This window comes from Rhyacophila brunnea, unplaced genomic scaffold (assembly GCF_057557595.1).
Source record: "Rhyacophila brunnea isolate RB1 unplaced genomic scaffold, BYU_Rbru_1.0 scaffold_7, whole genome shotgun sequence".
Lineage (NCBI taxonomy): Eukaryota > Metazoa > Arthropoda > Insecta > Trichoptera > Rhyacophilidae > Rhyacophila > Rhyacophila brunnea.
This window is the reverse complement of record NW_028233339.1, coordinates 45,678,808-45,822,986: the sequence shown is the minus strand read 5'-3', so window position 1 is coordinate 45,822,986 and position 144,179 is coordinate 45,678,808. Positions and strand designations below refer to the sequence as shown.

At 35.0% G+C, this 144,179-nt stretch overlaps 6 protein-coding genes across 8 annotated transcripts; 3 read left to right on the top strand and 3 right to left on the bottom strand.

The window, feature by feature from the left end:
* Positions 1-62,436: 62,436 nt before the first annotated feature.
* On the bottom strand, positions 62,437-101,085 carry Bre1 (E3 ubiquitin-protein ligase Bre1). 2 transcript variants are annotated; one of them, XM_085958358.1, is made up of 16 exons: positions 100,715-101,085; positions 97,026-97,212; positions 95,804-95,992; positions 94,205-94,434; positions 90,109-90,378; positions 88,017-88,190; positions 86,146-86,403; positions 85,363-85,542; positions 81,808-82,001; positions 74,246-74,399; positions 72,171-72,341; positions 71,221-71,412; positions 70,395-70,587; positions 69,421-69,515; positions 63,653-63,973; positions 62,437-62,943 (listed from the first exon to the last, which is right to left on the bottom strand). In XM_085958358.1, the coding sequence occupies exons 1-15, from the start codon at positions 100,865-100,867 to the stop codon at positions 63,689-63,691; spliced, it is 2,925 nt and encodes a 974-aa protein (XP_085814484.1). In that variant the 5' UTR covers positions 100,868-101,085; the 3' UTR covers positions 62,437-62,943; positions 63,653-63,688. The 2 variants fall into 2 exon arrangements, with proteins under 2 accessions (XP_085814484.1, XP_085814483.1); XM_085958357.1 differs by having other exon boundaries at positions 62,437-63,973.
* Positions 101,086-101,525: 440 nt separating this feature from the next.
* LOC147064972 (mitochondrial ribosome and complex I assembly factor AltMIEF1) lies at positions 101,526-103,312 on the top strand. Its single transcript, XM_085958422.1, has 3 exons — positions 101,526-101,714; positions 101,879-102,046; positions 103,175-103,312. The coding sequence occupies exons 2-3, from the start codon at positions 101,885-101,887 to the stop codon at positions 103,211-103,213; spliced, it is 201 nt and encodes a 66-aa protein (XP_085814548.1). The 5' UTR covers positions 101,526-101,714; positions 101,879-101,884; the 3' UTR covers positions 103,214-103,312.
* On the top strand, positions 103,226-106,199 carry LOC147064971 (mitochondrial translation release factor in rescue). Of its 2 annotated transcripts, XR_015071963.1 has the most exons (3): positions 103,226-103,448; positions 104,489-105,685; positions 106,064-106,199. XR_015071963.1 is itself a non-coding variant. In XM_085958421.1 (2 exons), the coding sequence occupies exons 1-2, from the start codon at positions 103,226-103,228 to the stop codon at positions 104,707-104,709; spliced, it is 444 nt and encodes a 147-aa protein (XP_085814547.1). In that variant the 3' UTR covers positions 104,710-106,185. The 2 variants fall into 2 exon arrangements, 1 of the variants encoding a protein (XP_085814547.1); XM_085958421.1 differs by having other exon boundaries at positions 104,489-106,185.
* A 2,119-nt stretch (positions 106,200-108,318) lies between these two features.
* Positions 108,319-110,476, bottom strand: LOC147064970 (caspase-8-like). Its single transcript, XM_085958420.1, has one exon. It carries the CDS (start codon positions 110,410-110,412, stop codon positions 108,451-108,453), a length of 1,962 nt encoding a protein of 653 aa, XP_085814546.1. The 5' UTR covers positions 110,413-110,476; the 3' UTR covers positions 108,319-108,450.
* Positions 110,477-115,641: 5,165 nt separating this feature from the next.
* On the top strand, positions 115,642-121,442 carry LOC147064969 (uncharacterized). Its single transcript, XM_085958419.1, has one exon. It carries the CDS (start codon positions 115,922-115,924, stop codon positions 120,473-120,475), a length of 4,554 nt encoding a protein of 1,517 aa, XP_085814545.1. The 5' UTR covers positions 115,642-115,921; the 3' UTR covers positions 120,476-121,442.
* A 2,112-nt stretch (positions 121,443-123,554) lies between these two features.
* LOC147064968 (uncharacterized) lies at positions 123,555-129,664 on the bottom strand. The gene is made up of 2 exons (XM_085958418.1): positions 124,699-129,664; positions 123,555-124,297 (listed from the first exon to the last, which is right to left on the bottom strand). Exon 1 carries the CDS (start codon positions 129,435-129,437, stop codon positions 124,800-124,802), a length of 4,638 nt encoding a protein of 1,545 aa, XP_085814544.1. The 5' UTR covers positions 129,438-129,664; the 3' UTR covers positions 123,555-124,297; positions 124,699-124,799.
* Positions 129,665-144,179: the final 14,515 nt, after the last annotated feature.

The following is a 144,179-nucleotide window of genomic DNA, read 5'->3' as shown; positions in this document are numbered from 1 at the left end:
TAGGTGAACACCTTAGTTATACTTACAGGCCAGGTGTTTATCGCTAGAGTCTGGGTATGGGGAACTGTGGGCTCGAATCCAATGACAGATTACATTCACATATACCTTATCATCATTCATATTGACATATTGTACACCTGCGGTTTGAATGTTTGAATTTTCAGGATTCGAACCTGGGACCCACGGCGTGATAGTCCAAGAAATGTGTATTATTTTAGCAGATGTCCATTTTTCACAAAGGTTTTTAAGGGTATTTTAGTGATAATACTGATTTTAAACTGAATATATTATAGCTTTTAAAATTGAAAAGAAACGAATGGCATTCATAACTTAATTTCACAAAAGTTACTGGCTTCTTCCTTGGAAGGGCAATATAAAAACTCTGTCTTACTAGTTAGTAGTATCGGCAATGCTTTAAATGCTTCAGTTAAATAGTTATAAAGCAACCATTCAATTGCCTAATTAAAGTGTGTTAACTATTAAGTTATAATTATTCGTTTTATATTGTACCGTTTGCATACTTTTACCATTATTTGAATATATTAATAATAATTATCAGATCTATTTTTTTTTAAATGGCATGATTTCTGACTTCGTATGCGACGCTGCATGATTATATAGAGATTTTCCTATTCGTAATTACAAATTAGATACATCACAATGCTGGGCACTCAGCCAACAGGATGAGAGAAATATGGATATCTTTGAGAGGAGAGTTTTGAAAATAATCTTTTTGGCTATTCAGGAAGATGACATTTGGAGGTCAAAGTATGTATAATGAGAAGCTGAACGCACTTTATAGAGGCACAAGTTCACGTGGCATGTTAAAATGCTGATCGGGCACGTGCATAGAATGCTGGATGCGGTGATGTCCCGTGGGGGTAATCAGGTCATGCGTTGCACATGGGTGGCACATAATAAAGGGCGGCGAGTGACGGTTTTCCATGAAGCAGACGATGCGGTCACTTTATTAGAAAGTATCGACATCTTAGTTTAAAAAATAAGACAATATAACTATTAAGTGTTGTAGGTATTGTAATACTCGTTGTAATACATATTTTTTATGACGATTTTTTTATCGCATAGGATTTTTTTTACAAGAATACCTCCTAACATGTCAGATCCACGGACCTCCGCGTACCTAAAACCACCACTGTTTGCTTCGTGGATTTTTTCAGAAGATTGTGTGTATGTCCAATTTAAGATTTTTTGTGTTTTTGTTTGTAAAAGATAGGTAGTCGAAAAATAAATAATAAAACAAGTAGGTAAGTACTTAGAGCATGTCTTCTATAAGCTGGCGTTCGGTTTCCCCCCCGATTCAGCATCCATCTCGTTCCCTCCCATTGAAAACTTGCAACAGTTGAACGCGATGGCACAATGCTTTCCGGGGGATGTATACGCGAGTTTATAGAATATAGACTTTAAGTAGGTAGGTACCTAACAAATTTGCAGACAATTAGAAACGAAAAATAAAAGTGGACGGCATTCTTTGTTTGCTTAAGGGTTGCACTTTTCCTAGGGACGTCATTGGCCGGAGAAGTTAGCAGCAATGCGGGCTTTGTACGATGTACGCAACCCTCGAGAGCAAGAGATGTACGGCCGAAACTGAAATGGTTGGACTGAACCACAGGAGATTTAAGAATGTTCTGTCAAAGCAACTGGGAGTGTCGGCGCTGAATTGTCCAGAATGGAGGAAGTTTTTGAAGGTTACCATGACACGCTAAGGGTTGTAGTGTCATAAATGAGGATGGTAATTAATTATAATTTTTAATTATTTATTTTAAAAAGACACATTGAGCACGTAACAAATTATTAATTCAAGACGTTCACAACATGACATTTAGAATAAAAAAGTGCAGAATCAAATTAGTAGAGAGGAAAAAAACAAACCAAAAATAATTTGATAGCAAAAGAAATAAAATAAAAAATACAACAATAATTCAAGAAAAATACAAATTAAACATTGAAGTTAAATTCCCTCCACCAAAACCCGCCCCGTACCACCCTCGGTCTTAATCGAGAGTATCACGGGACCCATCAATTGGTGATGTGAAGCATCTAAAAATTGGCCTGGGAGTGTCCTGGGAGAAGATGCCCAAGACTTAGGTTGCTACGCTCAAAGTGAGCTCTGACTGAGTTTACTGAGTTTACTCTAATGCAAAGTGCCAGGGAGAGAAAAAGCACATGGAATTTACTTTAAAGAAAAAGAAGCTACTATTTTAATATAACAAAGAACGAAGCTAATCATACAGGCAGCAAAATTTATGTGAAGAGATCTTCACGCCCGTAGTAAGACGCCGCAAATTTTTTGAATGCAAGATAGTTGGCCTTAGTAGCAACCAGGTCGGACGGGCCGATGGGTCCAACAGCTGGTTGGACCGACCTGAGCATTTCCTCCCGTTCGGAGCACATACTCAGACACTCCCATAGGATGTGATTGGCATCCTGTACCTCCCATCCGCATGGACATGTCGGATGGCTTACAAGTCCAAGCTCAAAGAGCCTGCCAGCGAAACCACCATGACCAGTCACAAATTGACTGGTGTAATGGTCTGGAGTCAAATACTTGGTTATCTCCATTCTCCACTGAATGTCTGGAAAAAAGCTGTATGTGTGCCGGCCCTTGGTGGATTCGTCCCACTTTCGCTGCCAGGTCTTAATGGCCGCATCTAGCGACATGAGTCTAATTTTGCGCTTCAGTAGTGCTAATCCCTCGCCAGCTAGCCGAGGGGGAGGGACGAGGTGAAAATCACCAACGTCGGCCTCCTCGCCCTTGAGGAGCAATATTGAAGCGCCGCTGACCTGAATATGCAGGTCAAGTGGGAGAATGCCGGCCAGGACCGGGAGCGCGTCAGTTGAGGTAGTACGGTAGGCCTTGGTAATGGACAGAAGCGCGATGCGCTGTCCTCTTAAAAGAGAGATTCTAAGTTTGACACTTTTGGGAATGCGCGGGCACCAAGCACTGGCGGCATAAGCCGCGATTCCCATAAAAATGGCGCCGTAGGCGATCTTGAGCGCCCTTACTTTTAAGCCCCATCCTTCACCAGCCATGCGGCCGATCCTCTGGAAGGCCACCCCAGCCTTGTGGACTTGGGTTTCGGCATGGTGTAGGAAATTTAACATTGTGTCCATTTTTACGCCTAGATAGGTGACGATCTTCGACACTTTCACTCTCGTGTCACCGAATCGGACTGTGGGTAGTCTCGAACAGCTACTTTAAGGACAATGGCTTCTGTCTTGGAAGGTGCGAATGATAGTCTAGTTAATCTACCCCAAGCCTCAATTGATGCTAAAGCTTCGCTAACGGTGCTCTCAATCTTCGCCCTGCTGTCGGCCTCGACCAGCAGCAGCGCATCGTCTGCGTAGGCAATGACAGTATAGTCGGTTGGAAGCGGAATTCTAAGGAGATCGTCGAAGAGTACGTTCCAGAGAAGGGGCCCGAGGACTGAGCCCTGGGGACATCCCATGCTGGTGTTCCTCTTTATTGTGGTTGAACCAACTCGAAACTCGATCGATCTATTGGTGAAATAACTTTGAATTGACGCGAACAAATTTCCTGGTAGTCTCTTCAGCCGGAGCTTTCGAAGTATAAGAGGCCAAGACGCACTATCAAACGCACCTGCAATGTCCAGGAAAACTCCTAGGACGTATTTACGGCGAGAATTTTCAGCAATGGCAATCACGTTCCTTATGGCGTCGACTGTTGATTTGCCTCTTCTGAATCCAAATTGCTTATCGGAAAGCGGCGAGTGTGTCTCCAGGTGGGCTTCAATCCTGTGGCACAGTAGCTTCTCCAGCACTTTGCCCAGAGCGGGCAGAAGTGTTAGAGGGCGGTAGGCTTTGGGGCTAGACGGTTCTCGGCTGCCAGTTTTGGGGATTACCTTAAGTAAGCCCCTCTTCCAGCAGTCGGGGAACGTGCCGCTTCTGATGCAGTCACTGAGGAGAGCTGTAATCTCTGGCGCGGCGATGGCCCATGTGCGTTTGACAAGTAAATTGTCAATGCAGTCCGGGCCCGGGGCCTTGCCAGCAATCAACGTGCGTATGATGTGGTTGATCTCCTGTTCGGAAGGCAACGATGAGTGATCCGTGTCGATGGGAAGAGAAGCCTCAAAGCGGGCCATCCTCATGGCGTCATCATCCCTGGATTCGTCATCCAGGGGGATGAGGGCCTCGAGTAGGACCGCAGCCGTTTCAGACTCGGTACTGGTGAATCCGCCACCCGGTTTCTCGATGCCGCACAGGAGGCTCGTCGGTCTGAGTCCCAGCCTCAATGCGCGGTATGGAGGACCCCAGGGGTCCGAACCTCCCTCAATGGTGACGAAGTTACGCCAGTAGTCTTTCTTGGCTTGAGTAATCGCTTTCTTGTATTCCATTCGGGTGGATTTGGCCATGGTTGCAAGGGGATCGATGGAGGCAGGTGGTTGCTTGCGCAGGCGTGCACGTTGATGGGCCTTGCGCGCTTTTCTGAAAAGGTCACGCAGGCGCGAAACATGCTGCGTCCACCACGGCGACTGGCTTGGTGGCTTGGGCTTGCAGCGTCCAAGTGAAGCTTCGGCTGATCCGGTGATGTCTGCAGTCAGTCGTGAGGCGGCCGAGTGCAGGTCCGGAAATCGGGTTCTAGATGTCCTGTCAAGCTTTTTGGAGAGCACCTCTTCAAACTTTTCCCAATTCCCGTCGCGCGTTCTAAATCGCGTGGGCGGGGTTGGGGATACGTCAGAGACGCCATCGTGCGAGGAGACAGTGGCCAGCTCAAAAGTGATCAGCCGGTGATCACTCATGGAAGCGCTCTCATGGACTCTCCAGCCGCTGATTCGTCTCGCGACGGACTCAGTGGCCAGGGTGATGTCGATGTGGGTGCTTCCGGAGTTTGCGTGCGACACGAAAGTCGGCAAGCTGTTGGGGTCGTTGAGGACGACCAGGTTATGCTGGTGAACCAGCTCCTCGATGACGTCCGCGTCGCATAGGGGGATATCCACGGGCGCCCAGAGGGGGGATTGCGAGTTTGCATCCGCACAGATGATGACATCCCTGCCACCAACTGCGCGTAGGATGCCGTCGAGCACTGATGCCACGTGTTTATATATACCACAAATTAAACAATAAAATTTTAAAAACAAAATATATAACACATCACTAAAAATGTTTACATCTCTATGGAGTGCATTGACCAGCCGCACAGTCCTCGCTATTGGTGCCTGGTGAGCCGGACATGAGGAAACAGTTTTCACCCAATATATGTCATGGCTGCGCTGCGACCACGCACGTAACCGAGGTGTCCATAGAAATTCAAATTGGATATCAGGGTTGGAAACTATACCACGTGAGAGTAGGGAAAAATGCTTTTAGAGAAGAAGTGACCTACGAGTTTCAAGATAATGAGAAGGCGAGCATGCCTTGAAGAAAGCTAATCGGAAAATACTCATTTGAGAAACTATCAAAAGGAAAATATTTATATACATTAAAATAAAGATCGAAAAAAAAAATTCTGAACACGCTGTAAAACAAGCTTATAGGAAACCTCATAAAGACTCTAAATAATGGAAACATATTATTCAAGAATACTAGGTACGTAAAACATTTGGATTTTTGAATGGCTTTTGATACATATCTTCTTCTTCTTTTCTTTCACCCTGTCACGACCCAGCGTTAGGGCATAGGGCAAGCACAAGTTCCCACCATTCCAGACCTGCAGCGCGTATATCGCTTTTGTAGCACCGCTGCAGGGTGAGGAAGGTCCGGACACGACGACGGAGCCCTTGAGGTTGTGCCACAAGGGTACGAAGTATCGCACTCTTAGGCGGCATCCGGAACACATGTCCCAGCCACGTATAACGTCTCTTCGTGATTACGTCAATCACCGAAGGCTGCTGTGTCTGCTCACGAACTCGGGTGTTTGTAACACGGTCGTATCAATGTACCCCTAAGATTCGGCGGAGACATCGATTCTCAAAGCTCAAAAGCCGAAACCCTTGAAGCTTAGTAAAATGCCATGTCTCACAGTCATACAGGAGCACAAGTAGCACGCACGCGTTGAACAAACGGCATTTCGTCCTCACAGAATACAGCTTTGACTTCCATGCGACTCCAAGTTGGCTGAATGCAGCCTGCCATACCCATGCGGATTCCAAGCTCACTAGAAATACCACCATCATGGCACCCACATTCTGAAGCAGGCCCCCCTACCTACCGTTAAAGTTAAAGACAGTGTGACGATCAACAGTTGTGTATTCCAAATAGTATTTGAGGTCAAATTTAGGGTATTTTTTAGCGATTTTTTGTATTTTTAATATACCCACTTGAATTATGGAGTTATCAAATATTGACAAATAATAATCAAAAATTGCATCGCACATCCACATACTTTTAATTGTCATTATGATCTATAGCATAGCGCCGCAGGCAACATTTTTTAAAACTATTAGTGCAATTTTGTGATGTGTGGTTATCTCACTTGGCTGGTCGATCCACCAGGCCGGGCCCCCAGACTAGAGTCTTATCACCCCCCTTGTGGGGGTCATGACCACCATCGCCGGAAACCGTGGCACCCAAGTATTTGTAGTTTCCGGTTCAAATACCTATATATTATTATATACTTATTATAAATTTACATCGGTCAGCATAATGTGATTTAACTATGCAGTGCTCCTAAGGCTGGGAGATAGTTAATATAATTATTTAAAGTGTAAAGTGCTTAACTACTGTATCTTTATTATTGGTTTAAAGATAACCAGTAGTTCAAAAGTCATTAAGTCGTCAAATAAAATATCACCATTTACTATTGCCAGTCATTTAAATTGGGTGTTTCTGAAAAGTTTATAAAAACAACGAGATAAGATAATTTCTGCTGATAAGGGAAACAACCAAGATAAACAATTTACATACAAGTGGAGGGAAATATTATTTGACATAACATTTGGTATCTACCCAAACAAGTAACCTCAAGAAATGGAGATAAACAGTGGAAAATATTGTACCTCAAATCATTTTTAACAGAAGTTCTCAACATGTGGTACAGGATATCTTGACCTGACATTTTGATGCCACGATTGACGCATTCAGTTTACCGATTATGGATTACCTAACGTGACCATTTATATTTTTCCACAAAACAGGACATTACTAATTTTTGGGTATGTGTATTTAAGAAAAAGCATATTTCTTCATAGTTTTTATTTATTAATAAAAATAACAGGAATGAACATGTAAAAATAAACAATTTACTTGGTCTTATATTTTTTGGTACAAGTTTGTTATTCTGGATACAGCGGCAAATACATTTTGAAAATAACCGATATACTGGATTATTTGTTAGGTGCAAAGTAGATTACATATTTGGTTTTGATTTAAAATAAGAATGAAATTCTTGGCAGAGCTTATTAAAATTTACTTTGGTAATTAACATTGCTTTAAGAACTGCGACTTGCAACTGTGTTTTTTCTTAAATACCCTTTCTATCGATGTTATGGTTTTTCACGCGCCTTTTTTTTAAAATTGTTACTGTGGGTCTCTTTCTGAATATTTCTGGGATATTTCGGCGTCCCGAAGCTGTGCTTGGAGACAACGGGATAGGCTACCTAAAATTGGGACGGTCCCGTTTAAAATGGGACGTATGGTCACGATAATAAATTATACCTTAACATCGTTTATTTGTTTTTATTTGTTTAGTGACATTTCTTAAATTCTCAACACATTTAATGCGTTTATTGAATGTATTAATAGTGAATAATATGTATTGTACCTTTATACAAACATTTAGGTATATAAGAATCAACTGTATTCGTTGTCAGTTGTCAGTGTGCATTTACCACTGGTTAATGCGCATAGTGCCTGAAGATGCCGAAAGTCAAAACCCGGGTCGCAAAAAAGACTCAAATGGAATAGTACAATACTTAAATAAATTAGAATTTTAAATTGTGTTGTTTACCAAGACTGAAAGTTTTTTTTTTAAATTTTACCACGTTTTTATTAGCTCGTATTCTTGTTTGTCCAGTACATTTTTTTCTTGTTTGTCCAAGATTTGCATTGGACGATTGAAGATTTTTAACTAACTTCCCGACTAACTAGACATTTGAAACTTTTAGAATATATCAGAACACGACGACAATACATTCTTTTAATACTTAGCCATTTTTAAGCAGAATTGAATTCATTTTCAGTTAATTCTGTTTTGTATGGAAAGTTATTATTGTTGGTTGCTAAGGGGGTCCTGGCAACTAAATTATTAATATATACGTGCGTTACTATGAAAATCAATATGAAATGTCAAAATGACATTTCAGTATTCTATATTTATTCAGTATTTCTATCAAGTACAATAAAAAGTTTATATTAATACATAGAATTGTCAAGTTTATATGATTCAACAGAAAATTTAAAAACATGGTATATAAAAAGTTCTTTTTATCTTGTAATTATTTCGATTAATTTAAGTACCTTACCTTCGCGTATAGGTATATTAATAAATATTTCTGGCAAACATACTGATATTAATTTTATATTGAAGACTTTGTTATTCAAACGTAGGAACTGATCTAAATAATTATTCATTATCATATTTATTACTGTAAACAAATGCAGGAATAGTTTTGAAAGATTTTTTATACACATATCAAAATATATATTCCTTCAAATCCCATTTGACATTTGACACCATTGCAGATTAATAAAATAAGCCCCGACAATCCATATTTTCGTCCCATATCTAACGATAAAGAAACAGCCAGATAACAAAACTCAAAAGTGACTTTCATTCTCACGATTTAAAATCAAAAATGTTATCTGCCCTTTGAAACAGCAAAAAAATTATACATTATTCATTCAAGATTGTGGTGGGGTTCCACGTTTTTTAAAATGTATGCAAGGAAAACCATTATGCATCCATATGGGTAAGTATTTTTTATGCTGTCATGGTAACCAAAATTCATGATTTCTGATAAGCTTTTGTGGGTGTTTGAATATTAACAGTTATTTTGAATAATGATTTATTGACACAACTATGATTGTTAGATTAGGATCTCGTATTTATACAGTGAATGGAAGAGGAATTCTTTCAAATAAAAACACTATATTATAACCTACAACATAATACATAATTTTCAAAACACTTCTGAGAAAATATATTATAACCAATAGAAAAAATCTTTTTGAAAAAAGTAAAACACCCCGCAGAAATCGAACTTGCATCTATGCTACATGGAACCATTACCTATATGTGAGAATTTTTAACTAATGGCTTTTTTAATACTCACTGAAGTGTTTTCAAAATTGAGCTGCTATTGGCGATCGGCTTTTGTGAGTACCTATGTCATGGCCCCCACATCCTGAAGCGGGCCCCCTACCTATCACGAAGGTTAAAGGCAGTCTGACGCTCTACAGTGGCGTTTTCTAAATGGTGTTCGAGGTCAATAAAAATTCAGTGTATTTTTAGCGATTTTTAACACATTTAATTATGGAGTTGTCGAGTATCACCACACAATAACCAAAAATTGCATTGCACAACGATACTTATATTTTAAAATGGTAATAGTCTCGAAGTAAAATAGCGCCGCAGGTGACTTTTTTACTATTAGGGCATATTTAAGATGTGTGTTTATCTCAATTATGTGGTCGACCCGCCACGCCGGGCCCCCCTGAACCCGGGCCCCTAGGCTAGAGCCCTGTCAGCACCCCCCTCTTATGGAGGCCATGACCTATGTAAGTTAAATCAAAGAAGGTATTACTTTAATTACTAACCGACGTCACGGATCACTCCAAGATTTTTTGTTGTACCATACTTGAACTTGCTAATAATTTTTAATGTTGTGAATAATAATTATTCGTTGAATAAAAAAAAATATTTAATTAAAAATAACATAATGTATTACTTACATACATATTTAGCCAATATTTACACCGAATGTCGACTATCACAGAATATTAAAAATAATTCACATGAATCATAGACAATCGATAGCTTATTAAAGACTTGAGCACTCACACGAAAAGTGAACGATGTGAGTTCAATTCCCAATCAGTCTTATACTATTATAGTCAATTAATCAGTTATACTTCTTTTGGGGCGTTTGGTAGAGAGTGAAATTGAGAGCCGTTACGAAAGTAATTGACAGTATGAAGTTAGCTGCGAATTAGTCAGCTTTATACAAATGCAAGTTTGATAGAATTGTTCCGTTGCCTAGGCAATGAATTTATTATTGTTGGCCAAAATAAAATAAAAACAACGAGAAATAATTATATACTTAATTTATTTAGTGATATAAGTTTAAGTGTATAGAAATAAATCAGCGGCACTCCAATATTCTCCTCATTTATTCTAGTTTTTATTGATATGGGGCTATTAAAGCGTCAATTCTATCCTAATATCATACTTTATTATTTGACAGATCTGAAACATGGCGTCTCGCGCAATTATGTGATCATAGCCGACCATAGGGACCATAGACTAAGGAGTATGGATTATATTGCTTGGTAAAAAATATTGTTTCTCTTTGTGAATTATTGTACTGCTTTTTCTATGTGATTAGCTGTCAAATCTAAGATTAATTATATTTTTAAGTGTGATAGGTACGTTACTTTTGTTTGGTATTATTTAGTTTATATGAAAACTATTTTTTAAATGTTTGAATATTTTTGGTTGATGTGAATTTTGACTAACGCGGTGTGCGATTATTTTGTTTTGTTACGCCAAAGAAGTATAACTTCTAACGCGCGTACATAAGTAGGTACACGCACCGATTTTTTTTAAACAATTATTGCTATGTTTCTGAAGTTTTTCTAAATCATATAAATTTTATTTTTCATTTAATTTACTTTACCTGTCGGATCTAGATACTATACATATTTGTTGAATTTTTATTAACTCAAAAAGTACAAAATGAAGCGAACTATTATTATAATCGTCGTTACTCTTACCCTCCATCTTTACTGTCGCGTATTTAGTAAGTCGTTTCTGGTACATGTCTGGTTTGGCAGTCATCGACCTCCCGCTGCAATTACTCGCCGAAGAAGGTGGTATGTGACAGTAGGTGGTTCATATAGGAAGAAACTGGTGTGGCTATTTGCGGATGCAGTCTTCAGGTTTGAATCTACAGGCTTCATTCTTTCGCGAGCGCTTGATGACCAAAATTACGCTTGTTGGAGCGGGGCCGCTGCTAGGGCCCAAGCCGCCCGTGTGCCAAAACACAATACATAATATTATGACGCACACAAAACAGATAAAAAATATAATTCTGATAGGCAATATTCAATACACTACATTTTGATGCACGGTTTGGAATGTGCGAGTGTCCTACGAAAATGAAACACGCATTGTGCACGTGCAATAGTGTGTGTAATCATCATCATCATCATCAGCCTGAATCTATCCACTGCTGGATGAAGGCCTCTTCAAGCTTCTTCCACTTCTCTCGGTCCTGTGCGTTGCGCTGCCACGTACTTCCGCAGAACTTTATCATTTCATCGATCCAGCGGCCTCTAAGCCTACGTTGCGGACGTTTTGTACCTCTTGGATAACACTGGATGACTAAATTTGTCCAATGATTGTCTCTTCTTCGAGCTATGTGTCCAGCCCATTGCCGTTCAAGGTTTTTAATGAACTCTATTACATCGCAAACCCTTGTCGCAAGGTAAAGCTAGGCTGGAGTGCTTTTGGCCGCCTGAATAATGCCTTCAAAAGTTACTATAAGTATATAATTATAATATTATTTTTTAATGCGATGGATGTGCTTATTTAGTAGCGCAGTAGCGCAGAATTTATCAAATTGCAGATAATTCAGCCAATCCCGTTTCGCAAAAATATGAGAGAGACTATTATATTCATCACTTCGATTCAACTAAAACTGAACAAGGATCTCACTCTGAATTTTTTGTATCAATGAAGTATCGCATGATAATTCTATTTTTTTAAGGAAGGAGGAGGAAGAAGGCGCGTCCCAGTTTGGAAATCTCTTGTCTAATCCATTTTTACCGGCGACGTTTTGAAAAAATATTTAATCCAGCCGTAGAAATTTTATCTTACTCTAACGCATAGTGCGGAGATATAAGCGTGCCAAATGCTTACTCACTCGCACTTTTCGTTCGTTTTTGTTCAGGCCTTAATATCATGGCTTTTTTCCAAAATTGACCCCCCAAACCATTTTTCTGTATGCGCGCTTGATCCACTGTGTTTTAAGTTTTAATAGTGTGTGTTTTCCTCAAAGTTTTCGTGTTATGTTTTTCGTTTATTCTCACACATTATTATGTGGTATTCTATCGCATCGATTGTAAGTAAATTGAAGTGAAGTGCTGCCGAGAAGAGGTTGATTTAAATTTCAAATTTCCGCGGACTTGGTTTTTGTATTCATTGGGTGACCCGTGCGAAGCCGAACGTCCGAGCTGAAACTACACACTAAGTAAAATCAATTACCATTATCGCTTCTGACGAGAGAATATTGGGCTACGTTAATTAACTTTTTTAGGAATGTTTGTTAGCTATTCGTCCAAATCATTTTGTACATTCAGGGGCGGCTCTACCTTAAGGGTTCGTAGGGACCATCCCCACATGATTGTCATAACATACTTCCTTAATTACATGATTAAATGAACTATTTAATTTATTATATCCATCTAAACCTGTCGCAATTTTATAATATAATTTTAAAATTATAAAGACACAAATGTAATACTACAGTACTTAAAGTACATAATTAGAATTTAAAACTGTGTTGTTCGCCATGACTGAAAGTTGTATTTTTCGGTTAATTAATTTACCTTACCTTTCGCGTTATAGTTTGTATAAATTGTTACAATGTAAATTGTACGTAAAACATTTAACTGTGGCACAGTTCGCCGTGAGCTTTCTATCGAAAAGAGTTGACCGTATTCTATACGATCTCCAATTTTATTAGATTCAATATGAACATTAATTCAATTGTCATAGCTGATTTTGGCAAAATTCACGAATTCAAGAATGAAAACCTAACCTAACATAACAAATAATCAAGTATGTTGGCTATTTTCAAAAATTATTTGCTGCTCGCTTCCTGTAAAGTGTAAACCTACAAAAAACCGTGTTTTATTTAGACATGAATTTTATGTCAGTACAATAACGACCCAAAAAGGTTGGACTGTCTTTAATATCATCATCATCATCAGCTTGAATCTATCCACTGCTCAGTGAAGGCCTCTTTAAGCTGCTTCCACTTCTCTCAGTCCTGTGCGTTGCGTTGTCACGTACTTCCACAGAACTTTATCATTTTATCGATCCAGTGGCCTCTAGGTCTACCTTGCGGACGTTTTGTACCTCTTGAATACCACTGGATAACTAAATTCGTCCAACGATTGTCTCTTCTTCTAGAAATTTGTCCAGCCTATCTCCATTTGAGGCTTTTAATGAACTCTATCACATCGCATACCCTTGTCTGCTTCCTTATCCACTCATTCCTCTTTTTGTCCTTTCGCGATATGCCCAATATGCTCCTCCCCATGCCGCGTTGTGCTACTCTAAGTTTCTGGATCTCTTCTTTACTTAGGTTCCATGTTTCACACGCATATGTGTGATTACGGGAAGCACACACTGGTTGAACACTTTGCGCTTTAAGCACAGTGGATGGTCACTTTTGAATACATTATTCAGGCGGCCAAAAGCACTCCACCTTAGCTTTACTCTGCGAACAATTTTATCAAATATACATCCATCTATAGACACTTGTTGTCCCAGATAGATGTAGTTTTTCATCTGTTTGAGCTGAGTGCTACTGATGAGGATCTTTTAAGAGCGTACTTCAGTGAAACGGCAAATAATTTTCAACAGTAGGTGCGATGAAATTTCTCACTAGTCGCCAATCGGAGACCGAAAGTCGAGGTGTCTGCACGTCGATTTGTTTTGTAATGGCGTCGGATGAAAATATTCTTTAATCGTGTAAAGATGACTAAAAAACTTTACGTATGTACTTAAAAAAGAAAACATGTCAATGAATATACTATTATTATTAGTAATATAACAATAAACAATGAATTAAATGGACGCATGTTGGATTTTTATGACAAATTATATCACGATCTTTTTAGACCATGCCTCAACTGAAGTACCTATAGCCTTAATATACAGCCATATATAGATGAGGTCTTTAATATACGGCTATAATATATTTCCGACACAACATTTCACCCGTGAAGTGTGATACGGCGAACTGCATAGGTACAAGTTTCCGGACACGCATGCTGATACGTTACGCGACTCATGTGAAGAATTAATTTGTTGCATCAGACGCCATGTCCAGATCGAAACGACGATTCGCAGCTCATGTCGTATGCAGTTGTCGCGAGGAGCTTTAATTTCTGGCCGCATGCATATTCAGCGATTACCTACATTTCATTTGAATAGAAATCGCCGAATTACGATATATTACAATATTTCGTCTACCTAACCAACCAACTAGACACCTAATAATACCTACTTAACTATCCAGATAATATATATATACATTGTATATATATTAGTACAGTGACCGTTCGTTATAGTAGGTATGCAATATTATACTATACATTTATATAAAACATCTTGGGTGTTATGGTTACGATTATAGTTGGATTACGGGAATTTTCGAGATTTTCTATCCCGAAACTCGAGAATTGAAATTTTTAACATTTCGGGAAATCCCGGATCTCAAGAATCCTTTCTCGGGATTCCGGATATCTTTATTATCAAATATTAATTGAAATAATGATTTTCTATATGAAAAAAGTGGACAAAAACACAAAACGTTCAAAGACTGATCAGGTCATTTAACACAAGTATGCCAACGTCGACTCAAAATTAGCGCAATTTTTGCAACATTTGCAGAATTTTGTGTCCCAAAACTGTACGCGATTGTCAGATGCAGCGATTAACAGTCTATGTTTATTTAAATTATATATTAATGAGCAATGTTTTGAATTAATTTTGTTTTCCTACTTCTATGTTGTGTGTCTTCTTTCATTAATAAAAAAATCATACTTTTTTGGAATTTGCCTGTTTTTACACTGATTTTAAGATTTTTAGTTTTTTTTTTAAATTTCCCGATATCTCGAGAATTCTATTCTGGAAATACCGAATCTCGAGAATTCAAAATTTCATCATTTCGGGAAATCCCGAATCTTGAGATTGAGATTTTCTCGGGAAATACCCAACTCTAGTTACGATCACTTTATTCGAAAAAAATTGTACGAATATTCGTCGAAACCATCAGGCCGATTCACAAATGGAAGAATGCGTTTATGCCGAACGTATTTTCATCTATCAGCGCATTACCGAAGAGATGATTTATGATGCGACAAATATTTTACAACAATGATTATAATAATAAAAATTAATATTAATTCGTAATACATAATATTAAATAATAATTACATTATGTTATATTTGTCTTGATTTATCGATCTGTCTGTCTGTAACGCATGAAAGTATGGCATATGCAAATGTGTATGAGAGAGCGAGACAGGGAGAAGGCGTATTAAAGGCGGTAAGGTGAGAGAAATATACACGTATAAATGCAAATTCAATTTTTATAAATGAACTGATACGCAAATATAGGAATCGTTTATTTTAATCGGGTCGTGAAAGAAAACAAATGATAGGATACTCTCATGATAATTTGACAGATGATTAGTACTATCATATCGAGTCTACAAAAAGTATTAAATAAAATGTAATTTAATTTGTGTCAATCTGACAAAAAGGAATAAAAAAGTGTCGGATAGGAAACGCGATTTGAAAATGATATATCTTAATCAAAATATTTTCTGTTGCAGAACTAAGCCACACACAGAAGAATTTTGACAGGTGACACTGCCACCTGGTATTTTTGTTCTAGTAAATAATAGATATGGTGTTTTGAAACGCTTTATACCATACCAGACAGACAGTGATGACGGGTAAGAACGCGTTGGCTGTTTTCAAGAGAAAATCCCAGCAAGAGACTCGTATATTATGACTGCAAGAGGTCGGGTGTACCTACATTGTACAAGAATAACTGTATCATACGCCATAAACTTGATTTAATGACTTCGGTAGACAAGACATATAACCATGCAAATAGGTGTTGCGAAAGGCCTGTTGAACGAAGAAGAGGATTGCAGTATTCAGATGACCGTTGGGCTTGGAATCTAGGTAATAGGTAGGTACTTGAAAAGCCGAGACCCGCCTTACATTGTGGAGCCAGAAAATACTACTTTCAACTACTAGGAATATCAAAAATGCTTCGTCTGACGGGGGTCTATGATGATTCGACGCCGGGACAACTGGGCGCCACGCAATCGAATGAAATTCGAAAATAATTATTGGACGTTCTTGAAGTATATGTATTTTAAAAATATATATTTAATATTATTATATCTATTTAAATTATTGTATTATTATTTAATACTTGGTGAGAATTTAAATATGCTCACCTAAATAATGATTTAATGTTTCAGTTCCAAGGAAAGAGAGTTCTTTTATTACTGTTTAAAGCCTTAGGCATGATAATTCTCAATCCGCAATAAAAAAACATTATGTCAAAAGCAAAATGAATTAATACTACTAAGTACCTATTAGATAGAAACTAATTAAAATTCCTCGTCTACTTTCTGTATAAAACCGTAACGAACGTCTATTTATTTCATTCGACAGTGCGGCGCCCGATTATCCTGGCGTCCAGTTGTCTCATTCCCGTCTGACGTTGTTAAACTATGAACTATGAACTATGTGCCTAAGAAGGCTTTAGTTAGTTTGGGTGGCAGATACAACGTCGAGTACCTTTGGGAATTTTGTCGTTTTGGCCAGGAAAAAGCATTTACAAAATTGTAATATTTTAGTAGGGCTGGGGGACTGTTTGACAACCAATAACTTTCGAGCTATGCCCCAATTGCTGTCAATTCAAAATGCACATATTATGTGGTACGGAAAACCATACCAAACATATATAAGTATACAAATAGTGTTTCAACAAAGCGGATTTATATTGTAAAGTTAAAAAAATCGGTGTGTGAACTTATGTACGCGCGTTAGAAGTTATACTTCTTTGGCGTAACAAAACAAAAACAAAACTTGTGATAAACTAGATTCTTTGACTTTGATTCTTAATTATCTTGTTAAATTACATACTCAAGAAAAAGGACCGCTTATTGGAACGCCGTTGGTTTATTTCTATACACTTTAACTTATATTACTTACGCCCATAATATAGGTACCTTTACTCTTATGGTTTGGTTGGGCAGGGTTTAATTGGATTTTAAAAACTAATCCGCACTATCTGAAAATTGTATTCTTAGTTCAATGAAAACAAATACGTATAACTGACAATGTTTAGTGTCCACTATTTATGTCGAATCAGCCTACCTCCACCCTTCACCACTGGTGCATGCATATCCAAAGTGTTCGTTCACAATTAATAAATGTAATTAAGGAAGATATTATTATTCTTTATATCTTAAGTATTTTTATTAAGTCGCATTGCTTTAAACATTACAAAATTGATATATTGATATATACTTTTATTGGTAGCCTTATTCAAAAAATTGCAGTTAACTACCAACACTAGGAGCTGAAATTTTCAGCAAAAAATACTAAGTAATATGTGGTTATATTTTGGAATCACACATTAATCGATGGTTGCGTACGGCTGCTTTAAAGCTTAAAGCCTGCCCCCAAACTTGTGAGGTTTCCCCACTAACTACAAGATCCGGTGTAAGAACACGCACTTCAGGCCTGTCCCAGGACATAAAAGGCCCAACGATAAAAAAAAATTATTTCCTAAAAAGCAAGCATGAACTATAAAATGTAATATGTTTATGAGGTTTTTAAAATTATGTATATTCATTAATAATAATGTGACATCTATTAAACATTCTGTATATTCAGTATCGAATAAAAACAAAAATATTTTATATATACAAGTCATTATTCATGTGAAAATCATTTTATTACTATAATTAGGTGCTTTGATTAATTACAAAAAGCTGGTTGTCCTTCCATTGGCAGAATTTGAAACACCTCGGTTAACGTGGTTATTAGGGTTAATTCACAAGAGTCATATAGGGCTCGATAGCGTAAAACATAAAAGCAATCATACGGATAGTAGAAGATGTAAGTTTTAATCCAACTCGATATAAAGATTTTATTCGATTAAAGATATTTCTGAGGTTTTTCAAAACTCTGTGTTTTTATTATCTTATAACCAACAGCAGAAAGTCCCAAAAGTATTTGATCCATTGCCCCTTTTTCAGAAAAAAAAATACTAAACACTCTCATGACAATCTGTCTTCTTTAATCGAGCAAGCATAAATACGGAGTGACAAATTTTGGTTCTTTTATGTATCTACATTTCTACCAACAAAAAGAAAATAAAAATGTTGTTATAAATAGAAGGTATGTTGTACCTACCCGCAGTACTGTTAGCAGGTTATCAGAAAATTCGGAAATAATCTTAAAACAGATGTCATACAATATGTCGCCTATTTGTAGTTGGTACCTCTCATACAGGCTATAAATAACTTGCACATATTCCTGACGATACCTTCGCCTTCTAACACTTGCTTATTAAGACCTGTCTGCGGACATGAACGCATATCGTTACAACCTTATGAGGTTTCCTATAAGCTTATTTTAGAACGCGTTTAGAAGAAATTTCTTCGATGCTTTATTTGAAGACATATAACTACCTACTTTCCTTTCGATAATTCGTCAAATGATTATTTTCCGACTGCCTTTCTACAAGGTATGTTCCACTCTCTTGAATCTCGTAGGTCACTTCTGCTCTTGAAACATTTTTGCCTGTTATCGAGAAGGGTGGTTTCCAAGCCTGGTGTCCTAAAGAATTTGAATTTATATGCGCCTCTCAATTACCTACGTGGTCGTAGCCATGATTTATGCTGGATCGGAACCGTTTCCACGTGTCAAGCCTATCAGGCACCACTAGCGAGAGGCGCAAGACTAATCAATGCGCTCTCAAAAGACATACACATTTTCAGTGACGTGCTATGTATTTTGTAATTTGAAATTTTATTTTTCTGTATAAAATTGTGTTTTTTATTATTATATATTCTCTTCTTCTCTCTTGTGAGGGTAATATTTGTTATAATGTAAATCTCATGTTATGAGCGTCTTGAATTTAGATCTGTTATAGCCACAATATTTTCTTTTCTTAAATAAATGAATAAATAAATTTAAATTTTGTGTATTTATTTGGAAAATATTATATTAATCAATAATCACTACGAATTTAAATCATTGGAAAACACTGGACGGTGTGTATTATTATTATGTTCATTCATTATTCGACCATGTCCGATACTAATAAGATCATTTATGGGCCTCCACACAGTAGAGATTTGTATTAACAGATTTTGTTTTTACGAGAAATGGATGTCAGCCACTTGCTCAACCTATTATGTACATAATCTGACTCATACACAAATTGAAAAACAATATACGTACTTGCCAGACCCAGGATTTGAACCTGATACCTCCTGATCCATACATACTTAAAAACAGAAAATAAGATAATATAGCTGGGGTGTTCGTCAATGATTCATGCAGAAAGTGGAATGCTTCCAATGATATTCACCAATATCAAGTTACAACCAGCATAAGTCATCAGAAAATAATTACAAGATAAAAAGAACTTTATATACAACGTTTTTAAATTCTGTTTAACCATATAAACTTGACTTGACTAGCTTAAACGATCAAAAAAATTTGTACTTGACATGTCATATTGATTTCCATAGTAACGCACGTATATATTAATACTTTAGTTGCTAGGACCCCAGACCCCTAGCAACGAATAATGGTGTCGAAATAACTTTTCATACAAAACAGAATTAACTGAAAATGAATTCAATTCTACTTAAAGATGCCTAAAAGTATTAAAAAATGCTTGGCATCGTGTTCTGATATATTCTAAAAGTTTCAAATGTCTAGCTAGTCGGGAAGTTAGTTAAAAATCGATTGCAAGATTTGTACCGGACAAATAAGAATACGAGCTAAGAAAAACGTTGTAAAAATGTATTTTACTAGATAATTAACTCCACTAACGTGGTAAACTCGTCGAGACTTATTATTCATAATTAAGCTTTGATTTTAATTTAACAATCCCCGATTCGACCCTGGTGTTAGTCGGTATATTACTTGAGCAGGATTACGCTGTCGAGTAGAAAAGTATTCAACGAAATTCGGAATTAATATTTTTACGATACCATGTGCTTTAGTAAAATGAATTTGATTACAAAGAACAATAATTCTATGTCAACCAATCCTGAATAATAATTTCAAATATTATTTTATATTGTAAAGAATGTACGTCATAAATAATTGTATTGAATTCTTCTTTTTTTATAATTTTACCGATGCTTTTATTGCGATTCGCTGTCATATTGCCTCTTCTCATCTAGAAGAGGATCCGCCGATCAGGTCCTCACTCCAATTCTGTTAAAGAAATTTACAATTTTGCCAAGCTCTTCCGTCTTACCCACCGCCAGGGCACGTTTCAATTCGTCGATATTCTCATAAGATATCCGCAATTCGCAACTGCACTCTGTGTCGGTCATATTTAGGGCATTGTCACTGTCGGTTTCTGAATTATATTTTCCCATACTAGTACCCCATAGCTCTGCCGTAATATATAGTCTGTAGATGGTGTTTAGGGTCATTCAACGATGCCGGAATCCTGTTGAATTTGAGAAAGTAGCCAGGTTGAGACTCTCTTGAGCCATCTATAGCATATGGATGACCCAGATACAACGTCGCTTCTTCGCATTAACTTTGATAAAAATCTGCATGACCTCAGCTCCTTTATACTCTTGGTCATACCACCACCGCATATCCAGCAGGAATCTGTTTTCGAAATCCCAGACATTCCCAGACATTCCGTTAAGAGTTGGTTGTTGCCTACAGTGATGTCCCTAGATAAAATGCCGCCCCATTTTTTGATACAGTATTTTTTATCATCTTTTCATGAGTCCAATATCTAAGAAATGTGTTGTATGGATACATTACTACCAAAATAGCATACTGTAATTATTCGCAAATCTGCACGTCTCGCTTCTGGTCACCAAGGACGTCGAAGGTCAACGAAAGTAAACTAGATATCGCAAACCCGACAAAACCAGTGAGCTGAATTTTTAATGGAAAGATATGTTCATTATTACTAAGTTTAGGTAGCTATTTCTATATGGCCATGCAGGTTTGGCGATATCTTTAGCCGGTATTTCTTACAAGATGAGGTTGCTGCTTCACTTACTAGCAATCGTTACCAATCGATAATCTAGGATTTCTCTTGGCATCGATTAGATAAATTAGGGGTGGATCTGATAAACATGTGATTCCAGCAAGACGGCGCCACAATGTCATAAATCCCGGGGGGAATATGGATTTAATTAAAGACTGTTCAAAGATTATCACCGGAGCGGAGCTCGGAGCAAGAGCATGGAGCACTGGAGCAATGGGATTTTACCCGTAGCAGGAGCGGAGCCAGAGCACCGAAAATTTGTTGTGCTCCACTGCTCCGGATGGTTTTTTTATTATTAAATTTTCGTCCTAAAATCCAATGAAAATAATATATTTTGACACTGGAATTATTTGAAATATGGCAACACTGCCGATAATATTGCCGATAAAGTGATAAATAACCTCACTTTTTTGACAGAAGAGGCAAATAATGAAAGACGATTTGCTGCCTGGTTTTGTTCAATAGTGAATAATGAAAATGACGATTATTTTAAAACTACTTATTTTTTTAACATCTGTATACATATAATACTTATTAAAACTTTTTACCCGGAGCGGAGCAGACCCTGGAGTGGAGCCGGAGCAAGTATTAGGTCCCGGAGCGGAGCTGTAGCGGAACAATTCAAAAAAGGGTCCGCTCCAACGCTCTGATTATCACATCCTCTTAATGAAAAACCCATATAAAGAAAAAAAACTATATAAAAATATATTACTGAATTCTCAATAAAGTTCATTATTGTAATAATGTAGCTCAGGTGAGTATAGTTATTTTTATTAAAATAAAAACGTCCCAGAGGTGTAGTCTGGGGCCCAACCCATCTGGCATGTCCGCCATTGCTAGTCCACTGTCCGCTTTTCCACCCCTACTTACAAAAAAACACTGTAACGTTACGACAGGGTAGGAAAAACGACGTAATAAGAATCTACCTATAACGTATCAGTGGGCTTCTCAAACCATTTGTTTCTTGACACTCTAAATCTAAATGCATTGACGTAGGTATTATAACATGAATGTAGTAGACAGGTACGTGAAAAATAAAATAATATTTAAAAAAAATCGGTTTGTGTACTTATGTATGCACATTAGAAGTTATACTTCTTTGGTGTAACAGAACAAAAACACAACTTGTGACAAACTAGATTATTTGACTAGCTCTTAATTGAAGATCTTGGCATAAAAACATCAAATGTCCACTTTTTTCCATTTTCGTTTTATTGCATTTCTATATTCCCTGTGTATGATTACACACAACTGTGCAAAGATATATTTTTAAAAAAAATCATAAGACCCTCAAATCTGCTCTCAAAAATATGCCACTTTTCTAAAAACAGCAATAGTCCAGGCATTTTTGTGTGAAAACAGCAAAGGTCCAGTAGTTCTACACTTTTATCACCAGGCGGCGTTAGTAATGTTAGTATACATTCCATACAATTTAGTGTCTGAGCTGTCAAATTATCCTTGATTCGTTTAATTATTGCTTTTTATAACGTTTTCTTATGATTGTTTTTATATTTTATCATGGATATTACTAGCATAGATATCTGAAACGTCTTGAAAGAGAAAAATGAACAAAAACATGCAACGTTTTTACCAAATAACGGTGACTTTCATTATTGTTCAGTTGGATGCAATAAGGAAAATTCTGGGCCCTTCATTATAAAATCTAAAGAGACCGGAGAAAAAGATTTTTTTAATATGAAATATAGGTTAAAACTTTGGCATTTCAGGCTAGTTATAATGTACACAATAGACCAGGCTAGTAGGGAGAAGTGCTTTGCGAACATTTCAGTTTCTCTCTAGGCTGTGGCATAGATTCAATGTAGTGAATAAGAATCAAATGCAAGTCACGATTGCATTTAAAACAACATAATGGTGGATTAGTTCCATTGAAAGGAGCTAAATAAAAAAATATTTTAAAATTAGCTAAATATTTACAAAACCCAATAAATGTATCGTTTAATTTGCAGTGAAGGTGTCAGACGAGGCTAATCGGTTTTCATTTTTCATGTTCACTATCAATCCATGGTGGAAATCCATTGTTTTAATGATTTAATTTAATAAAACACATTTTTTTAGTACTTTTTCCACTTTTAATAAAGAAATCTGGATACGTTTCACCCGCCTTAGAGAGACATCTTCAACTGTTGAAAACAGTTGGCAGAAAAACAGAGGCGGACGAAACCGGTCCAGATTTATATATTAAAAGTGGAATAAGTAGGTACTAAAAAATGTGTTTTATTAAATTAAATCAATAATAATAATATGAAGCTAATCAGTATTAACCCGCACATGATTAAAAAAATTTTTCAAATATTTAATTCTTGATTTTTTAGAAACATTGAAGTCGTTTGTTAATAGATAAATAATATGTCCAAACCTTATTAAAAGTTGTATTATGATTTAAAAATAACAGAAATATATATTCTTTATTTTATTTAATAAAATTATAGTTTTAGTCATACTATTTACATTTCGATCTTTTCAATTTTGCAATAAAAACAACAAATGTCCAAAAATTGTGTAAAAACAGCAAATGTCACACTCATTCTTTTTTAAATATCTATTTAACCAAAATAAATTTAATATTTTTTTTACATTCATATAGTGCATATACAATTTCTCTATAATTTCTAATTGTCAAATTAATAAAAAAAAATTTCACAACCAAGATATTATGTTTTTACCCTCTCCTGAAAAAAAAGTGTTTTGTGACATTTGCTGTTTTTATGCCAAGATCTTCAATTATCTTGTTAAATTACACACTCAAGAAAAAGGACCGCTTATTGGAACGCAATAGTAAACGTAAAGTAGAACGGAAATAGTAAATCCGGTATTTAAATTATAATTCTTTAAATGGCACTTTCGGTACCTATTTCTTATTGAGAATTTGTATTATTTACAGCCATTTCCTGGATTAAGGGTCAAAAATTTAAGTTTAATTTCTTTTATAGTGTTTACTGCCAATTCATGGTGAAACTGCATTGTATTTTTTGATTAATTATTTTTAATTTAATAAAATACTTTTTTTTAGTACCTACTTATTCCCCTTTTTAATTATTTTTTTGTACCGGTTTCGTCCTCTTCAAGGGGACATTATCAAAAAGTACAAAAAAATGTGTTTTATTTAATTACAAATAATTAATCAAATAATAAGTTGTTTAAGTTGGTAAATAACGAGTTTAAGGAGGAGTGTGTAGCTATTGTAGATATCTAGCGACAGAATACGAAATATGAAATTTAATAACTTTTACTGATATTTTACATTTTGATTTATGTTTTTGTTTAATCAATACCTATATATATAAATATATTAAAAAGAAAAATATATATATTTTAAAATCATAGATAACTTATAATTTAAAAAATGTTATAAATGTGTGTCCATCCATTATCCATATTATTTTAGGATTATTTTTTCTATCATTAAAATGTAATTTCTGAAGAATATTTTTGAATATCCATTTCAGCTTTCGTGGGTTTTTATTTAATTTTAAAAAATCCATTCTTGAAAATAAAAATATGTTTAACTTTAAAACCTTTTTATTTATATCTAATCGAGTTTTAGTGTAGTTACAATACACGATGTGAAATTTATATGACTAGCATGTGTTAGGCAGGTTAGTCTTGCACCTTGAGTAAATCAACTCTTGGATAGTTCTAGGAACTCATAGGTTAACACTAGCAAGAGTGGCATAGTACTCATTTACACCACGCTCTCATTTATACTAAAATATGTGTATATGCGATCATGCACATAAGAAAAAGAAAGTCAGTCGGATAAAGCCACTAGCATTTTTTCTGAATCCTCTCCACTATATTCCTTTCTATGCCGCAATTAGTTAATTGATAGTAATTTATTAACATAAGAATTGGTGTAATTAGGGCGTCCAAAGACGCTTTGGGCACTTAACCGGTTAAATCATATATATCCATCCCATGGCCCCCACATCCTGAACCGGCCCCCCAAGCTAGGATCTTTGGCTGACCTCCCTCCCTATAGCTAAGGATAAAGGCAGTGTGACGCTCTACAGTAGAGTTTTCGAAATGGTGTACGCGGTAAAATTAATGTGTATATTTAGTGTTTTTTTGCATATTTTAAAATAAGTATCCATTATTGAATCATGAGTTATCGAGTATCGATAGACAATTATAAATTTAATCGTAAAACCACATAATTTTAAATAATAACATTATTGGGAATAAAGGAAGCAGACGACTTTTTTACTATTAAAGCATATTTGTGATGTGTGTTTATCTCACTTATCTGGTGACTCGCCTCGCCGGGCCCCAGGCTAGAGTCCTGTCAGACCCCCCCCCCCTCTTGTGAGGGCGATGATCCATCCACCGTAGATCAACTCATACGGGATCCAAATAATCAACCCATTCGCAAGGCATTTCAAAGATAAATATAATTGTCATAATAAACATAGTGTGATATTATGTAGTAATTGATATATTGATCAATTGTTAAGACGATAGCTCAGTGAAACGGTAAATAATTTCCAACTATAGGTGCGACGAAATTTTGAACTCGCTGGAAATCGGAAAGCGAACGTCGAGGTGTGAATACGTAAATTTGTTTCGTGATGGCGACGGGGGTATTAATTCTTAAACCGTGTAAAGATGACTAAAAACGTTACCCATTTACTTGAAAAAGAAAAAAATGCAATGAATATGTATATTCAATAAACAGAACATTAAATGGACGCATGTTGGATTTATATGACAAATTATATTTCGTTCGGCATGCGTCATTTGCACAATCCGCGCAGCGCCTAGCCACGATCTTTTTAGACCATGCCTCAACTGAGGTATGGCCTTAATACATAGTAACAAAACAATATTTTTGACAATGGCAGTCATACCATGTGTCAGCACGTTAGCACTTTGAGAAGCGCTGGTTGTAGCGGACATATTTTCCGAGGCACTGCGTGGAAAACGTACATATATCAGATTCACGGGCATCGGGCTTTGAGAGTGGTGTGCGTAGGGGTTGGCTTAGGGTGGATCGTTTTTAAGGTTCGGGGGTTCCCAGGGGCATCTTTTCTTTGCGGTGTCCTCGTTTTCATTTGAACGACAAACCCTTAATACCTAGTAGGTACCTACATACATTTCAACTCATACAAACATAATATTATACATTAATCTAAAAACGTATTTTGTTGTGGGGACAGCGACATTTGGAAGACAAAATACAAAGCTTTCTGTTGAATCATATAAACCTTATAAAACTTGACTAGCTTAAACGATCAAAAAAATTTGTACTTGATAGAAATAATACTGAAATGTCATTTTGACATGTCATATTGATTTCCATAGTAACGCAGGTATATATTAATAATTTATTTGCTAGGACCCCAGACCCCTAGCAACCAATAATGGTGTCGAAATAACTTTTCATACAAAAAAGAATTAACTGAAAATGAATTCAATTCTACTTACGGATGGCTAAAAGTATTAAAAAATGCATTGGCATCGTGTTCTGATATATTCTAAAAGTTTCAAATGTCTAGCTAGTCAGGAAGTTAGTTAAAAATCCACAAAGAACCACCGGACAGATAAGAATACGAGCTAAGAAAAACGTTGTAAAATATGTTGGTCACCATTTTGGTATTTAATGGGCTTCCAATTGCAAAATACCAAGTTTTATTTCAAATTAGTGTTTAAAACCATATTACACTACAATTCAGTAATGTTCAAACTAAAAATTCAAAATCAACCAACGCTAAGTATTATATAAAATTTATGTATTCTCCCCCATTTTGGAATTCAGGTTCTCCTGGATAAATTTTGACTCAAACAATAATTACCCTTCGTATAAAAATAAGTCTGATTATCCGTCAAGCCAAACTTCATATTTTTATACAAAATTGCGCACTTCGTTGTATTTTCCGAGCTATGCCACCGGACTATAAACAAATTGGTTTAAATAGTTAACGAAAACATGTCTATGTTGACAAGAACCATAGTTTATAAATAAATTCCAGGATTTCCGAATAGCAAACTCAGTTATAAATGTTATAATTCAATTTAAATGTTTCTCGGGCATCACTAGACGTTGTAATATTCATCAGAAACTTACCTATATTTTGCTTAATAATTATTAATGACACATTGTTATGGTTGGCGTCTACTGGATTTTTACTAAACCGTAATCGTGCGGTGTTTTTGCACACGTGTAGGATATTGACCTGCCTACCTACCTTTTTTACTCACCCTTAATCAAGGGTTGATGCATGTCATTCCCATCACACACCTTGCTAGTAAGCTGTTGTTACTAAGGGCGCGAAATTCCATTAAAATGTTAATGTATAATTTTATTATTCATTATGCATGTTCTGAGTCTTTCACCATATTACCTGAAAGACTTGGCGATAGAATATAGAGGCTAGTTTCCTGACTCTGGAAATATTAATGAAGGCTCCCTCCTCCAATGGCACTAATAAAGGGTGCAACTATCTAGGGCATCTATTGTTTGATTTAATTTTCCAATACGGCATGTCTATAGGACAATACGGCGAGGACGACACAAACGGACACGAACTATTTTATTAATTATTACCGTTAAGCCATACGCATTCGATAACCACTTGTGGATGCTACAGCTCACAATAACTCCCTTATTTATAGTAGTAGACCAGGTGTTTATAGCTAGACTCAAAGTGCGGAGTGTCTAGGTATGTACCTGGAAAAGTGCAGTATTCCGCGGGTGGGGTAAATGTGGTACCTGCTAGATTTTATTAACCTAACCCCTCCCGCTGCCTTAAAAATCAATTAAAAATATTATAGGTAGATATTTTTTTTCTAAATGGACCCCCCAAATCATTTTTTGTGTGCGCTTATTCTAATTGGATACCTTTAGTTTATCGTCTCTGTTCTGGCAGAACACACTAACTGGAGAATACTAGTTTTGAGTAATTTGACTTTGAAGTCGTTAAAAAGTTTGAAATAATGGTCTATCGTGTGAGTTTATTAAGTAATCGTAAAAAGGATGACTTTAAAATAAAGACTAATTATTTATTAAGAAGGTTTCCAGACGGTAAAGTTTGAAATAAGGAACATTTTGGTACTAACTCAATATGTCATTTTTTTGAATTAGTGTCTTCTGCCAGAACAGTGACGCTATGTCAAAGCATATGTGTTGACGCGTCACCGTCTGCCTCGATTGTCATCGCCGTGTATCTTAGCCCTTTGAACGAGTGCAAACAGAAATGGTGAAGGATCATTTAGGCCCGAATTTCGGCGTTAGCTTCAGAGTCATCCGAGAACCTTCAATACCTCCTTTATTAGTAGATTTCCGAGGAGCGTAAGGGTAATATCGATTGGAAGACTGACACATCACTGTCATCACTGATGAGATAATGTTTGAAAGGAGCGAACAACTGTGGAGACAGAAATTTGAGGAGACCATGAGTCAATTATAAACGATGTTCCAGCATTCGAGAAGAAGAATCAGTAGAAGTGATTTTACAAGGTGCAAGTGTGCTGCCACGTTTATTTTTTAATACTCTGGCAATGTGGCAGAAAATATTTTCAGCTTTATCAGTAGATTGTGCGCGCTGGGTCGTTCTCGTGACCCTCAGTAATTAGGATAAATGATCCTGATAGGGTTTTCAAGCGACACAAATAAAGTATTGATTATTATATTACAATAATTGAGTAGGACTACAGTAGGTGAAGTCTATATGTATTATTGTTGCAAAACAGACAGTGGCTGTAAACCATAAACAATAAAATTTAAAAAAAAACATAAATTTCTACTAAAACGTAAGTACGTAATAAAAATAAAAATATAATAATAACGTCTTTACTGATTTCAACAGACTTTTTACTATGATTAATAATGAATCGCATTCGTTGAAATTGCCCTTGATTCAAACAATTGAAAAAAAATATCTAAATTTGATGTGATGTGAAGTCCATGACATGAGAATAAACAATTCTGATCATGTTTGTTTCTACAATCTAATGTGGCCTCTCGATGAGGTTTCTTGACAGATATCTTCACCAGAATTGTTGTTAATTATTCTCAATAACAAATTGTTGTTTCGACGCTTATAAATGAGGACCATATCGCAGACAAAACCATCAGATATTTATTTAAAAAATACACGTTGAGCATATAACAAATTATTAATTCAAGACGTTCACAACATGACATTTAGAATAAAAGGTAGGTAAATCAACAGAATCATGAAAAAAAAACAAAAAAAAATATTTTATAGCAAAAGAAATAAAATAAAAAAACAACAATAATTCAAGGAAAATACTAATTAAATAATAAAATAAGATTTTAAAAACAAAATACATACTGCATTGCTAAAAATGTCAATAAAAAAATCAATAGGGAGTGCATTGACCAGCCGCACAGCCCTCGCTATTGGTGCTTGGTGAGCCTTCAGGAAGGCCTTACAAAGAACCTTTCACAAGGAAACAGCTTTCACCTTAAATAGGTCATGGCTGCGACCAGGCATGTAATTATTGACTAGTGAATAATTATTCAAATTTTCCAGAATATCTTTATTGGAAACGATTCCACGTGAGAGCAGGGGCAAATGCTTGAAGAACAGAAGTGACCTGCGAGCTTCAAGAGAATGAAAGGCAATCATGCCTTGAACAAAGTTAGCCGGAAAATACTCGTTTGAGAAACTGTCAAAAGGAAAATATGTATATACATTAAAATAAAGATTTTTTCTGAACACGCTCTAAAGAGTCTAAAGCTTATAGGAAACCTCATAAGGAATCCAGATAATGGACGCATATTCAAGAATACTCCGTACCATAACAATGAACATTGGACAATTCGCGATATTGAGGATGTGGTCAGGGAAGACAACGAGGAAAATTCAGGAATTCACACGTGGAAAATATTAATTAGGATCCCACCACACATCGGAACTTACAAAAGACATATTGCCAGTGACGTACATAGGCAAAGTGCCGCCCATAAGCAGACTTAGAATGCCGCCCCCTTTTATTTTTAGTTTCAATTTGTCTGAGGATTCGGTGGGTACCTACTTATGTACATATTTTATTATTTATTTTCGGCTACCTATCTTAAACAGACGAAAATACCAAAAAGCTTTAAATTGACATACACACCATCCATTGAGTGGTGATTTTAGTTACGTATAGATCTGAGACGCTGACAGCTTTGGATACACCCTTCTGATTTTTTTACTGTACGATAAACTATTGGTGTATTGTCAAGATTTTTATGCTTCGACTATTTTTTTAAACTAATATGTCGATATTTTCTAATACCGGACCGTTTGCTTCGTTAAGTTGTAATATTAATTATATTCGTTCCTTCATTCGCCACCCTTGTGCAACGCATGGCCTGCCTACCCTGGAAACACCTGGAAAACCTAATAAAAGATGGAAGGATGACCACTACTTAACTTCGAAAAAACTGATCAACACATAGCCTATAAAAAAATAAGAAAGGGGTTCGAAGAATCCCCGATCAGGCATCGAGCAGACTACCCTTAGTTCCACGGTAGATGCGAAGATACTTGAAGAGATGGCATTAACTACCGAATATAATAATATAATAGATTGAATGAGTTTATTTATACGAGGTTATCGTTATTGTTCCATTGGGAGCTCGAAGATTTTTTCATTATAATGCCATTTACTTATATGTACCATTTAGGCTTAGGGGAAGTTATTTTTACGGCCTGTTTTTTTATATTGAAGCCAAAAGAGGGCTCGAGAGACTAAGTACACACTGGTGTGACTACAGGACAATAATATTATAACGAAGGGGAGGAAAAGGGTGCGCCCCTTTCTATTGTAGAGGTATTCTATTCACAAAATGTGAGAAGAGAGTTTATATTGTGATGTAGAGTAGCTACATTTAGTTCTGGCACTTGCGTTTGTTTCAGCGGGTGAGTCGGGTCACGGGTGGGGAAATTACTCAAATCATTTTGTCTCCCTTATTTTTTGTAACCTGCTGTAATTGCTCGTTATACCCGGACTATAGCATAATAATATATTAAGGCTCTACTTCAGCTGCGGCATGGTCTAAAAAGATCGTGACTACGCGACGCGCAGATTGTGCAAACAACGCATAACGAACAAAACATAATTTGACATAAAAATTCAACATGCGTCCATTTAATGCTATGTTTATTGTTATATTAGTATTAATAATAATATATTCATTAACATGTTTTCTTTTTCGAGTAAATGCGTTTTTTAGTCACCTTTAAACGATTTAAACATATATTCCTCCGACGCCATCACAAAATAAATTGCTGTGCTCACAGCTCGACTATCGCTCTCCGATTTCCAACGAGTGCGAAATTACGTCCCACCTATTGTTGAAAATTATTTGCCGTTTCACTGATGTATGCTCATAACAGTCATAACACAACTAATGAATGAGTTAGGTAATGAAACGCTTATTTGTCGGAGGTGACGAATTTTATCAATATCGTAAATGTAAATAATTAATTGTCATGTAGTATATAGTTTGAAAGATCACCTTCACATCCACGAAGGCCGCGTGGCTTAAGTGCTGGTCCAAGGTTCGAATCCTGGGTCTGGCAAAGTACACGTCATATTGTTTTTCAATTTGTGTATGAGTCAGAGTATGGACCTAATAGGTTGAGCAAGTGGCTAACATCCATTTCTCGTAAAAATAAAATCTGTTAATACAAACCTCCACTCTGTGGAGGCCCATATGATCCTATTAGGATCGGACATGGTCAAAAAAAATGAAAGAATCACCTGTCCTGATCCAGATATCCCTCTTAAAGGCGACGGGTAAAACATCGAGAGTGTCGACAGCTTCAAGTACCTGGGGGTACACATCACGGGAGATGGCATTTTACAAAGAAAGCTCGCTATCCGAATGGAAATGGCTGGAGCAACATTCAGTGTCTGGGACACACGACTATACTTGGTTAGAACCAAATACCGCCTAGTCGACGATTGCATTCCAACGGTGCTGCTTTCTGATAGCGAATCATGGCACCTTACGAAGGTTCAGAACAACCGTATACTGAGCTTCGAGAACAGATGCTTGCGACGGATAGGTACTCGGTGTGCGGTATGAGTTAAGGAGATAAACGAGCGAACCATAAAGCCTCTAATCACACTGAGAGTGAAAAAGCAAAGTAAGACTTGGTTCGACCACTTGCTGTGGCTGCCAGAAGAGAACGTCAACTTGGCTTGCCTGTTTTTTTAAACCAAGGCCGCTATATACTATCTATAGAGTGTTTACGGCGGGGTTACGAGATGCTGGTATGATTTGGAACGACGCAAGAAGAGTGGCGTGCTATAGGGATTCTTGAAGGCGCCGTGTGGTGACATGCCGAAGAAGAAGAAGATTATATTTATATAATACTGACGTACACAAGGCCTGAACAAAAACGATGCATGAGTGCGAGTGAGAAGGTATTCGGCACCCTTATAATCTCTGCGACACGCGCTAGAGTAAGATAAAAGGTTTACATATTTTTGAGTCAGTTTCCAAAAGTATCGCTGGCAAATCGTGGTGAATCGCTTCACGTAGCATCGATAATATGCGAGTTCGTGTTGCTGAATTTGCTATTTTTTGTGTTAAACATAAAGTCAGTGGTATATATTTTTAGTTAATTAAGTAGGAAAGGTGGTTCTGCGTGTTGTATTAAAATATGGTAGCCGTACTGATAAGAAAGAAGATGGTATTACGTTTCATAGGTAAGTTGATACATGTTCGTGACAATTTATTTGTATATTATTATTTATTTTAATATCAGTGATATCTTTACCTAATGGTTGCATTTTGACCGCTTAAAAATACTATATAACGTAAAAAAATAGAAAATTATATTTTAATTCTGAGCGTCTAGTGCGAGCACTTTGGGCGAGCACTAGCGAAATGGTCTATGGTCTCGAACATTTGTAGGCGAATGCGTTCGCTCGCCCACAAACCAAACGCACGGCACGTAGCTTCATTTAGCAATGCAACGGGTGGCGTCTAGATGTATCTATAGTCTATGGTTGTACATCATTTTCAAAATTCATGGTATTGTCTAGATGTCGAGCAAGTAAAATGTTGTAAAATCGTCAAATCAAAGCTGGTATACTTAATATGTAATATTTTTTGTTCTAAAGTGTAATTTAAAAAATGTGTAGGTGCCAGTAGTGAAGGGTTGAGAATATAGGCTGTAAAGATCCGCCAAAAATAGTGCACATTAAACTTTGTTAGTCATACGATACGTATTTGTTTTTATTGAACTAAGACTACAATTTACAGATGATGATGATGGTTAGTTTTTAAAAATCAATTAAACTCTGCCTAAACCAAACCACAATAGTTTTGGTATACTTTGGGCGATACGACAAAATTGTGCACACTTTTTCATTTATACTTAGGTATTCGTTTTCGTTGAATTAAGAATATTTATTACACATATTGTTGGTTCATTTTTTTTAAATTAATTAAGCCCTGCCTAAACCAAACTGTAATAGATAACAATACATTATTCTATCTATAAAGTATCCAAGCCCCCACACCTTACACCCACGATGGCGGCGTGGCTTAAGCGCCGGTCTATAGTGTCGAGGGTCCCAGGTTCGAATCCTGGGTCTGGTAAGTACACAATATATTGTTTTTTAATTTTTGTATGAGTCAAAGTATGGACCTAATAGGTTGAGCAAGTGGCTGATATCCTTTTCTCGTAGAAATAAAATCTGTTAATACAAACCTCCACTCTGTGGAGGCCCATAATATGATCCTATTAGGATCGGACATGATCGAAAGAAAGTATCCAAAGTTATGTATCAGTTAATTGATAGATAGAGTATTTTTTTATTATTATTATCTATACGGCTTAGTTTTCGCAGTGTTTAATCAAATTTAAAAAAACTAACCAACACCATCTGTGAATTGTACCTAGTCCTATTTCAATGAAAACAAATTCGTTCATATCGTTCAGTCATCTGAAAAAGTTTAGTGTGCACTATTATTTATGGCGGATCTTGACAGCCTACCTCCACCCTTCGCCACTGGTAGGTACATAAGCATAACTACACAGTTTTTCCTACAGTATCATTAAGATGGAATTGATTATTTTGATTTAAGTACATTAAATTTTCTCGGCTCGAGAGAGAGAAAACACTATTGTCTGTGTGAACAATAAAATTATAACATGTATAAAATACTACTGATAAAAATGTTGAGCATGACTGTTAAAAACCTTGCAATATTAACCCGATTGGATCTTCGTAGACTTTTTAATTAACTCGTATTTTGTGTTGTTATGTCATTATTAATTATTTTTTCACCGTTTTTATGAATAAATAATTGATTATTATTATTACATATATAAGAGTTCAAAAGTTTATCAAAACTGAGCCAATTTTTGGCACACATAACTGCTTATTATGTCACGTATTTTTTTTTAATGAACACGTTATTATGTTACATAATAACATAATAAGCCTGTGCTAGGGTTGCGCCTCATATAACACATTTACTCATACAAATGGCATGACGAGATAGTGAAAAGATGAACGGAATAGAATGCAGATTTAGCAGTTGATGTTTGACCAATAAATCTTGCGAAAGACCTTTGCGTCAAAACCCAACGCCTGCGATGGACCGGCCACGTGACAGATATGGATGAGCGCGTTGATGGTAGATTGATGATAACCATCGTTCGAAATATCGTAAGCGCAAAGTTATAATCAGCGCTCGAAATGGAAAAGTTTTCGAACCGGAGCGCTCGACAGTTTCCCGAAGATATTTACATACAGTCGAACTCGGTTATTACGATCTCGGACATAGCGAGATCTCGGATGTAATGAGGAAACATTCGTTGATATTTTGGTTTATGATTTTCTCCATACATTTATTCACTGTTATAACGAGCAACTTATCGGATATACCAAGGTAAAATATTGTTAATGTGTCGATAGTTTTTTACATGTTTTTACATTTCGATCCTAAGCAATAAAATCCGATCGAACAGGATGCCGCCGGGGACGGATTACGTTTATGACACTGTGTAAAGGTACAAGTGTCTAATTACCTACCGAATTGTTGTTTTCGCCGACAATAATGAAAAAAGTATCCACTTTCCAGTTGAAAAATCCAAGGTTTGTGAAGTCCGTAGGTACCTGCCAGCGTTCATTAGAATAACTTATTTTGTGGTTTATGAAGGCCATGATTTTTCGGGGATTTTTATGATGGTTTTCAGATTTTTTATTTTCGACTTTTCTGTTATGTGACCGCTCATTTAAAGATACCTATTCTCTGATTTAACGAGTACCACTTATAACGAGCAAATTCAGTCGGTCCCATCTTCCTCGTAAGAACCAACATTTTATGTGTATTTTATAAAAATAAGTTCGATTTTCTTTATATGGCCTATCTAGCTCAGACGGTCAAAATATTTGTTTCCACGAGACGGAGCAATAATTTTACCGATTTCACGAACCGAAACAGCCCTGGTAATAATAACATATTGTGTTTTTTTTTCTACAAATACTTTTTAGGCGATTTTCATTTCTATTCGATTTCGGGTGTTCAAGGTGATCCTCATAAACAAAATATATCACGTTCTAACCGTTGACAAGTATATTGTATATTTTCAGCCGGGGTCGATCCACTGCTGGATGAAGGCCTCCCCCAGCTCCCTCCACTCTTCACGGTTCCTTGCTTTTCTCTGCCACGTACTTCAACCAAACCTGACAAGTTCGTCAATCCAGCGGGTTTTGGGGCGCCCCTGTGGCCGCTTAGTGCCCCTCGGGTACCACTGAATGACTGTATTCGTCCAGCGGTTGTCCGTTCGCCGAGCGATATGTCCGGCCCACCGCCATGTCATCAATTTGGTGACTTCTATCTATCTTAAAATCAGCGCTCGAAATGGAAAATTTTACGAACCGGAGCGCTCGATAATTTTACGAAAATATCAACTATATTATACTATACTACATTAATTGTAAATGTGATTTATAAAAATAAGTAGGTGTTTTTTTATTATATGAAATATCTAGCTCAGACGGTCAAATTAATATTTCCACGAGACTGAGCGATAATTTTGTCGATTGTATTAACCGGAACGGCGCTCCGGTGCGTTCCAGTTCATTTCGAGCCCTGATTAAAATACATTTATCAGACTTTTCGCCCGCGGCGCTGAAAGACATTGCCTAACAAAATTAAGTATTTAAAGATTTCTGCATTTGTCCGTATAATTGAGCAAACTTATATATGTATATATTTTCGGAAAATTATCAAGCGCCCTGGTTCATATTTTTTTTCTATCTCTATTAGTAAATAATATTGTCGTAGGTACCTATGTCAATAGTATAGTATCAAGAGTATAGCAATAAGTAAGGTGGAATTAATTATTTATGTACCTAATTCAATAATTTCATACTTACTTATTTTTATATAATAATTATTGTGTATTCAAATAATGATAAACAGTAGTATGTAGATATACCTACCTAATCTTTCTCGTGAATTTTGGGGACAAGGTCTGGGTCGTGATAAAATTTTAAATTCAACTTTATAAACTAAAAATTACGTACAAACATAATATTCCCATACATAATATTATTTTAGTACGCACGGACACGACGGACGTGATTTTACAACGTTTTTATTAGGTCGTATTCTTATTTGTCCGGTGGTTGTTTATCCAGTACAAATCTAGCAATCGATTTTTAACTAACTTCCGACTAGCTAGACATTTGAAACTTTTAGAATATATCAGAACGCGATGCCAATGCATTTTTTTAAATCCTTTTAGCCATCTTTAAGTAGAATTAATTTCATTTTCAGTTAATTCTATTTTGTATGAAAAGTTATTTCGGAAGAAATCCGTTAAAAGTAAAACATTATTATTGGTTGCTAGCAACTAAATTATTAATATATACGTGCGTTACTATGGAAATCAATATGAAATGTCAAAATGACATTTCAGTATTTTATATTAATTTATTCAGTATTTCTATCAAGTACAATTTTTTTGATCGTTTAAGCTAGTCAAGTCAAGTTTATATGATTCAACAGAAAATTTAAAAACGTTTTATATATAAGAAGTTCTTTTTATCTTGTAATTATTTATACATTGTATTGAAAGGAAACTTTCCGTGGCTATAATATACGACTGACTTCCTCTCACATACAGTCTAAAAATATAACCTTAGAAGATCTATATTTAGCAGTCAGCGCTCGAAATGGAAAATTGTACGAACCGGAGCGCACGATAATTTTACGAAAATAATTACATACTTATCTAACTTTATGAGTAGGTATTTTATAAAAATAAGTGTGTTAGATTTTGGATATGGCCAATTTTGCTCAGATGGTTAAATTATTTTTCCACGAGGCGCTCCGGTGCGTTCCGATCCATTTCGAGCCCTGATTTAGCTACATATTTTCCCGACTTATTCGAAACTTTGTTATTCTTGGTGGTTTTGACTATCGGTCCCTAATATCCAGTGACGATCCTAGACAAAATGCAGCCCCATTTTTTATACAGTAACCTTTATCATCCTTTCATGACTCCAATATCTAAGAAATGTGTTGTATGGATATAATTACCACTAAATCTAATTGTATTTTAATGCAATCTCTGCTTCAATAGACAATATTGTGAGTCGACGGTTCCAGATGCATTTAAAAATACACCTGATTACTTCCAAAACTCGCGAGTGACTGGCAAGAACATCTTTGGATAAATTTTAGATTAGGTAATGAAGTACCTACCTATAATTCAAATATAATTCGCAGATCTGCACGTGTCATTGCTGGTCATCAAGGACGTGACGTCCAAAGACAACGGAAGTAAACGAGACATCGCGAACCCGACAAAAAAGTTAACAGTCCTGTTAAACCTTTTATGTTAATTAATACATTTTGTTTCCAACCAGTGAGCTGATGTTTTTAATGTATAGTGTTTAGGTAGTTATTTCTACATATACCCAATGATTCTCCTCGATTTGCCACCCTTCGAAAAACTGCCGCCCCCAAGCGACGGTCAATCTGCCTACCCCGCGGGACGTCACTGCTGATATCTATCTATTTATGCATAACTAACCACTTACGTTATTTGTCTTTGTTTTAATGTCATGTTGTGAACGATTTTAATTTGTCATGCTCACTAACCGAACTAATTAAAATACAGTCGAACTTGGTCATTACGGTGAAGATGGGACCGACTGAATTTGCTCGTTATATGCGTTACTCGTTGTATCGTTATATAACATTTTCTCGCCACGTTCTATTTAAGCATAGAACATATCGTCTCTGTTCTGGCAGAACACACTAACTAGAGAATACCAGTTTTGAGTAATTTGACTTTGAAGTTGTTAAAATGTTTGAAATAATGGTCTATCATGTGAGTTTATCAAGTAATCGTAAAAAGGATGACTTTAAAATAAATACTTAAAAAAGTTTATTTATTAAGAAGGTTTCCAGACGGTAATGTTTGAAATAAGGAACATTTTGGTACTAACTCAATATTTCATTTTTTCGAATAAGTGTCTTCTGCCAGAACAGTGACGATATTATAAAATCTGTAAACCATCGTAAAAAAAACCCCAAAACAAGCATGGCATTCGTAAACTACAAAAGAAATTGTTTATTCTAATGAAGCGCTGAGCCGCCGGCGCTAGTAGGTACCTACTGACTTCACAAAGCTTGGATTTTTTACATGCAATTTCAACCATATGCGTGGATACTTTTTCAATGTTGTCGGCAAAAACACCAATTAGGTACTTAGACACTTAACTAGTGTTATAAACGTAATCCGATTCCGGCGGCATCGGTCTAGGTAACTGTCCGGTCGGATTTTATTGCTTAGGGTCGAAAATGTTGTTTTTAAACGATCGACACATTAACAGTTTTGGTCGGTATACCCGAGAAGTAGCTCGTTATAAAAGTGAATATCATAAACTAAAATGTCAACGAATCTTTCCTCATTACATCCGAGATCTCGCTATTTACGTGATCGCAATAAACAAGTTCGACTGTAAATTAATTTGAAATTGAAATTCTCAACTAGGTCATGGGAGGTTCTTTCTGGGACGCACTTCCTAGGACGCTGTCAACACAAATAGTGTTCCTCGATTGTTACGCCACATTACAGAAATGAAAGCATTTGAAGACGTTGGTGATGATAGAAGGAAAGCATTCATAGTAATTATTCTAAACTGTAAAACTCGTAGCTCTAGGCGACGTAGCAAAAAATATCGTAGACAGCCAATTATAATAAGCAAAGTTTGAAAATATAGCCAACCTAGTGCTTCCCAAAGTTTGCTTCTAAATAAGTAGAGTTTTCGATTTACCAATAATTCATACGCGAAATACTTTGGCATTCAGTATTCAGTTCATTATTTTATTTTATAAATGCCACACGCTATCTCTTACGGGGGAGAGGCATATAAATTCATTATCAAATTAAAGCTTTAAACACATTTTAATCGATCAATACCTATCTAATGACAAAGGGGGAAAATAGAATATATTTTTTTATTGCAAAGTTATTTCAACAATAATTGATCTCTGATAGTGGAATGTAGTACCAAACATATTGTTAATATACCTACTGATTGGGAATGACCGGAGTCAGACAGGGTTGCATTATTGTTATTCATTCAAATGTTTATATTTGGATTTAAAATATAATATAATATCAGTGTCGAAGGGTGGAGGTTGGCTATTAAGATCTGACATAAATAGTTCACACTAAACTTTGTCAGTCATACGTGTTTGTTTTCATTGAAATAAGACTACAATTTACAGATGGTGTTAGTTACTTTTTAAAACTCAATTAAATCCTGCGAAATCAAGACATAATTGATAATAGTTTAAAAAAATACTCGTCTATCTATAAAATATCTAAAATTATGCAATTAAATCATACATTACTTTGAATATTTTATAGATAGAATAATATTTTTTTATCTATTATAGTTTGGTTTAGGCAGGGCTTAATGAATTTAAAAAAAATGAACCAACAATATATTTTCTGACGAAAACAATTAAGTGAGAATGAAAAAGCGTGCACAATTTTGTCGTATCGCTCAAAATATACCAAAACTATTATGGTTTGGTTTAGGCTGGGTTTAATTGATTTTTAAAAACTAACCAACACCATCTGTAAATTGTAGTCTTAGTCCAATAAAAACAAATACAAGAATACGTGTATTAATTAAGGCTCTAAGTACCAAAAATAGTATTGCCTGTGGTTATAAAATAGAGTCATTGCAGTAAAATTGCATGAAGCAGAGCTTTTGAAAAATGTGGTTTCACAGTGTGAAGCATAGACTATAGATACATATAGACGTCACCCGTTGCATTGCTAAATGAAGCTACGTGCCGTGCGTTTGGTTTGTGGGCGAGCGAACGCATTCGCCTATAAATGTTCGAGACCATAGACCATTTCGCTAGTGCTCGCCCAAAGTGCTCGCACTAGACGCTCAGAATTAAAATATAATTTTCTGTTTTTTTACGTTATATAGTATTTTTAAGCGGTCAAAATGCAACCAATTAGGTAAATATATCCATAATTTAAGTTATTTTAAAGAAACACTAGGTCACTGATATTAAAATAAATAATAATATACAAATACATTGTCACGAACATGTATCAACTTACCTATGAAACGTAATACCATCTTCTTGCTTATCAGTACGGCTACCATATTTTAATACAACGTGCAGAACCACCTTTGCTACTTAATTAACTAAAAATATTTACCACTGACTTTATGTTTAACACAAAAAATAGCAAATTTAGCAACACGAACAACACGCTACGTGAAGCGATTCAGCACTATTTGCCGGCGATATTTTTGGAAACCAACTTAAAAATATGTAGACCTTTTATCTTACTCTAGCGCGTGTCGCAGAGATTATAAGGGTGCCGAATACTTTCTCACTCGCACTCATGCATCGTTTTTGTTCAGGCTTTGGTGTGAAGGAATCTCGGCAGCTTCCATAATTTTAGGATTTAAGAACTCGCGAGTGTCAACACACCGTCGTCAGCCATTTTATATTGAATGCCGTTGATTAAGGCGAAGTCTTCACTGAGCCTTTTTTAAAGAGGCACCTAGCGGAAAAATACGAAGCTTGCAATTTGAGACATTTTTTTGATAATTTACAATTTCAACTGTATTTATGAATAAATATGTATCTGAAAACATTAAAAATAAAAATATTTTTTATTTTAAGTCAAAGACAAACTTACAATTGTAAAAAATGTAATAAAATGTGAATTTGTTCTATCGGTCCGCACCCTATTATTACATATATTTTATGGTCATATTTATTATTAAAATTTAGTTTATTAAGTTTTCTAAGCATCACCTAAGCGATTTTTGACAAATTCATAGTTTTAGTATTTTTATATCTATTTTAAAAAACTACGATTTTTATAAAAAATATAAATGTGTATAACTTGAAATCCTTTTTATTTATATTAATATAAATATTTTATTTAAATTTATAAAAATAATTGATTTGATATAAATAAAAAGGATTTCAAGTTATACACATTTATATTTTTTATAAAAATCGATGTTTTTTAAAATAGATATAAAAATACTAAAACTATGAATTTGTCAAAAATCGCTTAGGTGATACTTAGAAAACTTAATAAACTAAATTTTAATAATAAATATGACCATAAAATATATGTAATAATAGGGTGCGGACCGATAGAACAAATTCACATTTTATTACATTTTTTACAATTGTAAGTTTGTCTTTGACTTAAAAAAAAAAATATTTTTATTTTTAATGTTTTCAGATACATATTTATTCATCAACAATAAATATGGCCATAAAATATAATGTAATAAAAAGATTTGACCCTGCAACGAATTCACATTTTATTACATTTTTTTACAATTGCCAGTTTATATTGAAATTAAAAAAAAAATTAAAAATCTTTTTAATGTTTTCGGATACATATTTATTAATTAATACAGTTGAAATTGTAAATTATCAAAAAAAATCTCAAATTGCAATCTTGGTATATTTCCGCCAGGTTCTCTGCTGGCATATGTCTCCCCCTTAATATGCTTGCATCTCGTCGATTTGAGAAGACCGAAAGTAACATGTATTAACTAAAGGTATTAAAGTATAAAATATAAGGGTACTGTTCGGTTATTCCGGAGGCAACGGAAAACGCATTTTGAAAATAGCCGATAAACTGGATTATTTGTTAGGTTAACCTAACCAAACCTAACCTAACCTAACCCAACCTAACCGAACCTAAACTAACACAAACTAACAAATAATCCAGTTTATCGACTATTTTCAAAATGCGTTTTCCGCTGCCTCCGGTATAACCGAACAGTACCAATATAAGTATTAAGATATAAAACTATATCGCGTTCTTTGGTACCGGAAAACCATAGCGGTCATTTTGAGAACCACTGGGTACACATACTATGTACATACGTAACTATTATAATTAGAATTACACATCATTATGAAAAGCATCCATCGCTGATGTTAGCTGACCCCATGACCCACAGATAATAATGTTAAATGCTATTAGAATAATATAGTGATTTTGTTAATGGCTTCACTAAGTTACTCTCGAATAGGAGCTGTTAATTATTGATATCACAGGTCCACAGGCTATCAAAAGGTCAACCAAGTCACGTTACTTGTTTGTACCTAAACTTATTTTATTTACCCCTCTGCTCTCTGATCGCCTCAGTTGTTCGCAATTTGTAGACATTTATTTCTGAAATAGACCGTAACTTTGTGTTATACCTAAGCTATAAATAAATACATTATCTAGAAATATTTATGTGTTCTATTTTCTACAAGACAGAGTTGTACATATTATAGAAATCACAACATAATTAATGATTTTTAAGAGTTTGTTTAATTTAAACAAAATCATTTACTTGGTTACTGTGTCATATCTATGTGCGAAAGAAACGGGAGATAAGGCGTCTAAAATCACAATCAGGGGAAACAAAAGAAGATTGGGTATTGGACTTGGAGTAATGATACGAGGGTGGGTCAATAAGTCCTTAGAAAAGCCGACAGGTGGCGCGACTAGTACTGTAAGCGGTTTGTTTTCATGCAGCGGCACTACCGATTCAGTATGCTGCGAAGTTTCAATCAGATTGGTCGGGTTGTTGTGTGTTTCTCGTACATTTAAAGCTTGTGGAAAATGGAAAAATGGAAAATGGAGAAAATTGAGTTTAGAGCTGTTATTAAACATTTTAATATAAAAGGGTTAACAGCAAAGGAAATAAAAAATGAGTTGGATTTAGTTCACGGCACATCTGCTCCTTCACTTGCAACTATTTATAACTGGTTAAATGAATTTAAACGTGGTCGTACATCAACAAAGGATGAACCACGCTCAGGACGTCCTGTAGAGGTGACTACACCAGAAATGATCAATAAAATCCACGATATGGTGTTAAGTGACCGAAGATTAAAGTTGAGTGAGATAATTGAGGTTACAGGGATCTCAAAAGGTAGCGTCATTTCTATTTTACATGACAAATTGGGCATGAAAAAAATGTCTGCAAGATGGGTGCTGCGTTTGCTCACAGTCGACAATAAACGCAATAGGGTGGTGGCCTCTAAAGCCCTGTTGTCGCTCATGCAACGCAATCCGGATGAATTTTTTCGTCGCTTTGTGACTGTAGATGAAACATGGATACACCACTATACTCCCGAGACGAAAGAACAGTCAAAGCAGTGGATTGCGAAAGGCGAACCATGTCCAAAGAAGGCGAAAACCGTAAAATCAGCTGGTAAGGTTATGGCTACTGTATTTTGGGATGCACGTGGAATTATTTTCGTTGACTATTTGGAAAAAGGAAAAACAATAACAGGGGATTATTATGCATCTTTATTGGACCAGCTAAAAAACGAAATTGAAGAAAAACGGCCTCATTTAAACAGGAAAAAAATCCTCTTTCATCAGGACAATGCCCGTGTTCACACATGTTTACGATCAATGGCTAAAATTGAAGAATTGAAGTTCGAATTGGTCGACCACCCACCGTATTCGCCAGATTTAGCCCCCAGTGACTTTTTCCTTTTCCCAAACTTAAAAAAATGGCTAAGTGGACAACGTTTTTTTTCAAATGAAGAAGTCATCGATCGGACAAATGTTTATTTTGAGGACCTTCCGAAAACTTATTTTTCTGACGGTTTAAAAAAAATTGAGAAACGTCTTACCAAGTGTATTGAGCTCCAAAGAGATTATGTTGAGAAATAAAAAAAAATACAAAAATAAAAACTGTTTTAATGCTTTTTTCTAAGGAATTATTGACCCACCCTCGTATATAGAGAGCGAATATTGATCAGCAAAATGAAGCCGTGTTTCTTGCGTATAACGCACAGTAGAACGTCGATTTTATTATTATCAACTTAATTATGAAACTTTATACCACCGTGTTGCTTCTCAGTACTGCTACCAAATTTAAACACAACATATTTAACCATATTTTCTACTAAAATAATTATAAATAATTACCACTAACTTTATATTTAACACAAAAACAATAAATTTCAGCAACACGTGCTCGCAGTTTTTAAATGAATGTAATCAGTCAAATCCATGGTTACCGGCTACGATTTCAAAAAATATTTAATTCAGCCGTAGAAATTCTATCTTACTCTAACGTATAGAGCGGAGATATAATCGTGCCGAATGCTTACTCACTCGCACTTATGGTTCATTTTGTTCAGGCCTTGTCTGTGAATGATTTTTCTTAAATCGCTCGCTTTCATGTTTACGCGCCTATAAGTGCACGTGTACGCGCAATAAGAAATCGTCCTGTCGATTTATTGCAACCAATGACACTCGTTCGATCGTGGAAGAAAATTGTACCAATCGTAGAAAGTGATTTTTCGGTGTGAAATAGTATCTAAAATATGTGAGCTGATGGCAAATTTACATGGCTTTGAAAATGTTGAGTGTTTAGAATATCGCACCGTGAGTGTAAAACCAAGGCATCTGCAAATTTTTCAATTTCGAGATTAAATGCAAAACAACTGCAAAAATCGTGAACTTGTGAAAAAGTGAATTAACTGAAAGAACATGCAATATTAATGTTGATAGAAACCAAATATTATGTTTTTTTTTTAGAAACTCTATTTCTCCTAACAAAACCAAGACTTCAAACCCTAATATATTCAAAATATATCTTTTGCAGATGCCTTGGTTTTACACTCATGATTTCATGTGATCCAGGTTTTCAAATCATGAGTGCCGCACAACCATTGATGTACTCCACTGCCGACTCAAGTAGAAAGCCGATACATTCACAACGACTGGTCCTACTTTTTGCGCCATCCCGTTATTGTATATTTTTTTTTTTTTTGAAATATTAGTAACCATGTCCTTGCTTTTTCGTACAAGGTGGTTGTTAGTAATTTTGAACAATCACAAACACCCAGGCTTTGAGAAAAACACATAAATGTTTTTGTCATGACCGGGAATCGCCAGCGCCTTTACCCACTGTACCACGAGAGCCGCCTTCGTTATTGTATATTGATGACCTGTCATTGTTCTATAGATAGAGTGCTCATACTGACGCGTCTGTCGTGTTCACACAGGGAATGGTTTGATGTGGATAGATGAGTTACATTAACATACCTTCTACAAATGTAATGCATATATCAATGCTACATAATTTTTGGAAATCGATATTACCACCGGTATTTGTGTGAAGGACTAGTCCGACTTTGCCAGCTGGTGAATAACAGTAATGTATATTATTTATAAATAACACTGATAGTTAGATATTATATTTGATTTGAGAATTTTTTATAATAATGAAACTAGAAAGGGCGAATCAATATGTCAAGCGATCTGGAATCTGATTTTGACAGCTGAATAGTGGATCACTCGTTGCTTGTGCAAAAAGATATGATCAGGCTTTATTAATCTAAAGATGGCGCTGGCACAACACAACTTATGTTGACATTTTATTGGAATGCATCGACCAACAGGAATTCGAATATAACGATATAATAGTTCTTAAGAAAACTCGAACTGATATTAGAAAATCATTAAAAGATTCCTGCAAACAAACCAAAATCGCGGATTTTCTTAATAAATAATGAGTAGGTATTAAACATGTTACAATAATTGTCTGCTTTAGAAATGTATAATATGTAATATTGCAAAATTCGGATAATCCATGTTATTCGTTTATCCGTGCCGCCTCTCTCCACCATTAGCCCGGATAATCGGCAGTATGTTATACCATATTATCACCTTCGCAATTACTACAAAAATAGCAAGATTTAAATGTAAGCAGATCAAATCAAAAAGTCTGATAGGGTGACAAAACTGTTGACGTCGTCAAATTATTTGAAAACAAAAGTACCCACAGCATTCCCCTGATCAGTATTCATTATTCAAGGAAAGATCAACGCTAGGTATGTGTAAAGATCTACCATCGTAAATTGGCAGCCGGTCGAATTTGAAACTAAAATTGTCTATCGAGGATAAATTTGTCACAAACGCCATTTAATTTTACAACATGTTTCTTGAATTATGGATTGCGCTTGCGTTTATTTAGCTCTCATGGCGTCAAAATATCAAAATCACATTATATTTAGTGTTGATAAATAAAATATACCTACCTATTAAAAAAAGAGATCAACAAGTGAAAAAAGCTTTTTCCTTTTAAATAAGGAATGTACCTAATACATAATTTTATATTTGATATAGTATTTTATAATCGAATGAGTGTTTGTTGCTAATTTAAGTAGGTACGCTGTTTTTCTTGCTCGCAAGATTTTTATTGTTTGTACATTTGAAAACATAAAGAGCATTTTAGATTAATAATAAACGAATGTGACCTTTTAATATTTGACATGATTCGATAGCTACTTAGCACCAATTATTTGGTAAGTATTTAAAGTTAGCTATATTTTAATATAATCAACAACGAATTATATCTCCACGAAAAAATAATGTAGACATCCGAAAATAACTCCGGGCGATTGGGCGTTATGACAAAATTATTCCAGACTGAGTCAAATGTTTACATTTTGAAACGTAAGCGTGCAGGATTCGGGGTATATATTGTGTTATTGAAAATACAGAAGAAATAAGTATAGTGCATAATGGCAAGTAGTTCTAAAACAGTTCGTGGAAATGTCAGAGACATCATTCTAAAAGTATGGGAATTCTGCGATGACGAAAAAGGACAAAACGAAATGATTATTTATATCGATAATGGAATACAACGGCCAGTCGCCATGACAGTTGTTCAGTGTTACCAAGTTGCATTTATATTACAACGCAAGTAATTTCTTATTTTTTTTAGTTTTGTTCAAAGTTATGGTATAAATAAAAATTAATGTCGAATAGCAATATAAATGAATACTTACTTATTATTTGTGTATGTAAACGGATTTATAAAGAAATTTAGTATATTCATTAAACTGACATTTACAAGTTTGAATTCCATAATATGACCTCGACTGGTTTTATTTGTACTGTAAATGGTCCTAAGAGTGACACAGAATCGGATGATAGTCTATCTAGAATTGAACCATTATAGTAGTTATATAATTTCTACATTGTTTGTGTAATTTATAGCTATCGGGTGTCATTTAAAATTCCATTTATCTTGATACTATTTTACTGTCTTTAGAGTTAATTTAATTTACTTTCGCTTTTTTTATTATATTTTTTTCCATGACTAAAATATACACAATACTAGGTACTTTATATTTTCCAATTTCTGATTTTTCCAACTATGCATTTCTTCCTCATGGTTATAAAAAAAGTAACACATTTTTATTTTGATTGTGTTAATTTTTTATTTTAATAATATTTGTACCTATATCTACTACCAATAAAAAATTATAAATTACCATTTTTTGTTAGTTATGGCAACATTCTCAATGTCATACTAGCGCTCTCGCTGAAATGCCAATTTATGATGGTAGATCTATAGTAGAGGAAGATACCGTGGTTCGTGAATTAATTCTGTGATTGATGCGAATGCAGCTTCACCGAAGTGTCTCAAGCAGCAGACGACAAGGTGTAGATCGCTCTGATGGTGACTGAACTTCGATAGAGGAATGTACAAAAAAAATAAGAAATAAATTAATAGTCAAATAGTAATAAAACTAATAAAAATAACGTAAGTAATAACTAAATATTTTAAATTTAATATTGATTAACGGCATCTCAGTTGTTTTGTTTGTCGTCTCAATAATCGATGACCATAATAATGAGACAATGGTTTTATAAAGTCTGCTCTTACTCAGTTAGTCATTGACTCATCGGCATGTCATACACCTTTCTTTGTGTCAAATCTTCTATTATGTTGTTAGTCATCAGTCATCTCATCACATTACTAATTCTACCAGACAATAATATTATGAAGTCACCATTAGGGATTGCAACCCAGACAGAAAATCTAATCTCGGGAGAATTGGATACTTACATGATTCATGATTTTACTAACTAAAAAAAATTAAGAGTAGGTACCTAAGTATAAGGCATAAAGCCCATTGACGCAGCGAGTGCGGCGCTCGCGCAAATTTTCTACAAGTGGCGCATAAATCATCAAAAATACAACGTAATCAAATACGCCAGCGCCCACTGGACTTAACGATGCCTTGCGCGCCGCCTGCCGCATGAGTCACCGTTTTTCGCTTCTCGGCGATACAATTTAATGAAAATACAAAGAAGTCCATTCATTGAACACGGCTACCAAAATTACGCTGCTTGAGGCGTCGTCGTACGACGGGCGAAAAGCAATTATTTAATTACAGAGAAGTCATTGTTTAATTTTATTGCGTGTTCAGTTTATCGCTGGTTGAATAATGTCGTCGTAAATATTAATGGTAAGCCCCGAAATAATATAATATTTTTATTGCTTTGTTATGAGAGACGCTGTAAAAATAATTGTTTTGTGCTGCTTGGGCCGCTTATTACATAGGTGAAGGGTAATGCGCGACGAGAGACATGTGATTATGGTTATGAATAAACATTTAATACGCCGACTTCGCGCGCTCGACGCGTTCTGTGGGCACCATCGCTAAGTCGCACGAGTATTGGTTAATTTCATTGTAATTAGATATGCATTCTAATGGATTCAAGTTTTGTACTATTCCATTTGAGCCGTTTTTTTGCGACCCGGGTTTCGCCTTTCGGCATCTTCAGGCACTGTGTGTATTTACATGTTGGTGAGTGCACATAATGCCTGAAAATGCCAAAAGGCGAAACCCGGGTCACAAAAAACAACTCAAATGAAATAGTACAAAACTTCAGTCCATTAGAATGTATATCTAATTACAATGAAATTAACCAATACTCGTGCGTCTTATTAAATATACTCTTAATTTCAACGTACTAAGTACCTTCGGTCCACAGTATTAATATTGTAATTAGGTATGATGCATGTGGTTAAATTGGTAAAACACATTAGCCTGAATCGAATGGATGCGGGATCGAATCCCACCCGGCACAATATTTTATTCTAATATGTACCTACCTATGTATTTCCGAATTATGTAAAAAAAATCTTATTTTATTAGTGCATTTTGCAAAAATATGAATATTGCCCGGACTAATATCAAATTTCGAGATGGGGTATTGGTGACCAGGACGTCCCTAGACACAGTACCGCCCTTAATCCAATGCTTACGGGCCCTTTTAATTAATTTTGTAATTAACGTGTTAATTTGCATTTGAAAAGTAATTAGCAAAAACACAATTTTGTGCGGCCCGTAAACATTGGGTTAAGCAAAATTAAAATGCTGTCCCTTTAATTTTAAGTCACAAATTGTCTCCCAATTCTTAAACAATCTCAAAATCTATCATAAACAAACAAATAAAACTTCAAATTGATACACACATCACCTACCGAAAATTATAGTATTTCCACGCAACCTACTATCAAAAGGTGGTAGTTTTAGGTATGTGGAAGTTTGTGGAACTGACAGGTTTGGAGGCACCCATGTGAGAATTTTGCCTGTGCGGTAAACAGCCATAACAATATTATGTATTGCAACTGGTATTACAGTAATACAATAATTATGTTTTTATGCTTCGATAATTTTTTTTAAACTAAAATGGCGATACTTCAAAAGTTGTAGGTAATATTTTTTTTCATTTTTTCAGTCGCCTTTATAATATGTCACCCATATGCAACGCATTACCCAGTGACGTCCCTAAATAAAATGCCGCCCCTGGGCAGCGCCAAAATGCCACCTCATTTTTGTACAGTATTTTTTATCATCCTTTCATGAGTCCAACATCTAAGATTCTAAGAAATGTGTTGTATGGATACATTACTAACAAAATATCAGACTGTAATTATTTGCAAATCTGCACGTGTCGTTTCTAGTCACCATGGACGTCAAAGGGCATCGGAAGTAAACTAGATATCGCAAACCCGACAAAATCAGTGAGCTGATTTTTTTAAGTTTTGGTAGCTATTTCTATATATTACAAATGATTTTCCTCGATTTACCGCCCTTCGAGTAACTGCCGCCCCCAAGAGACGCTCAATCTGCCTACCCCCACGGGACGTCACTGGCATTACCTTCCTACCCCATGTGACGTCATATATAACTATAGTCATCTATTATTATCTCCTGAGTAGAACACGTGAAAGGATATTATTCCTTTTATAAGGTAAAATCAAGTTTAAAGGGACTAATTTATTAAATTATCGAGCGGACAAAAGTTAACTGTTGCCGAGCGCTTCTTTAAAGTAGTTATAGATAATAAATATATTGATGTGTTTGACATTTTGTCCTTCCATTTTTCATTTAGATGCACTCACTATTTACAATGTTAATAAGTAGGCAATATTATTTGGTTTAAATCATTGTATATAATATTTCATCAAATACAACAAACTCATTGATAAAATGATTTTTTCACCCAGATTCCTGATTGCCTGAGTCAATATTTATTTGTAAGGTTATGGGTCATTTTCATATTACGTATTATCGTATCACTTCATAAGTTATAACTACTCTGGCTTACTAATGGTACCTACTGTGTAGATCAGTGGTCTCCAAACTCAATAAGGATGTGAGCTACTGTCAGAAATTGAAATTGTCTGGTGAGCTCTACATATTCCTTCTTTATAATTTTTAATCATTTTCCTTTATCGTACCATACATAATATTATTATATTACTTAAAATAAATTAGGACATCGTAATTCCAATAAAACATAAAATGCGTACATACCTACTCAAATTATTTATTTATAAACTAAATAATTGAAAAATATCTAGAAATAAGTGTTGAGTTCACTTTCCTACACATTTTTTTTTCAATTCTCGGCGAGTAGGTACCTTGTACTCCCATCTGAATGCAATTATCAAGATGTATATATGTGAATTTGTTTCTATTTTTACTGTTAGCCACCTTCATAGTGGAAAACGTTCATTCACATAAGTAGATAGAACAACACAATGCCTTCATTTTGAGCGCAATTCGTACTAAAATTGGATACTTTTCTGTTGGGACGAAATGCCATAATTATAGATTATACCACAGAACAGATAATAAATAGAATACCGATAGGCTATATTCAATACGCCGCATGTTGATGCAGTGTTTTGAATGTGTGAGTGTCCTACGAAAAATGAAGCACGCATTATGCACGTGCAATAGTGTGTGTAATACACCAACATTAAATGAGCGTAAATGCATTAACCGAGAGCAGTTTTCAGCATTCGACGTAAAACGTATTCTTGACACGTGTGTAAGTTTAACCCGGATTCTTCCTTACTCGAGTCGGTTACCTGCTATCGCCTTACCCGTTATGTATTTCAGTTCCCATTATTTCTGAGTTCCCTGGATTAAACAGTTGAGGCAACACTCTTAAGTGATAAATCACATTGAAACTCTAATTTCCGACGAAGGGCCATCTTCTTAAAAAAATTCGATGATACAGCTGGGTAGTTTTTCATTTCGGAGCCCAATAGTAATACAATTTGAGAGGCAAATTTATAATTAATAATATGATAAAATATTCTACGCGAACTACCGGTAACTCACGAGCGACCGTTTGACAATCACTGGTGTAGATCAATAAATTATCATAAATGCAATATTTTAATACAGCATAATTGAGTATGTAGGTGTTTTAATGCGTACGTATATTCCATTACATATTTGTTTATTTTTCAAGTTCTACTGACAACGTTGTAATTTATTAATACCTACATAGGTACTATGTTGAAAATAAGATTTTGTTTTTCTCAAATCAGATGCGGCGAAACGAATATATTAATTAAAAGTTAGGTTACGTTAAAACACGTAATTAATAGTGTCGAGAAAGAATAGACATTCAGGAAACATTTTGATTGGAAATACGACATTCAAAATTACCGGTGTTTTAACTCCCTTTGGAGTGCCCAATGTGTGTTGCCCGTGCTCACGTATGGCGGCGAGACGTTGACCATCAACACGAGAGATGTCCAAAGGCTAAGAAGAGTCGACAGCGAGGCACGGAGAGGTGTATGTTGGGTGTCACGCGATAGGACCGTAAGAGAAACGAATGGGTTAGGAAGCAGACAGGAGTACGCGATGTAATAGACGTTGCCAAACAGCTGAAATGGAAGTGGGCGGGGCACCTTGCGCGTCGAAAGGACGGCCGCTGGACAAATGCTGTCATCCAGTGGTACCCAAAGGGCACGAAACGGCCACACGGTCGCCCTAGAAGCCGCTGGATTGACGAACTGATAAAGATCGGCTGAAATACGTGGCAGCGAACGACGCAGGACCGAGAGAGTTGGAGGAAACTTGGGGAGGCCTTCATCCAGCAGTGGATTGACACCGGCTGATGATGAATTTGGGAAAATAGAACGAGATGAACCTCGAAATATTAAAAAAAAAAAAAAAACTATTAGTGAATTTCGTAACAATTAGATAGGACACGTATAGCATTGTGGTCAGTGCACGTGAACGCGAACCTGTTGGGTGTCGTATTTTTTTCAAAAAGTGTTTTCAAATTATGTACGTTCGATAAAAAACGTTGCATTCTTAAACCTTGTGAACAGGGAACTAGTTGAATAAAAAAAATACTTTACATAACATGTACTAGAAAAAAGTATTTTTATATTTTTGTAAGAACCGTAGTGGCAGTTTTATTGTACGGGAGACTTTTTCGCGAGGCATCCAAATCTGTGAGATCCTTGGGCCTTCATATAAAACATAAAACCGTCACTGATTAGTACCTATTAATTATTGTAATTTTGATCATTCTCTTGGTCTATGTCTGTTATTGATTCATTCTGCCAGAGGCGGCTTTAGTCGAAATGGCTTTTGAGAATTGTCACTATCACAATCTAATTTACATTTAAATTTATTAGCTACGATATTATTGTATTATTATTAATTATAAAGCGAAAACAATCCCGCGTGTAATATTAGTACTGTAATATAAACAGTGTAGATATAACCTGCCCAGTGACGTCCCGTGGGGGTATGCAGATTGAGCGTCGGTTGGTGGCGACAGTTACTCGAAGGGCAGCAAATCAAGTATAATCATTTGGAATATATACTATATAGAAATAGCTACCGAAACTTAGTAATAACACAAATATCTTTCACTTAAAAAAATCAGCTCACTGGTTTTGTCGGGTTTGCGATATCTAGTTTACTTCCGTTGCCCTTCGACGTCCTTGGTGACCAGAAACGACTCGTGCAGATTTGCGAATAAGTATTCTGATATTTTGTTGGTAATGTATCCGAACAACACATTTCTTAGATATTGGACACATGAAAGGAAGATAAAAATAATGTATAAAAATAAGGCGGGATTTTGGCGCTGCCTAGGGGCGGCAATTTATCTAGGGATGTCACTGAACCTGCCTACATCCACGAAACTTCACTGCATCCAACATCCGCATGCAACATACACTAAAAAATCAACGTGATTTCGGCTCATATTCATGGATGTTATAAGAAATAAGTCAGAAATAAGTTGCTGTCAAGGACTGGAAAAACGGTACAGAGAACCAAGTCCGTAGAAGAATGCTAATGCTCAACTCAACGCCAACGAAAGAAGTACAATTGACCGCGATTACACATCTTTACAACAGTGTTAATGATTTTGTAAAATACAACAGGATAAAAATGTTTTTTTATTAAATTTAATGAATTCACCTCCAAAAACTGACTTTGTTTTGATATACGTATATCAAGTTAGTATTCAAATATGAAGTATTCTTTGAACGAGTCGAATATGCGCACGCGCCAAAAGAGGGTTGGTCCAAACTTTAGGGGATGCTGCGGGAATAATAATTTCATCTCGCCAGATTTGATTCGCCAATCTACCCACCAATAATTTTGCACACATTTTGCCAGGGGTGCTTTGAATTCTCATGGGGAGTATTAGATTATTGATATAGGTACACACATTATAACACCTTATAGGTTGCTAAGTAGGGCGGACGCGTAAGGGAAATTTATTTATGGGATTAGTTTGAATGTCTTCTTCAGCATCACAAAGCTTTATATTGTGACGTACTATATTTTAGTAAGTATCTATAATAGTTAGTGACAAATATATTATACGAAACCAAAGATTTTAAATAAAATATAGATAGTTTTTCTTATTTTCTATAACAAAAACATTGAAGCAAAAGACAATTCCTACTTACTTGGTTGCCAAGTAGGTACTAGCAAATTAATTATTGTTATTAGGTATACACGCGCGGAAAACCTATGCTGCCCTTATAAGAAGAAGGCAGCTATTTGCCAGTCACATTTTGAGATAATAAGACCTTTTTCAACTTTTCTTAAGAATTCTTTCAATAATGTGGATGAATCTTTTGATTAATCATGGTATAAACAAAACACCCACGGTGGCCGCGCTGCTTAAGCGTTTGACTATTACGCCGTGGGTCCCAGGTTCTAATCCTGGGTCTGGTGAGTACACACCACACCGTGAGTGTAAAACCAAGGCATCTGCAAATTTATCAATTTCGAGATAAGATGCAAAACAACTGCAAAAGTCGTGAACTTGATAATGTAAAAGTGAAGTAACTGAAAGAACATGCAATATAATGTAGATATAAACCAAATATTATGGTTTTTTTTAGAAACTCTATTTGTCCTAACAAAGTAAAGAGTTCAAACCCTAATATCTCCAAAATATGTCTTTTGCACATGCCTTGGTTTTACACTCACGGTGCGACATATTGTTTTTCAATTTGTGTGAGTCAGGGTATGGACCTAATAGGTTGAGCAAGTGGCTGACATCCATTTCTCGTAAAAAAACAAAATCTGTTTATACAAACCTCTACTCTGGCCCATATGATCCTATTAGGATCGGACATGGTCGGAAAAATAAGCAAAAACCAGTATATTTTCAATCGATTCTGTGTTTTTGCTTATGAATCTCGTTATACTGTTTATAATAACTACAACTGTTTTCATGAAAAAAACGAAAAACAATATGTCGATTTTTATAATGAAATAAATTGTATACTGCTTCTGACTTTATTTTTTGCGATTTTTGTCGAAAAGCTGCCTTTTTCCTTATGGGGGGGGGCAGTCTGAATATCAATATGAAATGTCCAGATGGCTCGAACTTAGATTTTTTTACAGATGCCAATTTATTAATACTTTTCATATAATAATAAATAGAAAAAGGTTTTCTTTAAAATCCTTGGACGAAACTTGGCACCTAAGTAAAATGATTAATACAAAGGCAAATAACCATTTTACCTCTAATAATTGGAACACATGGCACCCCACATAATTGAGGTTGTCTTGGGGGATCCTTATGCCAACAGAGAACCTAGCGGGAAAATGCTGTGAATTTGTTGCAGGGTCCTATCTTAATTATTACATTATATTTTATGGTCATATTTATTATTAAAATTTTCAATTGTTGTTGTTGTTTGCTGACAACTTCATGGAAGTTGTCACCTTGGACGATTGTCGTCAACTCCAACTTGATATAGATAATATATTAGATTAGTAACAAACTGGACTTCAATATTGATAAATGCAATGTTTTATCGTTTACTAAAGCCTCACGAGTATTGTTTTTCCAGTACTCGATGCATGGCAGAGTTCTCTCGCGAATATCATCTGTAAGAGATCTTGGAATTATGCTTGACGGTAAACTGACGTTTAGTGGTCATATAGATACGAGGGTGGGTCAATAATTCCTTAGAAAAAAGCATTAAAACAGTTTTTATTTTTGTATTTTTTTTTATTTCTCAACATAATCTCCTTGGAGCTCAATACACTTGGTAAGACGTTTCTCAATTTTTTTTAAACCGTCAGAAAAATAAGTTTTCGGAAGGTCCTCAAAATAAGCATTTGTCTGATCGATGACTTCTTAATTTGAAAAAAAACGTTGTCCACTTAGCCATTTTTTTAAGTTTGGGAAAAGGAAAAAGTCACTGGGGGCTAAATCTGGCGAATACGGTGGGTGGTCGACCAATTCGAACTTCAATTCTTCAATTTTAGCCATTGATCGTAAACATGTGTGAACACGGGCATTGTCCTGATGAAAGAGGATTTTTTTCCTGTTTAAATGAGGCCGTTTTTCTTCAATTTTGTTTTTTAGCTGGTCCAATAAAGATGCATAATAATCCCCTGTTATTGTTTTTCCTTTTTCCAAATAGTCAACGAAAATAATTCCACGTGCATCCCAAAATACAGTAGCCATAACCTTACCAGCTGATTTTACGGTTTTCGCCTTCTTTGGACATGGTTCGCCTTTCGCAATCCACTGCTTTGACTGTTCTTTCGTCTCGGGAGTATAGTGGTGTATCCATGTTTCATCTACAGTTACAAAGCGACGAAAAAATTCATCCGGATTGCGTTGCATGAGCGACAACAGGGCTTTAGAGGCCACCACCCTATTGTGTTTATTGTCGACTGTGAGCAAACGCGGCACCCATCTTGCAGAAATTTTTTTCATGCCCAATTTGTCATGTAAAATAGAAATGACGCTACCTTTTGAGATCCCTGTAACCTCAATTATCTCACTCAACTTTAATCTTCGGTCACTTAACACCATATCGTGGATTTTATTGATCATTTCTGGTGTAGTCACCTCTACAGGACGTCCTGAGCGTGGTTCATCCTTTGTTGATGTACGACCACGTTTAAATTCATTTAACCAGTTATAAATAGTTGCAAGTGAAGGAGCAGATATGCCGTGAACTAAATCCAACTCATTTTTTATTTCCTTTGCTGTTAACCCTTTTATATTAAAATGTTTAATAACAGCTCTAAACTCAATTTTCTCCATTTTCCATTTTTCCATTTTCCACAAGCAAATTTTTTTTTTAAATGTACGAGAAACACACAACAACCCGACCAATCTGATTGAAACTTCGCAGCATACTGAATCGGTAGTGCCGCTGCATGAAAACAACCCGCTTACAGTACTAGTCGCGCCACCTGTCGGCTTTTCTAAGGACTTATTGACCCACCCTCGTACCATTTGTAAAAAGGCGCTAAAGATGTTGGGCTTTGTCTTGCGTACTTCCCGGGTCTTTTCGAATGTTACGACGGTACAAAAAATTCTCTATAACTCAGTTAGAAGCAGACTTGAGAGTGGGTCTATCGTTTGGGCCCCGCATCAGTTGAAGTACGGCCTTATGGTGGAGAGTCCAAAAGAAATTTTTAAGACTTTTACTTTCAGCTGTATGAATATTATCCGTGGGTCTATCCGACTGATTTTCTCTTAGGGATGCTTACATACTGTAGCTTAAAATTTAGAAGGGATCTTTATTTAGCTACATATTTTTTCAGACTTATACGCGGCGTAAACGTGAACTCTGCCATTCTTGGTGGTGTTGGCTTGTGTGTCTCTGATAATTACCTTAGGAATCGAGGGCATCCGTTGTTTGTTCTCCCACGGTGCAGAACTAACCTGCCATTAGTAATGCCAATTGGGAGGGCAGTAACCATGTTTAATGAAATCGCTTCGGATATTGATATATTCCACTTACGTGAGGTGAATTTAGGTGGACGTTGTTTTATAAGGTTTTAAGATAGGGTCTATCAAAGTTCACTCTGTGTGCTTCCATCTACTTTTATTTTGTTACTTATTTTACTATTCTCTGTATTTTTATTTTTAAAAATTATTAACACTTATTTTATGTCATGTCGTGAACGCTTTGAATTTATAATTTGTTATGTTCATTATATGTAAAATAAATAAATTTGATTTAATTACAAATGTAAGTTTTGTGAAGATGAAATTAATTGTCCTAGAAATAGTAAATGAATGTACCTATCGCAAAAATGACAAAAGCGACTATTACCTAAAAGAAATCCTCACTTTTGTCAATTATTGCCAAATTTACCCGATAGCTCCATTGTTGTTATGGACAATGCTCCCTACCACTGCAATTAAATAAACCACCAACAATCTGGAATATGACCCTTCAATGGTGAAGGCAGAATTATTACAGCTTATTATATTAATAGCCCAAAAAATATGAAATGGATGAATTACTGGCTCAATATAACCTTACCATAGTTTGCTTATCCCTATACCACTGCGACTTTTAAGAGTTGATTTGGTGCATGATTAAAAGAAGGGTTGCACTGAAGAATATCGATGGGAAACTAGAGAATATTGAAAAATACACATAAAAGCATTTGAAAGCATCAACGAATCGGACTGGAAAAAAGAATGCAATCATGTTGTGAATATCTGAACCGTGATGTTTGCTTAGACCACGGGCTCCCAACCTATGGGTCACTCCCCTGAGTTGACAGAAAAAGAAGCAACACTGGTACGAAATCCGTTTTCAGCCTCCTTTGATGTAGCCAGCAATCCTGATGAAATACAAGATGAATTCTTGGAACTGCAAAACGATTCCTCGGAACGTAACCTATTTCATGAAAAATTTCTGAATCAGTGAAGAATCGTGTCTGGAAATTTGTACATATGCAGTTCGCCATCCAACCTCTTTGGGTCGTATAGTACCGACATAAAATTCATGTATTTTTTAAACAAATTTTGAAAATAGCCGATATACTGGATTATTTGTTAAGTTAGGTTAAGTTTTCATTTTTGAATTCATGAATTTTGCCAAAATCAGCTATGAAAATTGAATTAATGTTCATATTGAATTTAATAAAATTGAAGACCATATAGTATACGATCATCTCTCTCTGACAGAAAGCTCACGACGAACTGTGCCAAGGTGAAATGTTTTACATACAATTTATATGTTACCGTGAAGAGTATGTTCCTACATCACAATTTTAATCTACATTTATTTGCTGTATAGTAATTGATTTTTATTTTTATCCGTAATAATTTTAAATTACCAGTATAATTTCGTGTTAATTGGTTTATATTTTGTGCATGACTATATTGATGTAAAAACATTGACACGATGCATAGGAACGACGTGGTGAATAGGAACAGTTCCTGGTAAAAAGATTCAGAGTGGTGCAATTGCCAAAATGCTATCGTTCGCATTCTAATACAATATATCATCGCTGCATATTCAATATGACCTATGTGCAGTTTTTGGTCAAAATGAGTTAATGATACCACTCGAAGCGGATTTTTTTCCCCCACAATCTGAACGTATGATTATATTTTAAAAAAAATCTGAGATAGCATGAATACGATATTAAATAAATCGTATGTGTAGCTATTCTAAAAATGCATCTGAATTAGTCGTATGTGAGCAATGTTGCACATACGATCATTTCATTTCGCACAAATTTTTTACCGTAGAGCACATCCGATTTATTTCACACTGACTAATCTGACAAATCAACTTCGTTACCGTTGGAGGTGTTGTTTCAGACTAAAAACATCAAATTTTATCGATTATTATTTATCATCTTTCAAAGACTTAATTTACATTACATTATACTTACGCATTGACGTTTTATAAAATCCTTATTATCCATTAATTCGTCAATAATACTGTGAAAATGTTCACGCATGGTTTTTAGATTATATTCTTATATTATTTAAATATCTTTCTTCAAATTAGGGAAAGATTTTATTTTTACATATAAACTGTTAATAATACATCAACATTACGTAGTATTCGTATTTTATGCAGGGAACTAGTAAAGGTGTAGGTAAGAATCGGTAATTCTATATGCATTTAAATATTTTGAGGTTTACCTCCGCCAAATACATAGTATACCTGCATATAATTAGGCTCAATATTACCGAGATGTTTTATTTTATTTTTCAGAATGATTAATAGTCGCGGGTATAAAATATTAGGTACCTACTTCTTTCGAGGCAACAAAGTGGAATTGAAGACACTGAAACGTCAGCATCACCCTCGCAATGTAATGAAATTAATCCTCAACCTTCAACATCATATTAACCAGAGGAAATTTATAATATGCCCACACTCTGTAAAGACGGTATATTATCAAACTGTAATAATATACTGTGTGAAACTGCAGGAGAATTGATATTACAAAAAGAACCAGAAAATGAAAACCAAATGCCTACATCATCATCATATCAACCAGAGGAAATTTATAAAATGCCCCCACTCCGCGAAAAAGGTATATTATCAAACTATATACTGTGTGAAACTTTAGGAGTGTTGATATTATAAAAAGAACCAGAAAAAGAAAACGTAATGCCTCCATCATCATCTGAAGACAATAACTATAATATTGTGCTTTGTGAAAATACTGGTGAAATATTACATACTATGAACAGTATGGACAATACGTATATACTTTTTATATCGGCCCAATGTTTTCTTATTTTGTTTGTTTATATTAATATGTTTTTGTGAAAAAATAATTATTCAATCTTTTTTATTTAACAATATTTCACAAAAAGTTTCTTTTATTGAATGATCCTCCAAAACTCCTTTTGCTACATAAGCATACCCACAGGTAGTCAATTTCTGGAGCATGGGTTGAGGGTTTAATCCCTCGGCTGGCAAAATATGCATGTTATTTTTTCAATGTGTGTTTGATCCAAAGCGAAGACCCAATAGGTCGGGCTGTTGGTTAAAGACCATTCTCCTAAAAAAACTTAATAATAGAACCACCACTCTGTGGACGCTCTTGACTTGGCACAGAAAAATGGTGACTTATTTTTTAATATAAAGTAGTACAAACACACAATTTTCGTTCATGCTTAAATGCACTATTCTAATGTTTAGATGAATCTATTTTAGTATGAATTCTAACAAATTGTGTCAGTATAAAATAAATCGTATGTGCAAAATAATCGGAAAATCGCGTATTTTATGTTGAAATAGTTGTTTTCTTTATTTTTCCAAACTCAAATAACATGTGAAATATTTAGGTCGAATTTAAAAAAAAAAAAAAATGTATAAAATATTTTTAGTTATTTTTTAAAACAGTTTTTTTCGATTATCTCAGAATGTGTCAAATGACACATTCGATTTATTGAATATGCAGCGACGATATTCTGGGTTCGATCCCGGTGAGGACACAATATTTATATGTTTTTCTCAAAGCCTATGTTATTTGACGTTATGTAAAATCCTTTTATGTAGTATTAGGGAATTTAAAATATTCAAACTCTGGCAGTCTTTTTTTCGTGATGTGTTCAAACGGGAAATACAGACAGCGCCATGCACAGCATGCATAAATAAAGAGGTCAGATAATAGCGTTTGGTGTTATATCGGACATTTTTCAATACTGCAAAACAGCTTAAGGTTCAACCTCTACCTATCAGAGGCACCTATCGGAAAAATACGAAGCTTGCAATTTGAGACATTTTTTTAATAATTCACAATTTAAACTGAATTAATTTAATAAATATGTTTCTGAAAGCATTAAAAAGAAATATATTTTTTATTTTAAGTCAAAGATAAAAAATTTTATAAAATAATATGAATTTGTTAAAGGGTCCCAATTTTATTATTACATATTATTTTATGGTCATATTTATTATTAAAATTTAGTTAATTAAGTATTCTATATCGTAATGAAAAGATTTTTGACCAATTCATAGTTTTAATATTTTTTTATATTCATTTTAAAAAAACATTGATTTTTATAAAAAAATTAAATGGGTATAACTTGAAATCCTTTTCATTTATATCAAATCTTATTTAGGTATGGTCTCAATATTGAAGACCCGATTGAGTTGACCTAAAAATTTGTGTAAAGGATCGTCAGTAAAGGGATGGGATGCATTCCGAAAAGGAAAGTAGTAAAGATATATAAGTGAATCTCGCTAATTCGACACCTGCAGGTTTTATATAGTGTCAGATTAGTGAGATTCTACTGTAAGTGGTATATTTTAAAGGTAAAATAAAAAACATGTATTTTATCGGTTATATTTTATTTGATGGAGTCAACTCTGTTGAGCCAAGTTACAAATAGTATCCAACTGCTTCCAAAATGCACATCGATAATATTAATAGTGAAACCAACAATTGGAAAAATATTAAAAAGTGAACATTTTTCTTAATAAATTATTATTTTTAAAAAAAGCTGAACTAGATCATTATTCATGGAAATAATTTTTTTATTTAACAATAACTTTTACTCACATTGACTTTCGTAACACGTTTTCGGGCGGGTGGAGGCGTTAAAAAAATATCCTAAATTACAAAAAAATAATTTTCCCTGCGGGGAGGTGACGCCGGCCGCGGAGAAAAATTAGAAATTCAAACTATTTATTCAATCCATACATTGGAATCCGTACACCGCAGAGATAATATTAACATACATACGCTCTCATTGCGAAAACGCAGATTCGAGAGGCCGTCAGCTCGGAGGTTGATAAAAAAAAAGTTTAAAGTGGACAAAAATAATACGCGGGGGGGCCGCTCCGTCGACCACGATCGAAACCCTCGATGGGGGAGCGGCCCCCCCGAAAGGTGTCGCATACAACATTCTTATCACATAAATAACACTAATATATACGCATCATACATACAATATTAAAATAACATTGATTAAGGAACAAGACGAGACGACCCGCGCGGCCGAGCTCACCCGAGCGCCGCCTCCGCCGCGAGGATTTAAACCTTCGCGTCTCCGTCTTCTCTAGCATATCGTTACTCATTACTCATTATTTATAGGTCCCTGTAAATACACACAAAAAATATATATATAATGTTATATATACTTATGCATATAATTACGCCGATATATCATATTATAAAGAGGGGGTCATCGGAATCTTACGAGGGCGAACGCATACTGTAGAAAAAAATAATTAAATAATTGCATTTGTTAAACCTCAGTCGACGCGATTAAATTTCAGGTAAAAAAAATATTTGAAAACTCAGGAAGAGCTCTCGCAAATGCGTGTAGAATGTTTCGGGCGATATTTACATGCGGCTCGTCGCGGGCGCGGGACCTCCCGGCTCAATTGTTAATATAACAATTCCGCGCGGCACGACAGGCCGTCTCGGCGTCCCCCTCCCCCGCCCCTCCGTCTCCGCATCTCCCGGCGAACCATCAGTCCGGGCGGTCGCAGGCGACGGAGGGGAGACCGGGCGGATATGTACAGTGGCGGACGGGCGGAGGGGCGATTCGGCGGGGCGTCCTCCCCCGGGGGCGGGCGGCCTAAGTAGACAGGTAGAGTCTGTGATAGTCGTTGGCGCCGAAGGCCGCGTTGCACTTAGGGCACTTGCGCTGCCGGGTCTCGTAGCGCGTCTTGAGGCAGTCCCAGCAGAAGACGTGGAAACACTTGGAGAGCACTGCGTCCTTGCGCTTAACTTTGCACGAAGGGCATGTGAGGGTCTCCTTGTACTCCCGGATCTCCTCCAACAGCACCTCGTCCATGCTGCTGCCCGCCAGCTCCATCTTCTTCATCCGCTCCGCCTTACGCCGGAGCACCGCTAACTCCTCCTGCGACAGATCAAGACCAAACAAGATCTAACTATTGATCATTCAAAATATTCTCAAATCCTCAATTTCTCAATACCAAATATTTACATTTAGTAATAATTCTTGAATTAACTTATTCATGACATAGTCATGATTAGGGAATCCAATCCCGAGCCAAAATTCTGATCCCGGGATTTCGGGATTACAATTTGACAATCCCGGGATCCCGGGACTGGTCCCGGGATTGGCATTTTTTTAGATTGTTAATATAAAATTTTTATATTCACAAATAACATTGATAAAATCGGTGAAAAATAAATCTAGTAATTATAATTTATACTATTTAAGACATTTATTGTTAATATTGTATATCTACATTCAATCTTGGAAATACATAAGTGTAATGGAGTAAATAATATTGTAATATAAATAATAATGTGAATTTAATATGAGATTGCTGTTTCTGATAGTAAAAGCTTAATGAATGGATTAGCGAGATTTAAAATAGTAAAGCAAATAATCATGTACTTATGACCTTTCCGCTTTATAAATCTAATTAGTCAGCCAAATATGAAACTGCCGTAAAACGTATGAGATCATGGTGGAATTACTTTGTTAAAAATGCGAAGCATTGTTTTTTTTCAATCTTTCTCATTTTTAATAATTTATGTGAAAAAATATATTGAATGAGCAACTTACACATGGGTATAAATCAAACTTCATTCAAACTCAGTTTATTTCTAATGTAGTAATTTTAGTAGTATTTTTTCTGTTATATTTTCGCATTTATTTTATTTTCCATAAAAATTGACAAAAAAATCAATCCCGAAATCCCGGAATTATGTTTATCGATCCCGGGATTCATAGATATCGAAAATAGCTCGGGATCCCGGGATTGGAATCCCTAGTCATGATTGATTTTGCACTTACTTAAGATTTACTAAGAGAAAAATATACATACTGAATATGACATACAGTACATATTTATTTATTATAATGTACATAAATAGGGCCGTCATATACAAAGAAAAAGTATGGATACTCCGCAAATATCCCTATAAAATTTTAATGATGCTTGTCCGTACGGGATTTTTTTTCCAAAAATAATCGCAAAATCTATACCGCAATCGAAAGAAAGTATCGAAGTACCAATACCGAATATCGAAGTATAATAATATAAGTATTTTTCGAAACAATGTAAATATAATATGATTTTTACAGTAGTTGTCCTGCAACCTGTCACAGCGATTATACCCGCCTGACATAGAAAAAAAATGCTACTCGAAACAAGATACAAGAAAATTTTAACTCCTTCACCCCTTCTACACTTGGGACTTACTAGAATGAGGTGGTACGAGGGTGGGTCAATAAGTCCTTAGAAAAGCCGACAGGTGGCGCGACTAGTACTGTAAGCGGTTTGTTTTCATGCAGCGGCACTACCGATTCAGTATGCTGCGAAGTTTCAATCAGATTGATCGGGTTGTTGTTTTTTTATTTCTCAACATAATCTCCTTGGAGCTCAATACACTTGGTTAGACGTTTCTCAATTTTTTTTAAACCGTCAGAAAAATAAGTTTTCGGAAGGTCCTCAAAACATTTGTCCGATCGATGACTTCTTCATTTGAAAAAAAAACGTTGTCCACCTAGCCATTTTTTTAAGTTTGGGAAAAGGAAAAAGTCACTGGGGGCTAAATCTGGCGAATACGGTGGGTGGTCGACCAATTCGAACTTCAATTCTTCAATTTTAGCCATTGATCGTAAACATGTGTGAACACGGGCATTGTCCTGATGAAAGAGGATTTTTTTCCTGTTTAAATGAGGCCGTTTTTCTTCAATTTCGTTTTTTAGCTGGTCCAATAAAGATGCATAATAATCCCCTGTTATTGTTTTTCCTTTTTCCAAATAGTCAACGAAAATAATTCCACGTGCATCCCAAAATACAGTAGCCATAACCTTACCAGCTGATTTTACGGTTTTCGCCTTCTTTGGACATGGTTCGCCTTTCGCAATCCACTGCTTTGACTGTTCTTTCGTCTCGGGAGTATAGTGGTGTATCCATGTTTCATCTACAGTCACAAAGCGACGAAAAAATTCATCCGGATTGCGTTGCATGAGCGACAACAGGGCTTTAGAGGCCACCACCCTATTGCGTTTATTGTCGACTGTGAGCAAACGCGGCACCCATCTTGCAGAAATTTTTTTCATGCCCAATTTGTCATGTAAAATAGAAATGACGCTACCTTTTGAGATCCCTGTAACCTCAATTATCTCACTCAACTTTAATCTTCGGTCACTTAACACCATATCGTGGATTTTATTGATCATTTCTGGTGTAGTCACCTCTACAGGATGTCCTGAGCGTGGTTCATCCTTTGTTGATGTACGACCACGTTTAAATTCATTTAACCAGTTATAAATAGTTGCGAGTGAAGGAGCAGATATGCCGTGAACTAAATCCAACTCATTTTTTATTTCCTTTGCTGTTAACCCTTTTATATTAAAATGTTTAATAACAGCTCTAAACTCAATTTTCTCCATTTTCCATTTTTCCATTTTCCACAAGCAAATTTTTTTTTTAAATGTACGAAAAACACACAACAACCCGACCAATCTGATTGAAACTTCGCAGCATACTGAATCGGTAGTGCGCTGCATGAAAACAAACCGCTTACAGTACTAGTCGCGCCACTTGTCGGCTTTTCTAAGGACTTATTGACCCACCCTCGTACATTAAACAGCAGTTAACCGGGTTAACTGCTTATTGTAGCTATTGTTTAACACATACTTGATGTGATAACCATCTGCAATCTGTTCCAGCAAAATGTCTGTGCATGTAACATTGGTCTAAAGTCTAAGCCAGTGGTTCTTAACCTTTTGGAAGTCACGGTGCACCTTTCATCATAAGAAAAAATTGCGGTGCACCAAAATCAAACAGTCAGAAAACAAAGAAAAATATGCGGACATAAATTTTATTACAAATTAAACAGATTATAATAAGTATAACAGTGGAATGGAAAAACTGTAACTAAAATAAAATTACCCTCAACAAAATGGAATTTATTTGATGTGAAAATCATTTAATGTGATACGTGGAGCTTGTCGGATTTTGCAGATTTACAGTTTTAGGAGAAATATTAGGTCGAATATTTGTATAGCTACCCTTAACCCGGCCGCCGCGTCAGTTTCAATATGAAAGAAGCCCGCTCTGCGGGAAGGTTTTTCTAAATGCTGTGCTTCGCTGTATTATGATAAATACGGCAATTAAAAATAGCTGGTATAACTGTTATCATGCCTAGATACATAAGGTTCGAAGTGCCACACTAAAAAATAGAATCGATTGTTGAATTTAGCTGTATTTACTTCAATGAAACCATTGATAGTCCCTTGTATTGAAAAATCACGGAGCCATGTTTGATGACGTAGACACGCTTGTGCGCCCATAAAAATTAATAAATCACTCACTATAATATTTTACTCATGTTAGAAACAATTAAAAATGCCATTAAAAATATTGAAAATAATAGCTTTTATGTGTGTGTCGCATATTATTACATGTTTTATGGTTCACGTAAAGTTGAGTCCACACTGCTTGAAATATTATAATAATTTCTTTTGTTATTTTTTGAGTGAAATTTGGATTTTTACTAGATTAAACTTTTCAGTTTTATTGAGCATTGTGTTATGTTAGTGATTGTCGTTTTATGTTTTATAAAAAAAACAATATTTATTTTGTAAAATCTGCGTATTTTTTTCTAAGTGCTATAAAAACATTTTTTGCGTGAGGTTTTAAAATTTTATAAACATTAAATTGCATGCAAAGATAATATGTAATATAGTTGAAAAGTCAATATTCCATGATTTATATTTTATATTATGTTGTATTATACCCGTGTGTTTTTTTTTTATACTTACGTTTATTTATACGTTTTATATATTCCTTCATAGTAATTCGTAATTTATTGGTAAAACTCGCAATCGTCCTAACTAAAATATAATAATATATTATATTTTTTCATTCCGTGTGGACGCATCTTTACAAATATTTACGACTTTCAATAATGAGCTCGATTTATGACTTTCAAACAATTGGGGTGACACATGATGACATGACCATGAGTAATAAAAATAAATGACATAATCCAGAACACAAGTTCAAGTACATATTTAGAAATATTTCGACGACACATTATTTATTGTTTTCGGTTCGGTTTTTTGGTTGTCTTTTATTCCCGCAAACATGGTGTTGTAAAGATCGCGGTGAATATTCAACTTTACAAGGTAAATCACTCGGCGCACACTCGAACTCGAATGAAAATATTTTGTATGCCTAGTGCGCAGGCGCTGTAAAATACCGCGTAGATTTGAACTGATGCAATCGTACCGGCGAATCTCAATAGATCGAGAGGGTTCGAAAGATCGATGATTATGAAATTAAAACAACATATTTTTGACAAAGTTATATAGGTGGAAGTAGGCGGATGGATCGGGCTATTTTTTAATAAAATTCTCAATGCCGCATGAAAAATATTTCTTGCGTTATCCACAGGTCAAGGTTTGCGTATCTGACTGCTATACGGTCGCCCATGTGTTACGTACTAGCTGTATCCTACTGGAATACGGTCGCCGGGAAAGGGTTAATAATTCTTCATCTAATTCGTAAGTCTTTCTCGATTTTTAGTTTTTATATTAGTATAGTTATTGTTGAGACCGAGATCACACAAATATGATGTTGAAAACTGTAACAAGATTTTTAGCGCCCTCATGTAGAGAGCTGGATATTCTATGTAGAGAGCTGGATTTCTGTCTAGGACAGAAATCCAAAATTTCTCCATAGTTATTTCAGAAAATTTTATATTTAGAGTACGATCTGTCGACAAGGTGACCAATTCTTTTTCTTCTTGGTACAAAAATTAAGAACTCGCAAAAAGGGAACCGCAAACGCAAGAGTGAGAAGGCGGATAGTCTGTGCAGGGTACTATAGGGTCCGGCAAGTGGCGTCTAACGAAAGACGCGTGCGAGTGATTTGGCAAAATCAAAATCACATTAGATCTTTCGTCGGCTTTCATAATTTCGCGAAGGACTTTTTCCGTTGTCACTTTTATCATTTTTTTTCGCAGTGTAATTGCAATAAGCTAGCGGTATACCAATGCTCCGCTGTGCACCGGTTAAGATCCACTGGTCTACGCAGACATCATTTCTTATTTGAGCAATAATTAGCAACATTGCAAAATCAGTCACCTCTTAATAATCAATGAGATTGGTAACACAAGTGATTAGACAACAAACGAAAACAATTACAATCATAATGTCCATTATGACAACCACACTGCAACATATCGCAACGGCTGGCTGGTGGGTATAACCAATACCGTATGAATTTGTCATTATCAACCGATTATATATCAACATTAATGAACAGTCGTTCATCGAAGATTGCAAAAGTGTGAAGTATGAGTGCATAAACTTACATGCAGTCTTTTAGTTTTGTACGCCTCAGCTTCCAAGGCACTGGTCTTTTCGGCCACCACCTGCTGAGCTTCTTTCATTTGGGCGTGGTATTTTTCTGTGAACAAAAAGTTCAAGCATTAGGCACACGGATATTCGACATAATCCAGACTCGGAAAACAATATTGTATTACCCCGACAGCAATTTAATACATAGAATCAAAATCAAAAAACCATTACTTATCAAAGTTATTACGTATACGACATTAAGTATCAAATACTAAAACCGGCTAAATATCATTGAATAAAAATAAGTTATCATAAGATGCAGTAATTTTGTATTGGAGTTTAACATATTGTTAGCCGATAACTTTTATATGTATTCGTTTTGATTTTAGATTAATCAATAATCAGTCACACATAATATATTATACAACTGTACGTGGGGTATGGCAGGGCTGCATTCAGCCAACTAACTTGGAGTCGCATGGAGGTCAAAGCTGTACTTTGTGAGGACCAAATGCCATTTGTTCAATGCGTGTGTGCTACCTGTGCTCCAGTATGGCTGAGATATGGCATCTTACTAAGCTTCAAAGGTCTCGACTTTTGAGCTTTGAGAATCAATGTCTTCGCCGAATCTTAGGGGTACATTGGTACGACCGCGTTACAAACACCCGAGTTCGTGAGCGGACACAGCAGCCTTCGGTGATTGAGGTAATCACGAAGAGACGTTTTACGTGGCTGGGACATATGTTCCGAATGGAAGTGCGACACTTCGTACCCTTTTGGCACAGCCTCAAGGGTTCCAATGTCGTGGCCGGGCCCTCCCCTCACCCTGCAGCGATGCTACAAAAATGATCTACGCGCAGCAGGTCTGGAATGGCGGGAGGCGCAAGAGTTGGCGATGTGCTTGCCTTGCATTATGCCCCAATGTGCTGGGTCGAAACAGGGTGAAAGAAGAATACTTATCATTTTGGCAAAGGAGGTGTGCGGTTACCTAAATGCAGCTTAAGATCAGCGGCAGATTGCGCCGACTCGATGGCCTTGCGCTTATGCATCTCCATGCCCTGCTGCCTGAGCACCAGCTCCTTCTCCACGGCGCTCAGGGTGTTCTGAAGAATTCTCTCCTTCTCCTCCAGCTTCCGCGTCACCGAATTCATTATGTCTACCTGCTGATCTCTCGTCGATACCTACAATTATAAAAGAATATTTTAGTATAGAGCACCATCTTGCAAGACTCAGATCACAGATCGACAACCATGTCAGGTGTCTATTTCAAATACCAATAAGTACACAATTTGATATTTGTGAACAATTTTTTTTGTGTTTAAAGCTTAGAAGGTCGATTTCAACGTAAGTATTTTATATGCATCGTATTGCGTTTTAAACATAGAACAATATTATACAGAGTTTTATCATAAACTATCACTATCACTAGAAGGTTCGAATCCTGGGTCTGGCAAGTACACATATTGTTTTTCAATTTGTGTGTGTCAGGGTATGGACCTAATAGGTTGAGCAAGTGGCTGACATCCATTTCTCGTAAAAAACAAAATCTGTCAATACAAACCTCCACGCTGTGGAGGCCCATATGATCCTATCAGGATCGGACATGGTCAAAAAAAAAAAAAAAATCAATAGAATGAAAATAAGCAAAATAAAATAGGATATCTCGGCATATTATTATTTATTAATTCAACTGGGCACCGTGGCGCACAAGGAGGCCAGCGAGCGACAAGTATTTTTTGAGGCGTCGAATATTGTCGATATGCTGGAAGGAAGAAGGCTTTGAGGAATCAGAAATAGAAATGCCAACTACCGACCTGCTCCTCGAGTATCTCTTTCTCGGCTTTGAGAAGTGTTTGGTACGTGTTGGCTTTAATCCTGTCAGTCATTAGCTTAAAGTTAGCATCGTCTTTCTCTCTCAGTTGCTGAATAAGTCTTGAGTTCTGCTCCTGCATGTCTTCAAACGCCTGCCCCGTCACCTCCATTTCATTTAGTAACGCCTCTTCCTCCTGAAAATTTGCTCAATATTAACAATTTTATTTCACTAAAAGGTGGCAGGTGTCAATGATGGAAAAAAAGAAAATTATAGAAAGCAAAGATTTTGGACTATTACTAGAAGTCTTATGAACTTTATGCATCACAATACATTTAGTATCGACAATTTTAGTTTGGCCAAATTGATAGCCACGATAAGCATATTGGCGCATGGTGGCAATAAACTACATATTGTTTACAGCCACCTCGGTAGTATGTATGTATGACATATGCGTGTTTATATAAATATTATAAATAACGATGGTTTCGGTGTTTTTCGCTGCCTATCTACAAAATAATCGTCATTAAAAATCTGCGGCCTGTCAGATACTGCCATAGTACTATCGTGAAGAATACTGTTGTATGAGATAATTTGTGTTGAAGTTGTTAAATGAAAAAATGTCTATTGTAAAACCTAGTGACATTTGTAAATCAATACTGAAAGCCTCTCGCACAGTCTTGGAGATGGTTCGCATAGTCTGGTGGCAGTGACAGATAGCCTGCGAGAAACGATTGACTAATTGAAATATGAACGCTTGCTGTTTTTTCATTCCACCCATGTATTACTTTGGAATTGGTAAAAGAATAGAATTTGGCTCTGGGTCGGATGAGGGTCATGAATCGATGATACGCATATAACTATTCACCTATTTACGCCAAAGTTTTATGGGATTCCAAGGATCGCCAGATGGAGGGAGGTTGTATTCATGACAATGTATTTTGTTTGGCTTACATGTGATCCAACGAAGGGTTTGGCGTGGTGACCGGGAGGCCAGGAGCCGTCTCCCGGAGGTTTCTGCGAAGATATCTGTTTTTGTAGTTCATATTTCTGTTCCTCCAGTTGTTTTATTTTCCGCATCGCATCTTCGTCTGCCAGTTTCCGCCTCTCTTCTCGCTTGGTTTCCTTCAAACATAAACTCATTTATATTCTGCAGTCAGCGAGATCTGTTATATTATAACATTATCTATTTTCAATCACATGATTAAATCGATATATCATTAGCCCATTGGAGACAATCGGCGCCGTTATTACAGGATGCAGGACATGGTCAAAATCAAACATCTTATTGAAAGTTGAAATTATTTAATAATAGGTGTAGCTGTACATGTATCATTTTATGATGTTAGTTATATAGAGTCCGATATATTTGACTTATTTGATCTATAAAATCTATTTCTATTATTAAAAACTAAATTCGTCAAAATAATGCTCATTTTGAGTGAATACAAAACATATAATAGCCCTCTATCTTATAAATATCTTGAAGAGTATTATATATACAGTAAAACCTCGTTTCATACAGTAAAACATGGATAATTCGAAATTCGCCGTAATTCAAAATTTTCGCAAAAAAAGTACCTTGAACATTATTTTCATAAAAACAATACCTTTAATTCGAATTTCGTAATTCGAAATGATTTCAGTCCTGGCATATAAAAATATTCAATAAATCGTGATAAAGTACACTATTTCATGAGCCAGTCATTGAAAATTGTGACAGATTTTTCTTAAAACATCATAAATTACTTATTTCAAGAAGGTAATATAAATAATCCTGACATTTTATGGCCCATTAACACACACGGAATCGGAAATTTCATACGCACATCTAAGATCGTAAACGAAATTAATAAAAATCAAAAAACTTTTTTTCAAAATATTAATATTTTTCCCCCATACATTTCATATTTCGTAATTCGATTTTTTTCGATTTTCAGTCCCATGGAATTCGTATTAACGAGGTTTTACTGTAACTGAATGGGTTAGGAAGCAGACAAGAGTACGCGATGTAATAGACGTTGCCAAACAGCTGAAATGGAGATGGGCGGGGCACATTGCTCGCCGAAAGGACGGCCGCTGGACAAATGCCGTCATTCAATGGTACCCAAGGGGTACGAAACGGCCACAGGGTCGCCCTAAAAGCCGCTGGGTTGATGAACTGGTAAAGTTCGGCGGAAATACGTGGCAGCGAACGACACAGGACCGAGAGAGTTGGAGAAAGCTTGGGGAGGCCTTCATCCAGCAGTGGATTGACCCCGGCTGATGATGATGACTGTAACTGCAGTTGTAACTGTTGTAACTGCAGTTTTAGTAAAATATTTTCTTTTATCAATTACTTCCATCATGGACTTTTTACGTTTGTCATTTTGTATAAAAAAAAAGGCAATAAACTATATTTTCTTGATTACACTGATACACAAAGTTCAATTAAAACATGAATAAATAATAAAAGAATTCAATACCTATAAATATTTAAGGGATTTATTTGAATTAAATGAATATCAAAAAAGTTATATCAATTTTAGGGTAAAGTTGGTTTACGAGAAGCCAGGTGGGAAGGAACTGTGCCAATTTTCATAGCCAATTTTGGCAAAATTCATGAATTCAAGAATGAAAACCGAACCTAACTGAACCTAACAAATAATGTATATCGGCTATTTTCAAAATTTGTTTGCTGCTGGCTTCCCTTAAACCGACAAGAACCAATTTTAGTAATTAGGGTAACTTTTTAAGTGATCCTGCAAAATCTACCTTGTTAAGTTATTATAAATTTCTTGGGATATGTGCTCGAAAAGATATAAGTAACATTATGCATGACTAAACATCACCATGATCAGCTGGGGTCGATCCACTGCTGGATGAAGGTTTCCCCATGGCTCATTCCGATCTTCTCTTACCAACCCTTTCCGACATACTTGTTGATATGCCCAATCTGTATGCCATTGATGACGGTTATTTTTGAGTCATCATCATTATAATTAATTCATAGATAAACCTGAAAAGGTAAACGAAGAGTTTTTATTTACCTGTTGTCTTTTGGCCTGCTGACGATGATCATCTAATTCCTGGCGGACCTTTCTTTCGGCCGCCATTAATTGAACTTTATCCCGCTGCTCTTTGCTAACACCTTTGTACATATCCAGCAAAAGCTTCATCTCTTTTTGTTCATTAACGGCTTTCCTGAAACATCAAGTGAAAAATGTTATTAGATGACAGAAAATGTAGTGTTTTTGGAAAAACCACATTCCATTAGATATGTACTTAGGTTACACTCTGGATAATTACCGGGACCATACCATTGAACCAAAATACTGAGTTGAGAAAACCATTTACACGACTGAGGAAAATACGATGTAGCCATAATCTAAACCTACTGAGAGATACATCGCTCTGAATACTTCAAGTTATCGGCTTACTTATACATACTTCCATAGCATAAGTATCCCCCCCTCTAGATTTCGATAAAGAGCAAAAAATTGGGTCAAAACAACATATGATTTTTGCCAGTCGAAGAATCAAAGCGAGTGAGTCTCAGCTTCAGAGGCGGATGCTCTGCCACTATACCATTGTGGGTGTTGTGTGTCCCTCGTAGAAAAACTGTACTAGAAGCTTAGTCTTAGAACAGAAATAGTGACTCACTAATGTATAAATATTAAACATTGTTGACCAAAATACTTTGAAAATACCAAATTTTATATGGAAGGTTTTTTGTTGAAAATATCAACAGATATAAATTAAAATTCTAATGGATTTTAATTCAAATTCCATCAAGTACCTTCAGTCGATAGTATTAGTAATATAATAGATATAAAATTGTCAAACATCTGGATCATTGTCTGTGGCTGATACAGTCTTCATTGATGAAACCATTGGTATGCGTTCGATCATGTCTTTGGCATAAATTACATGTTGTTTTCTCAATCTGTATTAGATCCAGAGCAAGGACCTAACAGATCAAACAAATGGTTAACAAACATTTCTTGCAACCTCCACCCAATTTTCCACCTCAATTTGTCCCCATAAATTTAAAACCACCCAATTTCAGAAATTGTTCACATACTTATTTTTCAGAGGACGAATGTCATGTTTTTCTATTATGGTCATATGCTTTTTCGCCACAACCAATATTACGATATTGTGTAAATGAGAGTTGCCATCTTTTCTTAATGCAAGTATAGTAAAAGTAACTGAATATAGTTCCAAAAAAATATGTTTAGATCCACCACTATAAGTGGTCCGCTGAGTGAGGGCGCCACATGCTAACATTTGACATATCATTTAATACTTTTCATATTGTAATGAGCTTAGTTCTAAACTCGACCACCTGACGATTTATGATGGTATGTATATCTATACACGTACGGCCTGTTTTAGTCTTTAATGTCCCCTGTCTAGGTGTTGGTGAAATCAGTAATACGCACGATGATTGGCCGAATGGTTCACACACACTTAACGAACGCCACGTTGAAGTGGCATCGCCGCCTCAGTCACCCTACTATCACTAATACACTACAGTCCTACCTACAGACACTAATTCACAAACAAAGGTCATCAAAACCTGGAACAGAGAGTAAGTTTCAATTCTATTAAAATTTCCAAAATTCAAAATTATAGAATTTCTTCTGTACATCTATTTTATCGTATTATGATACATATTATTGTGCAATTTAAAGATAATTACTTTCTTATTATGTAGGTACTTTCTAAGGCTGTGTAATAATTTGAGTTCATTTATCTACACAAAAAAAAATTGTGAATATTTGCACGCACAATAGAAAAATTAGATGCAACACCGCCTTCACCTAGGCTCAGCGTAGGAACGAATATGGTAATTCAATTTTTATGTCTATAATGATTTATAAAAGTGGAGCAGCTCAATGACAAACTTCGATAAGAAATTCTTATTGTGAATATTGTATGGAAATAGTTATGTTAAACTTAAAGTGGTGTTTGCAAATCAATACTGAAATTGCATCCCTATCAGACATCTGCTGGGCACTTTAACAAGCTGCGAGAGGTGATCGACAGCCCGCGAGACGGAGATTCACCAATCGATTTGTGAACGGCGGTTATTAATACATTCACTGCTGACCAGTTAATTACCACATTTAAATATCATGTTAATTATATCTAATGGCCAACTACTGCAAACGCGCATCGCGTTGTTAGCACTAAATGAATTAATACATACAATATTGTTATAAATATGTGCACTTTTATAAATTAAATAAATCGCGGAAGTTTTAAGGTGATGTCTCTAGGTAAAGTTGTTATCGAAAAATAGCTAGAAAAGTTTATTAATCGGTAAATATATATTCAAAAGTAATGAGAAAAATAAAATAAAAAATTAAGAAGTATCATGGAGTTCTATATACCAAAAATAAGTGTCAAATTCGGTACATTTCTATCGGGTGGTAAGAATGAATGACATAAGATTTATTATCAAAATTACGATAAAAATGTACGTAAATCTATTACCCAGGGAAACGCTAAGCGAAAATTGGAATTTATTATATCCTTATATCTCTTTTTTCAAATTTAAAAAACATCGATTTAGAGGTTAGAAAGCACGCAATTAAAATCGAAAAATCTCGGCTTACACGCAATTTATCGCGAATAACGCTTAGCGTTTCTATTAAAAATATTATTTATTAATTTTTACGGCAGTTATTTAAATTTAATCTTGTATTTTTGTATATTAACGAATCGATAGAAATCGAAACCATAATAATTGCCCAAATTGGCAACATGTTTGTCTGTATGGTGCTGCCGTTGTGGAATTATTTGGAAACAAAATATCTCCATACAAAACACACATACCATAACATGCGTTGAAAATGAAACTCACACATAGACAAGACAAAATAACATTTCTCTGCATTTTGACAAAAATCAGTTTATCAGTTTGAGGCGAAATTGCCATATGAATAAAAATAACTTAATAATTGAAATTACAATATTAACTTAATTTACGTATAAACCTGCCTATATTCAAAATTTGAAACTGCGAATTATTTGCAATTAGTATTTGCTTAAATTACAACTGTTTTTTTATCATTATTTATGATAAAAATAATCAACAAAATAAACAAATCTCGCATTTTAACATATGGTAGCATTAGTCTATGGTAGCATTCGTGCTCTCGATCTAATATCGGATTTATGACAATTCTTTTTTATTTGGCCATTATTAGGTATATTGTTTGAAAACAGGAAGGAATCGACTCATCAGTAACATTTTTGTCAAGTAAGTAAACTTTTCAGTGTATAATAAATAATATTATTATCGTACATCAAAATGACAAACTATGTCACGCAGTTTTGATTGTCAAACAAACATTCAAAAATTATTGAAAAGAGTTACATATCGTCACCGTTCAGGCAAAAGTCACCAACCCTAAAAACATAGTTTTGAGATATCGCAATTTGAAAGTTTGAAAATGCAGGAAAAATCAGATTTTAATGTTTTTAAGGTTTTATCTACATTAAATTATTTTCTCATGTTTTCTTAATAATTTCTTTAAGGTACTTTTACTTTTTGATGCTAATTAAAACATCTGGAAGGTTTTAAAGGAGGCAAGGTAGCTCAAATTATGGTTTGGTGACTTTTGCTTGTTAATAATCTGAACAATGTTAGCCAAAAGAAGCATCAGTAAAACTCACCATCCATAGTATAGTGACTTTTGCTTGTATATTTATAACGAAGGATTTTTTTTTATAGAGTCAATAATGTCTATTCACCTATAATGACTTTTGCTTGTTAAGATTTTATCGAAAGTCATTTAGTGAAAAACAAATAATTCGGATTTAAGCAAAATTTTACTAACTCATGTACCGAGGTGAGTTTTGCATCTTAAAGAACATAATTTTACGCTTCGGGTGACATACTCAACTCAAAATTGCCATTTTCAGGGTTGGTGACTTTTGCCTGAACGGTGACGATATACTGTATTTTCAATCACCATCATGCATTTATCATCAATATATATTATTTTAGGCGTAGACTCATCTTTTTCGTAAAATTATAAATACTTTACGTTAGTTTGAGGTTATGTTTATGACAAATGTCATCGAGCCCATCTTGTACGTTTTGTAAATTATCTAATAGATAGTGAATTTCTTTCATTCGCATATTATGATTGTAGAACCGAATTTAATAAAATAAAATTTTAATTTCATTCAAAATTACTGAAACTTGTCTCGAAAATGTATCTCATAATCATCATTATAATTATTCACAATGCTACAATGATAAGTTTGACACGAGTATATGAATGTAATTAGGTTATGTTTTTTTGTTTACATATAGATAAATCTTTTAATACTGATGAACTCGACGAAATATTGGACGACAGACTGCGAAGTCGGCGATGGTTACGAGTCCGACAACAGCGACGACATTTACATTCGACATTTACAACCTTCGACATCACAATCCAGGGTGCTTCCCTGGCTCACAAAATGGTAGGTTTACAATTTTCTTAATAATATATTTATTGGTTTTATATACCATCCGGTCATACTCTAGATTCATTTTCATTACATGCTTTGGCATAAAAACAAGAATTCATTACATCTTGTACACATGATGTAGCGATTGTCTCGAATGAGGAGTTGATGGTTTGAATAGTAAACTTCAATCAAAACATATTATTACCCATCATTATTTGTATTTTTACTGCTAAATACTTGAATTAATGAGGAAATATGGATTATGTAATAATATTTTTTTCCTATTGTTTCAGTATGCCGAATGCTGGTCCGGAATTGGAGGAAGATTTGTTGGCGAGAGGGCATGTCGGCGATCGGATAATTGCTTATTACAGGACTGCGATGAAGACATGCAAATGGCCTGTGAGGGTTTTTAACCACTTTGTGGACTTGGCGGTAGTAAACTGTTGGCTAATGTATATGCGGAATTGTAAACTAGAAAATGTACCCCGAAAGGATATTATGAGACTGTTGTCGTACTGAATCAGATTAGCGAAAGCTATGATTCGGTATGAAGATCGGGTAGCCAACATTTTAACACTGCCAGCACGAGGTCGGCCAAGAAACATGTCGACATCGCAGGTAGACACAGAGCCACCAGCTCGCAGGAGAACGGTTTTCCCCCAACCGATCGCTGAGGTACGTTTGGACAGCGTTGGCCACCATTCAGCATCCGTGTGCAGATACCCTGGATGCAAGTCCCGCACCAGGTATATTTGCATAAAATGCAATATATACGTGTGCACAAAATTTTGCTTTGAGCTGTATCACACAGTATAGGATGCAGCTCAAAGCAATTTTAAAGTACATATCGTCGTTGAAACTAGAAAATTGTGTAACTCCAAAAACACTACTTTACAGGAGAGACAAAAAACATTATGGTTTCCTATACAAATGTATGGTTTTGGAGTGAAATCATCCATGATTTAACAATGATACAATTTTTCTGGAATTACAAAATTTGCAAGACGGATAGATATTATCAACGGCCACTAGATGGCATTCAAAGTCAATTTTCGATTAAAACGGAGTTACACAATTTTCTAGTTTCAACGACGATATTTAGGGTTTTATTTCATAATTTTAACTAATTTTAAGTGTAAATATATTTAATTATCCTATTTATAATGTTTTTGTATTGTTTTTATTGTGTAATGTTCTATTAAAAATGACCATTCCTATGACAAGTTGTTTTCTTTACCTTCCCTAAGTTTATAGAGTAGGTAATATTCATCTGCAGTGTTACCTGGTATGTGCATATAGTATATTTTACTTTACAAAATAAAAAAAACGTAAAAAAATTTTTTTTGTCAATAGACTAATACTTCTCTTCCATAAAATCAAAGAAATATTTTTTTTGATGGCTGGTTCTCCCTCGGGTCTCAAGTGGTTATATTAGAATATATTATTATATTCTTAAATAATAATATGTAAATGAATTTTTGTCTAGCAATTTTATTCATCTAGAATTCCATTCCATTGGCAACTTTAATTTACTTTTAAAATTAGTTATGGTAACTCACTGCCATCTGATTGAAACTGACCAAAGTTTTTAGTAACAGATTTTTAGAAATTCATGGTAGATGCCTTTAAATATAAATAGATGGCGTAAAAGTCACATTATATGTGTTATTTAGGCCGAAGACATCGCCTTAAGCGGTAAAGGCAATCTGAATGAAGAAGAAGAAATATTAGTTACTGTTTCTACAACTCCTTCAGTGACAGATTAAACGTAGCCCTCACTCGGATACTCACATGGCGAAAAATAAGTTTTTTAAAGTTTTCTAAAAAAATAGTTTTTAAGAATTATATTTAAAAAGTTTAAAATTTACAATTGAGTTCTTGATATTCAATCTTTCATCGTATTTCTAGCTGAATCCATATCTTTTATTGTTTGAATATTTTTTTCCTTGTTTTCAAGTTTTTCAAAGACATCGTGGAAGCATTTAAACCACTCTTCTTTCATATTGTATTCTCTATCACTGAGCGGTTTTCCATTTTTAGAGATTTATCCATGAGGCAAAATAACAAGCAGTTACTATAATTATTTAAATGGCTGCCGATAATTAATTTATGTAAGTGATGATTATTCTTGAAAAGGATTTACCTGCTATTTTTTATACAATGCGATTTGTCGTTTATGCATGAATTTCATAATTTCCGTTTGCGCATCGATTGGTAAACATAATATGGAAAACCGAAGAAAATACGCGCATGGCTATGTTATCATTTTTTTAAATAATATATATTAGGTACATAATTCGTAAAAAAAAATATAAAAAAATACTTTTTAAATATATATAAAATAGTAATTTCTTTTCTCTTCAAAATGAAACATTTGCAAGCCATGCAAAATTATCTCACGTGCTACTAGTGGCATGCATGCCATAGGTTCACCATCCCTGGACTATACCAATGGGTCAGATCACTAATATAGTCTATGGAATAAGGTCTATATAATATATACAGAATATGGTCTATAGTAGATAACTGAAAACAAATCCTAGGGCAGCCATATTTACAGAAAGTAGATTAAGGACAAATTCTTCTGGCATTGCGCCATGAAAAAATCACTTTGGAATGGTATTAGTAGTGTCATCTGAATGAGTTGCCTGCACTGCCACAAGAAGTTGACACCATTCTATTTGAATTTTAATTTTGTTCACCTTCAATATTATAATATTACCTTCATACAAAAGGGTTTGTTAGGTTTTATAGAAATGCCTTAAGTCACGTGATAGTTTGACACTGGTTTTGACATTGTGTGTTTTACAATTAATTGTTTGTGTGAAATCTACCAAAATTAATTGAAGCCTTTGAATGATTGTGTTGGTTCCTGTTGCGTATTAGTACCAATCCTATTGGCCCAGTAAGAGTAGATATATGTCTGTCAAAGCCGGCAGTGAATTTATAATACATTCCTACATATACGACAGATATCGTTGGCAAATTATATTACTTTTGGTAGATTATAAAATAACCAAGATATTATTTAAATACGTTAATCATTGTTAATAAGCAATTTGGGCTTTAAATAATCTCCCAGTACGGAGTCTTCGCCACTGTATAGTTTCTTCATAATGCTGTGATTGCTTACTTTAATTGTTGCTTGAGGTCCTTAATGATGTCAGCCTCCTGTGACTTGTTTGGTCTGTTGTGATCGGGTCGATCTTTGTCTTTGGGTTTAGAATTTCCTTTGGCGGCCGCCGACCCTTTACCCCCTTCCGCCCCTGTCGAGTTACCCCCTGCGTTTGCCACAATGCCGTCCTTTGAATCACTAGGTTCGTCACTCTAAAATCACACAATAACTTGGTTAAGCGGACTTATTTGAAAATCATAACTGAACAGTGGTGAGGGGTAGTGTTATGCTGTGGGGATCTGATATAAACAGTGCACATTTTAATAGTTTTAATAGAAACTCCACCACCACCATCTGCAATTTGTATTGTAAGTTCAATGAAAACAAATAAGTATGACTAACAAAATGTACATGATTTATGTCAGATTTCCATTGTACCTTTATACTGCCTTTACACGTGTATGGATTTACTGCTGACATCAAGTAATTCAGAAGCTTTCGAATTTTTTTGATTCATGCATGTAATCTTGCCAACTGCAGGATAATACATGTTTACAGTACATTTTCTTACCGCGATATACGCACTATTGCTGGCAGTAAATCCATGCACGTGTATGGGCGCTGTTACTGTTCGTCACTGTAACTGAATGATCATTAGCTAAGTGCACATCTAATCACTTCATCATCCACTTTCACTTCAAATTTTAAATTCTGGTTTTACACTGAGTTGTTTTGTGTATGCCTCAAACAGAGGCATTCGTCTCGCTCTCTACATTGTTCATCAGTTTTCACATATTATCTATGGTTTTCACACAGATTCACATATGTGTCAAGTCTTAAATAATAAATGTAAATGGGTTCGCAAGTGACGAACAAAATTATTCTCATTAATACAGCGTCATCTACTTAATACTTGGAAAACTAGTATAAAAATTAAAAATAAATAGTAAGATTTAGAAAAACAAACACTTAATTATGTTAGTCAAACTTGGTTATTACGAGGAAGATGGGACCGACTGAATTTGCGCGTTATAAGCATTATTCGTTATATCAGAGAATAGGTATTTGTAAATGAGCGGTCACATAACACAAAAAGTCGCAATTCAAACAAAAATACATACACAATTAGAATTTTTCCCTGAAACAAGCATGGCATTCATAAACTACAAAAGTCGTTTATTTTAATGGACGCTGATAGGTACCTACTGACTTCAACTTGGATTTTTTACATGAAATTTCAACCATATGCGTGGATACTTTTTCAATGTCAGCGAAAATACCAATTAGGAACATAAGACACTTAACTAGTGTCCTAAACGTAATCCGATCCCAGCGGCATCGGTCTACGATCGGATTTTATTGCTAAGGGTCGAAAATGTTTTTAAACGAAGAAAATTTTTGCTCGGTATATCCAATAAGTAACTCGTTACAAAAGTGAATAAATGTATAATCATAAACTAAAATGTCTACGAATGTTTCCTCATTACATACGAGATCTCGCTATGTCCGTGATCGTAATAATCGAGTTCGACTGTAGTTATTTTTTTACTTATTTTTTCAATCACATTACCTATAATAATTAAGAATAATTGAGTATCTTAACGACAAAATCGGTCTTGGAACTAATTTACTGCCATCTAGTCCGTGTACTTTGCATTACATGAATGATAAAATATTGATGTATGAATTATTCACCTTCGTAAATAGTCTATGTCTAAATTGTTGTATACTTGTAGACTTCAGGTATAGACTAAAATATAAACTAGCAACTCCATGAACAAGTCGAACCTTCTCAAAAAAATACGAAGTTGCTGGAGTGTTAAACAGAAATCCAAGCGTGGCGGATCTGCCTGCACTAGCACTTTTTCACAAATATCAGCCATTTTAAAACCGACTTGAGGCACACAATGCGCAGATGACATATGCAGTGTGCTGAATTCATGAAACAAACGGAAAAAAGCCTGTACGCGGACAGGGCTATTGGTGCAGCATTCAGAGAATAAATAAACCTCATTCTTGACATACAGATATTCAATGAGACACCAACATCAAAAATACCAACAAAATTTCATTCTCAATCACACACACACATACACAGACGCAATTCGATCCATCGAACCAAACATCAAATATGTCATCATACCATTGATTTACCACATTAGATAGGCTTATAGCTAAGTTCGCAAATGTTTGACGTGTACATAGATTTCAACATTTCATAAGGCAACAGGGGCCATTCATTGGCTGGTCTATTGATATTAGGCAGTATGCAGCCAATGAGGTTTTATATTGCTAAGATGCAGGTCAAAACTAGAGATTGTGATCAAGAGCAAAAAAAAACTCTCTAGACTTTTATTCCGAATTAATCTCGAACCCTCGAGAAACCAAATATCCTTGGTTCGATAATTCTTGAGTTTCGAGAAATGACAAGCTGAAAGGCAGTGAAACAATTTTCAATGCTCCTTTACTGATGTTTACTGAACATCAATGAAGTCAACTGTCAAATTTAATATTCCTCACTACACTTACATAATATGAAGACCCCAAGCAAATATCATTCTAAGTCCATTTTTTTGTATAAAATGAACTATTATTAATGCCATCTTGTGGAGAATTTCTTAACGTATTTTTCTGTGTAAAAACAAAAAATAAATCTGTGTCCTATAAAAACATGTTTCTAATAAAGGTGGTCAGAGAAAGATCATTCCATGTGCATGAATACAGTAGAACCTCGTTAATAATAACACGGATAATTCGAAATTCGCCGTAATTCGAAATTTTCATGAAAAAAAAGTCCCTTGAACAATATTTTCATATAAAACTATGCCTTTAATTCGAATTTCGTAATTCCGAAATTATTTGAGTCCTGGCATATAAAAATATTCAATAATTTGTAATAAAGTACGCTATTTCATGAGCCAGTCATTGAAAATTGTGACAGACTTTTCGTAAAACATTATAAATTAAGGTAATAAAAATAATCCTGACATTTTATGACATTTACATTTGGTAGGCACATCTATGATCGTAAACGATATTGATGAAAATAAAAAAAAAAAAAAATTTTTAGATTTTAATATTTTTCCCCATACATTTCATAATTCGTAATTCGAATTTTTTTTCGATTTTCCGTCCCGTGGATTTCGTATTAACGAGGTTTTACTGTACTGGGTATATGTATTGTATTTTTGTCAATTGAGTAAATTTTCAAATAAATGGTAGTGTTTATTAATCATATTTTTATGTTAAATAATTATAAAAATCGTTTAAAAATTATAGTGAAAGATTAATAAATTGTAACAACTATTCAGAGTTAGAAACTTTAAAAATCGAATTACTCAAAATGATACAGATGTGACATAGAATGATATTTCTTTTTGGTCTTCATATATTTTTTCCTAGCCTAACAAAAAATAGTTTTGTCCTAATCGCAAAATAACTCCAGCTAAAATTCTGAACAATAAAAAAACTCGTTTATGCCATAATGTTCCTTTGGGTTAGCAACCGAGATATTTTAAGATTGAAGTTGGTCCAAAATACAGTATGCAATATAACTAAAACACGGCAGCTTACTTCGTGGGCATCGTTTTCTTCTTTTTTGATATTGAGAAGATCCATAGGCGGATTGGGGTGCGGACACTCGGCTCCACCTGCTCCGATCTCCTTCTTCTCTTCCTTCAGCTCCAAACCTGATGCACCTGTCCCCGTTCCCGAATTGGTTGTGCCCGTTCCATCTTCCAAGTCTTTCTTTAACTGCACATTAGAAGAAAAATATATCATAAATGCTGCAATAACCAATTCATATATATAATTTCTGGCTACACTATCGCTCCCACGACCTGCCTGGTTTCTTTACCCTTGGGTTTACCTTCAATTATAACTTTCTTAGGTAGTTGTCTCTGGCATCTGTTTGACTCAGCCTGCACTGCCCGTCTTAAATTGGGCACCTCAGGACAACATAAATATATAGGGCAGATTCTCAGTCACTTGCCCTTGGACCACATTCCGTACCATAACTGTATTATTATTAAAGCTGATTGTCATCTTCATCATTATCAGAGGACAATGAAAAAAATATGCCGCCTTCACTGTTAGAACGCTATCAAACAATATCGCAGCCGAACTGATGAAATGTGGCAGTGAAAACTTTTGAATAAAAATGAAAGTAAGAAAGATTACCCAAAGCATGGAACGTTATATATAGAATACTATGACCGCTTCATAAAAGGGAAATATCATGGATTGGCACCAACTAAAAAAGCACAACGCTTTTGAATACTGCTTATAAAATGGTGGTAACCTATCGGAATAGGAAGTGTGAGTGGGCAGTATAAAATCGTCAATAGCTCAACATACCTTAATAATTTCCTGCGTGGCATCTTTGTATTTCCTTTTATAGCGGTGCGCCTCCCCCTTAAGTTGGTTATTGTGATTCTGCAAAGACGTGATAAGATGCCGCATCTCTCGATTGATGGGGCCTGTCTGCTCGTTGGCTGCTAAATTTTGCTCGAATTCAATGCGCAACATTTCATATTCCTTGCGTAATTGACCTAGTACGTCTTCCAGCTGAATTAACTCCGCCCGAAGACTCTTCTGCCTCGATAACTCTTCACTCTGCAATCGAAATAATCTTATACTTTTTTCTCAAAAGAGAGAAAACAATTTATTCCTCAAACTGTCAATGCGATCAATTGGCCCAAAATCTCCCGCAACTAGCAATAGTTTTCAGACCATAGATTCAAGACGACTGATTGATTGGTCCAAGTATTATGGTCAAATATCCATAAATTGGTAAGTCCACATATGATATTTGAAATAGACACTCACTTAGCAGACTGCTTATTGTACTGTCATGCAACGTTACCTCTAATTTTTCTATTGTATGTGCGGATCATCAACGCATCTGAGCAGTAGCGTAACTAGGGTTGGTGTCACCTGTCAATGACGGGCTATCATTCGGTGCAGTAAATTTACACTCCCCCCCCATAAAGACACACACATACAATATTTAATGAATATGTTAAGTAAAAAACACTGCTTTTTGGCACGAGCACGTTTAAAAAATATTGTAAGAACTGTGATGTTTCCACAATAAGAACTACTATGAGACTGTACTGACAATGTTCCTTGCAAGTTGAAACATGTCAAAGACTAAGAAATGTAGAGGACCCGGCACATAAGTGGTCATTGATAAACACTAAAATACGTATCTTCTTTTCGTATACTTTGGCACGCGATAGAACGGGATATAGTGATCCCGCTCGACGTAAAATTTCACTTGTGTGCTCACATTACTCGCACTTGACCTTCGCCTTCCGAGAAATGAGTCGAAGAATTGTGCATGTAATGATTTTTCCATTCGAGCAAAACTAAAATCTGGCAAAGGAAATTTTCTTTTACAATATTATTGTGTAAGGACTGTGCGGGGGATGAAAACATGTCTGCGGACACGATTTGATAGGTGTGCGCGCACACCTTACGGGAACATTGCCGTCAAGTACCATGTACTTTTCATAATAGTAATACTTATTTAAATAAGTCAACTTAAACGTTAATCAGTCGATTTATCAGATAAATAAGAAACAGCCCATAACAACAAACAGATGGTGTTCTCTTTGGTGAAATTGAAACCAAAGTGACAACTGCTGTCATCAACTGCTGTCAAGTGATAAATAGAAATCACCTAAATATATGGTTACGGACCAATCAAGATTGTATCGATTGTCAATGGAAATATCAACCAAAAAAGAATAAATACCTTTAAACTATAAAACTAAATACCTAGTATCACTGCGCATGTGCATTTATTCAATTAACCATTAAATTATTGAAAGATTAGATTTATTTTAAACAATTTATATTGTGCAGTTTACATACTTTTACCATTGTAGCTCAACTAAAAAATATTTTGAACATTCTATGCATCTGGGCCTAAGAATTACCTAAAGAGAGACCATGGAGGGATTAGAATATCAGTAGGTCAAGTCACCAATATGGTTTCCTTATAATGCTGTATGATTATAGATATTGTGATAATTCTGATAGCGGGAAGTGACAATGCCATTTAAGTCACTGTTTTGATTTTCTGCCATTCCATTTTCGTCTATGAATGGTTTTCTTTATTAGTTAGTAATACATATTGTTGATATTTTATGCATCAGTCCCTAAGCGTTGAAGTTCATCAACAAAAAAACCTTAGTGAACACAGAATAATGTGAATATTTTACCTCCATCAATTCAATCTGCCGTGAATGCTGATTTTTACTGTTGGTCAACTGAACCTTGACCTCATCCAATGCCGTCTTCATCTGCATGGACTCATTGTACAGAACGGAAAACTGGCTCTGCAGGCATTTGTACTCTGTCGTTTCAACTATCACTGATTCAGGTAATTGTCTTATCTGTAATCAAATTGAGACATAACCTGATGACATAATAATCCAACAGGAACAACTTCAAGCCCATTCATTGTCCATCAGCAAAGAACTGGGTCATGCAAGAGTAAATGATATTGATATCAGTCTAAGAGGCCATCCATAGACTGAAACCGTATGCGGTTTAGAACCGTGTGCCATACTATGATTTCTGTTCATGAAAATATATTTTCACTAAGTTTGTAAGTGTAGGTGTATGGTATAACGGATACGATCAGATGCTTATAATATACTTTGTTGAAATATATTTCCATGAACAGAAATCAAAAGTTTACTATGGCACACGATTCAAAAAAAAATACGGTTTCAGTCTGTGGATGATCTGTAAATAATACACTCTCTATTAGAACACTTTAAGATGTCGGAAAACACGATTCTTCGATTCAACTAATACAGAATTGAGAGTAAAATATCTATTCTGTATATTATATTGACAGCCATAGAAATAATTTTTCATATAAAAACAGCCCTCACAAAACAAAAAAAACTTCAAGAATTTAGAATTCTGATTTCCATTATTTATTTTTCCTAGTGCTACTTTTACTAGTGCCATTCCCGATCAGAGGCCGACCACCATCAGGGCGATCTTCGCTCTATTATCATGGAGGTTCTTAACCACTTGACTGTTTATCCCGAGCGGGACTCGGGTGCGGATTTACTCCGCACGTTGACAAGCCCAAGTCTCACTCAGGCGTTTTTTTTCTCAATTTGCCAGGAATGTTTATCACGAGCTAGATTCGGGAAGATCGTATTTCAACTTGTCTCACAGTTTGTTATTTGTTTTAACTGGTATGTGAGTGATATATGAGACATATGACATAATAAAAGCTTTATTTACTGCCGGGCAGAGCGGGCCTGAGTATATTACGATTTGTCAATGACTCCATTGTTCATTCATAGTTATTTTTGTGTTAGGTATGTCGCATGTTATTGTAATTTGAATTTAGTTACTTTTGTCATTTTTGACGTAAGTTCGTAAAAAATAAATATATTTTATACATACTTATTTAGCTTCATTTTAGTTACCAACCAATACCACCTACGCCTACTAGACAGTGCAAAGTATGCTGCTCACATAGGAATGAAAACGGCAAACGAATACGGAAGGAGACGAGATACTACTGTCCGGATTGTAATGTAGGGTTGTGTATTGAATGTTTCAAAATTTACCCTACCAAAAAAACTTATTAAATTATTTCCGTAAAATTTAAAACATTGTAAACCTACATATCTGTTGTGATAAAATGTAAAAAAAATTATAATAAAACGTTGAAAGAAAATTTGTCATAAAATTTTAAACATTGTAAATATTGTAAAAAGTGTCAATTTAATGTGAAAAAAAGTAAAACAAACGTAAAATTTTTATTTTTAATAAACTGTTTAAAAATGTTTAAAAAAATATCTGACAATTTTTAGAGACTCTTTCTCACCAAAATCTAACTGGTAAGTGGCTAAGCTACAAAATGTGGTGTTGTCCTCTGCACCTCAAAGTTTCTGAATCTCTTTGACTGAGGTTATAATACGGGTAATATCTGTGTGCTGAAGTGAGGGGAGGTAGTATGGAGTAGTTTGAAAGTTTGTTAAATTCAATGAGATGGCACCACAATTCACAAAGTAAAATCACCCCTCACAAGTATCATTGATCAAACGATGTAATTCTGGAAAATTATAAAAAAATCAATTGAATATGCCAAATTTACCATTATGACAAAAATAGATAAGTCGAGAATCAACTTGCTAAATTACTAACTTTAACACAGAAATATAAAAATTCAGTCACCCAAAACTGAATTTTCTTTCGGCTCATTAAGTAGTAGATGGGCTTGGCTCCCTTTTCCTTTCGCATAAAGATATATAATATGCATGTAACAATAAATATACTGACATCCATTTTGAGTTTCTCCACGTCCTTGAGAGCCTCTCTGTGTTGCTGGTGCAGGCGGTCCAGTTCCACGAGGCGGTTGTTGGCCAACTCTTTCTGCTCCTCCGCCTCCTTGTGCAGATCCTCCACCAGCTGGCCGGAAGGTCCCTGACCCTGCACGGCCACCGCTCCTGCCCCAGCCCCTGCCGCAGTCGCCCCGCCGAGGTGGTAGCTCTTCAGCTTCTCTATCGCTTCGGCCAGGTGATTCTCCAGTTTATCATTACGCGACCGGACCTGGCACAACGGTAAAATATTATTATCAGTTACTAAGTACACTCTCGATGACATCGTGGTATTACGCCACTGGACTTGACACAATATTGCCCACAAACTACTGAAATGATAATGAGCCGTGGGAACATGAATCAGTTACGATGTAGACCAGTGGTTCTCATGTGCGGCCACCAGAGGATTTTGCTGTGGCCACCAGCGCTTTACAGAATGGTATTTCAAAAATTTATTTATAAAATTATGAAATTGAATGAATACATGACTTAAATTTCTTTCCACGCTCAGTGTTCTTGTGATGAGATCATATGTGAAATAGTAGGTTTCTGACTTAACGAAATTTCTGCCGGTATATAATTTCACGCATTTGTTTAGCTTTAATTATGTCAATCACAACAAAAGTGAAATTTGGTGCGGCCACCAGACGTTTCCATAGAAGTGTCAATGTCAATTGTCCGGCCACAGTTAAATTTCATGTGAGAACCACTCTCCAAGACATTCTGAACAATGCCTCCTAGCTCGGTCAGGTCTACAGCTATTACTACGGCATTATGCAACTGGTCCTCACACAAAATGGTGATTTTTGATTGTATGTGTATGTATTGTGTTAAGTATTTTTAAAATTTCGGTTTTTTATTAAACGCTACATTTGATACGCTGAAAATTCGGCCCCTTTATTGGTATATCACATTTGGTGAAAAAGAGTTCCATGTCATATTCCATGTGAAAATTTAATAATTTTTGTTTTAGAAAAGACAACTAGAGAAAATACAGTAAAACCTCGTTCATAAGAACACGGATAATTCGAAATTCGCCGTAAATTGAAATTTTACGAAATGGAGGTTTTACTGTATTATGAATTTTGGCATTTGTTCATTTACATTATTTACAATATTTTTTTATAAAGGCAAAATTATATACGGACAAGACAAGTGTACCTACTCAATTTAGGGCATTAAGCAAAATACCGAAGGAAGTTGTGGATATCCCACAGCTCTCTATAGATTGGCCGTGGTACACTTCGTCAGATGTAAGCATCTGAGACAAACACGTACTCGTTAAAGGCCGCCGCTCTATTATTTATTCTAAGAATTTGACCTACACAACATCAATAACAATAAGTAACCAATTTAAAGGGTAAGTAGGTAATAAAGTAATTTAGGCAGGCGATTTTATTACTATTAGTGTAAGACAGTATTGTTAATTATTTGTTGACACGACGCTTTTGAAAAAGCTTTCACATGCTATTTTGGCTGTTGGTTTGTCTCTTTAGTTCATATATTTAGGTCTTCTTCTATCACTCAGTCACGACCCAGCGTTGGGGCATAGGACAAGGACATGTTCGTGCCACTTCCCTCGATCCATCGCCAACTCTTTGCGCCTCCCACCATTCCAGACCTGCAGCGCATAGATCGCTAGACGACGGAACCCTTGAGGCTGTGCCACAAGGCACTTTGGCAGCATCCGGAACAGATGTTCCAGCCACGTAAAATGTCTCTTCGTGATTACGTCAATCACCGAAGGCTGCTGTGTCTGCTCACGAACTCGGGTGTTTGTAAGACGGTCGTACCAATGTACCCCTAAGATTCGGCGGAGACATCAATTCTAAAAGCTCAAAAGCCGAAACCCTTGAAGCTTAGTAAGATGCCATGTCTCAGAGCCATACAGGAGCACAGGTAGCACGCACGCATTGAACAAACATCATTTGGTCCTCACAGAATACAGCTTTGACCTCCATACGACTCCAAGTTGGCTGAATGCAGCCCCGCCATACCCATACGGATTCCAAGCTTACTAGAAAAACCACCATCGTCGGCAACCGTGGCACCCAAGTATTTGAACCTGGACACCAGCTCAACGGGGAAACCGGAAACCCGCAAAGGAGTCTCGACGTCAATGCATGCAGCACTGCACATGGATTTGGTCTTAGCCGCATTCAGATGAACACCCGACACGTTTCGAGTTCGCCACGAGCCTGTTTACGGTTACCTCCAACCGTTCGAACTTCGAGTCAAACACGACTGTGTCATCTGCATACTCGCACAGTCTTCCTTCGCATAGTTCGGTTGTGTCATCATGATGTAGGCGTATCCCACTGTCAGGGCGAACCGTCTTACGCATTATGAAATCCATCATGATGACGAAAAGAAAGGGCGCAGGTACACAGCATTGCTTGACTCCTGATGTGATTTCAAAGAGGTCAGAGGATGTTCCAGCTGCTCTCACGCGACACTCTGTATTGGTGTAGAGAGCACTTATCACGGCAAAAATTTCTGTGGGACGCCATAGCCCAGCAGAATTTGCCATAGAGATTCACGGTGAGGGCTGTCAAACACCTTTTCACAGTCCACGAAGTAACAGGCGAGAGGTATATTCATCACTTGATACTGTTTCAGGAAACATCGGAGTTGAAATATGTTCCGAGCAGGACTTCCCCGGGACAAAACCACTCTGCTGCGCACGCAAAACCTCCAGCATGGGACTTCTAATCCTGTACAGGAGTATCTGTGCCAACACCTTCCTGGGAACGTGAGGAGAGTGATACCTCTGTAATTATAACAGTCTTGTGGGTCACCCTTTTTGTGCAGAGTAACTGTAACTACGGTACCATCCCTCCAGGCTTTAGGGCACTGTTCCCTCCCCCACACCACGCACAGAAGGCCACACAAGGACGGCAATGTGGCGCTCAGTCCGCAGAGCAGAAATTCTGTATGGATGCCGTCATCTCCTTTCTTTTGACTGCCTCTTCAACTTCAGCAGTTGTCGAAGGGTCTTCGCAAAATCCCAATGGAGTAGTGATTCCGAGGGCGGTGATCTCCGACGGAATATCGAAGGGATGCAATAGAGGTGGGCGATTCAGAACATCATTAAAATGTTGGCACCATTGCTCCTGAACCTCTGCAGGTTCAGTGACTGTAACTCCATCAGAGTTGCGTAATGCAGTGACCACCGGACGTTTCCTACCGCAATTCGCTCTGGTGATGCGGAGGAGAGTACTTGGATTATTCTTGCAGGCAGCAGATTCCGCATTCCGAATGAGGTCATCCAGCTGTTGGCGCTTATCGCTGCGGGCAGAATGCTTTACCATACGATCCATTGTCTAGTATTCCGCGCTGCGCTGTGTGTCGTATGTACCATTGTCCCACAATTCTTTCAGGAGCTTCCTCTTCTCAATCATCTCCCGTGTGTGAGGTGACATCCAGTCCGGCCTGTGCGTATGCCGCTCTCCTAGGGCAGCAGTTGCAGAATTCATTATGGCATCCCGAAATAATGTCCATCTTTCTTCAACGGGATCTATGGAAGACGTACCAGAGTCCAAGCATCATGTAAGCGCCTCTGCAGCTCCAACTCGTAGGTGGCATGCACACGAGTACTTTTAAGTTTTTCCATGAGTCTAACTGTCTTTTTGGGCTTAGGGTTTAAGGTCTATACGGAATTTCCCCACCATGAGTTCATGGTCACTATGGATGTCTGCACCTCTATATGTCCGCACGTCTAGCAGTTCATGCCGATACTTCGCTTTGACCATAATGTAGTCAATCTCGTTTCTTGTATTACCGTCTGGCGATGTCCATTTATATTTGTGGATGGTCTTATGGGGGGAAATTCACAAATATCACAAGAAAATAATAATCTTAACCTGTTAATCACGTAAAATTATCCGGTTTCAGTTTAAACCGGTTTGGAAGCTCTAGGCTCAACTGTGGATTATGGGCATAACAGGTTGCGTGAATAGCTGACTACCATTTCTTGTAAAAAAGTGTCATGAAATCTCCTCCGAACACGGCGAACATCTACACAAAATACCGTTGAGCTAGTCGACGATGATTACCTTCATGAGTTCGTACTGCAGGTCATCAATCTGGTTCCTGAGCTCCGCGTTTTCGGTGTCGCGGCCGTTGAGGGTGTCCTGGGACCGTGCGAGACGCAGCGACATCGTGTGGTAGCGCTCATGCAGGCTGGTGCCCAGTGCCTGAAGGCGGCGGTTCTCCGCCTGCAACTCTGCGTTGGCTGCGCGCACCGCCGCGTCCAGGGATGCTGCCACACTCTTCCCGCTTCCATCTGCACAAACATAGAAGCGACAATCGGTCAAACTAAATCAAATACTCTTCTACATATTTGGAGAGGTATTCACACACCGGTGCTCTTACCTACATTATCTCTAGAGAATTTCTCTGAAACGTCAATAAAAGGAGGAAAGTAATACATTGAAGCTCAAACACAATGAGTATCTATGTCATGGTCCCCACAAGGGTTAACAGAGCTCTAGCCTGGGGGTTCGGCGTGGCAGGTCGAGCAGTTAAGTGAGATGAACACATCATAAATTTGCTCTAATAATGAAAAAAAGCCGCCTTCTATTTTACTTGAAGAATAACATTTTAAAATATGTGGCTATGCGATGGAATTTGATGTGATATGTTGATTAATATAATTAAATGGTAATAAACATGTAAAATTATATTATCGTGTGATTCCTGACAAATAAAAATGGCTATTTATCCAAAATGGCAAAAGGTTGCATGTTACTTAGCTAGCACAAAAGGAGGTCGCGATCAGTGCTTCATAATATGATAACGATTACCGACAACTCAATAATTCCAGTAGATTTATTTAACAATACAAAAAATACTTAAAATACATAGAATACTATTAATTTTACCCCGCGGAACCCTGGGTTTCCACAGAAAACCATTTGGGGAACACTGCTATAGAACATCACACTGCCCTTAACCTTAGTGATAGGTAGGGGGGCCCGCTTCAGAATGTGAGGGCCATGATGTATGTATCTCCTCGAAACAGACATATCATTCACACAATTCATATATTTTCCCATATACATGGAAGGGACACTCCAATCACACGGCTCCGCAGAAAATTAAGCCTTGTCCAGCCCAAGAACGAGTCGGACTAGAGAAAAGATAAAATTTTCAGAAACAGTTTGATACAACTTTTGAACAGTTTGTATACAATGTTCACTTGTTCCCAAAATGATGTATGTCTAGACTAGGTATTATTTTAATACAATCAAGTATGCATTTACTTGAATCCGACAAATTGTTCACACAATCATACGTTTTCCCATGTTCAACTCAACTCGCTTCTGTCATAAGTTTTCAATTTGGTATGGATATCAAAACAGAAGATATTTGGAAAATCCTATCACGAGTCATTGCAATCATTTAGTAGACATCAATGTGTAATATGTAAATTGAGGAAGACGAGAAAATTACATATGTAGATGTATTATGAACTCAGTGGGATCGAACCCAGAACTCACTGTATAAGAAGACAGTGCTTTGCACATTAAGCTATGAGGGACTCCATATATAGTGCCATGCGAAGGTCCACATCAGATATACGCAAGAAAGCAGTGAATTCAGTGTAGTGTGGGTCTAGTATCGATTGTGAGCAAGTGATAAAATATTGTTACCGTCATTTATGTCCCCGCTGAGGGCGCGCGTGACCTTCTCGTTGCGCTGCTGCAGCCGGTCGAAGGCCTGCATGACCTTGGCCACGGCGCGCTTGCTCACCTGCACCCGATGCGCCAGCTGCTCCTCCAACTCCTGCTTGTCCCACGTGGACAGCTGCATCAGAAACGACGTCGTTGCCTCGTTCTCATCTGCGCAACAGACATGACCGATCATTACCTTCCGATGCAAGCTTAGATTGTGCACCCAGAACTGATTTCGGTGCCCTTAAACACATTGGCATAAATACAATAGAAATTTAAATATAAGAATATGTCTACAGCACTTAGTGCGGTGTTCGCAAATCGAAACTGAAATTGCTTCTCACTTGCACGCTTTAGCCAATCACTCATATAGTCAGGTGAGAGGCAACGGGGAGTCTGCGAGATTTACCTATTTATTTTGTACATTTTTTAAAATTTAGATTTTTGTTGATAATGCAAAAACTGTGCGCTTCCATACAAAAAAAGGGTGGTATTCAAGTTTGATAAAGAAAACACCCATTTGCTAATACGCCTCAATAACTTTATTATACCCATTGATAAATAAATATTTCAACACAACGTTCGCGGACACGACGTCTATAAACGTCATATTCTGTGAGTTGTGATGACAGGACATCCATTGACGTCCTCTACTGTGGAACGGAATACGACAAGACGTTTATAGAAGTCGTATTTTGGATTAAAACAATATGTTCCCTGTCTACTTGTGTCACAGTGCAAATATATTTCCATTAGATAATGTCGTATCTTAAGACTTAATTTCTATATATGTATCTAAATCGAAAAGTTAAAAAAAGAAAGGAAAATATTCTTAATACAAAATTGTAATATGTGTCATATCACCATCATGTATTTGCATTAGCTAACACGTGTCTGCGAATTTGTTAAAGGACACTTTTTGATGTTTTTCTTACATTTTTCTACTTTCATACACATTTACAGGAACCAATTACGTACGAAAATCGAGGGCCGCATCTATTATGAGAGATCATTTGTTTTCTTTCACAACCCGATTAAAATTAGCGATTCCTATGATTTTTTAAATTTAGACTTTGCGTTTTAATGTTGTGTATGTTTATTAAGTCTACTCCCTGTCCCACTCTCTTACACATTTTCATGCGTTAAAAATAATTCAAGACAACTATAATATAATGTAACAATCGGAGTGAAATTGACTTACTCTTATTTTCAGACTCATCAGCGGTTTCAGCATCGAAGCGCTGCAAAAGAACTCTGATGTCCTCGTTGAGCTGATTCCAGTAACGGTTTACGACGCACAGCACCGCGTCATCTTGCGTCTGCCGCTTCTCCAGCTGTTCAATCCTCTGGCGCAGCTCCGCCTCACACCGGTGTCTCTGCTCAATGCGCTGCAATACAAATTATTCAACTTGATAAAGAGTTCTGAGAGCCCCTTAAGGGAAACTTTCCACCTGAGGATTTTTTATGGAAATCTTGATAAAAATAATTTGGGAAACGAATTCTGACAAAAATTGTTCAAGTTAAACTGTATATTTTTTTCCTGTCTATGTCAAAAGTTACCATTAACAGTTTCAGCGTTTAATGGGACAGTCGTGCATCTGAAATACGTGCACACGTATTCAACCGAGTGGCAAGAGACTAGACCGTGCATCCATGCTTGTGGCGGAGCGTGAAAGTTCATTTCAAACCAGTTTGCGATTTAACAGCGTTTTTTTGAAAAATAGATGTCAGTAATATCGTATGCCTCTATAATAACATAAAAAACGCATCTTTTCCATTCACTGTGCAATGAAGCCAGGCAGTGAACGTTCACAACGCAACTTGTCATCACCGCACAACCCACCCCGCAAAACATTGCCACCAAGGCCTTACGTTTGCAAGTTGATATCGAAATTGCGTCTGTTCCACGCGTCCTTGACATTGTCATATAGAGATGAAGAAAGCCTTCTCCTACATCAGTCTATTAGACAAAACAATCTATTCTATGGAGACGATTTCCAAACTACTGGATAGGTTCAAAAGGAAGATTCTGTTTTGCATCTATAATCCCATAAATGACGAACTGTATAATCTATACAATGATCCACAGCTCTTCATACATATAAAAGTGATGAGCAGATACTCAATAGATGGCTAGGAGGAAAGAGTGAAATATTGCAGGAGACTGTGGGGAGGGCCGCTAGAGACCTGCTGCTGGTTGACGACTGGGGTAGATCAGCAGAGGACTGACTGCTGTGAAGACGAAGAATCAAGGACAGAGCTCGATACAGAGCTGTAGGCCATCGAAGAAATAGAAGAAGAGGTCCGTACTGAAAATTTTATTAATCGAGATCACATTTCCTAAGTAAAATTCTATTTTCCAGGGATCCTGTGCTTATGACAGTCGAACCCCCTGAATTTAGTTTGCCTGATCCTTATTCCAATCTATTGAAATCGAGACGAGAAAAAATAGATGACTTTTTTTAGATGAAAACTTGATTGAAAAGTTGAATGTGTTCATTCTCGGGAATCTCGAATTACACCTAGATATTTATTTATGATGTTTCAGCAACTACAACAGACAAGAATTGAAAGCTCTTTACACAAGATTCATACTATCGAAAATAAAATTAATTATATTATGTTTAGCACCTATATAGACAAGTTGCATAACAATTTGTCATATGCTGGCCTAAAGCCGCGTTGACACGGTCCAAGTACGATCCAAGTCTACTTGAAAGGAATAATCAGTATGAAGATGTCTCATCCAAGTGACAGCTTCATACTATTTATTCCTATCCAAGTGCACTCGTATGTGACATCTTCATACTAATTATTCCAATCCAAGCTACTTGGACCGCGTCCTACTCATCCAAGTTAACTTGGATAGGAATAAATAGTATGGAGCTGTCACTTGGATAAGAATAAATAGTATGAAGCTGTCACTTGGATGAGACATCTTCATACTAATTATTCCTATCCAAGTCTACTTGGATCGTACTTGGACCGTGTCAACGCGGCTTAAATCAATGCAAAGATAACCAAAGTTTGTTACGATAGTACCTGTCTCATTCAGATTTCCCTTTGATCAGCAACGGACAGAACATCGAGAGCATCGCAGCTTTAAACAATTTTTGGTGAGATGGCACTTCACAAAACGTACTTCCTGTCCAATTGGGAATGAATAGAGCAACATTTAGTTCAATGCGGAATTTCTAGGACTCAATGCTGTATTCAATTAAAACTGAATGCCAAATTTGCATTACGACAGCGCAGCTTTACGGTAGCAAAAGATCAAAGAAACCGTATGCTAAGCTAAACATATGCTTGCGGCAAATAATGTATAACTTTAGGAGTAACTAAGTGATGAAGGACTATGCAGTCTCCCATCACAATGGAGTGAAGAAGCGATGTTGGACCTGGCTCGGTCGCATGCTTCAAGAAAATTTCAAACCGGCTTGCCCATTCTTCAAGCAAACCAGAATCTGTCATCCTGGAAGACCATTAAATACCATCCACAGAGTGTATACGGCGGAGCTACCAGATGCTGGTATGACCTGGGAAGACGCAAGAAGATTGACGAGTGACACGCATTGTTGGAGCCGCCGTGTGGTGAGGATACAAACTATGAAAATTGTATACACCACACAATAGTATTGTGATAAATTATCAACCATGGATCGTGAATGACAAAAAATTAAAGGCTATTTTCAACAAAATGATAAGGTAAGAATGATAAAATATAGGTACTCATTTGAAAATCCAAAATAAACAATATTCTGCATAAGACAGAAGATAGTTTAAAACTTGGATTCTCTTTTCACTATTTACTTAACAGGGCAGCATTCATAGCATTTTACAAAATATTATTGAATAATCCTAATTCCAGACTTTGAACAATACAAGCCTGTAAACAGGCCTAGTGGAGGAATGTATCTGCTCCTGGCCATCTTCCATCATTACCCTACGAACCGATATAGTGCACTGCGACTTAAGAGGAACAGAACACTCGCACCATGCTCTCAATCAAACTTATGTATGCCTCGGATGTGACATTATTTCTCATGGGGGGGGGGGGCAGAGTAGTGAAAATCATTGACTCATACTGCGTCAGCTATTGATTAAAATGTGATGTTTCTTAGGATTTGACCAGTAGAATCGACATGTCAAAAACAGGTAGTTTTCAGATTGGTCGAAAATCAACTCAGGATCTCGGGGGTTACAATGCATGATAATAGTGCAATTATAAAAAAAACTTGTTTATTTGACATTTTAACGAAATATTTGTAAAAGAAATCTAATTTTCATACACGATCTGTCAAATCTCCAAGACCAAAGTCATGTTTATAGGAACATGCAAGGTATTGAACCAAAGTTGCAAGACATTGCTTGATCTGTCAAAATAATAAATAAGTGTAAATTGGTAAATAATCGTCAATTCCACATAAATTGCAGTCGTGGACGATGGAATAAACTCATTCGCATGTCTATACCTTGAAAGTATGTGTTTTAATGTGAAATGATAATAACACCCAGGAATGTTGTATTTGTGTCATTATCGGAAATGTGACATTTGATGACGGAAATTACGATGCGTATCGATTTTACCGACATTAGAAAGACCTTACGGAAGATTTGTCGATCGAATGCCGTAGTTTATCGTACTCATTGCTAAAAAAAATGTCACGAAATTGACCTTGCTTAGAAAATTAGTCAACAATTAAAATTGACAAGTGTTTGAAAATGAGAAACGGTATTGGAGTGTCATATGGTAGTGATACGGTAAATTGGGTTTATTTCGCAAAGGATTCTTCATAGAATGCGAAGAAGACTCCAGAAAACCGCCGCTAACTGCAAAAAGAGAACAATATTAGAGTTAAAAAGACTGCTGTCAAAAAAGTAAAATTTCACCTGCGCCAATTTTTTATTCTGAAACTGGAGGACTTTGATGTCCATCTCCTCGAGGGTCGACACTGGCCCGATGAGATGAGGTTCAAAGTGGACCTTTTTGATGGGAGGCTGCCCGCTGGATGATGCTCCATCTTCCGCAATCCTTTTCGACATAGCTATCTGAAAAAAATAGCGGCTGCGCCTTCTCAGTTTGTCATTATTTCACAGGGCATAAAATTGGATGTATTATACCTCTGAGACTTTGGCCTAGTGCAAAACCAAGCTAATGCCTTTATGTACAATTATTCAATCAATTTTAAATAATATAAAGGACTGCTGGTAATCATTGTTAAAATAATCACCAGACACCACAAAGCTTGGATTTTAGACACGCAGAACGGCCATAGACAATAGTGATTGAACCTTTTAAATAATAGCTCCATTTTCTACTAATAATTTTCAGGTGTAAAAATGTTGATTCGATTTTTTTTTCGTAATTCATAAAATAAACCTAACAAATATCTGTACAAATAGTAGCACCAATATTATTTATTAAATCCACGATACCTACCATCTTAATTTGTTTGCATCACACAATGTAAGTACCTAATCCAAATAAATTCGGCAGTATGAATATAACAAAATGTTTTCATATCAATCTCTTACAAATCTCTGAATGTAGATACTTTTATTTGACGTATTTTGACATTTAATTTTGTAAGATAATGCTAATTCATTGCGCAATATTTTTTTTGGTGTTTTTATAAAAATTGCACATGGAGTAAATTTTTATCAAAGCGCAAGCTTTACATTTACCATAGACAATAAATTTGAAGTTGTCAAACTGAAATAGATAACTTTTCGTCGTCGTGGGTTTCGTCATAAATTTTTATTACAATCTGCTACATTGACAACTGGAACAAATTGTTGAAAAATATATAATTGTTATTATGAATAATTAATTCATAAATTAATTTACCTATCTGATATCGCGTTCACTTTGAATTGATTACATTTTGAGGTGACAATAATTTGAATATTTACCTGTTTGTACATTGACATTTTAACAAATTCATTAAAGGCGTAGTGACCAGTCAATTAGATAGATTCCAATTAATGACTAATTAAATCATTCATCTGAAAACATACTTACATGTCTATACTAATAAGTTTTATCCCTTGTAGCCTAACATGCCTTCCCAGCGTGAAGTTTTGAATCTTTATAAGCAGCTTCTTCGATATGGCCAGCAGCTCCATTTGACAGACAAAACCTATTTTCAACAGAGAATTACGACAGAGTTCAAAAAAAATAAAGAACTGAATAAACTTGAAGATATTTCGTTTAACTTTAAGGTTAGTAAGTAGTTACCCACTAAGTATATCATATTATAAAAATAGTATGCCTGCTTGTTTAAATGAAGATTTAGCATGCCAAAGCCTTTATATTAGCCGTTCATACACAAAAGTCTTAAGTTACGGCGAAGATAAACCGGTAAAGCAATAAAATTACATTGATAGGTGCATGTCAATGTCATTGGATAGGTGTATTAGAAATCATTTTCTCTTCTTTTTGGGTCTTGTGTTTTGTATTGATAACTGGTATTGGTAGTATATAGAAATAATGGGTAATTTTATAGTACTCCATATCTTCATTATTATTAACACATTTGCACTGGTATAAATATTCCCAAATTACGTAGTGGCGGGGCTGATTCGCGTGAAACTGATAAGAATTGTAAATCATCATAACTTTTACGCTAGCGGGAAATATTTGTGGAAAATTGGCTAAAATCATCAATCTAATCAAACGGAGCTTCGTCTTGTGAATAAGGTTATAAATATGGCCATTTTAAATAATTTAAAATTGAAAATATTCAAGAAACCGCCGAAACAACTGTTTCTACTCCATCAATTGTTAAAACCGGAGATTTTACGTATCTATTAAAAGGTGACTTGTGGTGAACCATTTTTATTTGAAGAGTAAGTACAAATGTGAAGATAGCAGTCGAGCAGAAATCTGAGAGATAAAATCCAAGTGTCACAAGCGACCTTGAAAGCTCGTATAAATGAAATATGTGACCGAGAGTGGGAGAGCGATACCGATTCATGAACATACAATTCAAACAATTTACAGTATTTATACGCCGTTATGGATTCCCCTGTGTTTACTATCGAGGTTTCTTTAATGACTTTACACTAACTAAATATATATATAATTTACACTACTTTACACTAATTAAAAAAAAAATGTCCCGGCTGAGAAAAATACCTTGTTGGAAATCATTTATGTCTAACTGCATTGGGTATTGTTAATTTCAATTCGCCCAGGGGCTATGCAGAAACCCTGGATAATTCTTTGTAATGTAAGGCAGATACACACGCAGAACATTCAAATCTTGTTTCTTCGGGTTCTGGACTTTTTTCTGGAGCGTCAACATAACCTCGTGCCGGTTGTTTTAATAATATTGTACAATATTTCAGAAAGGTCAACAGCTACTCAACAAAGGTCTGGTGCTTTAAACCAAAAACAACATGTCTCTCCTCTGCCATTCATTAACACGGAGTCTCTACAAAAAACCGTGTTTATCTAATTATTTGTACTTAACAACTCGCACAAAGAAAACTATTGATTATTCGCTGCTGCCCGTAATAAATGAACATGACTTGGAGGAGAAGTTCGTGCGAGGAAGTGGACCGGGGGGCAGTGCCGTTAACACTAATTCCAACTGTGTTGTGCTCACTCACATACTGTCAGGTAATTCTTCTTATAGCGCCTGTACATGTGCATGGATTTACTTGCACCAATAGTGTGTATTTTAAACTATCGCGATAATAACTGTTTACATTTAAAAGTGCTGACTGTCTCCCCAATCTCATTCTTCAAGAGTAAGCGAGATGCGATGTTGTCATTTTTTGTTACTATTTGATAGACGTGAAAATCGGTTAACCTCAAAATAAGTCTCTGCGCGGTGTAGTTCATTTTTTTTTCCGGCAGGTTTGCCACTATCGTTCTACTGCGCAGGTATCGAACAAATCCCGTCACGGGAAAATTCAGAAGCTTCGGAAATTTTTTGATTCATGTCAACAGTAAATCCATGCACGTGTAAACAGGGTATTAGACCGCTTAGTCACTATTGACTGGTTTCCAGCAGCCAGAAAGTGATGAAATCACACACGAAAAACATGTCAGTATCGTGCAGAGTGTGTCTCGAGATAGATGGAAGAAATATTGCAGTAGCTTTGTTCCTCAAGAAGTAAATGAAGAAGATAAAGAAATATTGGGTGCACCTACTCACCAATAGGTCAACAGCCTCCTCCCACTGGGGTTTTTTCTTTTTGCGATTTGAATAATATACAGATGACAGAATGTACGAATGTACGAAGAAAATCTAAATGAATAGGCATTATTTAAAATGAACAGTTTTGAGGCTTCTACCTTCGTGCCACTCTAGTGTGCCGCGGCAAACAGTTTGGCAGACACTGATCTAGACCCATTTTTAGCAATAGTGGAAGACACAATGGCAAAATACCTATGCTTGGATCATATTATTTCCTATTATAATATTTTCATTAACTGTTACGTTCTTTGTTTCAATGCCAATGTAAACTAATAAAATTACCCAAACGTAATTCAATTTAAAAAAAATTGATATAACCAAGGACATCTAATGTACCAAAATATGGCTTGATTCTCTTTGGTTTATGTAAACGCCACCAAACATTACAGTTTTAATGAAAAGAAAAACACGCATAAATTTTGAAAATTCTAAAGAGAATTTTGTAATTTCATTCCAGGTATCGTAATCAAATGCCACACCAACCGATGTCTCGATGTCAATAGAAAAACTGCTCGCGAGATTCTCATCTCCAAGCTGGACACGCAAATCAACGGTGAAAATAGTGTGGAAGCTCAAAAGAAATCTCATGAAAAGAAAGTGTCCGTTGAAACCAGTAGACGCAGAAAAAAGCGGGAACAATTGAAATCTGAATGGAAGCACCGAGAAGGTTTTGATTAGTTTGGTGTATATTGGGGGTCTGAGTCCACTAATGTCACATAATCACTTTTCACAAAACCAGCATTTATATTGCAATAATCGTCCTACAAAGTTCTAATCTTAAGTTGTAATAATTAATATGTATCGGCTTATTGGTGGAAGTGCTTAAATTTTTGTTGGTTTTGTTGAGAATTAGAATCACATGTTTTTTATCGGAATTTTATGACCATAAAAATTTACGAGTTTTTAGAGGAATTAATTACCACACTATCCGTAGATTAAAATATCAAGATAATATCTGTACCTTTGACCTGAAAGTCTGGAAGTCACATATTCAATATTTTGCAAGAGATCAGTTTTAACATGGTTAATCTAGTTAAAAATACTGGTATGTATGTTGGACTTCCGCACTTTTGCAATCTTTTTGCTTTAACTTAAAGTAAAAATGACTAAAAATGGACATCCACTCTTTCAGCTCTAAAGTATAATAATCGGACTACTGTTGTTTTAGAAGTAAGTATTTTGAAAACATGTGACATTGTACTATCAAATTTTCAGCATTAAGAGACCGTAAATACACATTTAAATCTGCATACACTCAAAAATGATAAAAATGTGACTTACACACTTTCACCTCTAAGGTACAGATATATTGTTAACAATCTCGTCACTATTTGCATGAAATATTTAATCAATCGTTGTGCATTATTGTCATCCATTATGATGGGTGTATTTATTCCAATTTGAAGACTATTCCCTTGATATTTTTAAAAGATTTGCCAAACCGAAGAGAATATATAATATGTGACATTGAAATCACAGCGTGATTTGTCCATTTTATGACAAACCTTTCATGGGATTATCTGTCAACATTGTACCCGAAGTCGCTTGTTTTCATGTCATTATATTTGATAATTGCCAGACAAATTTTATCTGTAGGTCAGCTTTTGGACCGAAATAAATTTCTGTAAATTTAATATAATGCAGGTACATTAAGGCCATGCATTAGTTGAGGCACGGTCTAAAAAGATCGTCGCTAGGCGATGCGCGGATTGCGGGTGGCGGGTGAAAATGACGCCTGTCAAACGAAATATTAATTGTCATATAAATCCAACATACGTCAATTTTATGTTCTGTTTATTGTTCTATTAGTAACAATAATAATATATTCATTGACATGTTTTCTTTTTAAAGTAAATGGGTAACGTTTTTAGTCATCTTCACACGATTTTAGAATTAATTGACCCGTCGCCATCACGCCGCAAAGTGACGTGTTCCCGGGTCAACATTCTCTCAGTGAATGGCAGCGAGTCCAAAATTTCGTCGCGCGTACAGTTGAAAATTATTTGGCGTTTCACTGATGCGTCACCTTAAGGTAGTCAACATGTTTCTCGAGTTGTTCGTGAACATTGTGTTAAAAATGTACATGATATTGACAATAAAATGCCATTCGATGTAGGAAGACAGTTTTTCCTGACTCGTTTTTTATAACTCGGTAAAAAAAAAAGAAGTCAAATATTTCTTGAATATGACAAAAATTTGATTAATAATACCCTCTGGGATAAATGATAATTTCAATTCTATAAAGGAATGTCTGGCTTGATATCTTATTGATCTGTGAAATTTTATTGAAAACATTGCCGGATTATAGTAGATCGAGGGTAGGAAACCTTTTTAGGCTTAGAGCGCGATGCAGAAGCATCTGGATTAACTTGGCAATTAATATCATACAGAGTTACTAATTTAGCCCGACTTAGCGAGTCTTAACTGTATTTTAAATGGTTTCATTCTGGGCCACTGCTTTTTTGCCGTAGATTTACTACTCGCTATATGACATATTATTATGTGTGAGTACTGTATGCCATGCAATCTAAGTTGCCGAAATTGGCCTCCTAAAGTTAGGCGCGTATCTTAGGGACTTTCGTCTATGTATGGTTACTAAAAATAACAATAATGAGTAAGACCAGGGGAATTTTCCAAATGTGCCAGACGCTACGTATCCTCAGTGTCCTTTAAAATTCCTGTACGTTGTGTCATCTCGGTTGAGACTATAATTATTATTCTTTCACGTGCCAGCAGAATTTCCACACTGTCTCGGCAGTTTTGAAAGTATGGTTGCTTCGCTCACAAGCCACGACTTACCGACCCCTGAACTCAGGTATAGACTATGAATAAAGCTATCGGTGAGGCAAATCTTTTAAATCTGTATTTAGGTAAGCTTGTGTTAAATAATTGCTTGTCAATCGTGTTAGTTTTTTTTGTTTGTAATATGTACTGAATGAGAAGTAGAGGCACCTTAATTCCTCGTTATGCATAGTGTAAGCCGTGGTCGGACAATAAAATTATATACGTACATAATTTTTTGTATTACATACATAAGTGTTTCATTTAGAGAGAATATATTATTGTATAAAGCTTTTTATAGTTCTGAGTTAGTCTTATCGTATGTGCAATTTTGTATAAAAATCCTACAGATCCAACTCACCTTTTGAATATGTTCATAACGGATACCTGGAATTTTTAAAACCAAAAAGCTGATATCCATAGACGTTAAGCGACTGCGTTTTCCTGAAAGTGTTCCTTTTGGACATACGATAGACACACAGCTCTCAGATACAGACCAAAGTATAATAGTGTTGCAACCATTTGTCTATTCTGTTGGCATGCTATTATTGTAACACTTATATGTACATGAAAAGTATTTAGTAAGTATAATAAGTAAGATGTAATTTTATCACATCAAAGTCTACCGTTATCTGTCCAACATACAAGATACTGTTATCATCCACTATCTATTTACTTTAGGCCGGCAAATGATCACCATAATTTCAAGTTTTTTTTACTGGCTGCTAGCATTTAATCGGCTTATTCTTGTATCTGAGATTATCCTATAACTAATATAATTTCACTTCAGTCACTATACATAATAAAGAATTAGGCTATGTTCATAGTCATTTTAAACGTATGAAAGAAATGCAGTAAAATGAATTGAGTATGTGTATCATTGTGTATTTTTTTTCTGCTTTTATATTAGGACAAAACCTCTATCTTAGAGGAAGTAGTTTCCCATGTGCCATCGTATTTCTAACTTCATGTCGATGACTGCCTTTTTGAAATAGTTTTATAGCCAAAAGAATGAAATTGTTACGACTAATTGCTTATTTTTCCAAGTACACAGTAAGTAGTTGTGACAACTTATTAATTTAAGGTGTCGGGTTGGACTTAAGATGTTTTATGTATTATAGTTTCATGTTTATATAGTATGTATATTTGTAATAATTTTGAATAAAATATTTTACATATTGAATAAATGTTTTAATGATTTTAACATTTACACTTGTTTGACATTTTTTTGGAGACATTTAATTTGAAACAAAAAACATATATCTGAATATGCTATGTTTGTGTAACTGCACCACACAGACATATAACTGCAATAACACAATGCATCGGTACAAGCCTAGACGTTGGTGGCTAAAGCCAAAACAGCTTAAATGTAATTTGGACAGTCTACATTGTATATGATGGAATGGCTGACATCCATTTCTCGTAAAAACAAAATCTGTTAAAAAAAACCTCCACTCTGTGGAGATATTATGATCCTATTAGGATAGGTCATGGTCAGAAAAAGAATCAAAAGAAACATTAAAAACTTTCCCCCAAACATGGCTTTTAAAACACCATCTTTATCCTGGTCCGGATTTGGCTTAAGAGTTAACAGTGCTTAATTTTAATAATAATTAATCGGAGAATGTTTCACTTTTATTCATCGTCGCGGACCTTTTGAAGATAAAGATATTTTCTGAAAGAAGTGGTTATGAATGAAAACTCTTTGCCCTGTTCACTGTTCGTCCATTTTGTCAATTCGGCATTAACGTTCAGCCATATTTTCATCAGCGACATTAAATCTCCACTCTTTTCTAAATTGGAGCATATCGTCTGTATAAATTTCGTGCCTTGCCCTTTTCCATTACAGGTGAGAAGATTGTTAGCGTTCGATGATAGATTTAATACGTCTGCCTTTTCGGGAATATCATAATCCGACATCGGCAATGTCGCGTGTTCACTTTCCTGACTCGCTATGATGACAATTTTCGGTTTCCCTTTGAGCTCCGGATAATGCAGGACTTCTTCGATGTCGTCAACCTTCACTAATCTGTCATCGCTGCCGTAAACATCTCCTTTCAACCCCCGTGAAAGAATACAAAGAACAAAGGCACTATGTTCTTTCTCAACTTTTTTAGTAATAGTTTCTTTTAGTGTAGAAATTATACCTTTACTATCTAGATTCTCATGCGTTAACGTAGTGAATCCAAATGATTTCCAAGTCTCGACAAGCCGTATCTGATCCGCATTACATTTAATCTCTTCTCCTTCGGTGTGTTGACACATTTTATGATCTTCGTTTTGATCTATGAGAAGAACATAACCCATATTTGTATTGTTGCGTATACAATAAACAAATTTCTCTACTTCTTGATTGGACAATGCGACAGCCTTTTTCAATTCTGTTGCCACTTGAACACACTTATGTTCTTCTAATTGTGCAAGCAATTTGCTGAGATTCGACGGAACCAAGTCCTTTCTATTTATTGAATACTCGTTTTCTTCAATCCTAGAACTTAAAGTAATGTAATCCTCATTGATAAGTTTCAATATAAACAATTCAAAGTAATTTTCATCATAGCGATCGGTAATAATTGTATTTTTTTCTTCCGTTACGACTGATTTCACTATACTCTTTTTACAATCGACTGTTAATGACTCGCACATTAAATACAGTGCTTTTTTGAGAGGATGTATGAAGTTTTTCTTTTCGAGACATTTCGGTAGAAAGCGGCTATTCAGTGATTCTAATTTCAACTTCTTTATTTGCCTACTCGTTTGAATAATTAAAAACGATTCCAATATTTTCTCTCTCCAATACTCATCGCTCCCGGATGCCCAATCGGAGAGTAAATTCAAATTGTACTGATAACATTTTAATAAATCTATTTCTATTCCAGCCGAACATTGCGGAATCAGAGTTGATCTTTTCAATGCTTCTTTCGTATCGTCATATAGCAAAAACACTAAAGATATTTTTTCATGCAGTTGAAATTCATTTTCCAGGTTGCTAAGAATATCGTAGTCAACAGACGAAACGGTGGTCCTTAAATCTTCATTGTAAACACTGACACTACTTGTATTTGTTAATAATAGATGTCGCTTCATATAACGTTCAAAGTTTTCACGGAATTTTGGTATCACCAAAGGTATGTCTGAAGATATCAAAAGTTGAATTTGATGAGGCAGTTTTTCTTTTTCAAAGAATTTGATCAGACCTTGAACATTTGATGATGCCGATTGAGCTCCGTTTGACGGATTGACCACGTCGTTTTCTTCCGTGATATACTTTAGCAAAATAAACTTGCAGTGTTTTATACAAAACTCATTATTGTACTCGTAATTCTTTCTGAGTTTTTTAATATGAGTCGCAAGTGCCATTTTATTTTCAGCCGTTAGCGTTTCGCAGATTTCATGTATGACTTTATTCAATGGCTGTATAAAGAAGCATGTCTTTACACATTTGGGTAAAAAATAATTCTTCAAATCATTAATATTTAAACCTAACGTATTGAGATGATCGTAAGCTTGAATAAGTAATAAACATTCCACAATAAGGCACCCGGAGTTTTCTATATTTTGAGCCCACAGATTGAATATGGTAATATATTCCGCCATTCTGGCGCTTTGGTCTAAGGATGCCGTTGTTAGAAATAACTTTTCTTGTTCTCGAATATCAAGACCTATTAAAAATATTAAACTGACAATTTGATATTCTTCAAAGTTATTAAAAAAATCTTTGAAACACACACCATTGAATAAACCAACCATATTATCATATTTAAAATCATTATTAATCGTCGGAAGTGTGGCAGCTTCTGTAGTAATTTTGCAGTCATCTAATCGTTCATTAACCATTTTTTCCGACTCTAATAAGTGTTCATAAAATGTAAGAAATCCTTGGTGTTTTAAGTGTCTCGCTAGTTTCTGGACATCCGCCTTGATTTTTTCTTCAGTCGAATCATTCCAACTTCCGATATCAATATATTTCATTTCTATCAGTTTAAGCAAGAATTCTTCGAAATTATCTGAGTCGAATCCGTCTTCTATTTCAATTTCTTCCATTATTATTGATTCAATAAGACTACTTTTATCGTTTTCAGTCAACGATTCAGACATGTAATAAAGTATCTTTTTTACCGGGTGAATAAAAGATGTTACCTTGCGTAATTCGGGTAGAATGTAATACTTTGTCAACGCATTTAATCCTAAACACTGAATGACTTTCTTTGGTCTGATTATCAGCAAACATTCGATCAGCTTCTCTTTCCAGTCTTGTGGAAAAGTTAGCATCCATTTTGAAAACAGATTAATTTCACAGTTGTAAAAGTATTTCATTTTTACATTTTTATTGGCTTGCACCACAAAGTTGGTAATATTGAATTCATCTCGAGCTTCCGCTGCATTTTCGAAAAGTAAAAAAACTATTGACAGTTTTTCAAACACTTCTAAATTACATTCTAAATAGCTGAGTTGATCAGAACTTAGAGAAATATTTCCAAGAAAGTTACCAAAGTTCATTATTCCGGTATCCGTTATTGTTTCTTCGCTGTACAGATTAGTTTCAATCTCCAAATCCTTGTTGATTAATTTCTCCGACGCGATTAAACAGTCAAACAGTTGATAAAAATTGTATTTCTTTAAATGTCGAGCAAAGTTTTGCACATTAGATCTGACATGATCCGTTTGACTGATGGACTTATCGTAATGATCACTCCAAGTACCCACTGTAATGTACTCAAGATCGATCAATTTCATTAGAAAGAATTCAAAATGTTGTACATCAAATTTGTCCGATTCCAATGCTGTACATTTACCCTCTTCGACGATAGATTGGATTATGTCGGCTCTTTCAACGGCTGATAAAGATTCTGATATAGCATAGAGAACTTTTTTAACTGGATGTACAAAAAAAGATATAGACGGCGTTTTGGGAAGGAAATATTTCTTTAACGTCGTGATATTCAAAGATAGACTGTGTATGGATTCGTAAGCTTGAATGATCAATAAACTTTCCACAAATTTGTTCCTCCAAAATTCACTCTTTTCATGAACAGCCCATGTAAAAAAATCCATATTTATTGTTTTATTATGAAATTTTGACAATTTGGGGTTTTGTTTTTGGACTTCTGGTAAATATTCATATAGTAAGAAGTTCATTGATATTTTACTTTCAGCGCTCAAAATAAATTCTAAATGCTTTGCCATATCATCGTTTACAGCACTATTAATCATGTAGGATATTGACTCCATCTTGATTTATGACACTTTGACAGCAATATTACAACAAGACTCAATAATTATTATATTTGTAAAAGTGTATTCATTGTTATGTACCTATTTTCTTAAACAAATACTGCAAAATTCACTTATGACATATAACACAATATTATGATTTTTGTGATAATAAGACAGCTATACTCCAAACACTTCGATAAAAAAACACATTTGTATGTAAAACAGGTACCTATTGACACTGTATTCAAAAATATTCTTCTATTTTTAACCAACAGCCTGTTACTATCTACTACTACTAACTAACTTAACTAACACATGCTTGAGGAAAAATGTGAACAAAATCTAAACTAAACAAATAAATTACCCATTCTCCAGTGCTTCTAAACTTAATTAATATTTAATGCTTAGAATCTTTTTATGGGGGATCCTTCCGCCAACAGAGAACCTAGTTTTAAAAAACATTGATTTTTATAAAATATATAAATGTGTATAACTTGAAATCCTTTTTATTTATATCAAATCGAGCTTAAATATTGAGACCATACCTAAATAAGATTTCATATAAATAAAAAGGATTTCAAGTTATACACATTTATATTTTTTATGAAAATCGATGTTTTTTTAAATAAATATTAAAACTATGAATTAGCCAAAAATCTAGACGTTAAAAAATTGAAAACTTAATTAACTAAATTTTAATAATAAATATAACCATAAAAATAATGTAATAATTACGTAACCTATGACATAAATATGTAACAAATTCACATTTTTTTACAATTATTAAGTTAATCTTTGACTTTAAACAAAAAATGTTTTTAATGTTTTCAGATACATATTTATTAATTAATACAGTTGAAATTGTAAATAATCAAAAAAAAATCTCAAATGGGAAGCTTCGTATTTTTCCGCTAGGTTCTCTGTTGGCATAAGGGGTAGGACTCCATTATAATGGTTTTGAAGCACATTATATTGATTCTTCAGATAGCGGTTTCAAATTAAAAAAACTATCCTCAGAATGATCTAAATATAATAAAGTGACCATTGAAAAACCTAGGAACATACAAACATAAATTTTGTTTAAATGTATATTACTAGTAAACAAACTTCAGTCCTTTTGCTGTACATGGAACAAATTTATAAAAAAACTTGTGAGAAAATATGACTTTATTTATTAACAAGATTTGAGTGAAATGGAATGACATCTTCAGAAGGTTATATTATGCATTATGACATTTAACAATAATTGTATAAGAAATATCTGTAAGAAACACCACAAACAATGAAATAGTTTATTGCAGTGGCGCACAACCTATTTGACAGAATGGCCAATTTATTAATTTTCGAATTGTCCACGGGTCGCGGTATTGAAAAATAATGATATTATGTTTTGCTAGTCTAAACTTACATTTTATTATTTTTAATTTAATAGTTTCATAAGTATCAGTGATACTCCAATCACTTTGTATTACGTACATATTTGCACGATGGAACTTAGTATCAACCCTATCAAACAAATTCAATAAAACACTCCGTGATGAAGTAGGTTCTCGTTATTTTGAATGAATCACTGGCTTATTGGATGGGACTCACCCCAATACAAATTTCAACATAGAATTAATATAATGTAATTTTTAAATTAATAATACCTACTTACTTGCGGACATCTATTTTTAATTTGAAAAGCTAAATACCATAGGCATCGGCGGCCTCAGGCCCGAAAAAGTAGGTCAATTTTGAATATATTATTTTAATTTGCCTTTAAGTTGTATACTTAAAAGACGTATTGCAAATTGGCAAACTTTTTCAACTGTCAGAAGTACGAGTCGTCGTCGTGTACTATATTAGGTACCTACTGTACAACCAGGGAACTCAGAAATAATTATTTTCTGTGTATACAACGATATAAAATATGTCTCTCTTTCATTTTCGGCAATGACCGAAATTAATGCCTAATGGTGCGGCTAAAATATGAAGAAAGAATGTTTTGACCTTTCTCTCCAACTCACATCTTCATATGAAAAAGAGAGAGAAAGAAATATAAAATATTTCTGGCAGATTGTAAATTGACCCAAGCGCGTTGAAACGAGAAGTTGGACGTTGCGAGTGAGACTTGTGTGTATTGTAACTACATACACGTACATAATATGCATTAGCGTGCATCTAACGTTGACGCTTTAGCGTAGCCAATAGGTAATAATAATTATTACTAGCTGTTCTTTACCAGCCTGTCTCGCTAGTAATAATTATAATTGACATTGTATAGATATTCTTGGAGGGTCAATGACCATTTGACCTAAAGGGCCAGCCGCCATTGACTATAGGTATGTTAGATATTATTTACTAACAGGGGATGGGGATACTCTTGCTTATTAGTTAATTAATTAGTAAATGTGAAGTTATGGTATAACCGTCTGGCGTCTCTAGCCAATCTCTACTAATTTAATACAAGTTCTAGTGACTATCTCCCTTTAGCCTTTTACCACATTATGTAATTCAAAATTTCTACATGCCTTTTAGAAAGTCAATTTAAGCATTCAATGGTACTTATAACATTTTTAATATTGTACTTTCTTGATTACAGTTTTGGCAACGCTGAAGTTTTTATTGGTCATTCTACAACTCCCAGATAACCCCCCACCACACAAGCTCAGTCAACCCATTCCATACCAATAACAAAGAACATAAAGTATTTTATCAACCATATTATAATTAATATTTTTCCTAATAATAATAAGTTAGATAAAGACTACATTTCAACCTTCATATTAATAAAATTCTACAATAAAAATATAATAGTAGTTACATATTGTATATATATATTTTTTAATAATTATTATCCTGAATTTGTTTTTTATTTCTTAACAAAATATTATATTTTTTATGTTCCTTTTCTACCTCCCTTCGAAATATAGATTGAGCGAATGGCTAGCTACTTCATATGTCGGCTCCATGATTAAACAAGTTAATAAATATATTTATTTTTGAAGAAATGGTTGTTAGCCATTCACCGAGCCCATTCGATCTTTGCTCTGAATCAAACACAATGAAATATAAGAATATAAATTTACTATAGGATTAGAGTCCACGGTCCCATAAGCGGGTGTGCTCCTACCACATCAATTTGTGGTAGCCCATATGGGAAAATGGTAATTTTTCCCGTTTTTAATAAGTGCGTCATGTGGGTGCAATAACTACTATGAATATTTATATAAGTACGTATTTCAGCGTTGATGGCTATCGGGTGGTATTATGATTCATAAACTACGAGAGCTCTAAGTATAATTTTATCTTGCAACTTTGTTTACATGCGCAGGCACCTGCAATCCATCTGACTGTATGGAATCACAGTTTCCTGTGTAATTGGTGCTTCCAGTAATAGCAGCTGAAAACCAAAGATAGAAAACAGTTTGGAGGACGCTGGGAATGCATTTCCTGCACTATGCAATGTTGCATCGTAATAATTCTGACTACTATAGTAGATGCGTAACACCTACAATGACGGAGCGGTTATTAGTCAGGTTAATAATGTTACAGGTCGCGGGTGTGAATCCAGGGTATAGAAAAAATTCACATGTTATTTTTCAATGTGTGTTTTAATCCAGAGTATGAACATAATAGGTTGAGTAAGTCAGTAACATCCATTTCTCATAAAACAAAAATCTGTTAAGGAACCTCAGCCCAGCCCAGCCTCAGCCCAGATCCACATAGAAACATAATATTGATACACAGGTTTCAAGGGGTTAAAACACAGATTTATAAGTAGTTGAATGTCAAAAACCATAGACAGAGTATGGACAGAGTTTTTGTTGTGTATCATTTTTAGCCTGTAAGCATTAGCTAAAGTGAATTGAAAATAGTTACATTATGAATTATTAGAAATACCACAATGCAGTCTACCAAAACAGACCTTTTTCACAATGTTCGTTTTACTTCTGACATACTGCCAGTATTAGAAAAGAGGTTGGATTTTTCTCAAAGAGTTTCACTGGTATTCTTACTGTATGACAATTATACTGAAGTCTATGAAAAAATAATTCAGATTACAAATTCTTACGGACACCAGAATTATGAGATGTTGGATACAAATTTATTACAAAGTTGGGCTATACGAGGTACAGAAAATTGGAAAGAAAAATTCATCGAAGCTCTGTTGATCATTCAAGCATACAAAGATATACAAATGCTCGGATTGGACCTCGCTGCACTCTGGAATTTCTTTCTGCCAAAGTGTCCAAGGTATTCTGTATTCATTCATCCACTGAAAAAAATTCTGAACTATGCGTGCGATTGTCTGACGACTGCATCCAAAATTAATCTTGTCGGCAATATGTTGTCATTTAAAACTGAGGAAAACACTGAATGCCACTATTGTACTAAATATTTTGAACTGTTTTTCATGAAATTGATAAATGAAGGAATAATTAAAATCAGTTCATGTAATATCATTAATAATTCTACAGAGGAAGATAATCAATCTGACGTAACGAATTTCACAGATTATGTGGAAGAATTCACTGATATATGTCATGATCTTATCACCATTGAAAGGCTTTGTAAACTTACAATAAATGATGACAAGGAAAATAATATAGAAACAAGAAAATGTGGAACACACAAAACAGATGTAATTTTACCGTATATGTTCGGCAACCTGAGTATTAACATTACCTTAGCGTTTAATAATCTACAATATTTGGAAAAGGCTCTATGTGTTCATGAAAAAGTATCATTATCGTTTCTACTGTATGACAAGTTTGTGGATATAGAAAAACTACTCGTATTCACCAAGAGTCCGCAGAATTTAAAAAAAACTACCTACGATTACCAGTTGTTTAACGATGACTTGAATTTATTGCACAACTTTTTGCTCTCCCGTAGCAACAATCAGAAGGAAAAGATAATGGAGGCGTTATTGATTATCCACGCAAACAACCAGATAAAATATTTGAATATCTCATTTCTGAATAAATATTATGTTTTTCCCGAATGTCATCAGAACTCTGTGTATATACATCCTTACAAAAAAGCTCTTTATGCGATATGTGAGTCGTTAAATACTTCGGATAGATTGAAAATAATTGATGAAATAAAAGAAGAAAGGAAAAATGAGAAACATGCAATTGTCACAGACGATATTGACGTGCTATATTTTGAAATGTTTCTGTTTAAGCTGGAGAAAATCAGATTTATATCATTCAGTTCATGGAAACTGGAAGAAAGTCATTCAAGAAATGTTGGTGATTCGAATGTTTCGAAATTTTCTTCAGTTCTAAAAAGACTTGGATATGATTATCAATACAACATTTTGAAATCCTTTCAATTGAAATTCAATAATATAAGTAATAAAATGAACTTTCTCGAGAGCGGTAGTGTTTTATCAACTACTGACAATATTGAATCAGTTATAATTCAAAATGTGTACAAAGAAGAACGTAGTAAACAGATAGTAGTAAGATATAACTACAAAGCAATCAGAAAAGAAGATTTTCAGATTTTTATTAAGTTATGTGAAACATGTTCTTTGTCGATTAGAGTTTTGTACAATTTGGAAGGGTTTTTGAAATTCGATGAATGTTTTTCACTTGTTTTTTTGTTGTCTGAGGATTTCAAGAAAGCAATCAAAAGACTTAGCATTTCTCGAGGAACATTAGAGTGTCATACATATAATGTGAGACTATTTTCTGATTTCATTCATGGTGAAATTGAATTCTGGAAGGAAAAAGTAATTGAAGGATGTTTTATCATACAGAATAAGCGCGTTTTAGACTTACTGAATATCAAGAATGATTGTAGCCTTTTTTTGCCAAACAATGAGCCCTTTGCATTTTTCATCCATCCTGTTAAAAAAATATTATATAAAATTTGTAAAATGTTGACTGATGATAATAAAAAGAAAATTATTGTTTCAATAATAGAGGAAAGAAATAATTCTATAGAATCTTACGAGCAGGTCTACATTCAATATTTCGAATTATTTTTACTGAAATTACTGGATGAAAATTACATCACTCTCGGTACTTGGTTACCCGATAAAGATGTATTTTCTGAAATACATCAAATTGATTGTCATATGTCAAATGTCAGGAACTTTGCAGGTCACTTGGAGACATTTATCGATGCAAATCTTTATGATAGCTTAAACGAAGCTGAAAATATCGTTAACAATTTATTGGATGACAATTACAAAATTATATCAGACAAATGGCAAAACACTGATTGTAAGCGAGAAGATCATTTTAAAATGAGAAAAATCAGGAATATAAACGCGTTACATAGAAATGACGCAGCTGAAAGCTTACTGATTTCAAAAATAAATGATATTTTGTTTAATTTTGATTCGCAAATGGCGGTGTCTTTTTTGCTTGATGATAGGAAAGTAACTGAATATCCCCAAGAATTCTTTAGTTTTGAATTTTTCCTGGACAAATGGGCATTGGATTATGGTAAATATTGGAAAGACAAAGTGTTCGAAGTAATTTTTATAATTGACCTAACCACAGAGCATTTGGAATGCCCTCACGTTGATTTTAGTTTATTCAGGAATTTATTTTTGCCTAAATCAATTGAAAATTCTCTTCTGGTGCATCCAATGAAGAAAGCATTGTATATGATATTGCAATCTTTAAGCTTGGATGATAAATGTGAGTTATTCGGATTGATTTATCAAAGGAATATTAATACTGAATCAGTTACCCATGGAGATTTTTTCACCTGCCTTACAAATCTTATAAACAGAAATCTTATAACTTTGGGGTCTTGGATAGATAAAGACAACCATGCAGTCGTTGCAAAAAAATTTGTGCCTTCAAATGTTGATTATCTCGGAGAACATTTGAAAGCTCTCGATCTATACTATCAATACCACACATTGAAATCCACAGAAATATTTATCAACCGTCAGTCGGAAGAACTTAATGAAGAAATTTCAAAGTCTGAAGGAGAATTACTAAATATTGAAAGGTTAATTGAACATAACTGTGATAGAGAATCAATTGTTCAAGTAATTCATGACATACATGTTAATAGAGATGGATTGAAATTGTATGATCAAGTTTCAATAATATTCCTGATTTTTGAGACCAATGACGATTATCAACAAAGAATAGAAATAATTAAGCAACGTTTTAGAGAAGAACGATTGAAGAGAGACATTCTCAGTGATTGGATCGGCTCAGACACAAATGAAGCCCGGAAAGAAAAATTATTGGAGGCACTCCTGATTGTTCAACCTAGTTTTTTGACGGATTCAAAAGTTTTAACTCTTTTACACAATTATTATTTACCTGCGTTTATAAACAATTCAAAAACCATCCATCCTGTCAAAAAAACCTTACACGCCATGTGCCAATCGATGGATACAAATGACAGATTGACGATAATTGAATCAATTTCGAAAGAAGGCAAGATTTCTATACCCGCCGATCCATTTGACTCAAAATATTTCGAGTTATATCTCATGAAACTGATCAATGAGGGTTTTATTACCCTCGGATCATGGAAAAAAGATATAGAATTATCTAAAAAGGAGGAAGAGAGGCCTCCATCGAATGTTCGCAATCTGGCATTACATTTAATGAAAAACAATTTTAATGAGTGGTGCGATAGATTGATGTCCAGTGAAAAGTCTGCCAATAAACATTCTGGAAATAAAATTGAAGATAATATATTGAAGTATATTGCAGATAAAGAAGGTATATATCCAATGGACCCAAGAAACACTGGCATAGCTGTTATCATAAATCAAAAGAAGTTTTACAAAATAGATGAGTCAAGGAATAAAGTGGAAACTTTGAAATATAGGACTGGTTCAGATGACGATAGAGATAGGCTGAAAAGAGTTTGGGGCTCATTAGGTTTTACGACAACGGATTTCGAGGACCTCGAACAGAACGAAATATTATCCACCATCACAGAAGCAGTCGTGAAAAATGTAATAGAAGAACACGGCGCCTTCGTTCTGTGTGTTCTATCACACGGAGAGAGAGGGGCAGTTTATGGATCTGACACTGTACTGGTAGGTGTAGACGAAATCGTGAAATTGTTAGACAGTTTTAAAATTCTCAAAGGCAAACCAAAGATATTAATAATCCAGTGTTGCCAGGGTAGCCAGCCTCTCATGAGCGTGACTGTGGTATCTGATTCATCGAACATGTTGAACATGAGCGGCGACAAGTGGGCAAAGTTACCTCGGACTGAAGACTTGCTGGTGTTCTGGTCGACCATTCCCGGTCACCTCTCTTACCGCGATGTTGACGGAACGTGGTTTATCAAAGCGTTCTGTTCCAATTTGGAAAGAAGCGGTCACTTGAAGTCATTTTTGGATGTTTGCATCGACGTCAACAGTGATTTGAGTAGATTGCGGAAAGGTGGTTACATACAAATGTCTGAGTTTTCTTACACTATGAACAGACAGTTATATTTTGAACAGGTCATACAGTGAGTTATTTACTGATGTCATGTATAACAGTGATCTGCAACCGGTGTAACGCGGCACGCATAATATATGCGTACTTTTCTTTAAATCTGATAACTATTCTATCCGAACTAAAAATCCCAAATTAATCAATCGATTAATATTATTGAGAAGATTCAAACATATCGACATAAATCAACATACAAATATATAAGTAATATTATTTCAGTTCTTAAAATAAAAAATACAAATACTAAAAAGGTTAAATAATAAACCAAGATTCAAATGTTCAAAATTATTATAAATTTAAATATGTATTTTAAAATGGGTGTCCTTATATTTAAATATACATAATATGTATATATTATATTTATATACAAATACAAGCTATGCAAAAAAATCAATGTGACACTAATTGGCACTGTAATTATAGTCAGGGCAATTATCCAAGTGAGGGTCTGTGTGTCTTGATCGATATTTTAATTTTAAGTTTTCATGTTTGAAAACAGAGACTCGCAAGTAGGGGTTCCAATCCCGGGATCCCAAACTATTTTCGATACCTATAAATCCCGGGATTGGTAAACATAATCCCGAATCTTTCGGGATTGGTTTTTTTATCAATTTTTATGGAAAAAAAAAAAACGAAAATACAACAGAAAAAATACTTTTAAGGTGATGTCTCTAGGTAAAGTTGTTATCGACATACATACATTAGAAATAAACTGAGTTTGAATGAAGGTTGATTTATTACCCCTGTGTAGCTAATTCATTTTATTTTTTCACATAAATTAATAAAAATGAGAATGATTGGAAAAAACAATGCTTCGCAGTAAACCATTGGGCACGAACAAAAAATGCTATTCTGGAGACCCACTGGTCACAGGGGGAATCACCGAATAATAAATAACCATTTTTGCTGCCTTACGCAATCGTACCAACACCAGAAAAATAATAAATTTAGTTTATTTAAATGAATTTAGAGGACGAAAAATATCCCATCCATCCCATCTTCCCATCTGTCCCATCTTCCTCGTAATAACCAAGTTCGAGTGTATTTTTTGTATTTAGTATTTTTATTCGAAATAAAATACTACTAAGTATCTATCCTTATTTTTCGAAAAACTTGAATTCAATACCTACAATTTCCTTAGATTTAGCAAAAAAAATATATCTAAAATTCATATACCAAGAGTGCGAAAATTATAACTTGAAGTGTCATGGCTGCCGTTATGACGCTGCGATATATTATAAAAGGATTGCCAGTATTAGGATCCAATCTTTTTTTGGCAATAAATTTGAAGTCAATGAATTCCGTTGTGTCAAGTTCATTGACGGCGTACTTTCCACCTTTTAATGATATCCAAACCACTGTATACCAACCAGATGAGAAAGATATCAATATTCTTTCATGTTCTCTCAATCTGTGCGTGCACTGAATCACACTTCTTTTGGGAGACTTCACATTTGGGAGTGTCCGGGTTCAAAAAAGCAATGACCAATCTTTGGTACATTGAGATTTTTAGTGCCATCAAAAACATTGCACTCGGTGATATTGCGGTTCTGCCCACCGCATGTGTCCGAAAAAAAAGCTGTCTTTCCCGTTTACCACAATACTTTACCGTTTCCATTTCAAATTCAACGAAATTAATCTCTTGCAGTTTAGTAGGTATAGCTTAATCCTTATGTTAGGTTTTTTTAATTCTTGACCTTTCACTTTTCTGTCAATGTGTGCATAGTATTCTTCTAATAAACTTGCCTTTTCAGAGTCAGAGGCTTTATGAAACTTATAGCGCAGGTCGCAAATGTCTTTATTTGGTTTGTGGAACTTTAACGTTGCCCATCAGGTGGCCATTAGATATAATTAGCATGTTATTCAAATGTGGTAACTAAATATTAATTAAAAGGTCGGCAGCGAATGGGTTATTAACATGCCTATAAGATAATTTTTCAGGCAATTATTCTTTTCTAGGCAATTCTCCTTATACAATTCAAATATTTTATCCATTTTATGAATTTATATTAAAATAAAAGATTTTATATAAGTCAAATATTATGTATTCAATAGTTTTTACTTCTATTTTCAGAAAACTTCTCAAAAACTTTAAAAAAGTGAATCGAATTGTGAAAAATCTTTTCGGCTTCCACTGACTTTCGTTTGCCGCTTCGAATTATTATGAATAACACATTGCTTTGTTGGTAACACAAAAACGCAATGCCGTTACGTTTGTGTGTTAATAATAATTTAGGACGAATATTGTTATCACGAAAACCTATCAAGCGATACGTTTGTGTGTTTCTAATCAAAGTAACATAATATGAGATATGTCATAGGTTATTTTAATCTGTGACGACATTTTAAAATTTTTTGTTTGTCCATCAGGTAGAAGCCTGAGTAAAACTGCCTACTTAACTCAAAAACGCATTTTTTGTCGATACGTTTTTGTGTTAATCAGGGGATGAATGTTCATAGGAATTGAGCCGTGAAAAGAGTACAGAGAAAGTACATTCAGTTGTAATATTATGATTTCATTGAGATTTGAAGAGAAAGCTTTAACCATATTTCTTTATTTCCTTAATTAGCTTATTTGAAAGTCATTTTCCATGTTTACCGAATTGACAATGAGGAATTCTGAGGAAGGAGGCGTGACCACCTGATTCGTATTGCATCAGTCAAGACGGCCTATTGCAGGAATGAGAGAAAAAGAAGATGTGAATCCCCGTACTTAACTAAGGCGTCATAGTTTCCTCTTGCAGATTAGGAGAATAGTTTGACGATGTGCGCAATGAGTGCCCAAAAGAAGACCAAATTTTATCATTTTACAGCTGGATGGAAAGTTAAATATTTCTTTGTGATGGGAAACGGCGAGAGTTATTTAGTTTTTAACGCTTCAGCCAAATAAAACAAGTTTGTTTAAATTGAAGAATGACAATTAATACAAATTCATAAGACAAGTAATAGTAAATCACACGCTACTTGAAGTTGGACATGCTTGCGCTATATATCAATTTTAGTCCAATTTTATGGCTGAAATCATCAATACGCTAAATAAAATATGTTCAATAAATAATTTTCATACATTAAAAAGTGTTTTTTTTTCTTTGTTTTCATGAAAATGCTGATTTAAGACATACAATTTGGCAGCCAAAATGTGCTGGTACCAATTGCCACCTCTCAAGAGGTCACAAACCCGTGTCAGCCGCCTTGGAGTTCTGGTGGCGCAGTGATGAGATGGACTTCCCGAGTGTGAATCTACTGTTCTTTTCGATAATTGTCGAACTAATTGGTATTTTATGGGCTTCCAATTGCAATAGATTAATTTCGTAATTGTATTCAGAACCATAAAATATTGATGTTCAAATTGAAAATCAATCGAATCAGACGATAATCATAAGAAAATTTTGGCCGCCATCTCAGTCTTTGTAAAATATCAAGTTTAACTTCAAATCAGTTATCAGCATGGCCCCAAGGGGAGGCTGACAGGACTCTAGTCTAGGGACCCGGCGTGGCGGATAGATCACATATATTATGTGAGATAAATACACATCACGAATTTTCTCTAATAATAAAAAAAGTCGCCTGCAGCGCCATTACACGACATAAGGTTGTGCGGTGCATTTTTTGACTGTTTTGTGTTGGTACTCGAAATCTCCATAATTTAAGTAGATGTATCAAAACTACAAAAAAAAACGCTAAAATACACCGAAGGCCGTTACTTTTTATTTTACTTCTGTTGAGTGTCACACATGCCATTAAACTTAGCAATAGGTAGGGGCGCCTGTCAAAGATCCTGGCCGGGAGGCCCGCTTTAGAATGTGGGGGCTATGGTTTTCAGAACCATGGAATCACCTCTAAACTGAAAATCAATCAAATCAGATGATAACTACAGGATAATTAAAATTTTCTCAAATTTGCACAGAAAGCCTATGTGTATTTCAGGTTTCATCATTTGGGTAGGTAATGTAAAATTATAATATAATATTATGAGATGGGACAGAAAAAAAGATTTTTTTGTGTGATTTGTAGTGAATGCTGTGGTCGTGACGAAGCAAGAAATAATATTATACTTAGAAGAAGCTATAGAAGTTATTTTTAAAAAATATCGCTATTATTAATTTTATTATTTGGGGACACAATATTGTGTACAATTCCACAGCAAATTAAATGCACAATTTTATTCACATATTAATTTCAAATTTAAGTATTTGTGTTAAGAATTAAGGAATTGATGGTATTATTTAATTTTACACACGCACAATAAATCATGTAATGTCCTTTATTAGCCTTCAATTTATAAGTACAGTTCTGGTGGTATACATATAAATATAACTATACACGACATCAGTAATCTTCTCAATCTGTGACCTGTTCAAAATATAACTGTCTGTTCATAGTGTAAGAAAACTCAGACATTTGTATGTAACCACCTTTCCGCAATCTACTCAAATCACTGTTGACGTCGATGCATACATCCAAAAATGACTTCAAGTGACCGCTTTTCTCCAAATTGGAACAGAACGTTTTAATAAACCACGTTCCGTCAACATCACGGTAAGAGAGGTGACCGGGAATGGTCGACCAGAACACCAACAAGTCTTCAGTCCGAGGTAACTTTGCCCACTTGTCGCCGCTCATGTTCAATATGTTGGACGAATCAGATGCCACAGTCACGCTCATGAGAGGCTGGCTGCCCTGGCAACACTGGATTATTAATATTTTTGGTTTGCCTTTGAGAATTTTAAAACTGTCTAACAATTTCACGATTTCGTCTACACCTACCAGTAAAGTGTCAGATCCATAAACTGCCCCTCTCTCACCGTGTGATAGAACACACAGAACGAAGGCGCCGTGTTCTTCCATTACATTTGTCACGACTGCTTCTGTGATGGTGGATAATATTTCGTTCTGTTCGAGGTCTTCGAAATCCGTTGTCGTAAAACCTAATGAGCCCCAAACTCTTTTTAGCCTATCTCTATCGTCATCTGAACCAGTCCTATATTTCAAAGTTTCCACTTTATTCCCTGACTCATCTATTTTGTAAAACTTCTTTTGATTTATTATGACAGCTATGCCAGTGTTTTTTGGGTCCATTGGATATATACCTTCTTTTTCTGCAATATACTTCAATATATTATCTCCAACTTCATTTCCTGAACGTTTATTGGCAGACTTTTCACTGGACATCAATCTATCGCACCACTCGTTAAAATTGTTTTTCATTAAATGTAATGCCAGATTGCGAACATTCGACGGAGGCCTCTCTTCCTCCTTTTTAGATAATTCTATATCTTTTTTCCATGATCCGAGGCTAATAAAACCCTCATTGATCAGTTTCATGAGATATAACTCGAAATATTTTGAGTCAAATGGATCGGCGGGTATAGAAATCTTGCCTTCTTTCGAAATTGATTCAATTATCGTCAATCTGTCATTTGTATCCATCGATTGGCACATGGCGTGTAACGTTTTTTTGACTGGATGGATGGTTTTTGAATTGTTTATAAACGCAGGTAAATAATAATTGTGTAAAAGAGTTAAAACTTTTGAATCAGTCAAAAAACTAGGTTGAACAATCAGGAGTGCCTCCAATAATTTTTCTTTCCGGGCTTCATTTGTGTCTGAGCAAATCCAATCACTGAGGATGTCTCTCTTCAAATGTTCTTCTCTAAAACGTGGCTGAACTATTTCTATTCTTTGTTGGTAATCTTCTTTGGTATCAAAAATCAGGAATATTATTGAAACTTGATCATACAATCTCAATTGATCTCCAATAAAATTTGTTTCATCAATTACTATAGTAATTGGGTCGTTCGTATGTTCAATTAATAATCTTTCAATATCCAGTAATTCTTTTTCGGACTTTGAGATTTCTTCATTAAGTTCTTCCGACTGACGGTTGATAAATATTTCTGTGGATTTCAATATGTGATAATGATAGTATAAATTGAGACCTTTTAACTGTTTTCCAAAATTGTCAACATTTGAAGGCACAAATTTATTTGCAGCGACTGCATGATTGTCTTTATCTATCCAAGACCCCAAAGTTATAAGATTTCTGTTTATAAGATTCGTAAGGCAGATGAAAAAATATCCATGGGTAACCGATTCGGCATTAATATTCTTTTGATAAATTGATCCAAATAATTTACATTTATCATCCATGCTTAAAGATTGCAATATCATATACAATGCTTTCTTCATTGGATGCACCAAAAGAGAATTTTCAATTGATTTAGGCAAAAATATATTCTTAAATAAAGTAAAATCAATGTGCTGGTATTGTAAATAACTTGTGTTTAGGTCGGTTATGAAAATGGTTTCGAATACTTTGTCTTTCCAATATTTACCATAGTCCAAGGCCCATTTATCGAACAATGATTGTTTGAATTTTTGGGGATAATGGGATAGCTGTCTATCATCAAGCAAAAATAACACCTCCTCATGCATATTAAACATTAACGCAGTTTTATGTAATCTAAGAATCAGTGCTCTTTCTTCTTTGTCATTTCCATACAATGCATTTATATTTCTGACTTTTCTCATAATAAAATGATCTTCCCGCTTAAAATCAGCGGTGGTTTCCCATTTGTCTGAAATAGTCTGGTAATTTTCATCTAATAAATTATTAACAATACTTTCAGCTTCGTTTAAGCTGTCATAAAGATCCGCGTCAATAAATGTCTTCAAATGACCTGCGAGTTTCTTGACGTTTGACTTGATGCAGTCGATTTGGCGTATTTTAGAATATACATCTTTCTGAGGTAACCAAGTACCGAGAGTGATGTAATTTTCATCTATTAATTTCAGTAAAAATAATTCGAAATATTGTACGTGGACCCGCTCATGAGATTCAATAGAATTATTTCTTTCCTCCATTATTGCAGTAATAATTTCTTTTTTGTTATCATCAGTCAATATTTTACAAATATTGTACAATATTTTTTTAACAGGATGTACAAAAAAGGCGAAGGGAACATCGTTTCGCAAAAAAAGGTGGCAATCATTCTTGATGCCTAGCGTACGTAACATGTGGTCATTCTGTAGTAAATGACAGCCTTCGATTAGTTTTTCTCTCCAAAAATCAATCTTACCGTAATGGTAATCAAAAAATAGTGTCACATTATATTCATGACATTTTAATTCGCCTTTAGAAAGCGTAAGCCTTTCTATTGCTTTCTTGAAATCTTCATACAGCAAAAAAACAAGTGAAAAACATTCATCGAGTTTCAAAAAAGCTTCCAAGTTGTATAAAACCATAATTGGCAAAAAAAATGTTCTACTTGATATAATGAAGTTCTGAAAATGTTCTTTTCTAATTGCTTTATAGTTATATCTTATTATCATCTGTTTGCTGCATTCTTCTTTGTGTTTATTTTGAGTTATAACTGTTTCAATATCGTTAGTAGTTGATAAAACACTGTCACTCTCGGAAACACTATTTGTTTTGTTACCTTTATTATTGAATTTCAATTGATAAGATTCCAAAATATTGTACTGATGATCATACCCGAGTCTTTTTAGAACTGAAGAAAATCTTGAAACATTTGATTCACCAACATTGTTTGAGTTACTTTCGTCTAGCTTCCATGAACTGAATGATATAAATCTGACTTTCTCCAGTTTAAACAGAAACATTTCAAAATATAGCACGTCAATATCATCTGTGACAATTGCATATTTCTCGTCTTTCCTTTCTTCCTTTACTTCACCAATTATTTTCCGTCTGTCTGAGGTATTTAACGACTCACAGATCGCATAAAGAGCTTTTTTGTAAGGATGTATATACACAGAGTTCTGATGACATTCAGGAAAAACATAATGTCTTTTCAGAAATGAGATATTCAAGTATTTTATTAGGTTATTTGCGTGGATAATCAGCAAACTCTCCATTATCTTCTCTTTCTGATTGTTGCTACGGGAGAGCAAAAAGTTGTGCAATATATTCAAGTCATCGTTAAACAACTGGTAATTGTAGGTAGTATTTTTTAAATTCTGTGGACTCTTGGTAAATATGAGTAGTTTTTCTATATCCACAAACTTCTCATACAGTAGAAACGATAATGATACTTTTTCATGAACACATAGACCTTTTTCCAAATATTGTAGAAAGTTAAACGGTAAAGTATTATTAATAATCAGGTTGCCAAACATAGATGGTAAAATTACTTCAGTTTGATATATTGGCAATTTCTGTGTTTCTGTATTATTTTCATTGCTATCATTTATTGTAGATTTACAAAGACTTTCAATGGTGATCAGATCATGACATATATCAGTGAATTCTTTTACATAATTCGTGAAATTCGTTAAGTCAGATTGCTTATCTTCCTCTGTAGAATTATTAATGTTGTATGAACTGATTTTAATTATTTTTTTAATTATCAATTTCATGAAAAACAGTTCAAAATATTTAATACAATGGTCAAATTCAATGTTTTCTGTCCGAGATGGAGAAACTCGCTGCAGAATGCTAAGACCTGTCACACGTTGTAGTGCCAAAGATGATGATGATTGTCCTTCAGATTTTTCCTCAGTTTTAAATGACAACATATAATCAATCAGATTAACTTTGGCTCTGGTCGGTAGTGTACCGCACGCGTGATGCAGAACTTTTTTCAATGGATGAACGAACACAGAATACCTTAGACACTTTGGCAAGAAGAAATTCCATAGTGCAGCGAGGTCCAATCCGAGCATTTCTATATCTTTATACGCCTGAATGATCAACAGAGCTTCTATTAATTTTTCTTTCCAATTTTCTGTACATCGTATAGCCCAACTTTGTAATAAATTGGTGTCCATCAACTCATAATTCTGGTTGCCATAAGCATTTATAATTTGAATTATTTGTTCATAGATTTCTGTATAATTGTCATACAGCAAGAATACCAGTGAAACTCTTTGAGAAAAACATAACCTCTTTTCTAATATTGGCAGTATGTCAGAAGTAAAACGAAAATTGTGAAAAAGGTATGTTTTGGTAGACTGCATTGTGGTATTTCTAATAATTCATTTATTCAACTATTTTGAATACACTATATGACAAAAATGATACACAACAAAAAACACAGTCTATGATTTTTGACATTGAACTATTTTTATTTACAACTGTATTTAACCCCTTGAACCTGTGTATAAAAATACGTTACTATAATAATATATACCTACTTGTATAAAATAGGTACTATCGAACTGGATTATAGACATGGGTACCTACATAATATTAATTAATGTTCTACTATAGTAGGTAAGTAAGTAGTCAGAATTATTACCGGGTCACATGTCGAAGTCAATAGGTAACCTATGTAATAATAATTTTTCAAAATATCTCCTCCCAGGTTCTTATCCATGGTCTGGCAAATACAAGCTCAATAGGTTGAGCAAGTGGCTAACATCCATTTCTCGTAAAAAAAAATCTGCTTATACAAATGTCCACTCGGTGGAGGCCCATAATATGATCTTATTAGGATCAGGCATGGTCAAAAGAAGAAGAAATAGTTGCACTTAAAAGCCGGAATCTGATAGATGCGAATTTGAGTCTTTTTCTAATAAGTATGTTTCTGAGGTGTTTCCGAATTACGTTCAATAAAGAATGTTACATTCTTAAATCGTGTGAATTACTTGTTGAATATAATATATCATATGTTTGTCACTTAAGGCTAATTTTCTTAAGTGACAAAAATAGGACATAGTTAATGAATTGAACACATATTTGTTTTAAAAAGTACTTAGTTTATTAATGGAAGATATATGATTATCAAAACCTTCAATCTATATTGGTTATTTGCATCAAGGGGTAATATTAATATTTATGTATATATTTTTATAGTTTAGTAGGTACTTATATAATGAATTTTCTTACTATACGATGAGGTTTAAAATGAAGTCATTATCTTTTCTCTTCGGGTGAACAGCTAACAACTAGATTTTGTAAAAAATCTGTTAATATTACCTTCAGTCTGTGATGGCCCATACCATGGCCCCCACATCCTAAAGCGGGCCCCCTACCTATCGCTAAGTTTAATAGCATGTGTGATGCACAACATAAGCATTTTCAAAATTGTGTTAGAGGTAAAAGTAAGGGCTTTCAGTTTATTCTTAGCGATTTAGTGGAGTTTTAATACATCTACTTGAATTATGGAGTTGTCGAGTGGTGTACAAAAAAATCAAAAATGCATTTTACAACCCCTTCGTGTTCAAGTGCCGCAGACGACATTTTTACTATTAGAGTGTGTGATGATCACATTTGTGAAGTGTTTATCTCACATATCTGATTAACCCGCCACGCCGGGCCCCTGGGCTAGAGCCCTGTCAGATCCTCCCTTGTGGGGGCCATGGCCCATACCCTCCAATTTAGATGGCACATTGTTCATACCTTATTTACTTTTTTCTTTTTTTTTTTAAATTTATCTAATATATTGTGTAGAATGGTGTCAAATTTATGTAACAGTGCAGGTACTCATTTAGGTGTCGGTATCGTTACTTTCAAATGCATGGCCCCCACATCTTGAAGCAGGCCCCCAGGCCAGGATCTTAGGCAGGCCCGCCTACCTATCGATATGGTTAAAGGACAGTCTGACGCTCTACAGTGGTGTTCGAGGTCAAATAATATTCAGTGTATTTTTAGCGATTTTTTAACACAACGAATTATGGAGTTATCGAGTTATCGAGACTTTTTTTTACAATTAGAGCAAATTTAAGATGTGTGTTTATCTCATTTATCTGGTCGACCCGTCACGCCGGGCCCCGAGGCTAGAGCCCTATCAGCCCCCATCTTGTGGGGGCCATGTTCAAATGACACTAACACCGTTCCAAAGGGATTTCATCGTGGTTGCAATACCAGAAGAATATAATATTGTCATTCCTTTACCTAATGATATAAAAAATAAATAATCACAATATTGTTGATATTATTATAACACCTGCTCAATTTTGTTATCGGTATTGTGTGGGTTAACTGTGGTGGGGGCAATCTGAGAGCTATAAAACTTTTAATGAAATGAAATGAAATTCTCCCAGTGTTGCTAAAGCGGTAAAAAATATTAAGAATGTTTTCCATTTATTTTAATATAGCTGCTGTTTTACAAAGAATAATTCCAATATGAATTTCAGAGAGGCACATAGAAATTCTACAATCGTATTGATTTTTTTAATAATAAAATTATGATGTTTATGATGTTTATAATTTATATTTCTTTTTTATAATGTTATTATCGGAAGACTTAATCAAACATTGTTTTATTTTGATTCAAATATAACCTGCTTAGCATTCTTCTATGTTACTTCTTTATCTGCCCAGGGTGAACTACTGACAGAGTTCATATGAGATGTATAACTATAATTTTATTATTAGTTCCTATGTACAATCCAATATAAAGTCCACTTTGATGAAATATTGGCAAACTAAATATTTTCATTCAATACTACTTCATATGAAAACTAATGACTGTATTATTACAACGTTTTTATTAACTCGTATTCTTGTTTGTCCAGTACAAATCTTGCATACGATTTTTAACTAACTTCCCGACTAGCTAGACATTTGAAACTTTTAGAATATATCAGAACACGATGCCAATGCATTCTTTTAGCTATCTTTAAGCAGAATTAAATTCATTTTCAGTTAATTCTGTTTTGTAAAGTTATTTCAGAAAAATCCGTAAAAAGTAAAAGACTATTATTGGTTGCTAAGGGGGTGGTCCTAGCAACTAAATTATTAATATATACATGCGTTACTATGGAAATGAAAATGAAATGTCAAAATAACATTTCAGTATTCTATATTTGTTTGTTTTTTATTTACTTCATATCAAGTACAAGTTTGAGCATATTGAGCATAATAATTCAACAGAAAATTTAAAAACGTATATAAAAAGTTCTTTTTATCTTGTAATTATTTTATGTATGTTTGTTGTTATAATACACGTGGGTACAGTAAACTCCCGATTATCGCTCGCTTTCGTAAACATGAAATCATTAAAAAATCCTGCAAACAAACCAAATTCAGATTTTCTTATTTAATAATCGTTAGGTAACTATTTAACATGTTAAAATAATTGTCTGTTTTAGTAATGTAGTATTTTAAAAAGAAAAAACCATAGTTCGGATTATCCGTGCCGTCTCTCCCCAGCATTAGCCCGGATAATCGGGAATCTACTCTATACACTATACATTTCTGGAAAGTCATGGGGAGATTGGCTGGAGACACGGGTGAAGATAATACATTTAATACAACATATTTTATTTATTTATTAATAATATCCTCTTTAAAAGTTTAGAAGCACAACAGAATGAGTAATTTGTTTACTAGCTGTGTTAGATAAGATGTGTGACTAACTTCTGGTTAAAAATAGCAAAATATAATCTTATCAACATTGTTCGCTGATGGCGAAACCTTGACCATGGTAACGTTTGATGATTATCATCAGCTCCAACTTGATATACATAATAATATCAGACTGGGGCAGACATAACAAACTGGACTTCAATGTCAATACGTAAAAGTAATGTTTTGTCGTATACTAAAGCCTCACGGGTTTTGTTTTTACAATATCCAGTGTTTTTACAAGATCAATGCAGTGGCACATGACCCCCACAAGGGGGAGGGGGGCTGATAGGGCTCTAGCTTGAGGGCCCCGGCGTAGCGTGTCTACCTTATAAGTAAGATAAACACAAATGTTACATGAAGAGTATTAACATTTTAAAATATGTGGTTGTGTGATGCAAACTTTGATTATTGTATGGTTTAATTAAAATTGGTTCGAATGAAACAGTCTCCTTTCTTACAAATCATAATACATAAATACATACTTACAGCATAATACCTACCAATTTAGTATTCGTAAAACAGTTTTTATGAATTTATATTTACGATCGAATAGAATGGAAGTATGTGAATTACAATAATGAAGGTACAAATATTTAATCAAAACCTTCTATATCTATTCATTTTATAGGAGTGGCAGGTATTAACTCTTAGGCCTCTTTTAAATTTCCTAACGAATCGGTTGCATTATGGAAACATGCCTCTGATTCAATGCATGGCAGAGCTGTCTTGTGAATACCATCTGTAAGGGATTTAGGCATTACGTTTGACAGTAAACTGACATTTAGTGGCCATATTATGGTTATCTCTGTAAAAAGGTGCTACAAATGTTGGGCTTCGTCTTGCATACTTCCCGGGTTTTTTTGGATTATTCAAAATTTTTTATAATTACTTAGTTTGAAATTAGGCTAGAGAGTGATAAGAGAGATAAAGTGCTATCCGTGACTTTATACAACTCAATTTCTCTTAGATATGCCGACATACTGTGGTCTAAAAATCAGAAGAGATCTATATTTAGCTACTTACTTCTTACGACTTATACGCAGTGCAAATGGGAACTCTGCTATTCTTTGTAGTGTTGACCTGTGTGTCCCTGAAAACTATCTTAGACATCGGGAGTATCAGTTGTCTATTCGCCGAAGGGGAAGAACTAACAGAACGATAACTCTGTTCAACCAAATCGTTTCATATATGATATATTCCACCTACGTGAGGAGTTGTTATGTTCAAATAACATAACCAACGAGTATACATAATGATATCTGTCGATACGATGGCAACACCATTTCGCCCGGCCACCTGTAAAAAACAGAGCGACGAGACAGCCGAAACGTCACAACACTGAAGTTGCATCTGACAGGTTCCGCCGATTAAGGATGTTATAAAAAGATAATCCGGCGTGATTACGAGGCTTTTTTGATACCCAGCCGTCGTCGAGTCGAGTGTTAGTGTAAGCCCCCGGTGAACTTAGTAACCGGTGGGCTTACTTTAAATTCAGTGCACCGTTTAACCTAAAAGAACAATGTTGAAGGACTGTCACTATCCAGTTGAACTGCAAGTATTGTCTGTATCGTTCCTGTGATCTTTTGTATTTGGCATCCGGACATCGTGGCTAGTATTTATGTTTCTATAGTTAGTTCACCATAGCTTCGTTCCAGTCTATTTAAATTCGATTAAATTCTGGTGTTCATAGTATTACCATGTCAGATGTATACACCATGTTGCCTTTCAAGAAATTATATTTATTTATTTATTATAACTACCGCCGTCTTTTATTTAACTGAGCCTATACTTTCTTTGTTACATCTGACATTATCGTCCATTTTAGTATTTCTTATTTCAGAACCTTCTCGGCCATAAGTCTAAACCGTAAGTTATATTGTTGGAAGGCACGTGAGCTGCGTAGGTACGGGGATCGAGACCCACTTCCTGAAATTAACTTCTCCTCGCTCTATCCGAATTCCCTTTTCCGTATTTTATAATTCCAATTGCCCCTTATATATATATATATATATATATGATATGCCCTTGTAGATCCTATTTAGGTACCCTTAACCCTATATCATATTATTGGCGCCCAACGTGGGGCTCGAGTGATATATTAATATTTTGTAGTTGTGCTCATTGTCGTCACAACTATAAAATAAAAGAGTTTGTAAATGGAATTAGAATAGAGTAAAGTAAAGAGAGCATGAGACATAAGCAAGGGCCATGGATTACCTGATCTTTTCAAGCTGAACAATAATTACTTCCGCAACCTCGCAACTGACAACTGTAAAATTTAATTAGAATACAAGAAGGGATTACACGGCTGAAGGCACGTGTACATAATAATAATAACATGGTTAAAGATGTACATAATAAAGTCCTGGGCGCCACACAATCGTGAGACCGTGAAAGATTATAATTATTTAACAGTGTGGAATAAAGTGGGAACAATAAATAAAAGAGCAATTTATATACTTGACAGAAACTATATTATCGTCAAAGCAAGAGTTTAGAAATACATTAAAAGGTTATTAAGCGGCTCGATATTGAAATTTGGAAATGCTATAATAAACACAAGCAGCTAAGTTTGAAAAGAAACATTGGAAGAGTAGTGAATCAAATAATAATAATTTTAAAATACCAAACTGGAACGATCAGAGGCTTCAAGCACTGCGGCTGCAATCGTGCTCCGTTAAGTGACGTCCATTATAAATGTTGGGTAAAACTCAAGCGGAGCACGACTATACTAGACGACAGTCAGAATCAAAAAGCCACGTTGCTGCGTTCGCACCTTGCGACCTCCGTTGCGGCCGGAAATTCCATCAGCGACATCTGTTAAATCGCGTACGCTCCATCGACGTGACCATAGATCATCGTCGGGGTTTCCAGAGGTATGAAAGTTAATTATGTTCATTTTGAACATATCAGAGTTTAGGTGGATGTTGATTTATGAATTCTTGAAACACGTAAATAAGTTCACATAGCTCATTTGACGCACTCCCATGTGTCAATCTACTTTATAATTGTTTTTATATTTCTTTGTTTTTCATGAACGCCTCGAATACGTAATTTGTAAATGAAGAAAATGAGTCGCGTCTAAAAAGAGAGCTGATACATTATTTAAACACGCCTCCCATGCGACATGACAGGTATGTCACTGAGAAGCCTTCTATATACGACTAGGTACTTGTTATCGACGATTTATTATTGCCGGACTATAGTTCCTCGATCAGACGATACACTCCTAAAAGTGGTACAACTGCTTTTGGATATGTAGTGGTCAATGACTTCAGGCCTTATCAGCATTATTTTAACAGTGTAAGAATTAGCAAGCCATCGCACAATTATTGCATCTACAGTCAGCATAGTCTACACGCGTGACACTCTTCGATGGGATCGAAACGTTTGAATTGCAATAATGAAGAGGCCAGCGGTTTTCACAATTTACCGAATATTCATGCATATAATTAGCGGGTCATAGTTGATGAGTTAGTCAGTCTAAATACCTATTAGTATCAATCATAATCTCTGTCGGATCAGTAAGCTTCGTGTCAAACGTTCCGCTCGGCATTTAAACAGCACGCTGCAAATAAAACTCGCTCCTCCATCCATCGTAGAAGCCACCTAATCTCGACTTCTCATCTCTCCTCCTGACGACTCTTCATCCACAACAACATGACTACACACAGTGATGGCTCTCAAAGATATATAGCCGTGTTACATATTTTGATAAAGTGTGAAGGCTCAGAGGTAAAAGGGAAACACAAGATATTTTTGTTTTGTATGTTTAATAAAAGAGTTCATTAAATAACGTGAACCAAAAACCATACATGATTTATAACAACAATAATGGCAACAATATATACTAGATAATATTTTGACACCATAATCCATTTTAAAGTGCCTAGCAAGGTTAGCAAAAACACAAGGCGTTCAACATCTCAGGCAATTTGTAAGCTAGAGAGAGGAAGCATCTGTCACTCCGCCTTGTTCATATCTGATGAATCGAAGGAGCGGGGAACATCATCATTATACACAGATAAATTTTATACACATTAATACAAAGTGCTACTTGACAGAGAGTGCCGGCATCACGGATTTATTTAAAAACAATAATAAGTATAGTAATAACCACATCTTTGAAATTAAGATTTTAATTGTATTGATATCTCATGAATTATTTCTGTAAACGAATGATAGTATAGTTTTTTCTTTGTGCTCATCCGAGTAGGAAAAAAGAGAGGTACCGTTTAAATATCACTTACCACATACTTCACTGTGTACGATCCTAAGAGGATCATTAACAGGTGGTTCTATTAGTGACAGATTTTGTTTTTACGAGAAATGGATGTTAGCTAGCCACTTGCTCAACCTATTAGGTCCATACAACACGTGAATTTGCCAGACCCACGACGTTATCTTATCGTTTCGATATTACTGTCCACAAAATGGACATACACGTTTACTAGATAGCAGTGGCGAAGGGTGGAGGTAGGCTGTTAAGATCCGCCATAAACAGTGCACATTAAACTTTTTCAGACATACATATTTGTTTTCATTGCAATAAGACTACAATTTACAGATAGTGTTAGTTAGTTTTTAAAATTCAATTAAACCCTGAGAAACCAAGCCATAATAGATAATAGTCAAAAAATACATGTCTATCTATAAAATATCTAAAATTATGCAATTAAATCATACATAACTTTGAATATTTTATAAATAGAATAATATTTTTTATTTATTATAGTTTGGTTTAGGCAGGGCTTAATGAATTAAAAAAATTAACCAACAATATGTGTAATATGTATTTTTAATCCAATGAAAACAAATAACTATGAATGAAAAAGTGTGCACAATTTTGTCGTATTGCCCAAATTAGACCAAAACTATTATGGTTTCGTTTAGGCTGGGTTTAATTGATTTTTAAAAACTAACTAACACCATCTGTAAATTGTAGTCTTAGTTCAATAAAATCAAATAAATATGACTAAAAAAGTTTAGTGTGCACTATTTATAGCGAATCTTAACAGCCTACCTCCACCCTTCGCCACTGCTAGATAGAAACGATTACCTGGAGATAAAATTAAGACTTCTTGTGTTCTTGCTGGAGCCTTCTAAATATAAGTTGTGAAGATAGAGGATCACAGATATATTTGTAATAGTTATCCCTCGGAACAAATATTCCATTGACACAGTATATTACAGTACACCAACACCACGAGTGGAACTGAAACAGGGCTACAAATTAATTATCGAATAAAGGCAGTTTAGTAATACAGTAAAACCTCGTTAATAAGAACATGGATAATTCGAAATTCGCCGTAATTCGAAATTTTCGTGAAAAAAAAGTTCCTTGAACATTATTTTCATATAAAACCATACCTTTAATTCGAATTTCGTAATTTGAAATGATTTCTGAGTCCTGGCATATAAAAATAATCAATAAATTGTAATAACATACAGTAATAAAGTGTTGACAAATTAGAAAAATAAAAAAGATTTTGTATTTTTTTATAATTCTAACTTGGTAACTTCAATTAATGGATTAATGGCACATGGTATTTGCACAGATTTTAATTTGAAAGAATTGTATCGGAAATTTGGTAGGCACATCTATGATCGTAAATGAAATTAATGACAATCAAAATTTCGATTTTTGGTCCCATGGAATTCGTATTAACGAGGTTTTACTGTAGTCTTAGATATGTCAAAAACAGTTACGCATCAATATTATAAGGTTACATGATAATATTATTTAAGGCTTATAGGTCACATTCAACTTTTAGTTTCAATAATAGGGTGGCAAGTATTTAACGGAGGACGGGGAGTTCAAAATACTTTTTATTATTTTAATCATAAAAAATAACTAATAATGAAACAAACACGATTTATAAAAACGAAACCAAAATAAAAATAATTATTATTGACAAAAGCAAAATACAGTTACGCATTGCTGTCTCTCTGCTAAATGTGACTTTTGTGGTCGTATGCCTTTGGTCAAATTATCTAAATCTATAAATTCGTATTGAAACATTTGTTCTTTCTAAAAAAAAATTGCAGAAACTTATATCTGTTGACACTACATTGACATTCTTATATAAATCGTGCCACAAGTTGTACCGACTTTTCATGTTAATATTTCCTAATAACTACAACATCTGAAGTTTTTCTATCTACGTCAATATTGGCAACCATCTTTTCTAATCTCTAATCAATATAATAACACTACTGATGTCGATTCATAGATAGCGTCAAAATCTCTATAAAATTTAGTGTCAACATACATGCAAATATTTTTTTATTCAAGAACACGTGACACTTTTTTAAATTGAGAATATAATTAAGTTGAGAGTAAAAAGAAGCTTCATCGTTTAAACATTAAACATAGCTGGAAAAATAACATAGAACCTCGTAATATTGGAGCATCTGTTTTAATGCTAGATGTATGTAATTTTTAAAAATCTTTTTGGTGCTGTATATTTCATAAAATTTGCTTTAAATGTTGTACACACAGTAATTGTTAGTTATTAAAATAATTATCGCGTCAAAGAATGAAGTGGGAGTCATTTCATAATAAAAATATTTATATTGTTTTTCATTTAATCACAACATACCATGGAATATCAGTCCCGAAGGGGTTATACATGTTTTTACACCACATTCATAAGAGTTAAAAATAAATTTAGAATCTTCAAAAATGACATCTATTGGGAAAAAATTGAACTTTTACAATATTGATTGATTAAATTGATAATCTTAAATCTTAATTAAACAACATTGCTTAAAACTTTAGAATAACAGCGATAAGAGGTGTCATCATAATATTATATCGTAACAAGTGGTTCCAACTTATACAATCTATAATTCATTTAAGCAATGGCTACTTTAGGTAATATATACCAGGGGATAGGGGATAGAGAATTTTTAGTTCGACAAACAATAATAAAGGCATTGTGAGGTTTGTACAGGTGTAACAAATGAACTGAAACGATTAATGTGCAGATTAAAGCAGGGATGGCAAACCTTTTGTGTCAAATTATATGCAAAAGTCTTGGCAGAAATAGTCAAATGTCAGATATAAAAACAAAATAATTATTTTTTACACTATCGATAAAAAAAAATTGTTTCTACAGTTTTGTAAGATATTTATTAGGCGGCGTTTTATTTTTGATTTGAAATAATTCAAAGAAAATCATTATTAGTGTTGTCGTGTGTACCCAAAGATGGTCAAAATAGCGATTTGGTAATTATTTAACTGAATTAATACATTGGAACGACTAGGTGGCCATTCGATGTAGTTAGCATGCTATTTAAATGTGGTAATTAAAAAGTAATTATCTAGTCAGCAGTCAATGTGTTATTAATTATCATGCTAATTGCTACACGGCAGGCGTGTCTTTAGCAGTTACTGTGTTGTGGTAATTAACTAATCAGCAGTGAATGAGTTAACGTATTAGGTAATAGTTAAAAAAAAATTTAAAGTATATTCTGCAATATAACTTTTTTATTCACAGATATTTTTTCAATGCTACATAAATATAAAATATTATTCAAATCATCTCGTAATCTGTTCGAATGCTAATAAAACATTGCCAGATGAAATTAATTTAAAAACAGTAAAAAAAAAACCTAAAAAATTCCAACTTTGCCAGCGAGTCATAGGTTTGCCATCCCTGCACTAAAGCATCATATTATGTCGGTAATTTGGTATAGAGAAAATTGAGTCAGATCACAGATCAGCCCACGTTGAAAATATTATATTTGAAACTAATTGCAGTTAAATTCCAATCATAATACCCGATGTGTTGAGCAGTTATGATCATCAGCACTAAAATCGAAAGTGGCCCTTGGCCGCCTCCAGTTAACAATTCCACTTGCTTGTGTCTGCCACAAGCTCCCTCTACACAACTCAACCAATCGGAATCTAGTTTTACTGAACGTCTTTTCTCTTCCACAACAAACAACATCAGCAGTAAATTACATGGGACATATCATATTATTAACTATGAACATAATAATATATGTATATTGCATGGAAAGATATATATTGGAAATACTGTTAAAAGATTACAAAAGAAACCAAATGATAATGAGGCAAACAAAAGTATGTGATTTGATAGAGGTTGCCGAATTAATCAAACGGCAATGCTGCTGTGAGTGGACAACCCTTGAACAAATGCAGTCATGCAGTAGCATCCAAGAGGCACTCACTATACGATCAGAGGGCCGCCCTAAAATCCACGGGATCAACGTACTCATCATGTTCAACTGATGTACGCGGCAGTGAAAAACTAGAGACCGAAAAGAACGGATGGGGCCAGGGGAGGCTTCATCCAGCAGTGGATCATTTACGGTCGATAATGACGACGATAAATGATAATATGGTCTCTATATATATATTGAATATATGGTAGGTATTTATATGATTCAGAAGTTTCAACTCACAACACAATTTATCACAAAAATAAATCATAATTTTTAATAATTCAAAATGTTTGGAAGATATTCTAGAACCGCTTATTACATACACACAAATTATTTCAGGAAACTTTCAAGTGGAATAACTATTACACGCTACTGAGAATATATATATATATGTATAATATGTAAAGATATTGATCTTTTTACAAGATTGTAATATGCAAATATTAAAAATAAGTTTAAAAATACGTTTATATTTAAATATATGTATGTAATGGCATTCAAAATAGTATATTCAACCGCGAGCGAACAGTTTCCCCAACCTTTTGACGAAATTAAATTATATTTTCGTAATTCACAGATTATTTCGAAAACTTGTAAGAATTAATTATTTCACGGAAATGACTTGGATTGCGGAACAATTTATACGCTGTCTATTATTATTACAAAAATATTTTCTTAGATAAAAACGATTGTTATGTAGAAAAATATCTCTCAGACTCCAAGTCATAAAAACAATAAGTAGAAATTTTTTTTTGTAGAGATAATTGCATTTTTTGAGGCCAAAGGTAAAAAATAACAATACAATTATTAAAATTAAATACATGCTTCCAATTTATTTTATAGATTATATTTTATAGCTTTCTGTCAGATGAAGTAAGGAAAATTCATAATCTCTTTTCTACGACGGACTAAATAGATCTCCAGTGTGGAGACATCTTAAAATTTGTTTCTGAACTATGCTATTTATACAGACACATTATATTGAATGCAATAAACATGAATTTCACACAACCATGGGATTTGAATCCGCGACATACAAAACAGGCGAGTTATAAAGCTATGCCACATGCTTGGTTTAGAAGAGGTGATCATTTTATAATGTAGTGATGTCATTAATATTCTGGTAGTTATATTTGTAATTGTAAGTCTGTTCTCCTACTGAAGTGACTGCAATGCAATCATAAAAAAACGCCATCGAGTAGGGTGGTTGGTCATAATATGTTCAATGTTTATGGGATTGTAAACATTATTTTCCACAAAAAGTGGAAAATAATAGATTCGCAATCTCTGAATTGAGAGTTGCACGTTATATTTTAAAACTTCGTCAATGATTTATTTCTATTGATTGCAACAAAGAATTATTTCAAGATTTCTAAGTGAAAAATGCTATAGTAAGACAAAAACCTAAACTCTAATAAATAAAAATACTCCTTTTTGCAAAAAACAATTTTCATTTCCGAAATCTTTAGTCAAAAGCAAATGTTTAATGGTCCACCTAATGACCAATTTATCATGGTGAAAGCAAGTCGTGGATGCTATCACCCGCATGTATCAAGATTTGAAACTCTACCTTCATAAAACTACTGAGGCATTTACGATACGGTAATTGAAAATATACACAAAACTGCTAAATAATGATGTATGCAATATTTATTGTTAGATTAATTTGTTTCAAACAAAAAATGAACAAAACAGACTTTCCATGATTTAATGTACGTAGTAAACTTTCAAAAGGTTGAGGGTAGTTTGCACGTACGGTGTCCTTCTTAATACCAACAGAAAACTGAAATCACAGCTTGTAAATGTTGTCTATCATTTAATACCAATAATAATAATACTCCATCTACTTTAAAATTAATAATTAAATTAGTAAACAACATCCTTTTAACAATAATTAATACCTGGTATGCAATTTCATCACAAAACATGTTTGCGTCATCTCTCCACGTCGTTGTTTTTATAGTCAGAAGTAGTTTGCCCTTCTTGCAATAATATATTTTTTTAATATATTAAAAACAAAGAATCAAATATACAACTTTTAAATAATGTCATTACTTAACACCCAGGTGATTTTTTTTAATAGAAAAACCCCTCGCAGCATAAAATAGTGAAGCTGGCATTTACTTTCCAGAATTTGTATAACTTACTTATTCGGATAGACAACCATGTGTGTTGACAGTGACACAATGAAAAAAAAAGCAAATAACATTACCAAAATCTATTTCAGCTTCAATTACTGAGTATTAATTTTGGTTAATGAATTGATATACTTGAATGAAATATTATAATTACAGTAAAACTCCCACCAATACGCCCACAATGGTCGAGCAACTTAAACATCGGCCTATAATGTCGTGGGTCCCAGGTTCGAATCCTGAGTTTGACAAATACACATTGTTTTTCAATTTGTTTTTGAGTCAGAGTATGGGCAAGTGGCTAACATCCATTTCTCGTAAAAACAAAAATATTTTAATACAAACCTCCACTCTGTGGAGGCCCATATGATCTTACTAAGATCGAACATGGTCAAAAAAAAAGACTCCATCGATTCGAAATCGAAATTACTAAATACAAAATGAATGGCAAAAAAAAATTGTAGAACTTTGAAAAAAAAGTTATTTTTTGTTGCATCCTTGTAACATTGTTTCTGTTTCCGGTATAATTTCTTTCAGATTAGTGGTGAATATTATGGTTCATTCATTGAATTGGTGGAAATGGATATAAACAGATTTTATGAATTTGTGTGAATATTTTGATTTACAACAAATTTCGAATTTACAGTGTTCTGTGTATTTATATTATTTTGAAAAATTCAAATTTTCCTTTTTACAGCATACATCCGTATATGAATTCAGTTTTAGTTAAAATTAACTTTTACCCAATGCTGCTAAAAGCATAGGAAAAGGGATCTTTTTGATTAAATACAATGTCTTTTGAGTTCGCCATACGGGTATAAAATATTAAAGTAGAACCAGCTATATAAACCTGCTCGGCGACTGACATTATTGTAAAAAGGAATTCTGCCGAGTAAATGCTGACTCAATCAATTATCTTCCATATTAATTGCAATGTGAACGGCAATTAAGACAAAAGTGTCCGATTCGTGTGTTTCAAAAATATTAATAAAATATTGTTTATACAAAATAATGAATACAAAACTTTCATCGGAACATGCATACAGTTTTAATTGATTTCAAAAATATGCGAACCAT

Bases quoted from the DNA above. Each gene is read 5' to 3' on its own strand.
- Bre1 (XM_085958357.1), bottom strand. From the start codon at position 100,867: ATGTCGAAAAGGATTGCGGAAGATGGAGCATCATCCAGCGGGCAGCCT. The intron at 86,404-88,016 runs GTAAAATATTCA...TTTCGATTGCAG, and splicing joins GGCAGATTGAATTGATGGAG to AGTGAAGAGTTATCGAGGCA. The intron at 82,002-85,362 runs GTAAGCTGCCGT...GTGTGATTTTAG, and splicing joins AAGAAAACGATGCCCACGAA to AGTGACGAACCTAGTGATTC.
- LOC147064972 (XM_085958422.1), top strand. From the start codon at position 101,885: ATGCCTTCCCAGCGTGAAGTTTTGAATCTTTATAAGCAGCTTCTTCGA. The intron at 102,047-103,174 runs GTTAGTAAGTAG...ACAATATTTCAG, and splicing joins ATATTTCGTTTAACTTTAAG to AAAGGTCAACAGCTACTCAA.
- LOC147064971 (XM_085958421.1), top strand. From the start codon at position 103,226: ATGTCTCTCCTCTGCCATTCATTAACACGGAGTCTCTACAAAAAACCG. The intron at 103,449-104,488 runs GTAATTCTTCTT...ATTTCATTCCAG, and splicing joins GCTCACTCACATACTGTCAG to GTATCGTAATCAAATGCCAC.
- LOC147064970 (XM_085958420.1), bottom strand. From the start codon at position 110,412: ATGGCGGAATATATTACCATATTCAATCTGTGGGCTCAAAATATAGAA.
- LOC147064969 (XM_085958419.1), top strand. From the start codon at position 115,922: ATGCAGTCTACCAAAACAGACCTTTTTCACAATGTTCGTTTTACTTCT.
- LOC147064968 (XM_085958418.1), bottom strand. From the start codon at position 129,437: ATGCAGTCTACCAAAACATACCTTTTTCACAATTTTCGTTTTACTTCT.